The sequence below is a fragment of the Mytilus galloprovincialis genome, chromosome 10 (genome assembly GCF_965363235.1).
Source record: "Mytilus galloprovincialis chromosome 10, xbMytGall1.hap1.1, whole genome shotgun sequence".
In the NCBI taxonomy this organism is placed as follows: domain Eukaryota; kingdom Metazoa; phylum Mollusca; class Bivalvia; order Mytilida; family Mytilidae; genus Mytilus; species Mytilus galloprovincialis.
In genome coordinates, this window is record NC_134847.1 from 57,690,934 (window position 1) to 57,835,112 (window position 144,179).

The following is a 144,179-nucleotide window of genomic DNA, read 5'->3' on the forward strand; positions in this document are numbered from 1 at the left end:
TAGACATACATATGTCATGAATGTAAAATAGTTTTATTGTTTACTTTAAGAGTACAAAAATGTAAGTTGAAGGTCAACTTAAGACAAACCTGATATATTGTACATGTATGTGTTTCCTATCCTTACGTTGACACCTACAACAGCTTAGTTACCTACTTGTATTTACTCATATGATATATCAGATGTAAACATGATAAACCTTTGACGTATATACCCTTCCTTAAGTCAACTTCCTTCCAAAATAAATAAGGTATAACAAAATACAGGTTTTGACTTTGAAAATAATACATTTATTGTATCATTCAGGGGCAGATCAAATCATTTTCAAAAGGGGGTTACCAAACCAGAATACAAAGGGGGGTGGGGGTTTGGGGGGGGGGGTTACAACCCTATGTCTCCATTCATATGCGATTGTCCAAAAAGAGTGGGTTTAAACCCCAGGAACCTCCCCCCTGGATCTGCCACTGTGATTTTTTAAAGAAACATTCTCCATTTACATCATCAGAATATAAGGTATAGTATTTATTTAAGTCACATGAAGTTGAACTGGCTTAACCATGTTAACTGGTCGACTGTCTGGAGTCTGATACCTTTTGATCGACTGAACATATGAGTTATATGTTGTACTGACACTTTATGTTAAGTTATATCCCTTGATTATGTACCGTCAGCTAGTGCTTTAAACTCCCAGAATCAATCGTCATCACAGGACACAGGTCAATCAATCAATCAATCAATCTTGATTTCACTCTATAGTATACCTACATAAACATGATCTAGAAGCCTTCTGTTCATTATTAGTCCAAGATTACTCTGACATCAAACGGCTGTTTTGCCAGACAATCTGGGGCTGTCCCACTGCCCTGGCTTGTCTAGCAAAACAGCAGTTTGATGTCAGAGTTAGTAAGGTTTGATGTCAGAGTTAGTAATCTCTCGTAATCGGTCTAGTTCATTATGTATTAAGGATTCACATTGGACAGCAGAATCAAAATTATATACTTTCAATGTCATAGGCAGATCCAGGGGGATTGTGGGAAAAATTTGGTTGATTATATAGGGAATCACTGAAGCATGACTGGAGCCCCCCCCCCCTCTTTAGGTCAGTCAGCGGGCCCCCCTTACAAAAAGTTCTGGAACCGCCACTGAATGTCATATCAGATGAAGAACCACCTCAGTCTCCTTATGGTAGTGAGCTCAATTTGAGTGTGCAAGATTGTGGGTTAGGCTTGATTTGGTCAATCCAAAGACTTCAAAAATAGCTTATTCTGTACTAAGCATACAGCATTAATTAGGAGAGCAAACAAACACTTGTCATTTGAACCTTGATAAACGCCTAAAAAAGTGTACACAACAACTCCAAATACAAAAAAAGGTAACTATAAATGTAATTATTTAGAAATATTTCGGATAACAGATATCCTTTGTCAGTCAGATTCTGATGTTAAATGAATCATCTTTAAGTCTTCTTAGATTAAACTTTTACTAAATCTTGAAATTTATACAATAAAAAAGTCAAACCAAACATCAGTTAAGACGCTTGCATCATTCTAAAAATTTGTTAAACATGACATAGGTTATATGGCTTATTACACCAGAGAGTTCAAATACAAATACAAATAATAATGTGCGATTTGAACCAGCACAATTCTAAAACTTTATCGGGAACGACAATTATGATGGTATAACATGTATAAGCATGATAACGTCTGTAAAATTACCAAATAGACAGCACTGAACAATCTAAATTTTAAAATATTTGAAATTGACAGAGTAAAGTAGCTACAACAGAGTCTGAATGTTTAAACATCGCGAACAAACGGCCGTTAAAATGTAATAATAATTTTTGACTAAGTATAACTAGAAGAACGTGGCTTGGTACTTATACATCCCTCAAAAAAATTAAGCAATTTAAATTGGTATCTTCAACAAATTTATTTAATAAATGGAAAAGGTTAAGAAAACTGTAATAATAAGTTATATAACCTAAATGTGAAGCACTACACGGAGTCAAACTACATCTTTTCATTTATCCCATTTGGTGCCAAAGTTATTAATTTTCTTATCCAAAATCTTTCCCGAGCAAGTCTATCCTCCTTAGACCAAGCAGAGTTGTGGTCAATGATTTTAATGGTCAGTCAATTGAGATCTGCCTTAGTGTGGCCAGGGGATCTCAAATGTTGACTGAGAGGGAGGTCTGACTTGCATTGGTAGTCGCTACGATGGGCGTTCATTCGTTTGTGAAACGGCTGTTCTGACTCGCCAACATACTGTTTACCACATTTACACTGTAAGAGATACACAACAATTGAAGTCTTGCAATTAACATCATGAACATTGCAAAATATGGTGTATTCTGTGCCAGTGGAGTGACTGTTAAAAGTCTGGGTATCCAGTATTTGTTTGCAAGTCAGACATCGTTTGTTTCCTTAACCCTTGCAAGAGTCCATAGATGAAGAGCCTGCTTGAGAGGATAAATAAGCTCTCACCAGCAAGTCTTTAAGGCTTTTGGGCCTACAGAAAGCCAGTACAGGTGGCTCGGGAAAGATCTTGGATAGTTTAAAATGTTTTTCGATCTCTTTCCAATTTTCGCGGATTAGGTGAGATAAGTTGTCAAATTTTGGATGGTAAGTCAACACAAAAGGCACCCTCTTGTTGACCTTTTTGTATATATATATATACCTTATGATTATTTCATACACCATCTATAGTAGACATCGATTCGAGTTTCTAAGAAACAAATCTTACCACGAAAACTCAATGTTGACCACTTAAACCATGAAAATGGTCAAGGTCAGGTCATAATCTGCCTGATGGACATGAACACCTTTAAAAAATCCATACACCAAAAACAGTTGACCTTTTGTAAATTTTATAGTTTCTTAGAAACAGATATAGATCGAGACATAACCCAAAAAATATATTTTTAACAAATGAATCATGAAAATAAGTCAAGGTCTGACAGATTAACTTTGGTAAATTTTGTACATGAGTACATTCTCAAATTCATTCAATAAACAAATATGTATTGCTTATAGTACAATTTGAAATACAGACTTGAACAAGAAAGTTTAGGGGGAGGGTTGGGATCCCGCTAACATGTTTAACCCACCACATTGTTTATGTATGTGCCTGTCCCAAGTCAGGAGCCTGTAATTCTGTGGTTGTTGTTTGTTTATGTGTTAGGGAGCTACCATTTGATTTTTATGGGGGGGCTAGGAGGAAAAATTTTGTCCTGCATTTTTTTTAGCTGTAATCTCTGTCCTGCCTTTTTATTTTTTATTTATCCTGACTTTTTTTTACCTAAATTGTCGTCCTGACTTTTTTTTTTTTGCAAGTGTCTCATCCTGCCTTTTTTTTTTACTCAAAACTCCTGTCCTGCCTATTTTTTTCAAATTTCATCCTAGCCCCCCCATAAAAATTAAATGGTAGCTCCCTTACATATTTGTTTTTCGTTCATTTTTTTATATAAATAAAGCCGTTAATTTTCTTGTTTGAATTGTTTTACATTGTCATATCGGGGCCTATTATAGCTGACTATGCAGTATGGGCTTTGCTCATTGTTGAAGGCTGTACAGTGACCTATAGTTGTTAATGTCTGTGTCATTTTGGTCTCTAGTGGACAGTTGTCTCATTGGCAATCATACCACATCTTCTTTTTTATATTAGCCTTGATCAATCATTCATGATATGAGCTGAAGGTCAGGTGAACTTAGGCAGATTTAAGGGGGGCAGGGGACCCAGCCCATCATTTTTAGAGAAAAAATGATTACATGTACATAGAGAATCACTGAAGCATGACTGGAGTGGGCCTCTCTTAGGCAGTCAGTGAGCCCCACTTATGAAAATTTCTGGATCCACTGGTGAACCTTAACAGATAAACATGTAGACCTTGCAGAGATAAAAAATATAATGGCCAACACTGACTGAATGTCGAAGTAATCATACAATGTATGCAGTAATGTTACATGTCATGTACATGTATAATCCATTGGTTACAAGTGATTTTGGCAAATTTTAAATATTGTCATATATTACTAACTTATGTTACTTTTCAGTGCTCTATCTAAGACTTAAGAGTAGAAGGGAAGAGTTTTAAGATGAAGGGCACGTAACACATCGCTGTTTCCTGTCTGAAATGGGGCATTGTTTTGTGCCATTTTGATCATCATCAGTTCTTAATTAAATTAAAATCAAGTAGTTGGCAATTTTCTGAACTACAATGTAACAGTTCTTTTAGATTGTAAAAAAGCTATATTTACATGTAATAGGTTTCAATATTCCTGCAGATGTCAGTATAATTGTAATCTCCTAGTTATAGCAGTAAAATCATTAAAGGGGCAAAAGTCTAGGTTAAAACTAATATTAATTAATAGTTACTTCTAAAAAAATAAATGGGAAATGTGTCAAAAAGGACACAGATAATGCCCCCGCTAGCATATAACCTTATTAAAGGGATATAACTCAAGAACTGTAAAAGTGAAGCTGTCAAAAATTGAACTTAAACTGAGTTTAGAGGTAATAAGCAGTATATACACATTTCATTAAATTAGTTGAGACAAACTTAAGTTAAGAGAACAGAAACTAAAAAATTCTTCAATTTTTCCACTTGTAAAGGGGCATAACCCTAGAATGGTAATCAAAGTGCTTGTAATCACTGAATGGTAAAGATTGCTTTAATTTATCAGTTGGTACTAGTAAAGTGAATATTACATTGTATATTGTATATATACATGTAGCATTGATTTAAGTTGATTCAACTACTATTCTGGACAAAGAAAAATAACTTCAATTTTCAAAGAAGATTTCATAAAGCATTGGTTTTATGTAATTCAACAACCATTCTGGACTAAGAAAGATAACTCCAATTTATTGACTTGAAACTACAAAAATGCTTGTTTTTGGTCCCTTTTTGGCCCTGTATTCCTAGACTGTTAGCCCCATAACCCTTAAAATATATCTCAACCTTCTACTTATGGTATTAAACATTGTGGTACAATTTCAGAACAATTGCAATACTTAAGCTCTTACACAACTTATTGTCCTGACACTAGATAAATGCTTGTTTTGGCCCCTTTGGGCCCCTAATTCCTAAGGGAGCTACCATTTGATTTTTATGGGGGGGCTAGGATGAAAAATTTTGTCCTACATTTTTTTTTTAGCTGTAATCTCTGTCCTGCCTTTTTTTTTCACTCTGTTCGGTCCTGCCTTTTTTTTTAAAAGTTTATCCTGACTTTTTTTTTACCTAAATTGTCGTCCTGACTTTTTTTTTTTGCAAGTGTCTCATCCCACAATCCCACATCCTGCCTTTTTTTTTCTCTCAAAACTCTTTTTTCAAATTTCATCCTAGCCCCCCCCATAAAAATCAAATGGTAGCTCCCTAAACCTTAGAGACCATAACCCCCAAAATCAATCCCAAGCTTCCTTTTGTGGTTATAAACATAAATAAAACATTGTGTTAAAATTTTAATGATTTCTGTTTACTTATACTATTAAAAGTAATAATCCGGAAACCATCCGTCTTCAGACGACGTGATACCAATATACAATGTACAACTGCAAAATTTTTTGCGGTCGTATAAAAATGTACTTTGAAAATATGACATTTTTGCAGATCTATCTAAGAGGGTTTAAACATTTTGTTGGAGCCCAACCACAGGCACTTGTTTCTATCCATGCCATGGGAAGGTCTCTTTCCATGGATAGAAATAAGAGCCTGTGCACCCAACCCTTATAATTATCAATACATGTTTTACTATTATTTAAACAGTATTACGAAAGCATGAAATCATGAGAACAGCCACTGTCATAGAAAACTAAGTAGTAATGCATTAAAACATGTATTAGTGATCATTAGTAAACTAAATTATAATATACAGACCAACTGCTGGACCCAGCTAAATTTACATCCAAGCAACTTTGCTTCACTGCAATCTTATCAAAACTTATACTTACAATGAGTAAAGAATTGGGAAATTACATAATGTATTGTTTGAAGAGAAACTAAACATAAGAGGTGGCCGCAGTAGGGAAAATACCTAAAATTTACATGTTAGCCACTGTTGGAGGCGGTAGGGGATTTGTCTTACCATTGTTATCACATTCTCTTCATACCTCTATAAACCAGCACACCTAGTGCATATTACAATTCATTCAAGTGTTCTAGTTTGTCTCGAAGTCGAATGTCAAATACGAAATTCCAAATTAAAAAAAAACTTGTTTGAGTTTTATTTGTTTGGTATATGTTAAGACCGAAATTAAAGGTAACGCTTATTTCCAGTGCAACGAACCATAATATAGTATCTATAAATAGTAAAAAAAATATGCTCCAACAAGATGAAAAATGTTTTAAATGTAGACGTCATTGTCGAACAAGATCTGTCATGTGTAAAAACAATCACTGGGTCCATTATAAATGTGACAAACTAGATGAAAAAGAAATTGAAGTAATAGAACAAAGTGAACATAATTATGTGTGTAAAACTTTCACAAATGAAGCGTTTGACTCAAGAAACAACTTTGAACAATTAGCAATCTTAGATAATAACTGTGCTATTAATAAGTCAGAATTGTCAATAGCTGACATGATGTTACAAGAAGAAATTCAATGTTATGCCTGCAATAATTTTGAACAAAGTGTTGAAAACAGATGTTTAATATGTGATATGCCATTTCATGACAATTGTCTAGATAACGACACTCAAAAATGCTATTCATGCATAGGGTTATCCGAACAGAGAGATCTCAGTGACAAAACCCAACAACAAACACATCAAACAATCCCAAAATCTATAGAAATAGAGACTGAGACAATTAGTTTAAGTGAATCAGAACAGATAAACATGTCTTCTGAAACAACTCCAAAAAATATACAACCTGAATCTAGACCTACTGTCGGTATTGTTCAAAGAGCTGAAATACGCCAACCAACACAAACTGAATCTACAAATCTGATTATTGATGATTCAACATATACGGTTATAGCTGATAGAAACAAGCTAGATGAAAATCACAAAATTCGTATGAAGGAGTTGAAACAATTAGAACAAAAGTTGAAAAAAAGAGAGGAACAAATTAAAATGAAAGAAGCCATGATTAATGAAAATATGAAGGAAAAAACAAACATCTTAGATAGACTACATAAATCAGAATTTCGAAATATAGAACTGGAAAATACAATTAAAACTCTGTACACCAAAATTGAGTCTCTACAGAACAAGCCAAATCAACATCTTCCGGAACACCAAAGCTCTGCTAGCAAGACTACTGATGACCTCGTAACTGGTATACGAGAAAAAGTAACAAAATATGTACTCAGTCAAGTTGATGATGAAATAAATAAACTTCAAAATGAAAATAAAACTACTAACAATGATTCTTTCAATAGACAAAATCAAACACATGATTACCAGCAAATGTATCCTTCAAACCAACAACAACATTACAGGCAAAGCAGCTATACTCAAAACTATGGTGAACCATCAGCAACTAGTCAGTACAGTATGTATGGAGCAAGGTATAGTGAACCCAATCAATACTATTACCGCTCAGAAAATGAAGACAGAAATTATCAAAACTATGATCAAAGAATACCAAGTTATTTCCAAAATCAAGCAGAACTAGAGACTCGAAACATCTGCAAAGATAACCTAATAGAAGTTGTTCCAAATTGGACGAACCAAGATTATGTCCAAAACCACATTTCTGTTCAAAACAAAACAACACAACATTCAAGAATAAACGATCAAGATATATATCAATTGAAGCATAACAATCAGCCAACATCAGACAATCTGTATAGACACACAGGACAAGCGTTGTACTACCAACCTACAAGACACACAGATAATTTTTTATACCACCCAAGCCTCAACCAGACACCGCACTAGATGCCAATTTGCTTACAAATGTAAATAGTAACTGTACAAATAATGTTTTAGATTTTAATGATTGCGAGCAGAAAAATATGAACATTCTGAGTTTTAATTGTAAAAATATATTAACTTGTGGACCATTCTTCATGGAGATGAAGGAAGATGTCGATATTTATTTACTACAGGAACATTGGTTGTTTGACTGTCAACTCAACATGTTGAATGAAATTCACTCTAAATATATAGGAATAGGAAAATCGGTGGACACTGATGACCCTCTGCCGCCAATACAAATGCCGAGAGGATATGGCGGAGTGGCAATATTATGGCGAAAAAAACTAGACCACCTTATATCGGCTGTGAAAGCAGGAAATAGTAGAATCCAATGCATTGAAATAGAAGGTGATCCCAACATCATCATTATTTCTCTATATTTACCATGCAAAGGACCCACTAATAGTACACAAGAGTTACTAGAATGTATAGACCAACTGAATGAAATTGTATGTACATACTTGAATACTCATCAGATAATTATAGGAGGAGATTTTAATGAAGACATAATTAATGGAGCTTCCTCTCAAAGAAAAAAGTGTATCAATGACTTTATGCAAGATCATGAGCTATCTTCAAAAGAAACTGGACTTACCTTTATACATTCAAATGGAAAAGATTCTACGGCCATTGACTTTATTCTTTATCAAAACAAATATTCAGAGAACATAATAGATATAAAGAAGCTAAACGTAACTTCAAATGTCTCGGACCATTACCCTATATTATTGTCTGTTCTACATCATCAGAAAAAGCTCTATACTTCAGGAAAATCGAAAATTTCAACAAAAACATTTAACAAAAGAATTAAATGGGACAAAATTGATACAGGAAAATATGCAAGTCTCATCTCGACAGAAATTAGTTCAACAAGATGCCAAATACAAAACCGTGAAGACATTGCGAGTGGTTTTAGCACTTTAAATAACATCATAAGTAAAGCTTCAAAAGTTTTTGCTCCTAAATCAAATAAAGGAAAAAAGAAGCCAAAATTACAAGTCATGAATGAGGAAATCCGCAAAGCTATCAGTAACAAGAAAACTGCATTCTATAACTGGAAAAATAACGGAAGTATTAATGATCAGCACAACTACTATCTGAAGCAAAAGAAACTAACAACTTACGAACTGAGGAAGCAATGTCGTTTAGAAATAGCACTTAGAAGAATAAACGAGAGGCAAAAGCTAATTGAATCTAAAGTTTCCGATACCAAAACATTTTTTAGAATGATCAGAAATCAAAGAGGAAAAATGTCCAAACATATAGATGAGCTCAATGTTGATGGTCAAATTTATAACAGCGACAATCAAATAATTAATGGCTGGCACATACATTTTGAAGAACTAGCTAAAAAGTCTGTCAATACAAAGTTTGATCATAAACATTTAGAAAATGTCGAAAAAGAAGTTAAAGTTATATCTGATATTTGCCAAGAAAGATATATCCATATGCAAGTGACTAATAAAGAAGTAGAAAAAGCAATATCAAGCTTGAACAAAAATAAAGCAGCAGATATTTATGGGATCACAGCAGAAAACATTATATATGGTGGTGAAGATCTGAGAGCTTATATATGTGAACTCATAAATATGTCCTTTAAATACTGCTATGTTCCAGACCTACTAAAAATAGGCACATTATTTCCAATATTCAAAAACAAAGGAAACATTAAGGATGCTATTAACTATCGTGGAATAACTGTCACTCCAACCTTATCGAAAATAATAGAAAAGATTCTGAAATTGAGAGAAAATGTAAAAATTATAGAATCTCAAAACCCATTACAAAGTGGATTCACAGAGGATACCACCCCATTAATGTGTGAACTCATCATAGAGGAGTTTGAGAGAGAAAATAAAGACCTAAAAAGACCAACTTATTTAGCTATGCTTGATGGGAAATCAGCCTTTGATGTTGTGGTACATGCAAATCTCATTAGAAGACTATACCAAATTGGAATATCCGACCAATCTCTACTAATGATACAAAATCTGTACCATAATGCTGCTACATGCATTAAATGGAATGGTCATCTTTCAGAACCTTTTCTAGTAGAACAAGGAATACGTCAAGGTGGAGCTATATCTGCTGACTTATATAAAGTATATGTTAACCCCTTATTGAACCTTCTGTGTGAAACAGGACTAGGCGGGAAAATTGGTAACATAAACTGCTGTGCACCTAGTGCGCTGATGATGTCGCTATTATAGCAACTAATCCTCTTGAGATTCAGTCTTTGGTCGATATTGCAGTTGATTTCAGTAGAAGAGAAGGATATCTCTTACAACCAACAAAGAGCGTCATACTGCCAGTAAGAACAACCACAAAAACAATAGAAACTGAAGAAGGATTCTGGAATATGGATGATAAACCAATGCCAGTAGTAAAAACTGCAAAACATATTGGAATACATAAATCAGAAAAAAACTCAGTCCTTTTAACAGTTGAAGAAAACATCAAAAAAGCAAGGCGCACTTTATATAGTTTAATGGGATCAGGTCTACACGGAACCAACGGATTAGACCCAGAAACAATACTCAAACTAGTTAAAACTTATGTACTACCAATTTTAACTTATGGACTAGAAATTTTGATCCCAAAAGGAAAATCGTTAACTATTTTAAATCTATACCACAAGAAATTATTAAAACAGCTATTATCATTATCTACAAATACAGCAGACCCGGCCATTTATATACTCTCTGGCATGATACCAATTGAAGCTGAGTTGCACATCAAAATTTTGACATTATTTGGAACCATCTCTAGATCAGAAAAAACTTCAAATGAGTGGCGAATAGCAGAAAGACAACTTAAATTGAAATCCTTTAATAGTAACAGCTGGTTCATTGATATAAAAAAAATCTGTTTGTTATATAATATAGAAAATATAGAGAAATATCTGGACAATCCACTTACAAAATCAAAATGGAAATCATTTATAGACAATAAAGTGCAAAGCTACTGGACTAACAAAATTCTTGACGACTCTAAGATGTTCTCAACTCTTCAATATATGAACTGTCAATATACTATCGGGAAAATACACCCACTGATTACTACAAAAACAGCAAATAATAGAGACATTGTAAGGATTCCTTCAAGAACTAAAATTGCTACAGGAACTTATATATTTCAATCAAATCGAGCATCATTCAATAAAAACAAAGTCAATCCAACATGTAAACTTTGTAATAAGAGTCCTGAAACCTTGTCACATTTTCTATTGATATGTGAGTCACTTGAAATGGCCAGGAAAAGATCCGTGGATATTATAATTGATATGGGAAGTGAACTTTTAGCAAAATCTTACTTTGTAGAGGAAGTAGACTTAATTCAACTTATAGTTAATCCCTTCTACTATACTGTGAATAAATGTAACAATGAAATTGTTCAAAATATTGCTGGACAACTAGAAAGAGTGTGTAGACAGCTTATTTATAATCTGCATATGAAGCGATATGATCTGCTAATTAAACAACAAAAATGCGAAAAGAAAAACAATCTTTCGTGAGGAGTGTATATTAGATAACATGTGACATTATGCTGATGATCAGGGTGGGAATCTCCACAGGTATCATTCAGTCGCAATCAAATCAAATAGACAGTTAAATAAACCTTAATAAATTTTGGTTATTATATATGGGTGCATACAGATCAAAATTAAAGATAAATTTTTATCTTTTTATTGTCAAATTATATATTAAATGTACATAACGGTGGCATTACAGAAAAGTCACTTTTTACCGATATTTTACTGTGTATTCGTAATTGGATTTGACATTCATTGTGTATTATAACATTGTGTGGTGGAGGATTACATATTCAACTCCTTTGGAGGTGTGCCTACATTGGCAGAATTTATATTGATACAGATACAGATTAGACTGGGACAATATTTGTATATTTATGTTACAATTGTTCAAATACCAGTAAGATTCATATTTTTTAAAGGGTTCAATTTCTTAACGACTGGAAAATGTATGACCTGAAATATACATCCTCTATTCAAAATCAGCCAGAGACAGATATATATATATATACATATGATATATAAAAGTCTATAAAAAAGACCAACCAGCAAATTTACTATGTACCAGATCGTCTAGAATAGGCGATACTATGCAGATAAGGAAAAAATATATCAGTCTAAAGGTACTGATGTAAGATGTTAAACGATTTATTAACAACATTTTCGTATAATAACATCTTATATCAGTACCGTTGTGCACATATTTAGACTGATATATATATATATATGACTTCTCTTGAACTGAATTTTAATGTGCGTATTGTTATGCGTTTACTTCAAAGTTCTGCATTGGCTAGAGGTATAGGGGGAGGGTTGAGATCTCATAAACATGTTTAATCCCGCCGCATTTTTGCGCCTGTCCTAAGTCAGGAGCCTCTGGCCTTTGTTAATCTTGTATTATTTTTAATTTTAGTTTCTTGTGTACAATTTGGAGTTTAGTATGGCGTTCATTATCACTGAAATAGTATATATATTTGTTATGGGGCCAGCTGAAGGACACCTCCGCGTACGAGAATTTCTCGCTGCATTGAAGACCTGTTGGTGACCTTCTGCTGTTGTCTTCTCTATGGTCCGGTTGTTGTCTCTTTGACACATTCCCCATTTCCATTCTCAATTTTATTTATATATATATAGAATGTATTATATGTCTCTAATACAGCCAAGATAGCCAGTAAAATTAAGGCTTTCCTATCGTGGTCGGATGCAGCCATTTGGCCTTTTCACGTTTCCTTTCACTTTCCGCATTATAGTGGCAAGGATCCGGTGCAAAATATAGTTAGTATGCATTTTGTGTCCGGACACATGAACACAACGATAAATTACAAATATTAAATATAGTAATTCAGTTTAAAGGCTTGATATAATACAAATGACCAAATGACAAATGACACAAATGAAAATTGCAATCAGATAAAATTTTCTTAATTATAAATTATACTTTAAAAAATGGAAAACAACACGTTTTATAATTTATTGCGTCCGAAGCGCTTTTCTGGATTTGCCTTCATCAGGAACGCTCAAAGCCAAACATTTGAAATCCGAAGATGTATAAGTACCGAAAATTTAAATTCGTTTTGCATTGTCATGATTGTGTATAGACACCGGACACATCCACCTAGAACACCAATACTAATATTTCATATTCAAATAATTCCTGGAAAATGATGTGCATTATTCAAGAAATAGACACAAAATGCATGCTAACAATATTTTGCACCGAAAATATGACATATCTAGAGAAATTGGGAAATCTATTTCATTTCCCGTTTTCGCGTTTTCGCTTTTGCGCTTCCCCGATCATTTTGCTTTCTTGCTTTCTCGATTTCGCTTTCTTGATTTCTCGATTTCGCTTTCTTGATTTCTCGATTTTCCTATTTCCTGATTTTTTTATTTCTCCGACCGGTTTTGCATCTCTCGATTTCTCGATTTTAGCGAAAACGCGAAAAGGTGAAATGGCCGCATTCAGACCGTATATCCTTCATATATATATAGCAAAAGAATCAGAATGTAAAAAGATGAGACTGACGAAATGTATGATAATATGTTAAAAAGAAGCAAATACAGAACAGTTGTATTTTGAAATATTACTAAATCTTGAGAAAACTTGAGGATATAACGCCATACTTTATGAATAACTACACTGATGAACGCAATGGTCGGGGAAAATCTATACAAATTCCTGGAAATCAAGTGATTCAAACTGTAACATAAAGAATTTTGTGTGTGTTTGTTAGTGTTGGGGTTGGGAGGGGGAATTGTAGGATTTCACTGTTGATAAGTGCACATTAGATATCGAATGAAAGAGGGTGCAGCAACATAGCACCCGAGCTGAGCATGAAATGCGTATGCTTAGATGTTCAATTGTGGAGGAAGTAACATCACTCTATATAAAGAGACCACTTTTCTAAGCATAAAGAATCTTGCTGCATTTTTAAATTTAATTATTCAGTCTTCTCTAATTGAGTGTTATAACTAATCTGCTTTTCTTTTTTTTTAAGAATAAGAATAAGAATTTTATTAGTCTAAAATACAAACAATAGGATAGTTACTAAAATACAAAACAAACACAAAAACAAACAAACAGACAGACAGACAGGCATATTAATTACAAAACGATAGACATTAAACACTACAAACATGTATCTTCAGAGTTGCCGCCCTTAACTAGAAAATGATCTGGGTAACTTTGTTTTCTACAGACTTAGGTAATAGTTTAGATAATTAGATAGGGGGAAATATCTTACAGACGTTATTTTTTACTTGATATTTCAAAGTATAGATAATCGGGTTTTCTATGTAGATGACACATGGATATCGTAAAATATCAGCAGCGAGCCACATTTGTGAACCTTTTTGGCGAGTGAGCGCATCGAACGAACACAAAAACTTCATATTCGTGTCGAACGGCCGATATTTTATGATTTTCGTATGAAGAAAACCCGATTATCTGTTTATTGTTCTATTAATTTACTTTCCCCTCTATAAGACAGTTTTACGCTTCACGAAAGCAGGCTTAATATTATAACGTCTAAAATTTAAACAACTTAAAAGTCTTAGTCTTTGTTACGATTTTGTTTCATTTTATATGTATTAGTAGCTAGTGCAACTCACATTTAGCTGCATAGAAACGATATAAAAAGCACATTTATCTTAGGGAAAAGTTCAAGATACTATATAAGAGGGATATAATAGCGAAAACGTTTGATTAAAATAATTCACGATTATAAATCTTAGATTTAAGAGTTTCTTCCGCCTCTCTTTTATGTTATCCAAGTCTTCAGAAATGAATTGCGATTGAATTATTAAAATTAAAATGGAAGAAGAGAATATGTCAAAGAGACAACAACCCGATCAAAGAGAAGACAACAGCGGAAGGCCACCAATAGGTCCTCAACGCAGCGAGAAAACCCCGCACACGGATTTACTAAACCAGTTACTACAAGTAAGATGTTTTGACTGTGAAAGATTCTATAACAAACAATCTTATCATATAAGGCACTACCAAAAAATCTTATCAAACAGAATTTTTTTTATGATCCATTGAAAAATTTTGTTGAAGATTTATAAGCTGCATCTCGTATTAAACCTTCTGTAATGAAAAAGGGACACAGTATAGATATACTTACTGGACCTCCGATGAGATTATTAAAGCTTTAAATTTCCTCATTGACATCTATGTACGTTTCGGCAATACCGTTTATCGACATTTTAACACATGTCCATGATGACATGGTTTCTTACTGTGCTATAATCTGAATAATGCACAGCTAAGGTGTGCATTAACTACCTCAGATATACTGCACAGTTCAAATCTATTCTTACCTTTAAGGGCTTTTCCTGGATTCTGAAAGGGGTGTTACATGTACTCTATAAAATTAAAAAATATCATCGGTTGTAGCGAGACTAAAAATGTTACGTTGTCCAAGTTAAGGATGAACAACCTATTCGCCCCCACCCCAAAAAAAAAATTAAAAAAAAATCCGCCATCTGACTTGAAGTTAAAACAACGTAGTTTCAAAATAAGAAAAAAAATATTGTTGGTGTTTAATTGTCACTTTTAAGCGCCACATTTCGGCTATTTCGTGGCGCCCGTTTTTATTGGTAGAGAGAGCCGGAGTGCCCGGAAAAAAACCACACACCTTTGATAGGAAAAAACCCACACACCTTTGAAAGGAAAAAACCACACACCTTTGATAGGAAAACTGACAGTCCTATACTCAAATTAATATTGGACTCGAAAAACCCCGCACGGGCGGAGTTCGCCCTCAAACCCTCAGTGTTGACTGTCTAGTCTAGCGATTACAGTAGAAGAACTACTTAGACTTCTTGACAAACGAGGGTTCTGATGAAAAAAATGAAAGGGTTCTCCTTCTTTTTTTATTATCTAGACTGGGACATAATTTATTTTTTATTTTGTGTACACAATGTAATTTAAAATCTTAAATCAGTGTTTTAAAGGCAGAACAGATCGATTTTTTGTACGGGTAACACAATAATATGAACCCCTTGCAGAAAGAAAGAAAGAAAGAAAGAAACACACACACACATTAAGCAATCAATCATGTTTCTTAGGGGGGGGAAGACCGTTTACAATTGCTTTTTTTTTAAGCAATTGATTCATATTCTAAAACAGCGTTTTTAACCATTTGTATGTACCGTTTTTATTTAAAAAAAATGTCCCCCTGGGACCTCCTTTTGCCCCCCCCTTCCTATATTTTTTTACCCTCCACTTACAACTGTTGAATGAAGCTGTGTGCTATCTATCCTTTCAACGGAGAAGAACGACAACTCCGTTTTTTTTCTCTTTAATATTGTATTTACATAGATCTCTTCTGAAAAAAAAATTCCACATCCTTGCAAGTTATCTGATATACTCTGAAACTACAAGTCCAATCGACCTAAAAATTTGCAGTCAGCAGGGCATACATGTATTAAAACTTCACAAAACAACGTCGTGTAACTACCTCCCAAGAATTTCCGTAGAGAAAAGAAATTGCAATGCCGTAAAAATCGCTCTCTAGGTCCGTTAATCTCAATGAAATCCTACAATAAAATGTCGGTTCCTATATTATATTAAAATTTGTGTTACAAGCTGCTATTGAGAAATGTACATTGTAAGAAAATAATCAATGATCGTGTTTTAAAGTTACACAGGATAAACAAGTGGAACTGCGAGCTACTGCTCACTGATGATACCCCCGCCGCAAGTGGATAATATTAATAGTGTAAAAAATGCAAGTGTTCGATAAACAGGAAGTTGTCGAGTGATGAATCTGAAAACGCATCACACGGTATAGCTGACTTATATAAATCCTGAAACCAAATTTCAGAAATCCTTGTATTGTAGTTCCTGAGAAAAATGTGACGAAAATTTTCAACTTGGCTATCATGTGTAAAATCATACAAGTGTTCGGTAAACGCAGATGGCAGTTAGGTCCGCTGCTGTATGCCCTGAGGTAATCGGTGCCCTCAGGTAATCGTGGCAATAGTGCCCATATGCGTAGTAATAACATGATCTAAAAATAGAATAAACTAAAAATACATCATTGTACTTTCTATTTCGACTGAACAGTATATGTGCGAAAAATAGGAGAAAACAGGAACACATACAACTTTTTACAATAAGTTACGACAAATAATTCACGAAAAAAATCCAAATATTTGGTTTATTTCTGATCATTGCAACGTGAACAGATATTTATTTAGTGAAACGTAAATGACTTAAAATAATTAAAAAGAAAACACTTTTTGAATGGCGATTTAAACTTTTATAATAAAAGTTGTCAAAAACTGGTTTCATAGAGATTTATGTAAATAAATGTATATACAATTATTTAAATTAACTATTAAAGAATAAAAGTTTTCCACACATGCCTTAGGCAGCAAACATTTGATTTTCGTGGGGGGGGGGGGGGGGGGGTCTATGGATATTTTTCCTTCGGTGAAAGTCAATATTTTTTGGAGACAGGTCGAAAACATTTTTTTCTTTCATTTCAATTTTAGCATTACATATAGTGGCAGAACAATAAGAAACAAACTTTAAAAAAAAAAACATAGCCCCCCCCCCTTTCCTCTGAAAATGAAATGATTGCTGCCTAAGTTTCGTGAATGTCCTCTTGAAACTTTGACTAACATTGTGTTTTGTAATATATGACACTTACATATGGACAGATTACGCATATATAGATTTTGGTTACTTCTTTTAAAGTAACATAAGTAGAAAATGCTAACATTTAATAGATATGTTATTAAAATCAGTCCATCTTATTCGACTGCATGAGGGGCAGTGGCGGATCCATTCATTTGAAAAAAAAAAGAAGGGGGGAGTCCCCAATCCAGGACACAAGGAGGGGGTTCCAACTATATGTTCCCATTCAAATGCATTGATCTCCAAAAAAGGGTTCCTATCCCCAGAACACCCCTGGACCCGCCACTGAGCTGTTACAAAAAATATCGCTATAAACTGTCACGGCATTATTTGAATTTAAGTGTACTGCATGCATCTTGCACTGTAAGATGAGCATTAACACTAATGCAAAATTGTTAAATAATTACCACTTTCATTGGTTTTTTCTTATCTTTGTTTGAAATGTATTTTATTTAAAGCTTCTTTGTGTACCATTCTTTGTTTATTCGAAAGGGGTAGTAGATATATATATATATATATATATATATATATATATATATATATATATATATACAATTAAAATAGAAGAACCTAGATAACGATATGTATGCGTTCAATAATGATACATATAAAAAAGAAGCTGTGGTATTAATCCCAATGAGACAACTGTCCACAAAAGGACACAGAAATTAACAACTGTAGGTCACCGTACGGCCTTCAACAATGAGCAAAGTCCATATCGCATTGTCATCTATAAAAGGTTCAGAAATAACAATGAAATCCAATTCAAACGAGAAAACTAACGGCCTTAATTATATAAAACAAATGAACAAAAACGAATATGTAGCACATACTAGTAAACAAACGACAACCACTGAATTACAGGCTCCTGACTTGGGGCAGGCACATACGGGTTTTTTTCTCATAAAAGTTGTACAAACAATCGATATGTGAAAAGTATTCCATCAATTATATCAAAGTATAAATAATCATAAATCTTTATCATTTAAGCAAATCATACATTTATAGATCCGTATTTTACTCGATTGGCTTTAAAATAGTTAATAATAGATGACACTAACATATGGACAGATTACGCATATAATGATTTTGGTTACTTCTTTTAAAGTAACATAAGTAGAAAATGATAACATTTAATAGATAGGTTATTGAAAATCAGTCCATCTTGTTCGACTGCATGAGGGGCAGTGGCGGGTCCATCCATTTAAAAAAAGGGGGGTTCCCAATCCAGGACACAAGGAGGGGGTTCCAACTATATGTTTCCATTCAAATGCATTGATCTCCAAAAGTTCCTATACCCAGAACACCCCTGGACCCGCTACTGTCCATTGTTCTACTACTAAATTGTCTGTTTTACTTACTAGTACACTTGGTACAATAAAAAACCTTATAATAAATTGTTCAAATAAGGTCTTTGAAAATATTGGAATTAATTACTTTTGGAGTGTCAAAAACTCGTTGGAAGTACTTGATAAATTGCATGCATATATTGGTGATTTTAAAACTGTTCAAAGTTTTGATTTTTCTACCCTATATACCACTTTGCCTCATATTCTTATTAAGAAAAAATTCACATCCCTAATTAACTTGGCATTTAAAAAGTCGGAATGCGAGTACATATGTTCAAACTCTTTGAGATCATTTTTTAGTAGCAATAAACAAAAGAACTATGTCAATTGGACATGCTTTGATACTATTTATGCGCTTGAATTTTTATTTGATAACATTTTTGTTCGCTTTAGAGATTCCGTATATCGTCAAGTTATTGGAATTCCAATGGGGACTAACTGTGAACCAATTATTGCGGACCTGTTTTTGTATTGTTATGAGTTACAATTTATGACTTAAATTAGAAAAGACCCATCAAAACAATATTTGATACAAAAATTTAACAATACTTTTAGATATTTGAATGATATATTGGCTCTCAATAATAACGACTTCCGTATGTATACTAAAGAAATTTATCCTGTAGAACTTACTTTAATTAAAGCTAATGATAACAATGACCACTGCCCTTTCCTCGATCTTGATATCTATATCAGAAACGGGAAGATTAATACAAAAATTGTTGATAAGAGAGATCTTTTTTTCAATTTCCTATTGTTAATTATCCATTTGTAGATGGTGACGTTCCATTGTCATCATCTTATGGTGTTTATATATCTCAACTTGTACGATTCTCTCGTGTATGTAACAACGTATTAGATTTTAGCGAGAGAACTTTGTGTATTACTAAAAAATTATTACACCAGTTTTTTCGATATCACAAACTGGTCAAAACATTTACTAAATTTTATCATCGGTATAAGGAAATAATTCGTAAATATAACTCAACATGCAGACATCTTATACGTTCAGGTTTTTCACATCCAATTTTTTTATGTACTAAGTATTCTATATAAAGAACAAAAATGTCAGTATTCTCCTCAGAAACTAACAAAACCTTTAAATAGACTTATTAAAAAGGGATATAGTTACGATACCGTTGTCAGGTCATTAAAGATTGCATATTTTGGCTTTAATATTGATTCACTGATAGAGTCTTTGAATCGGAACTAAACACATCTATTTCTAAAAAAACAGTTGTTGGCATGACACGGGTTATGTTCTTCTCATATATTTTATGATAGTATGATACTAAACCCCTAACGGGAGGGATTGTGCCTGATATTCATATGATGAACACATAATTTTTCAATCAGTTTAATTGAAGTCTGGAGCTGGCATGTAAGTTAACTGCTAGTAGTCTGTTGTTATTTATGTACTATTGTCATTTTATTTATTTTCTTTTGTTACATCTTTTGACATCGGACTCGGACTTCTCTTGAACTGAATTATAATGTGCGTATTGTTATGCTTTTACTTTTCTACACTGGCTAGATGTATGGGGGGAGGGTTGAGATCTCATAAACATGTTTAACCCCGCTGCAATTTTGCGCATGTCCCAAGTCAGGAGCCTCTGGCCTTTGTTAGGCTTGTATGATTTTAAATTTTAGTTTCTTGTGTATAATTCGGAGTTTAGTATGATAGGCTTGTATGATTTTAAATTTTAGTTTCTTGTGTATAATTCGGAGTTTAGTATGACGTCCATTATCACTGAACTATAATGCATATTTTTAGGGGCCAGCTGAAGGACACCTACAGCTGCGGGAATTCTCGCTACATTGGAGACCCATTGGTTGCCTTCGGCTGTTGTCTGCTCTATGGTCGGATGGTTGTCGCTTTGACATATTCACCATTTCCTTTCTCAATTTTAATAACTATGTTTCTGATCTAATTTTGTATTCTATAAACGGCATCTATATATTTACACTACAAATCTACAACTCTCAGTCTATGGCTACACGTGCTGATTTTATCTATATTCATGCATAATATTCATTAGCTGTGTATGAGTATCAAATTCGTATCATACGCGATGATGACCAGCCAGTACACACTGTAAGGATTTTATTCACCAGTATTAAAAAAGAGAAACATTGCAGTACGAACAGTAATCTATTTTTTTTTCATTTGACATTACTTTGATTTGTCTTAATCAATTTTATTTGAGAGATGTTGGATATTTTCAAGGAAAAACCTCACATCTCCAGTGGACTTTTGTACATGGTCAGATAACCTTAGGTCATCTCTAAATTACTGTGTATTTCCTGTATCTCAGATCATATCTGTGATTGCTCACATGGTGAGGTTACCTCAGGTCATATCTGTATGATTGAACATTGTTAGGTTACCTAATATTACCTCTGTATTGCTGTACATGGTGAGGTTACTCTGTATTACTGCACATACTCGTACTACCACACTTTGTATAAACTTTACAAAACACTATTTTTTTAGTTTTCCTCAGGGCACTTCTGCATTTCTATACATGGCCAAGTGCACATGTTAACTAATGTCATTTCTTAACTACTGTATATAAATATGTAACCTCAGAATACCTCTGTATGTTAGAATATGGTGAGGTTACCTAAGGTCACAACTTCATGGTCATTGTACCAGCTGCATGTTACCACAGATAAACTTTGCAAAACGCTAATTTTCTACAAACCTCAGGTTACCACAATTGAATGTGCATAACTCCCTTCGTCAGCTTAGTCAGTCCAGATTACATCTATGTTCTTTTTTTTCACGGACAGTTTACCTCAGGTCATCTGTAAATTACTGTACATGACCAGATTACCTCAGGTCATCTGTAAATTACTGTACATGACAAGGTTACCTCAGGTCATATGTAAATTACTATACATGACCAGGTTACCTTAGAGAACGACTGTACTACTGTGCATGGTAAGGTTACCTCAGGGAACCATGGTACTATTGTGCATAATCGGGTTACTTCAAGGAACCATTGTTCTACTGTGCATGGTCTGGTTACCTCAGGGATCCATTGTACTACTGTGCATGGTCATGTTACCGAGGGAACCATTGCACTACTGTGCATGGTCAGGTTACCTCAGGAAACCATTGTACTACTGTGTATAGTCAGGTTACCTCAGGGAACCATTGTACTACTGTGCATTGTCAGGTTTCCCCAGGGAACCATTGTACTATTGACATGGTCAGGTTACTTCAGGGAACCATTGTACTACTGTGCATTGTCATGTCTCCTCAGGGAACCACTCTACTACTGTGCATGGTCAGGTTACCTCAGGGAACCATTCTACTACTGTACATGGTAAGGTACCTCAGGGAATCATTGTACTACTCTGCATTGTCAGGTTTCCTCAGGAAACCATTGTTCTACTGTGCATGGTTATTTAACCTCAGGGAACTATTGTACTACTGTGCATTGTCATGTAACCTCAGGGAACCATTGTACTACTGTGCATGGTTAGGTTACCTCAGGAAACCATTGTAATACTATGCATTGTCAGGTTACTCAGGGAACCATTATACTAATCTGCAGGGAACAATTGTATTGTGTATGGTCAGGTTTCTTCAGGGAACCATTCTACTACTGTGCATTGCCAGGTTACCTCTGGGAACCATTGCACTACTGTGCATGGTAAGTTTATCTCAGGGAACCATTGTACTACTGTGCATGGCCAGGTTACCTCAGGGAACCATTTTACTACTGTGCATGGTCAGGTTACCTCAGGGAACCATTTTACTACTGTGCATGGTCAGGTTACCTCAGGGAATCATTGTACTTCTGTGTATGGCCATGTTACCTTAGGAAATCATTGTACTACTGTGCATGGTCATGTTACTACAAGGAACCAATGTACTACTGTGCATGGTCATGTTACCTCAGGGAACCACTGGGCATGGTCAGATAACGTCAGGAAAGTATTGTACTACTGTGCAGGGAACTTTTGTACTATTGTGCATGGTCAGGTAACCCCAGGGAACCATTATACTGATCTGCAGGGAACAATTGTATTGTGTATGGTCAGGTTTCTTCAGGGATCCATTCTACTACTGTGCATGGTAGGTAACCTCAGGGAATCATTGTACTACTCTGCATGGTCAGGTTACTTCAGGGAACAATTGTATTACTGTGCATGGTAAGTAATTAGGGAATCATTGCACTACCGTGCATGGTCAGGTTACTTCAGAGAACCATTGCACTACTGTGCATCATCAGGTTACTTCAGGGAACCATTGAACTACTGTACATGGTCATGTTACCTCAGGGAACCATTGTACTACTGTGCATGGTCAGTTTATCTCAGGGAACCATTGTACTAATGTGCATGGTCAGGTTACCGATGGAACCATTGTGCTTCTGTGCATGCTCAGGTTACCTCAGGGAACCATTGTGCTTCTGTGCATTGTCAGGTTTCCTCAGGGAACAATTGTACTACTGTGCATGGTCAGGTTACCTCAGGGAACCATTGTACTACTGTGCATGGTCAGGTTACCTCAGGGAACCATTGTACTACTGTGCATTGTCATGTTACCTCAGGTGATCATTGTAATACTGTGCATGGTCAGGTTTCCTAAGGGAATCATTGTACTACTGTACATGGTCAGGTTACTGCAGGGAACCATTGTACTTCTGTGCATTGCGAGGTTACCTCAGGGAACCATTATACAACTGTTCTTAGTCAGGTTACCTCAGGGAACCATTGTACTACTGTGCATTGTCAGGTTTCCTCAGGGAACCATTCCACTACTGTACATGGTCATGTTACCTCAGGGAACCACTGAACTACTGTGCATGGCCAGGTTACCTCAGGGAACCATTTTAATACTGTGCAATGTCATGTTACCTCAGGGAACCATTGTACTACTGTGCATGGTCAGGTTTCCCTAGGGAACCATTGTACTCCTGTACATGGTCAGATTACTTCAGGGAACCATTGTATTTCTGTGCATGGTCAAGTTTCCTCAGGGAACCATTGTACTTCTGTGCATGGTCGGGTTACTTCAGGGAACAATTGCACTACTGTGCCTGGTCAGATTACTTCAGGAACCATTGTACTACTGTGCATGGTAGGTTTCCTTAGGGAACCATTGTACTAATGTGCATGGTCAGGTTACCTCAGGGAACCACTGTACAACTGTGCATGGTCAGGTTACCCCAGGGAACCATTGTACTCTTGTGCATGGTCAGGTTACCTCAGTGAACCACTGTACAACTGTGCATGGTCAGGTTATTCATAAAGATAGACAAGAATGAGATTTACAGATAATTTAGTATACTGAATTTTTTTTCTGAACTCATTTTTTTTCTGTTTGTTTATAGGTTTATGGTGAATGGAAACATAAATATAGACTTTTTAAAAAATCTTGCATCTTCTGGGGATATCATTCCAGGAAAGTGGAAGGATATCATGTTTACTTGAAGTGGTGAGGTCTAGTACAAATAGCAAACAGAAAGTAGAAAAAAATGAGTTGACTTCAGGATTGCGTAACGTTTTATTCTTCGTGGCAAGACCCCCTTTTTCAATTAAATCACAATTTCACTTTGGTACATCCATGATATGAACATGAATTTTTTTTCTAAGATCAGCTGTTTTGCATGTAAGCCTATGGAGCAGTCAATAACAAGACTGCAACCTTATGTTAATTTGATTTGAATCGATTATATTTGTTGTTATTTTTGGGGTTACCTGAGGTAATCCTGTTATGAAAGAATACTTCGTAGATACTTTGCTGGTATATGCATTTATGCTGTAATTACACAATTTCTTAATTTAAAATGTAGTACTTCATAGATTTGTATTGTTTATGCGATTATATGTAAATGTTACACGAGTTCACTTGAGTTAAATGGGTTGTATTTGGTGTTATAATTGGGGTTACCTGAGGTAACCCTGTCATGAATGAATACTTCGTAGATACTTTGCTAGTCTTTACATTAATTGTAATAAACCAACTTATTCATTTTGAATGTAGGACTTCATTGAAGTTATATTGTTTATGGGATATATATGTGAAGGTGATCTTAAATAACTTCAGTTAAGTGGGTTATATTTGCAATTATATTTGGGGTTACCTCAGGTACCCCTGTTATGAAAGAATGCTTATTAGATAGTTTGCTAGTGTAAACATTTATGTTGTAATCAAACAATTTCTTTATTTTACATGTTGGACTTTACAGATGTAAATTTCTTACGCGATATTTAGAAAATGCGATCTGTCTTAACTCGATTTAAATGGATTAAACTTGTAGCTATTTTATGGGTTACCTGAGGTAACCCTGTCATGACAGAATACTTAGTAGATACTTTGTTAGTATATGTATTTATGGTGTAATAAACCAACTTCTTCATTTTCAATGTAGGAATTCATTGAAGTTATATTGTTTATGTGATGTAAATGTAAAGGTGATCTGAATTAACTTTAGTTAAATTGGTTGTAATTGCTGTTATTGCTTGGGTTACCTCAGGTAACCCTGTTATGAAAAAAATATTAGTAGATACTATGCTAGTGTATACATTTGTATTTTAATCACACAATTTCTTAATTTAAAAATGTAGGACTTCATAGATTTGTATTTTTTATTTGATGTTATTGTTATTGTTACCCGAGGTTATCCTGTCATGTAAGAATACTTTGTAGATAGCTTTCCAGAATATACATTTAAGTTGTAATAAACGATTTACTTTTTAATAAATTTGAACATTATAGATGTGTATTGTTTATATGATATTTAGGAAAGTCAACTTGAGTTAACTTTATTTGAATTGATTATATTTACTGTTATTTTTGGGGTTACCTGAGGTAACCCTGTCATGAAAGAATATTTTGTAGATACTTTACTGGTATATGCATTGATGTTGTAATTACACAATTTCTTAATTTAAAATGTAGGACTTCATAGATTTGTATTGTTTATGCGATGTATAGATATAAGTTACCTGAGTAAACTTGAGTTAAAAGGGTTGTATTTGTTGTTATTATTAGGTTACCTGAGGAAACCCTGTCTCTCAGGTAACCCTGTAATGAATGAATTCTTCGTACATACTTTGCTAGTGTTTACATTAATTGTAATCAACAAACTTCTTTATTTCAAATGTAGGACTTCATGAAAGTTGTATTGTTTATGTGATGTACATGTAAAGGTGAACTCAGTTAACATCAGTTAAGTGGGTTATATTTGTAATTATGTCTGGGGTTACCTCAGGTACCCATCACATGAAGAATGCTTTTTAGAAAGTTTGCTATTGTGAACATTTATATTTCTTTGTTTTAAATGTAGGACTTCATAGATGTGTATTGTTTATGTGATATACCGGAAAGGCGACTTAAGTTAACTTGATATGAATGGATAATACTTGTTGCTATTTTATGGGTTACCTGAGGTAACCCTGTCATGACAGAATACTTAGTAGATACTTTGTTTGTTTATGCATTTATGGTGTAATAAACCAACTTCTTCGTTTTTAATGTAGAAATTCATTGAAGTTATAATGTTTATGTGATGTATATGTAAAGGTGATCTGATTAACTTGAGTTAAATAAGTTTTATGTGTTGTTATTGTATTGGTTACCTCAGGTAACCCTGCTATGAAAGAATTCTTAGTAAATACATTGTAAGTGTATACATTTATTTTTTAATTACACAATTTCTTAATTTAAAAATGTAGGACTTCATAGATTTGTATTGTTTATGTGATGCATATATATTAGAGGTGATACCTGAGTTAACTTGAGTTAAATGGGTTGTATTTGTTGTTATTATTGGGTTACCTATGGTACCCCTGTAATGAATGAATTCTTCGTAGATACTTTGCTATTGTTTACATTAATTGTAATAAACAAACTTCTTTATTTCAAATGTAGGACTTCATGAAAGTTGTATTGTTTATGTGATGCACATGTAAAGGTGACCTCAGTTAACTTCAGTTAAGTGGGTTATATTTGTAATTATGTCTGGGGTTACCTCAGGTACCCATGTTATGAAGGATGCTTTTGAGATAGTTTGCTAGTGTGAACATTTATGTTGTAATCGGACAATTTCTTTATTTTAAATGTAGGACTTCATAGATGTGTATTGTTTATGTGATATTTCTGAAAGGCGACTTAAGTTAACTTGATGTGAATGGATAATGCTTGTTTCTATTTCATGGGTTACCTGAGGTAACCCTGTCATGACAGAATATTTAGTAGATATTTTGCTAGTATATCCATTTATGGTGTAATAAATCATCTTCTTTATTTGTAATTTAGGAATTCATTAAAGTTATATTGTTTATGTGATGTATATGTAAAGGTGATCTAAATTAACTTGAGTCAAATAGTTTGTTTTTGTTGTTTTTGTATTGGTTACCTCAGGTAACCCTGCTATGAAAGAATTCTTAGTATATACTTTGTAAGTGTATACATTTATATTCTAATTACACAATTTCTTAATTTAAAAATGTAGGACTTCATAGATTTGTATTGTTTATGTGATGCATATATATTTAAAGGTGATACCTGAGTTAACTTGAGTTATATGGGTTGTATTTGTTGTTATTATTGGGTTACCTGAGGTAACCCTGTAATGAATGAATTCTTTGTAGATACTTTGCTATTGTTTACATTAATTGTAATAAACAAACTTCTTTATTTCAAATGTAGGACTTCATGAAACTTGTATTTTTATGTGATGCGTATGTAAAGGTGACCTCAGTTAACTTCAGTTAAGTGGGTTATATTTGTAATTATGTCTGGGGTTACCTCAGGTACCCATGGTATGAAGAATGCTTTTGAGATAGTTTGCTAGTGTGAACATTTATGTTGTAATCGGACAATTTCTTTATTTTAAATGTAGGACTTCATAGATGTGTATTGTTTATGTGATATTTCTGAAAGGCGACTTAAGTTAACTTGATGTGAATGGATAATACTTTTTTCTATTTCATGGATTACCTGAGGTAACCCTGTCATGACAGAATATTAAGTAGATACTTTGCTAGTATATCTATTTATGGTGTAATAAACCAACTTCTTCTTTTTAAATGTAGGAATTCATTAAAGTTATATTGTTTATGTGATGTATATGTAAAGGTGATTTGAATTAACTTGAGTTAAATAGGTTGTATTGTTGTTATTGTATTGGTTACCTCAGGTAACCCTGCTATGAAAGAATTCTTAGTAGATACTTTGCTGGTGTATACCTTTGTATTGTAACTCCACAATTTTTTAATTTGAAATGTAGGACTTCATAGATTTGTATTGTTTATGTGATGTATATATATTAAAAGGTGACCTCAGTGAACTTCAGTTAGATGGGTTATATTTGTTGTTATTGTTATGGTTAACTGAGGTAACCCTGTAATGAATGAATCCTTCGTAGAAACTTTGCTAGTGTTTACATTACTTGTAATAAACAAACTTCTTTATTTCAAATGTAGGACTTCATGAAAGTTGTATTGTTTATGTGATGCACATGTAAAGGTGACCTCAGTTAACTCCAGTTAAGTGGGTTATATTTGTAATTATGTCTGGGGTTACCTCAGGTACCCATGTTATGAAGAATGCTTTTGAGATAGTTTGCTAGTGTGAACATTTATGTTGTAATCGGACAATTTCTTTATTTTAAATGTAGGACTTCATAGATGTGTTTTGTTTATGTGATATTTCTGAAAGGCGACTTAAGTTAACTTGATGTGAACGGATAATACTTGTTTCTATTTCATGGGTTACCTGAGGTAACCCTGTCATGACAGAATATTTAGTAGATACTTTGCTAGTATATCCACTTATGGTGCAATAAATCATCTTCTTTATTTGTAATTTAGGAATTCATTAAAGTTATATTGTTTATGTGATGTATATGTAAAGGTGATCTAAATTAACTTGAGTTCAATAGTTTGTTTTTGTTGTTTTTGTATTGATTACCTCAGGTAACCCTGCTATGAAAGAATTCTTAGTATATACTTTGTAAGTGTATACATTTATATTCTAATTACACAATTTCTTAATTTAAAAATGTAGGACTTCATAGAGTTGTATTGTTTATGTGATGCATATATATTTAAAGGTGATACCTGAGTTAACTTGAGTTATATGGGTTGTATTTGTTGTTATTGTTATGGTTACCTGAGGTAACCCTGTAATGAATGAATTCTTTTTAGATAATTTGCTATTGTTTACATTAATTGTAATAAACAAACTTCATTATTTCAAATGTAGGACTTCATGAAAGTTTTATTGTTTATGGGATGTATATATATTAAGGTGACCTCAGTTAACTTGAGTTAGATGGGTTATCTTTGTAATAATTGTTATGGTTACCTGAGGTAACCCTGTAATGAATGAATTCTTTTTAGATAATTTGCTAGTGTTTTCATTAATTGTAATAAACAAACTTCTTTATTTTGAATGTAGGACTTCATGAAAGTTGTATTGTTTATGTGATGCACATGTAAAGGTGACCTCAGTTAACTTCAGTTATGTGGGTTATATTTGTAATTATGTCTGGGGTTACCTCAGGTACCCATGTTATGAAAAATGCTTTTTAGATAGTTTGCTAGTGTAAACATTTATGTTGTAATCAATCAATTTCTTTATTTTAAATGTAGGACTTCATAGATGGGTATTGTTTATGTGATATGTTGGAAAGGCGACTTAAGTTAACTTGATATGAATGGATAATACTTGTTTCTATTTTATCAGTTACCTGAGGTAACCGTGCATGACAGAATATTTAGTATATGCATTTATGGTGTAATAAACCAACCTCTTAATTTTTAATGTAGGAATTCTTTGAAGTTATATTTTTTATGTGATGTATATGTAAAGGTGATCTGAATTAACTTGAGTTAAATAGGTTGTATTTGCTGTTATTTTTTTGGTTACCTCAGGTAACCCTGCTATGAAAGAATTCTTAGTTGATACTTTGCTAGTGTATACATTCATATTGTTATTCCACAGTTTTTTAATTTGAAATGTAGGACTTCATAGATTTGTATTGTTTATGTGATGTATATATAAAGTTACCTCAGTTGACTTGAGTTTAATGCAGGTATTTGTTGTTATAATTGGGGTTACCTCAGGTAACCCTGTCATGAATGAATACTTCAGACATTAATTGAATTTTTATAAAAAAAAAAAAAAGTTTATAATTTTACCAGCCATCCCCACCCTACACGTACATACGAAATGAATGATCGGTGAATACAAATAATAAATCATTTGGGAAGTTTGTTGACATCTTTGGTATTTGGTCACATTAAAATTTGGTATTAAGATCTATCTAAATAAGAACTATATTTTCGTGCGTATTTAATCAATGACGCATTACCACGATTACCTCAGGGCACCGATTACCTCAGGGCATACAGCAGCGGACCTAACTGCCACCTGCTCGGTAAACAGGAAGTTGTCAAGTGATCAATCTGAAAACGCATCACACGGTATAGCTGACTTAGATAAACTCTGAAACCAAATTTCAGAAATCCTTGTATTGTAGTTCCTGAGAAAAATGCGACGAAAAATATTCATGGGACGGACTGACGGAAGGACAGACAGAGGTAAAACAGTATTTCCTCCTTTTTTTTTTAAAGCGGGGGTATAATTAAATCCAAAGCATGCACTGCTCGTGAACTGTGATCGAAACGTCAATTTCCTACAATGACAAAAGAAATATACATCGTGTGTATTCCCTCGTTATATATACATGTTGTCTGTCCAACGTCTCCACCTAAGGGAGCTACCATTTGATTTTTATGGGGGGGGGGGCTAGGATGAAATTTGAAAAAAATAGGCAGGACAGGAGTTTTGAGTAAAAAAAAAAGGCAGGATGAGACACTTGCAAAAAAAAAAAAGTCAGGACGACAATTTAGGTAAAAAAAAGTCAGGATAAACTAAAAAAAAAAGGCAGGACCGAACAGAGTGAAAAATAAAAAGGCAGGACAGAGATTACAGCTAAAAAAAAAGGCAGGACAAAATTTTTCATCCTAGCCCCCCCATAAAAATCAAATGGTAGCTCCCTAAAAAGAAAGAAAGTTTTCGCTATTATAAAGCCTCGTCACGTGACGCCACAACCTAGCGCGAGACAAAGTCGCGCGCGGGACCTGAAATAAAATTAAAACTTTCCTAACTAAATAATTACATTAGATGTATGTTTCATTATAATACGTTATTCTGATTGGCTAACTGCACATCACGTGTTATGCCACTGCTGGTGGACGTTTCGTCCCCGAGGGTATCACCAGCCCAGTAGTCAACACTTCGGTGTTGACATGAATATCAATAATGTAGTCATTTTTATAAATTTCCTGTTTACAAAACTTTATATTTTTCGAAAAACTAAGGATTTTCTTATCCCAGGCATAGATTACCTTAGCCGTATTTGGTACAACTTTTTGGAATTTTGGATCCTCAATGCTCTTCAACTTTTTACTTGTTTGGCTTTATAAATATTTTGATTTGAGCGTCACTGATGAGTCTTATGTAGACGAAACGCGCGTCTGGCGTACTTAATTATAATCCTGGTACCTTTGATAACTATTTACACCACTGGGTCGATGCCACTGCTGGTGGACGTTTCGTCCCCGAGGGTATCACCAGCCCAGTAGTCAACACTTCGGTTGACATGAATATCAATAATGTAGTCATTTTTATAAATTTCCTGTTTACAAAACTTTATATTTTTCGAAAAACTAAGGATTTTCTTATCCCAGGCATAGATTACCTTAGCCGTATTTGGTACAACTTTTTGGAATTTTGGATCCTCAATGCTCTTCAACTTTTTACTTGTTTGGCTTTATAAATATTTTGATTTGAGCGTCACTGATGAGTCTTATGTAGACGAAACGCGCGTCTGGCGTACTTAGTTATAATCCTGGTACCTTTGATAACTATTTACACCACTGGGTCGATGCCACTGCTGGTGGACGTTTCGTCCCAGGGGGTATCACCAGCCCAGTAGTCAACACTTCGGTGTTGACATGAATATCAATAATGTAGTCATTTTTATAAATTTCCTGTTTACAAAACTTTATATTTTTCGAAAAACTAAGGATTTTCTTATCCCAGGCATAGATTACCTTAGCCGTATTTGGTACAACTTTTTGGAATTTTGGATCCTCAATGCTCTTCAACTTTTTACTTGTTTGGCTTTATAAATATTTTGATTTGAGCGCCACTGATGAGTCTTATGTAGACGAAACGCGCGTCTGGCGTACTTAATTATACTCCTGGTACCTTTGATAACTATTTACACCACTGGGTCGATGCCACTGCTGGTGGACGTTTCGTCCCCGAGGGTATCACCAGCCCAGTAGTCAACACTTCGGTGTTGACATGAATATCAATAATGTAGTCATTTTTATAAATTTCCTGTTTACAAAACTTTATATTTTTCGAAAAACTAAGGATTTTCTTATCCCAGGCATAGATTACCTTAGCCGTATTTGGTACAACTTTTTGGAATTTTGGATCCTCAATGCTCTTCAACTTTTTACTTGTTTGGCTTTATAAATATTTTGATTTGAGCGTCACTGATGAGTCTTATGTAGACGAAACGCGCGTCTGGCGTACTTAATTATAATCCTGGTACCTTTGATAACTATTTACACCACTGGGTCGATGCCACTGCTGGTGGACGTTTCGTCCCCGAGGGTATCACCAGCCCAGTAGTCAACACTTCGGTGTTGACATGAATATCAATAATGTAGTCATTTTTATAAATTTCCTGTTTACAAAACTTTATATTTTTCGAAAAACTAAGGATTTTCTTATCCCAGGCATAGATTACCTTAGCCGTATTTGGTACAACTTTTTGGAATTTTGGATCCTCAATGCTCTTCAACTTTTTACTTGTTTGGCTTTATAAATATTTTGATTTGAGCGTCACTGATGAGTCTTATGTAGACGAAACGCGCGTCTGGCGTACTAAATTATAATCCTGGTACCTTTGATAACTAGTTATTCCTTAATCAATTGCATCACACAATAAAATATATCATTCATGATGACACGAGGTCCCAAAATAAAGTGCACAGGTGAATTAAATAAAAACTTGATAAAAATTGTGCTTTCATGATCCTAGCTAATAAATGTAATTATAAGTATTGAATACTTCTTTTTGTAACTTTATAGGGTTGTAAAAGCGTTGACCGTGTGCACATTTTTAGAATATGATTCCGCGCTTCATACAAAATGTACTTCGGTCAACGCTTTTACACCCCAATAAATTTACAAAAAGAAGTACTAGTATTCAATACTTATAAATATAAAACTTAACCATGCCAAGAAATTGCCTCCGTTGAAATTCTGCAAATATCCCATAGAGCAAATTACATGGATAATCAATATTGACCATTTTGTATATTTGTTCTTAGTGAGACGTACATGAAGGTCATAAATTAATTTGTTGAATGAAATTAAATCTGTATCTACTAATGGTTGCCGTAGGAGGTCCACCGGAATTTTTAGCTAGGATTTCTTGGCATGGTTTCTGCCAAAAAAAGAAATCATGTATTTAAGAATATTCAAATAAATGAAATCTGATTTGAATAAGTTTTAGACTCAATGAAATTCATTACGATTTTTGGCATATGTAAACCTTTAAAGGGACTTTATCAAATTTAAATTTGGGGTCGGGGGAGGGGGGATGGGTTAAAGATTTTGAAAGAGAATCGTTGTTTCTGTTATCTAACATTTTAAATTGATGTACTAACATATTTCTCGGTTCATCGTTCTCTACGCATATCACTAAGGAAAGAAAAGCAATTAATATTTACTCAATAACACCGATTTGAAAGTACAATATGTCAAAGTATTAATCGTCACTGATTGCAAAAAAAAAAATAATATTATGAATAAATTTAACAGAAACGATATATATATAAAAAAAAATACAAATAAATCGCAAATAATGTAACAATTTAGGTAGAAGTCTAAATATAAAAAAAATAAAATAATTTAAAACTTACCAACCTCTACTATATTAAGGCTCATTTCCCCTTTCTATACTCTACAAGAAAATTTCCTGAGAGCCGTGGATTGCGGATTAAATCCAATATACCGACTTGCTTGGTTAATAACTATAACTTGTAGGCATTCCTATGTGCTCCAATTGTACCTCTTAAATAGCAGATCGACTCGTGCATGTTCTGTTATGGGTCAGGAGCACTGTGCTTCAGTGATTGTGGCTTATTCATGTCAGTCGTTTTTGGTTTTTTATATTTTTGTAAATTATTTTATTATAAATTAGGGTGTTATTTTTCTTATTTGGAGTTATTAACCTTTTTCATGTTGAGGCTTTATAGCCGAGTAAATGGTATGCTTTTTCTCTCTCTCATTGTTGAAGACCTAGAACGGTTGTCTATAATTGATTATATTCACTTCATTTGAATTCTGATGGGTAGTTGTATCATTGACAATCATACCAAATATCATTATTTTTATATAAGTACTGTAGGCACGTTTTTTTTTTTTTTTTAGATCTTACTTAAGACAAATACAGTATAGTCGACAAACAATCATTATACTTCCTTCAGTGATTGTTGATCGCAGGCTAATTAATTTTCGGTTTGGTTGCCGAAATTAACAGGAATATGATTAACAATCAGCATAAAAGTATAGGGAAAGTGACAATTAAGAGCGTTAATATAGTAATGTTAGACTTTTATGCTCCATTTATAGGCATTGTGTTTTCTGGACTGTCTGTTCGTCCGTTCATTCGTCCGTCCGTCGATCTGTTCCACTTCAGGTTAAAGTATTTGGTCAAGGTAGTTTTTGATGAAGTTCAAGTCCAATCAACTTAAAACTTAGTACACATGTTTGATATGATATGAGGTTTCTTATTCTAATGCCAAATAAGAGTTTTGACCCAAATTTCACGGTCCACTGAAATGATAGTGCGAGTAGGGCATCCGTGAACTATGGAGATATTCTTATTTTTTTGTATGTTCCACGCGTTTTCATTTGTAAATTAAACTTTGCCGAAACAATAGTTCAGTGAACCGTGATTTGGTGTAAATTATTCAATTCTTATCAATTAAGTTGTAGATATTAAACAAGCAAATCGGTATATGACATCCCTAGCACACACTCGCGCTGTGTGGTTGCCGAAGTTTTAACAATTTTCATGCATGATTAGGGTCACTCAGTCTAATTAAAATATAAACCTCTGGTTTCGTTATACTACACGTGAGCATATGTAACGAAATCAGAGGTCTATATCTCTATCTTATTTAGACTAAAGGTCACTTAATAATCCTTAACAAAACTATGAATTTTTTAAATACTTTGGCTTTTCTACCACAGGAATAGATCACCTATAGCTGTATTTGGCTGAACTTTTAGGATTTTTTGGGACTCAATGCTTTTCAACTTCGTACTTTATTTGGCCTTTTTAACATTTTTTGATTCGAGCGTCACTGGTGAGTCTTTTGTAGTCTGGTGTAAATATAAAATTTTAATCCTGGTATCTATGATGAGTTTATTTAAGTATCCAGGATTTTGAAATAGGAGGGGTGCACAAGTTAGGAGTGTGACTTGTAAAAAGATCAACATAAATCTTATATACAGCTCAATACGGGGCGCCTAGTCCAGAAAACACAATGCCTATAAATGGCGCATAAAAATGTAACATTAATATATTAACTCTGATCACCAAAACATTATTAATTAAGTTCTATAAGCATTACAAATATAGCGATCTTCGAAATTTTATGAGCTACAAGGTTACAAAATTCAATTCGTGCAACATTTATTATCTTCTAGAAAACTAAGGATACAGGTTATCCATCTAGGACACAAAATTAGTAAATGTATACCAAAAAACGTTCAAAAAATCAAAGAAACAGTGGTTATACTGCTGCTCATTATCTTGAAGTCACAGTGAGGCCTTCTACATGGAACAGGAAAAAAACCACTCATGTCTAGCACGGGCTTGAGCAGAATTCGTTGCAAAAATAATTTAAAAGACTTTGTACTTTGTTAGGCGCAACACTAAGAAATCAGGCCGGATGAAAAAGAACACACTAGATAAAAGTAGTACATATTTAAAAACAAAATAGTTCTGTATATACATGTAATGTTAATAATAAATCCTTTTGCTTATAAAAAGATTTAGCTAACGAATGAATATAAATGGTATTAACTAAACAGAGTCTCAAAAAAAATACACACAAGAGTTAATTAGAATGTTAATATAGTGTAAAATCGTACAGTCCATTTTCTGACAACCAGAGACACTGAATTTAACACTAAAATGAGGTATACTAAAGCTACACGTAACTCCAATAAATGAAACAGTATAGACTATATGTATATCAGAAATATATAACAATTCTATGGAAAGAAAAGCTGCAGTTTTCCGCTGATAACTTTCCTACAAACAGGGCAGTTGGATAACTTATCACCACACTCCTTACAACAACATACATGTTTACATGGATAAAAAATAACTTCTAGCGTATTTTTATAGCAAACTTTACACAAATAACGCTCGTTCTGGTCCTCCACATTAGTTCTACCAGCTGCATGTTGTGGATTTACTTCATCTATAACAGAATAACATATTCAAAAGGTGTGGAAATATAATACAACATTAGCCTGCTTAGAAAAATCCCTTTGAAATACATAATTTTTTAATGATATTTAAGTTGTTACAGATAAAACATTGAGGTGCGGCAATTATAATAGTAATTTTTATAATAACACCCTTTTACAAAATGATTTCAATTTTTTTCTATATTTTCTACTATTCTTTTCCCCTTTTTCCTATTTACATATCTATTGTAAAGTTAAACTTTATCTTTGTTTGACCAATAAGTGGTTGCTGAATAATCTGAGCTATGTGATGATTTATCCGAATAAACTAATGACATGTGTATGTTGCATCAGCAAATATCAAGTATACATTAGATATATTGATTGATTGATTGATTGTTGGTTGCTAAACTTCCAGTAGAAAATATTTCATGCATGTTCAGGACGATAAATATATTCATAATCAAACAATACTTACTTGTTTCTGCAGCACTAACAGCCACACTAGGGGCAGATATAGGAGCTTGCCTTTGCCTAAACTGTTCAAGTTGATTTACAAATTCTCCGTACTCCTCTGGATGTATAACTGGAAGACAATATATTTATATCTATAGTTTTTGGCGATATCTAAATAAGGCGTCTTGTATTAAGTGCTTGCTTTAGTGGGCCGGCTATCTGACATTTGTCTTTACGTTTATTTTTGCAGTATTACTATAAATGAGGTTGTTGGTTTTCTCTTTTGAATCGTTTCACATCTTCATCATGTTCATCCAGGATTCTTTCATAGCAAACTAAAGGCCTTACAGTGATCTTTAATTGCTCGTTGTTCTTTTGGTCTTAAAAGATAGTCGTCTCAATGTCAATGATACATGTTCTTAACATTTATTTATAAATACAACATCCTCACGTATACTAAAAGCCTTTATCAAACCATCATATATAAATACTATAACCCTTAACAAAACCATCAAATATAAACTGTAAAAGCATTTACCAAACTATCATTGTATATAAAAAAAAATGACATGGTAGGTACAATAATAATGAACATATATATAACAATTTTAAAATATGGGGTGCGTAATTAGTCCAAAATTACTTTGGCGTCTAACGGCCCTTTTTATGACATGCTGGGGGCTGCGGTCCAAATCAGTTTCGTACTACATGTAGTTCGTAATAAACTTACTCTCATTCTCATCAATATATTGTCTGTACCCATTTATCTCATCATCCGAATAGCCGTTTGACAAGGCAATTCCACTAATGGTTCTCCGAAGATGGCGTCCAATATCTCCGTGGCATGATGGGTTGTGTTCTACCACAAACTTACAAAGAGGAAACCATTTCATGTGTTCTGTCCATACTTCATCTGTTTCTTCCCAGTGCCTTAACATTCCTCCACAATAGAAACATTTGACAGCGTCGCCTTGTCCTATAATAGAAAAAAAAATCACATTACGTCTTCATGATTTTATTTTCCCGTAGAGGGTTCAAAAATGAGTTAACCGACCAATGAAACAGTCCAAACTTATCTAATATCAAGTTCTCTATGATGTTGTTGAAAGTTGTGGCGGTTTACGCTGAAAACTGAAGAAGGTTCATCGCGGGAATAACAAGAAGGTTAAATGATATCTTGTATAGACTCCTTGGTGAAAGAATGAAGAACAACAATAAAAATGCGTCCCGACTTGTCAGTAACAGCTGTCCCGTGGAGTCTCTTTCAAGGAGATCAAACGTCCATAACTTTGTCTCAAACACTTGTAACTGATCTTAAGGATGTACTTAGGTGATCTTAGGTGAGGTTTTGGAATTTGTGTCAAATGTTCGGACTCCTTGGTGTTTTTCCATACAATACAATGTAAAATATTTTGCCCCATAACACCCATTTATTTTTTCATATAAGACCTAATAGCTCATGAAAGGTCATTTACCAAAATTTTAGAAGATTCTTAATTTTCTTTCTTTTGTTTTGAGAACTAATAATACCAATGCAAATATTAAGGTAAAAGTCCGAGTCAGCCTTTTCCCGCCATATTTTAAAGTTCAAATATCTCGAAAAGGAAGTCCACGATCTGTCAATATTTTTAGCTTATTTTTTATCCTTAATTGATGCTCTACCAGTTTATAGTATTAATTTTAACTTCTTAATTTATTAATTTTCACCTAACCTCACCTAAGTACATCCTTAAATCACACAATAAGAATCGAGTGACTAATCAGTCATAATTATCAGACATATGTAAAGGAAGGAGGAACATTTCAGATTAAATCTGATTAAAGTACCAATGAGATTGAAAATAATAATAGATTATCGTTGATCATCTCAACTTGATTGCTTTTCTCGCTTTCGCCGGAACGAGTTTGATTTTCTTGCTTGAGCCGGGATAGCGAAAGCGAGAAAAGCAATCGAGTTGAGATGACCAATGATAGTCTATATATCGCTATTTTACCTATGACGACGTTGTCAATTTCATTAGCAACACGACGTGCCTCCTTAGTTTCTAGCGATAATTTTCCATCTCAAGCGATTAGTTATCACAAAAAAAGATCAAGGAAAAATGCACAAAATAGCGATAAAACATATAACAATTTTACCGAGGTAGAAAAACCCAGCATCTGCCATTTCACCAGGTGTTGGTCTCTTGTCTGGGTGAGGCCAGTTGTAAAAAGACTGGAATCTTATTTCCCTTTCTTGATACTCTCTATGGCAGGGACCATGGTGGTGACGATTAAAACTATCTAATCTCCTAAACGGAAGTGGAAAATTGCCCGCATGTGAAGGATCGTTAACATAAGGACATTGCGGACCATGCTTTCTATGTTCCTCCAGTATATCATCTCCTGATTCCCATTTCTTCAGAATTATTTTGCAAAAGTCGCACTGAACCCTGTCATTAGTGCCATCACCAATGTAATAAAAGCCATTGGCTGCCAATTGGTTCTTATCTACGTTGGCTGACTGTGGCCATGTTCTGAACGTTTCTAGGCGGTATCTCTCGTATTTCATATGGTCAACGTTCTGTTGTCCAGTGCCATGATCATGACCACAGTCGTGTGTATTGCCACCCCCATCAAGTGAGTCCGCACTTTCAAGAATAGTCATTTGGATATTATATTCCTAAAACATACAGCACAAGTTACCTCAAAGTTTAAACATTTTTATAAATTATTATAGTTTGCAATTCCCAACTGAAGAGCAAATCTGTTGTTCGGGGACGACCATTTGATATTCTGGGTTTGGGGGGGGGGGGAGGAGTATTTGTTTTGGATCGGTTATTTATTTTTGTAAACTAAGAGGACAGGTTTTCCATTTTCTGCACTATTTAAGCAAGATTTTTCATTTTCATTAAAGCAAGGGACTGATTATTTATTTTCACACCTATATTTATAATATTCGAAAACATACAATTTTTAAATTATTTGTTTATTATAAATAATACGTAAATAATACACGTATAGTCAATTCTTTATGTACCATTTAATCAGAATTAATCATCATCCTCTGCAGAAGGCCCAAGAAGCTATAGAACAAATGATGAAAAATCATGCTTTCTGGGTGTTCCCCAGACCCTTTCTTAATCTGGAAATGCAAGTTCTGTTTTAATAATTTTTTGACAATATTTTGGTCTCAAAGCAAAATGTATAGATTTAGTGTAAGACTTAAGTTTCTAGGGACAACATCAAAAGACCAATATGCATGATAGAGCAAAAATGTAATTCACATAGTTAAGTCTGTGGCTTCTGTTTTTTTTATATGATCAAGTTAATAACAAAATTACATAATTACAAAAGGAATGCAACACTAACAGAATACACAGAAGGGTATGGCAAGCCGTTCTCGTCAAAACTATGTTTAAACCATTTTTCAAAAAATTTACACACTGAGAATTACAACAAAGCACACTGAGATTTTAAAACTTCAAAACGCACACTGAGAATTGAAAATTACGCACTGAGAATTGAAAATTACACACTGAGATTTCATAAAGACGCACTGAGATTACAAAAATGAAAAACGCACACTGAGAATTGAAAATTACACACTGAGAATTGAAAATTACACACTGAGAATTGAAAATTACACACTGAGATTTCAAAAAGACACACTGAGAATAAATAAACTGAAAACACACACTGAGAATTTGAAATTACACACTGAGAATTTAAAATTACACACTGAGAATTTAAAATTACACACTGAGAATTTCAAATTACACACTGAGATTTATGCGCACTTTTTATGCGCACATATCTAATTAGCATACTTAATCTGAATCTATTACAAGCTTAAAACAACAAGGGGACAGAACTCGTTAGTCCTTCGATTTGGTCCCAAATTATTAATACTTTAGAAATACAAGAACAAGAAAAATACCCACTTACTCTTATTACAAAATATAACCAAATGGTGAAAAACTTTATTAAAATCATAAGAAAACATTGGAACAATCTGCAAAAGAATGCAGTGAAATTTTTACCCAAGTGTCTATTATAGCATATAAACGTAACAAAAATATAAAAGATTAACTAGCGAAACCAGGGAAACAGTTGGAACACTTTTGAAAAGGGACCCACGGTTTTAAGTAAAAAAAAATCATCCCGATAAACTGGTAGTAATGATCTGAATTATAGGCAACAAACTTATGAATATGAGCGATGTTAAGTCTTGAAATTTATTACGAATGTTGGTTGAAGGAATCGCATTTCATTATAATGACAAGAGTTCTTGAGATCAAGATATTAATCTGTTGAATTATTCATCTCATGAATATTCATAAGTAATTTGCATATTAATCTCAGTGTGTATTTTTGAAATCTCAGTGTGTAATTAAAAATTCTCAGTGTGTGTTTTTCAATTTATTTCATCTCAGTGCGTCTTTTTAAAATCTCAGTGTGTAATTTTGAATTCTCAGTGTGTGTTTTTCATTTTTTTAAATCTCAGTGTGTAATTTCGATTTCTCAGTGTGTCATTTTAGGTTTTTAAATCTCAGTGTGTATTTTTTTCGAAAAAAAGGTTTAAACATAGTTTTGACGAGAACGGCTTGCCATAGAAGGGCAATCAATGAACAATAGACAAATAAATAAGAAACAATGATCCCAAAAAATCTGGGGCTACGTCTGAGGGAGAACAGAACTTGCTTCTTGCAAGGCACTCGCCGTGAAAACAATTTAATATGGAGACGAGCGTTTGGTTTTGAAATTTCCTACATGAGGCATTTGCCTCAATGTAGACTAAGTTATAATAGCCCTGTAATAAAAGGTAAGTGTTCCTGAGAAGATACACCTCAAGTTAAATGAAACCAATTTTCAGACATTTCAAGTATATTTAAATAATATTTATACTTTTATTATAAAAAAGATTTGGGAAGTGTTTCACGATTTTTTTTTGGGGAAAAAGATGAATTTATGAAGAATCTAGTGCCATCTCATACTTTTGATAACACCTGCTGAGTTATTTATTTTCAATACATTGCAAGTCAGGTAATTTATTTTCAAACTACCACAGAACAAACCATTTATTTTTGTGATTATCAAGGCTGAGTTATTCATTTTCAAAATCCTCCTGCCCCCCTCCCCCCCCATCAGAATATCAAATGGTCGTCCCCTTACAAAAAATGCGGTCGGCCAAAATTGCAAGCTACGTGGGTGTATGCATGTTTCCTTTGAAAGTATACATATACTTTTATAGAAATACTACATCTCAAGTTTTCATGGGTTAATGAGCATTTTCACAAATATGCAACCATAGAGTAATTCTGTCAAATGTTATTACGTGGTCTGCCATTGAAAGTGCACAAGTAGAGACTTCAGAACAAAATCAACATGTTCGACCAAGCTATATCTGAATAATCATAAAAAAGAATGAATGCATGAGATGTAGGGTATCAATAGCCAGCACGGAATAAAACTGGACTGATCAAAATACATGTAAGGGTCAACTTGTTAACTTTTTAATCATAAAAAACAACATTGTAACTAACTAACTAACTAACTTATTTTATTCAGTATAAAATCCAGTTCAAAGGGATCATCGCTGAAACACATGAACACATATAAAAACATATACAAAACAAAACAACAATAAAACATAACAGTCAACAATTGTGACACTTATAACAAACAATAGACAAAACTCACACTTCAATATTATGCAATTATTCCCACTGATGAATTTCTAATCAAAATACATTTGTCTATTATATATATATATAAGAAATCTGGTGAGAACATCAGTCTCCGAACAGTTCATTAAATATCTAAATCTATCAAAATTATCCAAATTACAAAATCATGGTATAATATTAACAATGCCATCATAAAACTTTTCACTCTCGTCTTGATAGAGGTTGAATTCACATATAAAATGAAATTCATCTTCAATTTTGTTATCAATACAATCACAATGTTTACATATTCTTTGATCTAAAGGCGTATTATTATCTGCCTTTTTCAATGTGTAAATTGTGGTTAGAAATTCTTAATTTACATAACAGTCTTATATATTGTTTTGAAATATTTTACTTTCTATAAGTCTCAGGTTTATATTCCTTTTTTAACTTGTAATATGTGCGTAATTTGTTTTGCTTTTCACCTGACGAACAAGAGAAAAAAAATAATTTCCATATTTTTCTTGTAATATTTTTCACTGCAGATACGAGTTTTCCTTCTAACATAGTTCCTTTATTATTCCAAACATGGTCAAAACGAATGAATTTTAGGAACTGAAAAATGTGTTTATTGAAGGTACATGGAAAGGTACAATCAACATCTTCGATTGACTTATATGGGCGTTTTTCAATAAAAACGTACTTTCTTGTCCCAGCCACTTTAAAAAAAAATGTGTTTGATCTTTGCAAGTAATTTTTTGTGCAGTCAGTACATTGAATTAGATATAACATTTTTAAGCAAAGAAATAGTTTATTTTTTAGAGGGATTGATAAGATATTGATTCCTGAATGGTCCAAAACAACCAAAATGGCATGTCCCTAGATCGCCTGTTCAACATTCATACTCTCAAATATCGTAAAAAAATGTAGAAATAAATATTAATTTTACTTAACAATAGTTCTTTAATATTTCAAAAGTATGTTTAGAGCCAACATATTTTAATAAACAGCTTTTAACATAGGATTTTTTATTTTAGAAGGTGCGTCCCTAATACAATGTCCACTACGAAACGAAGTCATTAAAACTTGCATGTAAACAGTTTTATAAAATCAATGTAATTTTTTGTTTGCAAGAGATATAAACATTAGGGTCTTACAAAAGAAGTGATGCTTTTAAAACGGCAATTAAACTGTTGGTAAGAAAAATTGAGCACATCAAATGGACCAGAGGGATACCGTATTTTTGTAAATGTCCACTACGAAACGGGTCAAATCTCCTTCAGTAACTGGTTTTAAAATTATGAAAACAAGAATGTGTCCACAGTACACGGATGCCCCACTCACACTATCATTTTCTATGTTTAAAGGACTGTGAAATTGGAATAAATTCTCTAATTTGGCATTAAAATTAGAATGATCTTATCAAAGGGAACATGTATACTAAGTTTCAAGTTGATTGGACTTCTACTTTATCAAAAACTACCTTGACCAAAAACTTTAACCTGAAATTTGCACTATCATTTTCTATGTTCAGTGAACCGTAAAATTGGGGTCAAAACTCTAATTTGGCATTTAAATTAGAAAGATCATATCATAGGGCACATGTATACTAAGTTTCAAGTTGATTGGACTTCAACTTCATCAAAAACTACCTTGACCAAAAACTTTAACCTGAAGCCAAAAACTTTAACCTGAAATTTGCACTATCATTTTATATGTTCAGTGAACCGTAAAATTGGGGTCAAAACTCTAATTTGGCATTTAAATTAGAAAGATCATATCATAGGGCACATGTATACTAAGTTTCAAGTTGATTGGACTTCAACTTCATCAAAAACTACCTTGACCAAAAACTTTAACCTGAAATTTGCACTATCATTTTCTATGTTCAGTGAACCGTAAAATTGGGGTCAAAACTCTAATTTGGCATTTAAATTAGAAAGATCATATCATAGGGCACATGTATACTAAGTTTCAAGTTGATTGGACTTCAACTTCATCAAAAACTACCTTGACCAAAAACTTTAACCTGAAGCCAAAAACTTTAACCTGAAATTTGCACTATCATTTTCTATGTTCAGTGAACCGTAAAATTGGGGTCAAAACTCTAATTTGGCATTTAAATTAGAAAGATCATATCATAGGGCACATGTATACTAAGTTTCAAGTTGATTGGACTTCAACTTCATCAAAAACTACCTTGACCAAAAACTTTAACCTGAAGCCAAAAACTTTAACCTGAAATTTGCACTATCATTTTCTATCAGTGAACCGTAAAATTGGGATCAAAACTCTAATTTGGCATTTAAATTAGAAAGATCATATCATAAGGAACATGTGTACTAAGTTTCAAGTTGATTAGACTCCAACTTCATCAAAAACTACCTCGACCAAAAACTTTAACCTGAAGCGGGACAGACGGACGAACGAACGGACGAACGAACAGACGAACGAACGGACGAACGGACGCACAGACCAGAAAACATAATGCCCATAAATGGGGCATAAAAATATCAATGTACAGCTTAATAACGCTTTGATATATACAGTCAGTCTTGTTACTATTGCAATATTGGGGTTGTGAGAAAAAAATAAAACATGAGAATACGTCCCCTACGAAACGGTCCCCTACGAAACAAGTTTGGGAGAAAAACGTTTCGTAGTGGACACTACCACTACCATGCAGTCTTTTTTTACTCTTTTTTTTCAATTATATTCGTGCAAAGCAAATAACAAAGGTTAGTTTCATGTAATTTTTATTATGTTTTTATTAACACAGAATAGGGTTGATGTCAACTACGAAACTTTTTGTCCACTACGAAACGGTTTTGTCAACTACGAAACGCATCAAAATGTCCACTACGTAACATGACTTGTACCTTCATATGTGAAGTACTGTCTAATCTTTATCGATAAAAAATGCTTCTCCAATTCAGAAAAAAATGAGATTTGTCTAGTATATAAAGTAAACAAACTGGAATGTCTATAGGAAACATTTAAAATTGCAAAAATATGTGTGTTTAGAAGCAGTTTCGTAGGGGACAAAAGTCTCCTACGAAACAGTACACAAATTATGAAAATAATATCATTTTAAAGAGTATTTAAGATTGCACGTTTTGTTTACAAACAGGTCTATAATAGAGGTATTTAAAATAACTCTTGAAAATAAATTTTAGACTAGTTGATTTTCCATTTTTTTTAGGTCTGAAAGGAACGCTTTTATTGAAAAACGCCCATATGCCGCTAATTTTGAAAAATTCAAAAGAGGGTCTTTATACACATGATACAAATATATCCATTGTATAAGGGTTCATATATAAGATGCAAAGAACTATAATAGTTAAGTTTTCATTAGCAGCTGCTTGATTCGAACGAAAATTTTAGTCAAACAGAAATATGACTCTCTAGAGATATTTTCTGCCGTTAAAAATCTTGGATCAGGGGTACGTAGAATTAGTAGATCTTGCCATAGATAGAAAACAAGTGGCCGTGATTTGTATGCACTGTCACTCGTAGCATTGTGAAAACTGCATATGAGTATCATACAATATAACAAATTCATTATGTACTATATGTGTGTGTGTAAATGCATATGCAATGAAGATATAATGCTTATTTATACATACCTAGCTAGCGCTATGATCGCAGGTTTTATTAACAGTTATTACTTCCTGGATCAGTCATTTGTGCATATATATGTGTACAACAACAAAAGGCGGTAAATATGATTTTAACAGATAAACATTTTTGTGTCATTATGATTTTAATGCATGATTTCACAACTGTAAATGGTACTATTACGGGGAGTTTGCATCGAGGTTTATCTGCGACAGACCCTAGTTTTCCATGCAGGTGAAACAACTGTGTAGTCCCATCTTCTTTGAGTCCGACGGAGTTTTCGAATTCTATACAATTTGATACATGTTAATGTCATATAGACATAATTGTTGTTGACAAAGAATAAAAAACAAAATTAAACAAAGAAATGTCATTCCAATTGATAATAAAATTTATAAACGAATACATAAAAGAAATGAGATTCTGTAATGACTTTTAATGATCTTTGAAGAGTTTTTTGAGAGTTTTGTTGTTGTAGCAGTTTGGTTTCAAATTTAAGATTTTAAAATATTTTGTTTCACGGAAATTTGTATATTATCTAAATAAGTAATGTCACAGAACAAGCAGACGACAATAAAGAGAAATGCGGTAACTGCCAATAAGAGAAGAGGTTCAGATGCTGTGCACCAGCGTCAGTCTTACTAAAGATGTGTTCAACTAGATATAAAAGGATGCTATCTTGATAATTGGTTAGTGCACTGCGAGACATATAAGCACCCAAATCAGTGGCGGATCTAGAATTTTTCATAAGTGGGGGCCCACTGGCTGCCCTAAGAGGGGGCCCGCTCCCTTCACGCTTCAGTGATACCCTATTTAATCAACCAATTTTTTTTCTCAAAAGGGTCCTCTCCCCCCCCCCCCCCTCCACTTAAATCCGCCTCTGCAAATAATTTTATTGTATTTAAAACATGTCATTTATCTTGGGAGACTATTAATTACAAAAGTGTGAATGCCATTTAATCATCTATTTCAGAAAGTATCATCCATGGTGTGACACTGTTGAGGGCCATAACGTTATCCTATTATATGTAATATTGGAACAGTTCAGCAAAGTTTGGACAAATAATGATAAGGGCATCCTGACACAGTAATTATTTTTATACCGAGTCAGATGTCTTTGCTTCCTCACACTAAAACATTGAAGAAACTGACTTATTTTCCAACTTGCCTGTGTTTGTAATGACGTTTTAGATTTCGATGAACGTATTTCTATATGTATACGGATTTGTAAATCATTTTGTTTATTTAAAGTCTGGGCTTTCGTTACCACAAATCCTTCAACTAAAATCTTTCAGGAATACAAATACTTTGTGTTGAGAAATTTACCCATACTCATAGAAACCAAACAGAATTGATTCATATTAATCATAACTCAGGCTGTATGATGGTATGGATGGCGGACTTCATATTTTTGTAATCTTTATTTTTTCGCTCATCATTCTTTATCTTCAAACATAATGGCTAGACATGGTTATTTTCTGTAATCAGTAATTTTCTTTTATCGAATTTTTTTTTCTTCATTAGCTCACCTGGCCTAAAAGGCCAAGTGAGCTTTTCTCATCACTTGGCGTCCGGCGTCCGGCGTCCGGCGTCCGTCGTCCGTCGTCCGTCGTCCGTCGTCGTCGTTAACTTTTACAAAAATCTTCTCCTCTGAAACTACTGGGCCAAATTAAACCAAACTTGGCCACAATCATCATTGGGGTATCTAGTTTAAAAAATGTGTCCGGTGACTCGACCAACCATCCAAGATGGCCGCCATGGCTAAAAATAGAACATAGGGGTAAAATGCGGTTTTTTGGCTTATAACTCAAAAACCAAAGCATTTAGAGCAAATCTGACAAGGTAGAATTGTTAAACAGGTGAAGATCTATCTGCCCTGAAATTTTCAGATGAATCGGATAACCCGTTGTTGGGTTGCTGCCCCTGAATTAGTAATTTTAAGGAAATTTTGCTGTTTTTGGTTATTATCTTGAATATTATTATAGATAGAGATAAACAGTAAACAGCAATAATGTTCAGCAAAGTAAGATTTACAAATAGGTCAACATGACTGAAATGGTCAGTTGACCCCTTTAGGAGTTATTGCCCTTTATAGTCAATTTTTAACCATTTTTCGTTAATCTTAGTAATATTTTACAAAAATCTTCTCCTCTGAAACTACTGGGCCAAATTAATCCAAACTTAGCCACAATCATCTTTTGGGTTAGTAGTTTGAAAAATGTGTCCAGTGACCCGGCCATCAAACGAAGATGGCCGCCATTGCTAAAAATAGAACATGGGGTAAAATGCAGTTTTTGGCTTATAACTCAAAACCCAAAGCATTAAGAGCAAATCTGACATGGGGTAAAATTGTTTATCAGTTCAAGATCTATCTGCCCTGATATTTCCAGATGAATCGGACAACCCGTTGTTGGGTTGCTGGCCCTGAATTAGTAATTTTAAGGAAATTTTGCTCTTTTTGGTTATTATCTTGAATATTATTATAGATAGAGATAAACTATAAACAGCAATAATGTTCACCAAAGTAAGATTTACAAATAAGTCAACAAGACTGAAATGGTCAGTTGACCCCTTTAGGAGTTATTGCCCTTTATAGTCAATTTTTAACCATTTTTCGTAAATCTTAGTAATCTTTTACAAAAATCTTCTCCTCTGAAACTACTTGGCCAAATTAATCCAAACTTGGGCACAATCATCTTTTGGGTTAGTAGTTTGAAAAATGTGCCCGGTGACCCGGCCATCCAACCAAGATGGCTGCCATGGCTAAAAATAGAACATGGGGTAAAATGCAGTTTTTGGCTTATAACTCAAAACCCAAAGTTTTTAGAGCAAATCTGACATGGGATAAAATTGTTTATCAGGTCAACATTTATCTGCTCTGAAATTTTTAGATGAATCGGACAACCCGTTGTTGGGTTGCTGACCCTGAGTTGTTAGTTTTAAGGAAATTTTGCTGTTTTTGGTCATTATCTTGAATATTATTATTGATAGAGATACCGAAATAGTCAATTGACCCCCTTAGGAGTTATTGTTCTTTATAGTCAATTTTTAACAATTTTCATAAAATTTGTAAATTTTTACTAACATTTTCCACTGAAACTAATGGGCCAAGTTCATTATAGATAGAGATAATTTTATGCAGCAAGAATGTTCAGTAAAGTAAGATGTACAAACACATCACCATCACCAAAACACAATTTTGTCATGAATCCGTCTGCTTCCTTTAATATTCACATAGACCAAGGTGGGCGACACAGGCTCTTTAGAGCCTCTAGTTTTTTTTCTATGAACCCATTATTTTCTATTCTTCATTTCTTTGCCAATTTTTTCCTCTATTCTATATTGTTTGCTCATTAATCTCTATTCTTTAAACCCCATGCAAACGGCACGACCACGACTATGGGTTTTTGACATTTTGTCATGATGGGGTCCATTGATTCTGATTCTCATAGCTAACTTTATTTTGTCTATTGTCGACGGTCGTACCGTGATCTATAGTTTCTTGCTTCCTCTTCACCTTGTCTTTAATGAATTGTTGCCAATAATATCACACATCTGTATTCCTGTATGATTTTAATTTTCCGCCATATCCACTTTGCAGAGCCAACATATTGGATTAGGTAGGAAATATTTCTTATTGGACGTTTGGTAAATTCTTTTATTTGTTTCGTTTTATGGTGTAAAAATAGTTTCGCCAGAAACAAAGGCACTGCTAATGATGTTAGTACCACTAGGTCGATTACCAGACATTTCAACTTAAAAAGGGGATGTCCAATCAGGTTCCCATTCAAAATCATTGGTCGTCAAAAAGGGGGTCCCAATCCTGGATCCGCCACTGATTACTCTGCTTAATGCAGTATTAAGAGGTGTGATAAACTCACGAAGGTATCATGAGCCCAGTATCCAGTACTCCACTACTGGCATGATTAATGAAATATGAATACGTGATGATTTAAAAAAAATATTTTTGGAAGCGGTATACTGGCAAATTTATTTTAAAAATAAATGTATCTATAACTAATAAAATATATAAGTCACTGGCACATAAATGTAATTATATAAATATTTGTTTAAATCTTTAGAATATGAGACATCGGTTATAGCTTATTGGTAAATGTTTCAGTCGAAATTGTATTTGTCTTGCATATTAAGAACGAGGGAAAGGAGACAATGCATTAATTAGTAAACTTTTAAAAGGAGGTGAGGAAGCAACGGGATGAATACTTTTAAATAAAAAAATATATATTTCTGTCTTCCGAAAGAATGATTTTTTTTATAGATAAATTGAGTATGTTTAGGCTAAGAATTCATTGATTCTGTATAAATACAACATTTCATATTATAACAATCATTATATTATTAGGAATACAAGTAAAATGCATATCTTGATTAACGATATTATTTTTTTCGCCAGGAAGTATATAGCCTTCCCTCAAGCTATTGTCAAAATGGACATTCGAATGGACATTTCCAGGAAGTATGAACTGACATGTAGTTGTATATGATTTAAAAATCATTTTGAACATCAGACAATACAAGGGAATCTTTGAGGTAAGTTACAGGAACTGTTTAATATTCCTTATAATATTTAAAAAAAAACCTCAAATATTTTTGAAAATACATTAAGAAAATTACCCCAAAAATGTAGATTTAAATTAACTTTTCAATTTGAACATTATGTTAATGTCTACATATCTAAAATAGGCAAAAAATATTTAAACATAATTGTAGAACTATATTTATTGTTCGTTCTTCAAATCCCGGGGTATTGAATGATGATCTTGAATATGAGCTACTGATGATGCATGATGCATGCTCTGTTTATATGAAACAATTAAATCTTTTGCATTTGTATTGAGTAAATTACGTAATTTCACTGAAATCATTATTTAATGTAACTACTGAAACTTCAGGCTTTTTGCTTATTGTAGACGTTATTTAACTTTCTAGTAGTTTTAATTATGGAACACAATTTTCTTTGTGGTCACCTGAACTTAGTAGAATAACTGATCATCCGATTTGATTGAGTGTGTAGGCAAAGAGCTGAACCGTTAAGTCATTATTAGGTCAGGTATACTATCCTCCTTTCAGAGTAGCTCAGTCCAACAGACATATATAGATTGGTTATCTGCCGGACTAGTCTACTCTTAAAGAAGGGTACCTAATAATGACTTCACAGTTCAGCTAGAAAGCAAGCTAACCACAGATATTGGGCCATTCCAGCTAATTTCTAACAGGTGGGGATGGATGGGGAGATTTTTTTTTATACCTATCAGAAAAAAAACATCATGAAAAACTACCTATCAGATCTATAAATTAAGACCTATCAGATGTAGAGTTTCTATTCTATTGGGTGGATGGGCTTTCATGGGAAAAATTGATCTATCAGAATTTTTTACTGCAAGGATTGTACCCATCAGAATTATAAATACAATACCAGATAATGCATGATACGAAACTGTCTACATTCCAAAGAACCCTTAAGATCTGAAATAGGTATTTTTTTTAACCCCTAAGATGTAATTATTTTTAATTATTTACTGCTGCAAGTCCCTCAGAAATTTTTGCGTATAAGTGTACGTGTCAGATGAAAAAACCTAAAATTTCACCCCTAAGATGTATAAATTTTACACCCCTCAGAAAGGACCGTCCATCCCCCTTTAGCAGATATTAACTGGAATGGCCCATTACCTTTGCCTACAAACTAATCGACTGTAAATGTACTGTTTCATAAAGAATGTTTGATGTGCATGGTTGACTATTTAAAAAAGTACGATTCAATAGTTAGATGCCGTTAACTTTTACAAAATTCTTCTCTACTGGGCCCAATTTACTAAAATTGGCCTAAATCATCCTAAGAGTATAACTGATATAGAGCATAGGGGTAAAATGCTGGATTTTGCTTATTATACCTCTGAAACTAAAGCATTTAGAGCAAATCTGACATTTGGGATAATATAAAATTGAGAATGGAAATGGGGAATGTGTCAAAGCGACAACAACCCGACCATAGAGCAGACAACATGACTGTCATCCGAAGGCCCCCAATGGGTCTTCGATGTAGCGAGAAACTCCCGCACCCGGCGGCGTTCCTTCAGCTGCCCCCTAAACAAATATGTATATAGTTCAGTGATTATGGACGTCATACTCAACTCCGAATTATACACAAGAAACTAAAATAAAAATCATACAAGACTAACAAAGGCCAGAGGCTCCCGACTTGGGACAGGCGCAAAATTAAGCTCTGCATGATCAAACTTGTCAAACGACCCCAAAAGCAGTTATTGTCCTTTTAAGTCAATTTTTGGTAAATTTTTGTAAACGTTAACAAAAATCTTCTCCTCTGAAACTACTGGGCCAGGTTCATTAAAGATAGATATAGCTGTAAACAGCAAGAATGTTCAGTAAAGTCAGCTCTACAAACAAGTCACCGACACAAAAACAAAGAATTTTGTCATGAATGTTATTCTTGTCCTGCACCAATCTAATTAAAATATTGATCTCTGATTACGTTATACTACATGAGTAGTATGAATGAATGAATGAATGATTTTATTCTCATAAACTAGTACATAGCTACAGAGATAATAACAGTTCATATATAATACATATCTTTGTTTCGCATGTGTGAAAATAAATAACATTATAATAATATTACAGTTCCTCTAACCAGGAGGACAGACTTTCAATGATATATATCGTATAAATCTACACAATTTTTCTAGTTCTACAACATTTTCAGATGAGAATACATTTTTAAATTTAATAATGTTTGCATTTTTGTTACAATAGTGTGGTAAATATTTTTCTCTTTCTATGTTAAAACAATTGCATGACATAATGTAGTGAAATTCATCGCCAATATCTTTAGAGCTACACAGATTACAAGACCTTTCCGATCTCGGAATAGTTTGCCACCTTCCTGTCTCCACTGGCAAACGATGATTTCCGCATCTAAATTTACACAAAGTATATAAAAAATTAAAAGGCAAAGTCGACAAATACTTTTCAAATTTAAATTCAGTCTTGAAAATTCTATAACATAAACCTTTTGAAGATTGGTGTAAATCTGCACACCACTCTTGTCGAAATTGGTCTTTAAGCTTTTGCTCAATACTTAATTTTATCCATTTTTTGTTAAAATAATCTTGGCAATGCCATACATTTGACATGCCACATTCATCAAAAATTTTCTTAATACATAAAATCCATTTATTTCCAATACCATAATTGTTATAATTAATGTATAGTAATTTATATAGTATACAGGATAATTTATTTTCATTTGTATTATCAAGAAGGCGACACCAAATATTGATCATTCGTAATTTTGCATATAAAGAAATGGGGTATCTCCCAAGTTCTCCATAAATCATAAAATTTGGAGTCGAGTTTTTAAGTTTTAAAATGTGCTTACAGAATTTCAAATGAACTCGCTCAAGTATATCAAAATTTTCGTATCCCCAAATTTCAGCCCCGTATAGAAGAATGGGTACAACAGCTTTATCAAACATTTCTAGTTGGCATTCAATCGATAAGTGATTCAATCTGCTCTTCTTGATAACACTATACATAGCCTTAGTTGCTTGGTCTCGTAAATATTTTCTAGTTTCGAAAAAAGATGCATTTCTAGAAAAAATAACACCAAGGTATTTATAATGTTTAACTATCTCTATTTCTTCTTTTTCAATACAAAATTTCAAATTATTGGATATTCTTCCTCTTGTAAAAACCATCACTTTGGTTTTGCTAACATTGATTCTTAATTTCCAATTATTACAATACTGTGAAAAATTATTTAAAAGTAACTGTAAATCTGAACTTGATTCAGCAAGTAAAATAGTATCATCAGCATATAATAATACAAACAGTTTTAGGTATATATTAAGTTCATTTTCCATATCTAATGTTAAAGATTGTACACCAGTTATGTTAACATTTTCTAAATACTGCTGTAAATCGTTCAAAGATAGAGAAAATAACAGAGGAGAAAGATTTTCCCTTTGTCTAACACCAATTTCACTAGCAAACATGTCAGATAAATTATTATTATGTACAATACGTGATTTAACATCATCATACATATTTTTAACAACTCTAAGAAACTTTCCTTTTACATTATTCAAAAGGAGTTTATATAATAAAGAATTTCGGTGTACAAAATCAAACGCCTTTTCAAAATCTACAAAAGCGCAAAAAAGCTTTTTCTTTTTAACACTGAGAAGTTCAAAAAGTGCATATAAAGAAAAAATATGATCTGTTGTAGAGTACCCATGTCGGAAGCCGGCTTGATTTTCATTTAGTATAATAACGTAATCAGAGATCAATATTTTAATTAGATTGCAATCTAGTTAAAATGTTGATCTCTGATTACGTTATACTACACATGAGTAGTATAATAACGTAATCAGAGATCAATATTTTAATTAGATTGGTCCTGCACGGCAGCACATAGAACAAGATGAGCGACACAGACACATGCAGGCACTTGTCTCAGAATCCCCCCTATATACCTATTTATAACATAAACATTGTTATATTAAGGTATATAGGAATTATTTTTTCTGAGACAAGTGCCTGTGGACCGCTCTTAAAGAGTTTGACCTAGCTTCAGGACTGTTTAAATAAAATTTCTTACAAGCATTATTTTATCTTTTAATACAAGATGTATTTTTTTGAGATAATGTTCATAGATTTACTTTTTCATTTCAGTAACAGAGTAAACATGAGTCTGAGGACAGTTTTGGAAAGATTGGCCCTATACAGTGTGGCTTCAATGCTTTTTATAGATTCAATGATCAAATTGTTTCCAAAATTAATTCCAGAAAGAACAGCTGTTTTGGTAAATGATTATTTTAATCGTCTAGACAACATGTAACAAGACAGAACCATGTTTTCAAAGAGAAAAAAAATAACCGAGTTTTAAGTTTTAAACACCCTTGCTAGTCTGTTATGTTTGGTGTATATATCTGACATGCGAACTTTTCAAATGACAGTGCAATCAAATTTGATTCATTACATAGATTTCAATTCTTGCTCATTATATTTTGAAATTTGTATGTTCAGAAATACCATAGACACACATTTGTAAATCAACATTATTTTTATCTGATGTTTAGAGAATTTTCAAGTTAAACTTTTTTTGCGAATGTAAAGACCTTTGCTACAACACAACAAGTTCATTTTTTCATTGTTTCTTATAAGAACAAAATGACAAAATATACTAAAGTTAATTTGATAGCAAATAATATGACATTAAAAATTCTGTATATAACTTTTTTTTTTACTTTTTCGAACATGTTCGGTATTTCTTTCAAAGACAGATATTCAAACCCATTTTTTTTTTAATTTTTACAATCACTGTTACATTTAAAAAATCCTGTCTTTAATTTTTGAAGAAATCCTATTGATACCTTTATTAAAGACATTAATACAATTATCAATAATACTTACGTTTTTATTAAGAGTTACATTGTACTTTTGTTCTGCATCTCTTATAAACTGGTTTAAGTTTTATTTTTTTATTATTTATTTTCCAGGATAGGCGATTTGATGAGTACAGTGTAGTATGTATTACATCTATGTTTGGATATATGCCAAATCCATTCATTTACAAAATTTGTGTTGGATCATGGGAAATTTGTTCTGCTATTGGACTACTGTTTAAAGATATAAGACAAATGGCTTGTATCATCCTGGGAATCATAATGGTTGGTGCTATACACACTTACATAAACTTGAAGGAGTACAGCGAGACATTTTCCCCCGCTATTGTGTTTCTTACATTGTGTTACATATATGGAATGACAAATAGAACATCTGTATCAGAAAACACAGATACAGAAAAAGAGAAAGAGGACTAATGGAAAGATTTAAATAACTTATTGTTATTGTATTTTACAATAAATTTATTTAATTTCTTAGCTACCTCTTTTTTTATAATAATTATATCAAATAAAAATAATATTTGCATGTGGGTGAGGGACTCTGTATATATTGTACTAATGAGGCAATCTAGTTATAATGTAGTGATCTCTTCAAAGGCAAAATAAACATGGTTTTGCTATGGGAAGATTTAAACTAAGGTGCCCCTGGAAAGGTTTTTATTTTACATGACAAATATATATTAATGAGGTGCTATTTTACCAAGATTATAGAGTTGTATTCCAATGGGGCATAAATTTTATCATCCTTTATCATATCTCCTAAAATCTAATTTGAAGACAAATTATAGTGAAAATTTTATCAACAGATGTATAAGAAAAATTCAAGTTGAGGAACTTCCCCCAAACTCAATCCTGGCCTTCCCTTTGAGGTATGGAACTTTGTAGTATAATATTAGAAAGATCCATACACTTAAACACAAGTTATTGTCTGGAAACTACAAAATGTTTGTTTTTTGCCCATTATTCGTGAATGATTACCCGGAAACTCAATCCTGGTACAATTTCAGACGGATCTATAATTTTACATACCAGTAATTGTCTGGAAACTACAAAAATGCTTATTTGTAGTGGTATTGAACCTTCTGGTAAAATTTATTAGAGAGCCATTCATTTAAACTAAAGTTATTGTCCGGAAACCAAATGTGTCTTCAGATGACACTGACGCCACCGACATCATACCAAAACCAAATGCGTCTTCAGACGACACTGATGCCACCGACATCATACCAATAAATGACACAAAAATTTTGTTTGCAGTCATATAAACACTTTAAAAGGGCAATAACTCTTTTTAGGAGTTATTAACAGAGTTCAGACATTTTTGAAGTTTTGGAGATCTTGTATTGCTATTTCTACCTATTAAGATGGTACCCAATACTTTCACTAAAATTAATTTGGCTCATTTAATTTTCATAAAATTTTGACAAAGTATTTACTTTGACCCTTTGACAAAAATATAAAAATTTTTAAAATTTTGAACCAACCGTTTTGTCAGAAAAATTACACTGGTTATATAGCAATTTGACAAACACCAATTTTGATCATTTTACAACACAACGTAATTAAAACGTTTAGCTGACTTTACACAGTTATCTCCCTGTAGTGTTAGGTACCACCTTAAGTTTAATTTTCAAGATAATACACAAAACAAAACAAAAACAGAAAAAAGGTATACACCGACATTCTGAGCATTTTTGCTGTAAAAAACAATTAATGCATTTTACCCTTATGTTCTATTCATAGCCATTAAAGTAAAAAAAAATATGTATACTAGATATGTTAAACACATATCACTCTATGCTTAGTTGAAATTGGTTCAGTAGTTTCAAGGAAAAAGATCTTTGAAAAAGTATTTGATAGACAAGAAAGTTAGCCAACACTGCAACAGTTGTCATTTAAGGCTATAACTCCTTAAGAGGTCAACCAACTGTACCAGCTGTACAGGTAGTTTTGTAGTCCTTGTACTTTTGATTATATTTGCTGTTTGCAGTTTCTATGTATCTATTATAGTTTTTGAGATAATAGGTAAAAACATGCAAATTAGTGATATACATCTTTAAGAGCAACAACTCTGCAAGGATAATTTTGGTTGGGACAGAAATAAGATAGATTATGACATTGTACACGCCTGTCTGATTTTCTCTATTTTTAGATATGAGATGAAGCTGAGATTACTATAATAAAGTGTTATAGTAATCTCAGGATAAAGCAAGTATTACCATTATGTTCTATTTTCAGCCACATAAACCATGTTTGTTGACTAATAGGGGAAATAATCACCAAGTTTGTGCTTTTTCACTTTTCAATTAAGCTGAGGTCATTCACAAAAAGTTTGTCAGATGATGGTTCAATACTTTCAGAAACGATATTTGAGAAAGTTTACAATGATGACAGACCCTGTTTCAAAACCTTAAGCATATACATGTATGATTTATTCTATAATAGATTTATTGATTTATTGCTGATTTTGAAAACACTTGGCTATGACATTGCAGCCAAATTTTATTGGTCAGGGAGCCAGAGTATCTATAGAAGGTTTACCAACCTGCAACAATGAAAATGGCAGCCCTAGTTAATATTGTCTGACTAAAACATACCTTGCCACTTGCAGGGTTTGAACTCACAACCTCAGTGCTGACAGGTTAGTGATTACTGAAAACAAACCCAGATCACTCAGCCCAATTTAAAACAGAAAATAGTTTCATAAAACAAAACTTAAATATGATATTTTTATTATTGCATTTCAAAGATGTTCAGTGCTTATACAAAAAAATAAATAAGTTAGATATGGTAGATACATCAGACAATATTTTGAAGACAGTTTTCAAGAAAAGTTCTTGATATATCAGTATACATGTACTTTTCAAAAATACACAACAAGTATTACAGTATCTTTTTTGAAAGTGTCCAAGTCAGTTTTTAAACCGTCTACATACACATAGGATACAGATTCATTATCCACCACAAAAAACTGCTCACATTCATAGTCGAGGTTGCATCTGCAAGCTATACAATACATCACAGAATTGTGCCCACTGCCCAATACACTTCTATAAATTAGGATTATTTCTAGAATCTATTGTCTTTGTCATGAAGTATTATCGTCTGTTAATCCATAACTACTCAGTACCTGTACTGTATTTTTCAGGGAACTGAAACATAAAACAAATGGTTAATTACATTACTTTTGAGAGTGTTTGCAATTGAAATACAAAATTATGACATTTTCATTAATACATGTAAAGACTTTTGTGATACCCATATAGGTCAGCAGTTGAAATGAGGATATCACCAGCCACGTATCAAATATGGATATTGGTAATAAGATTTTTTTCTGGTAAATTTTTTTGGTAATTGTTTAAATGTATCTTCCTCATCAGTCATGCATAGCTCAGATTCCATGTCTGGATTTTGACTTTACTTTTTGTCCTTTTTGGTTTATCAGATCTACAACATTTGTATTAGGTTTTTAAAGTTTCAAACATTTTGGCATCAAACATCACCATGATCACTGAAAAGACATTCATTATCATAATGCACATCAGGTGCAGTAAAATCTTACCATTTATGTTATTGCAATGTAGAATGTATATTTTTATGAAAAAATATAGTACCGTTTCTCGTTTTTCAAAGGACACGCATTTTATAACCAGAATTTTCTATTTGTGAAAACAATTGACTTGGGAAAGGTTTCATTTCAGTTGCAATATTTATACACATATAACTTTCTTTTACCTGCCATCCCTTATTATTTTGTATACTCCTTTCTTAGATAAATCTACCACGGTTGACCCCTGTCTGGAGTGGAATGTATCACCAAGCATACCATCATCAAATATCTTATCCAGTTTAGGCCACAAATTCTCAAATTCCTGAAAAGAAAAATGCATTGGTAAATTTAAGCAATTGGCAGGAAAAGTAAATATAAGGAACTACATAAAAGTATGCGCACATCAGATTATATAAAATCAAAATCTTTTACCAATATATATTTGGAGTTCATAAATCATATACTTTTAATAGATTTTCTGTCATAAGGATGGAAACCCTGAAAAGGGAAAAAACATATAAATAAAAATATAAGAATAAGCATTAATCGGCATGTTCAATTCTAAAAGCAAGTTAAATACAGGAGAGTCTGCATTAACAGACATGCCCTTTCTAGTGTGCTTTTGGGTGTGAGCCAAGGCTATGTGTTGACTTTTTATTCATTGTGACTTGGATTTAGAGTTGTCTCATTGGAACTTATTCAATATCTTCTTATATATATGTACTTTTCAAAGTGTTTTCTCACCTTAAGCAGTTCTAAAAAGCTTTTTAAGTAAATAAAATCAAAAGTATGTCTGTCATCAATTTACCATTACCATGATTACATTTTACCAGTAAATATAGATATCTGAAAATGTTACATTGGCCAATTATCATCTATCAATTTTTGAAACTTGTTTCTTATCCAGCTGAGAAACTGAGCTGGCAGCAGTCTTTTTGCCCAAATTAATTTTTTTCAGGGGTATCATTTGCACCAAATTTTGTTTTCCAAATGTATCAATTGCGCCAATATTTGGAACTCTTTGCGCCATTTACCTGTTACATTTCTATCATAATTATTAAACATTAATATATAAGTATTCTTATTTTTGGCTTAAAAAGTATCATATGTTCGGAGATATTTCACTATGAAAATGAGCATCTGGAGAGAAATGACTTAAAATGCATTAGACAGTCAATGTACAGAGAGAGAATAAAACGTATTGTTTTGCTGAACGTTTGATAAAGATATACCAATAAAGAAGAAAATAGGGGCTTTTGCTGATTATGGTTTAGCCACTTGTGGTGATGACACAGTGCTTTGTTCCCACCATGCGTATGTTTTTTTTCATTATTAGGAATGATTATGAACTGTTATATGCATTTCAACCTTCAATGTTTGTGTTTTTGGACAATAAAGTTAAGTAACAAGCTTCTACGTTTCAGAAAGGAAACATTTGCCGTGTAAACTGCCGTTTCCAAGTCCGAATAAAGGAGTAGGAAAGTCATTTTTCTTCTAATTGGCGCAATCATATGTTTTATTTTTGGCGTAAATGATACTATGTAATTTTAAAACATGTGGGGCAAAAGGATCTCTCCCATCCAGCAATACTTGAATATATTATTATAAACATGTAACACTAACCTCCACCCTCAAAGTACTTTGTGCTGAACTTATATTAGCACTAGTAAGAGCCAGAGGTTCCTGACAGCTTCTGGCAACTTCCCTGATGAATTCATGGTCTGGTATCCTAATACCAACAAGAGATGTTTTGGGATTTAGTTCAGGATTAAGGTCTGTTGTCCTGTTGAGCACAACTGTCACGGGTCCTGGCAATAATCTGGCTAGTAAAGCTTGAGGTACTGTTACTTGGCCCCATCTTTAATGAAAAACACATTTCTGACACAAGGCAATTTACTTAATTTGTTATTCTTGATATGACAAAACAAATGTTTTAAAGCATGTTTAGCACATCTTCTCCATTTATTTGGTAAGTTTTAGCTTTTGATTTTGCTATTTGATTACAGACTTTAGGCTTTGAATTTTCCTCAGGGTTCAATATTTTTGTCATTTTACTTTTTCTCCATATTTCCCCCATTTCATTTTAATTCAATTTAAAAAGATATGGCTGTCAAACAATGATTAAAAAAAATCTATTTCATGATAAACAAGTTAAATGCTAGTAAAAAGAACAATGCATATTAATTAGAGAAAATATTTTATTTATTGGTTAAAATACTGCTATGCATGGAGGGACAAATAAATATTAAATACTTTCGTTGCTAATTTTCACCTCTATCAATGTATAACAAATATGGGATTGAACATGTTGAAACAAAACCACATTAATTGACCTTTGACCGGTACATGTTGACCCAAAAATTTATAAACTACTTCCAAATGCTTATTTTTGACAAACATGTATGTAATCTAAAAAAACTGTATTACAAACATTAACATTCAGCATAATAATGTTTGGTTACTTTTTTTTTTTAAAAGGGACCTTGGTGGCTGTGGACACCCATTTCAATATGCTACTTCCTGCATATTATATTTTCTATATACAGGTATGTACATGTATACATACATTTCAATCCAATCAAACAAGGGATATTCCAGTAACATCCAAAATCTATTTTTTAACAGTTTCTAGGGGAAGGGGAAACTTAAACATGTAAAAGATTATTGAACATTTCTTTGTAGAAGTTAACTTTGCTGTCTATGCAATATGGATGAAATTGTTTGATTCATATGTTCTCGAATAAGTGATTAAATTAAACAAATGAAACAAGCAAATTATCTGATGTACATTTGTACATGTAACATATTTCAATGCATGGTAACTGTAATTATTCATGTTATAAGAGCAAAAAACTATTAAAAATGGCACTTCAATGATAATTCTAAATGAAAGATTTACCTATACACATCAGATATGTCAGCCACACTTATTGCTACAGGTTTGTTGTAGTCTCTGTTCTTTACACTATACAGTCTATCAACAGCTTCAGAATTCTGTACAAGGCCTGCTACACCATATATTGTATCTGTAGGAACAGCTATAATGTTCCCAGCTTTAAGACTGTTAACTGCTACAGAAACAAGTTCTTGTAGTTCTGTTAATAAAACATACAAAGACATAAATTAATAAGTACTGTATTAAAGACTAAAAATTTCAATTATCATGATTATATATACCTTTCAAAATCCCCTCAAATTGTGAAACCTAATACCTGAATACAATAGTTAATACATGATAGTTTAAAATTCCATTTTGTCAAAAATATAATGGTGTCATTCCATTGTATTGTATACATGTATCATGATTGTATTAGACGAAATAATTATGACGTCTGGCAAGGCTTTTATTTTTCTGGGACGAGAAAAAAAGTCTTGCCAGATGTCATAGTCGTAGGAAAGCGTCCCAGAAAAAAAGTTAAAATAGCCTTGCCAGACAATGCCAGACGTCATAATTATTTGGACTAATCATGTAAATAAAATTAAGAAGATGTGGTATAGTGCCGTGAATGTCAATGAGACAACTTGCCAACCAAGTCACAATGATACCCATTAATTATGATTTAAGGGAGTCTCATTGGGGGGTTCCGATCCCGTATCTCGCTTTCACTATGTACCTAAGCAATTCTCATTTTTTTGTCATTTCCGGGATCCCGCTAGACCTCATTTCCTGTTTTCACGACACAATAATTTGACTTTCATGTGTTACGCTTATAAAAAATCGGCAATCCCGGGTCACGCTTAGACCCCAATGAGACCCACTTTTAAGATGAGGATTTTCCCCATGGTGTCATGGACTGGAGAAGGCAACGTTATCACATCCAGCATGTACCAATCATTATTTTTTTTAAATCTGTCAACTTTATACTACTGTCATGACTGTCAGAATAATTACCATTTTCAGAAACTTTAACAATCTTGTTCATGGTTGAAATGTATGGCCTGCTGACTGATAACAATTTCACAAAGGTCTGAAATCTTGTAATCATAAGTTGTTTTGCATAATAAAAATCATTGTATAGTGAAATTTCTATCAATGTCTCAATATTGCATCATTTGTGTTATTTCTAAAGGAACACACGTGTTTGTTTACATTTTGTCAAGGTCAATAAATTTCTTTACAGACCATTCAAGTGCAGTCATAGTTCAAACGTTTATGTGACCACAACAAATAGATAAATTTTCTCGGATTTTATCGATCAAATTTAAAGAAAGATCCGAAGTTGCATGAAAATGGCAATAAGAAATGGACAGATTTGTCTTTCACAAATTTTAAACCTTAAATCAAACTCAGCTCGCAGAAATTTGTTTTGCATCTTAAAAAGAAGAATAATTTCACATAGTTCTGAAGCTAACACCACAAAAACTACCTCAAATGTCAACGAAGAACTTAAAAATTATCATAAAAAAACAATTTTGAAATCAGGACCTTCCTTGGAACATTTTATTGCTAATCATACCAGTGTTTCTCAGAATGTACAGACAACTGGAGCAACTACAGTTGCTTTGCCATCTTATATTAGCAAGTCTACTTTGGATGGACAAAATCGAAAAGGCATGCATGCTCTAAAAGCACAGGCACTTGTTTCTATCCATAGGAAGGTCGACTATCCATATAAATAGAAGAAGGTGGCTAACGAAATTTTTTTTTAGGTCACGACAGTCTCCGCTTCGGACGCTTTTTCTACCCTTCAACTTAATGCTAAAAATCCCTACCTTATATGAAACGATTTAGTGAATATTTTCCTTTAACACTAAACTAATTTCATAATCCCCACAGCAAAATGCACAGTGTTCCTCTTCACGGTAATCTACTCTCAATTCACTAAACCATGTCAAAAACTTGAACTACCATCTTTTCAATGTATCTACTTCCAGTTGTGGGCAGAATGCTATCTTTTTAAAAACGAAATGATTCTGTAAAATTACCAGGTTATTATTTTCATTATCAATATATTTTTAAAGATGGAATTTCACCGAAATAAGTACATTTATGGTTGTTATTAAAAAAATTCTATTTATATGGATAGTCGACCTTCCTATGGATAGAAACAAGTGCCTGTGTCCAAAAGGGCCCCATATAAAATGATCTGAAGAATTTTATGAATCTTACCAAATTTGAGTAGTTGTCCATACCTGCCAACATTTTAAAATGCCCATGAGGGTATTTCAAGCAAGTTGGCTCTCATAATCCTACAAAAATTTTAAAAGGACATTCAAATTTATTTTAATGATGTTTTTTTTTATCCTTTCAAATTTTTGGACGTAACTCTTGCCATTGTGGATTTGTAAACACAAGTTTTGATAATTCTTATATTACTCATATATAAACTGAGCAATGAAAAAAATGCACCATAATAAACCTATTTATTGACTTATCTGTAAAAACATGGAATTTCAGTGTAGAATTATTGAATTTTGAACATGAGCGGACGTGAGTACCACAAATATATTTAAAACAGTAAATTATTTCCTTACAACAAAGAACACATTGAAATATCTTCGTGGTACTCGTGTCCTCTCATAGTTAAAAATTGCTCAAACGACGCAAACACTTATGATTTTCATAATCATGATAATATTTACGTTTTTCAAGAGAAAGAGAGGGGTATATAATAATTTTCACACACGTAGACTTGAAAACCAAATTAGACTTTCTACCCCAATTTCATGGTCCACTGAACATAGAAAATGAAAGAGTGAGTTTCAGGTTAAAGTTTTTGGTCAAGGTAGTTTTTGATGAAGTTGAAGTCCAATCAACTTGTAGTCAGGGGTACTACTTGTACAAGTGTATTTTATTTACTTGAGGAAGTAAAAAAAAATATACACATATAAGTAAATAAATAATGTTTGAATAATCTCCCCTTAATTTTCTAAAAAATTTACTTGTATAAGTTAATTTTTCTTACAATCCCACAAAAATCCTCAAGTTTTGAGATGTAAAATCATGCCTTTAATGATTTTTCCCAGGTTTGCTCAAATTTTTTCATTAAAGTTCAAGGTTTCATCTCATTAATTCATCAAAGAAACTGATTGAGCAAAGATCTTGTATATTTGCGCAAGGTAATCAAAAATTGCTCCTTTGGGGCTTGTAAATGAGCAGTGTTATGAAGATAACAGACAAATGGGATTTTCATTGTCCATGAAATTACACTTAAATGATTAGTGAAGACATCTGTAAAGGGTACACAATTTAAAATTCTATTAGAGCAATGAAATCTTAAGAATTCAAGAAAAGAAGAAAGGATAATTTTTTTTACTTATACAAGTAAAACATTCTGAATGCCTAATGGACATAACTAAGCCAAGTTTTTTTACCTATACAAGTAAATAAAATTCACTTGTATAAGTATCCTACAAATTTACTTATATGTGTATATTTTTTTTACTTCTTCAAGTTAATAAAATACACTTGTACAAGTAGTACCCCTGACTGTCAGTACACATGTTCCCTATAGTATGATCTTTCTAATTTTAATACCAAATTAGATTTTTTACCCAATTTCACATTCCATTGAACATGTTGAACATGGAAAATGATAGTGCGAGTGGGGCATTTTGGACACATTCTTGTTTTGTAACATGTAAAGGAGAAATAGTGATGCAGAAGTTAGACTTTAAAAAATAGACAAATGAAACTTTAAAATGACAAATATTACATGACACATTCAATTTATTTGGAATAAATTTTGGCATAGTCAGTTACATGTATATGCTTTGTGGTTTCTATGAAAAGATTTTGTATATGAAGATGGAGTATTTTTTCATTGTTTATTTTTACTTTCCGTTTATTTTGATGTACATGGATGTCAAATGACATTGTATATTTCTACTTTCAGTTTACTTTGATGTACATGGATGCAAAATGATATTGTATATTTCTACTTTCAGTTTACTTTGATGTACATGGATGCCAGATGATATTGTATATTTCTACTTTCAGTTTACTTTGATGTACATGGATGCCAGATGAATGTTAATGATGTAGAGATATCATGGTCAGTGTTGAAAAACAGTGGGTACACAAGGACTACAGAGCTAGGGCAGGTAAATATTCAATTGTCAAAACTATTTAAGGTTGGTTTTTGATTAATAATAAATTCTGATTCTTGACTTTTTTTTCTTTAAAAAAAGAATTTTGAAATTGCACATTTCGCTGCTTCTGTAGTTACTACAGTGTAGTATGGACTAATTTAGTATTTGGTTCTGAGGTTAATAATGAGGAGTCAAACCTTGTAATTGATTTTCAGAGGTGCTGCTGTTTTTCAACTTTTAATTTAGGATTTCTATTTATCTGGTTATGTTAGACTTAAAGAAAAGGTTATGAAAACATGAAATAAATATATATAAATATTTACCCTAGACATCACATTATATAGAGTTATGATGCCATGAAAAAGGTTTTTCTAAGTGTTTTCTTGAATAAACAGAATTTTGGCCTGCAAGAATAGCGCACCTAGTACCAACTTTTGTCATTTGTTTTTAGAAAATAATAATTTAGTGATATTCATCTTATTTCAAGGATATTACAGTTAAAACTTAATTAATAGTTTTTAGTCAAAATCACTTTGATTCATATTATTTCTTTTTTGTATGCTGAAACTTACTCCTTCATTTTATCCTAGCTATATAGTTTGGGGTTCATATAATCAGGGCTGTACAAAAACAACTTACTGAAATGAGATGTTTTGTACACTTATTTGAGATGATGGCCTAAACTATTTGGGAGGATGGCCTTTATTATCTCTCTTTCATTCAAGGCAGATGTAATACTCATGATGACATGTTCTATTAGAGATGGTGCCGAACAAAAGATATGGAGGAAATTGAATATTCTCAAACAGTATAAAAAGAAAAGACAGAGAAATTCAGAAAATTTACCACGATTAAAAATTGGTATTTTAGGTAGTTAGAAATTTTATTTCAATGACTGAGCAAATTATAGGTTTATATCAAAATGTTACTTCATAATTTGCTGGAAATACATTTTACCAAAAAGTACATGTACCAAGATTTGAATAAAGATGTATCAATACAATCAGACAGTCCTTCAAAATATTAAAGGATATCAAAACTCATAAGTTGTCAACAAATGAACAAATCTAGGCTAATAAATAAACGTGAATATCAAACTATGATCCAAAACTAGATGAGATTTAGATATATTTAACCATGGATCAGAAATGATATTTATGTTAAGGTATCCAATAATATCAAGAAGATTACAGAAGGAGGCTATGAAGTATGGTTTTGTTTTAAAATAGAATTAGTCAAACTTATCCCTTTTTATTGTACATTGTATATTAATGCACTACATCAGATCTATACATGTAACTTATAAGTCAAGTAGAATGTGATAGCCTGCTATTTAGGTCAAGCATCCAGTACAGTGTACTTTCCAATTTTAAACTCTCAAATTGTCAAAGGAGTAGGTCCAGTCAGACCCCTTTTTGGCCCCAAAATATTGCAGTTTTACAAAATTCATAAAATTTAAACTTTTAGTTATTTATTGGAAAGTTAAATGCCTCTGCTACATAAATATAGGCTGATTTTGACAATACAATGCACATATATCGGGTACTAGCATCATTAAGTCATGCTAAATTACTGAAATCTTCACAATTTTAGCATTTTAGTTACATTTTAGACGGTTTCCATCTTAAATGAAAGTGGCCGCATTTGTGTTCATTCTTAATATTGAAATGTAAGTTGTATTTAATGATAATACATAACATATATAAATGTTGAGGATGAACACAGATGTGGCCACTTTCAATTTTGACAAAAACCATCTGAAAAGTGACATTTTTTTGGCATATTTAATAGATTTTTCATATTTAAGCTCGAATCGGACCATTTTTAATGACTAAATTAGTTAAAATCTTTCACATAAACTAATTAAATCAACTGAAATAGAAACTTAAGTGTTTAAAAAATGGCTAAAATCTTTCATAAGATGAACCTGAAATTTGAGGCCAAAATCAGCCCTTACCAGACCTACTCCTTTAGTTGTTGGACATCTTTTGATAAAATCTCAAATGAATGATAATGAACCATTAACATTAATCTTATTCATATGTATATTTATACTGTAAATTCAGAAATTATTGTGATGATATTATTAATGCTAAAAGGAGATGTGGTTGGTATTGTAATAATAAGAACTTGCATTCTAACATCTAATACATGTACATGTATGCAGATTTTCCTGAAATCACAGTTATTATTCTCACCGTTTTTCCATTCTCTAAAAAACACAATGATATCTGAATTTACAGTTTTTGTGTACATAATTTTATTTTTGTCTTTTATTATATCCCCTAGGCTGTATGGCAGAAAGGTTAAAGTCCAAGATTTTGGAACAAGAGAAAATGGTGGATTTGGTGTGTGGTCCTGATGCCTATAAAGATTTACCAAGAATGTTAGCTGTCACTGAGTCAGGGCAAACTGCAGGTATATATACTAGTTATGCTTATAAAGATTTACCAAGAATGTTAGCTGTCACCGAGTCAGGAAAGACTGCATGTATATATACTAGTTATGCTTATAAAGATTTACCAAGAATGTTAGCTGTCACCGAGTCAGGACAGACTGCAGGTATATATACTAGTTATGCTTATAAAGATTTACCAAGAATGTTAGCTGTCACCGAGTCAGGACAGACTGCAGGTATATATACTAGTTATGCTTATAAAGATTTACCAAGAATGTTAGCTGTCACTGAGTCAGGGCAAACTGCAGGTATATATACTAGTTATGCTTATAAAGATTTACCAAGAATGTTAGCTGTCACCGAGTCAGGACAAACTGCAGGTATATATACTAGTTATGCTTATAAAGATTTACCAAGAATGTTAGCTGTCACTGAGTCAGGGCAGACTGCAGGTATATATACTAGTTATGCTTATAAAGATTTACCAAGAATGTTAGCTGTCACTGAGTCAGGGCAAACTGCAGGTATATATACTAGTTATGCTTATAAAGATTTACCAAGAATGTTAGCTGTCACTGAGTCAGGGCAAACTGCAGGTATATATACTAGTTATGCTTATAAAGATTTACCAAGAATGTTAGCTGTCACCGAGTCAGGACAGACTGCAGGTATATATACTAGTTATGCTTATTATCAATGATTATAGTACAAAAATGTAAGGTTAACATCCAACTCTAATGTCCAAAAAAAATTAATATATGAAAATAGGCAGATTTGATATGATTACCAACAAGACAACTATCCACCAGAGTTCAGATGAAGTTGATATATGCAATTATAGGTCACTGCACAGCCGTAATCAATTAGGAAAAAACATACTCAAAAGTATCTTGTGTAGTTGTATCATTAAAAAAAAAATGTAGACATACTTTACTTTTATATTAAAGATGAAGATTATCTTTAGGTCATTTTAATATAATTTAATTTTGGATGTAACGCGTCTTCTGATTGGCTGACGTTATTTTGTTATGAGCCCATAGACATAATTTAGTCATGTGACCGTGACGTCATAAACGTTTTTTTCATGGTTTTTTACAGTTTAAAATGGAATTTAGAATTAAATTATAAGAAATGACTGTAATATTTTTTCTGTCTATTCGAAATAACATAAAAAATGTGGTGCACACTGTTAAATAACCCGCTACACACGTTATTCAGTGTGCACCAAATTTTTTATGTTATTTCTTCATAGACAGAAAAAATATTACAGTCATTCCTTAAATATATGTCTGGAAGAATTATAATGGAAATTGAAAAGTGCATTAAAGTAATTTGACTGTCCATTAATACAGTTGAACCTGGGTTATAAAGAGATCTTTATAATGAGTGCAATTTATAAGTGAAAAACAGTTGAAAACAACTTTTGCACAAACTATCATGAGTGAAAGGAGATGTGGATTGTCTATACTTACTGTAAATCCAGCTCATAATTTATCCTCATATTGTTTTTAATTTTGAAAAGGATTATATTGTGTTTTTCAGTCAATGTTCTGTTGTCTCTTGATGAGACTTATGCTGATGTTATGCCTGTCAGACTTAATGAGAATTCAGCGTCTGCTTTTGTGTAAGTACTTAACTAACCTAAATTGTAAACATTTCTGTTATCATCATCTAGTATTTTTCGATACAGTGCTAATTTATTTTTATCCTTTAAATCTATTCATGCATATCAAGCTGGAATTAAAGAATTTAACAGGATTTATAACATACTTTATACCAGTTTTCTAAAAAAAAAAAAAAACACTTGCATGTGACCTTTAATAAAAAGTTGGGGAAAATGTTGCAAATAAGGAAAAAAATAATTCTCATAATAAGGTCCTTATAATTATAGGACATAAATGTAAAACAAGGAACCAAAGCAATAAAAGAAAAGAGAGTTACCAACAACAACTAATTACAAGCCCTTGACTTCTGACAATTTTAAATTTGACAAGGCGGAAACTTGATAGGTTAATCTGATAATTGTAAAACTTTGTTTCCAGGTCAATAATGAGAGGCTGTGATAATATGTGTTCCTACTGTATTGTACCATTTACCCGTGGAAGAGAGAGGAGTAGACCAATTTCTTCTATTTTAGATGAAGTCCGAATGTTGTCTGATCAGGTATAAAATTATTTTGTTGTATTTTAATGATCAATATCTATAATATAAATATTTTTCAATTTGTGGAAGCTTTTGTTTGATATAATTGCAAAAACAAACAGTTGTCCTATCAAGTTGTGTTTTTATTTGCAAAAGAAAATATGTTGATTACCAATTTCATGGTTGAATTTTAAAAATTGGGATTTCATGATAAAAAATGACTTTGTTCTGGTCACAGTAAAGTAAAACATGTTCAAAATGTTACATTTTGTATTATTCAATAGGTCAGAGGACTGAACTTCGAGTTTACTAAGTGGTACATTTTTTATTTTGATCAATGAGATCAATGAGTTACAAAATTGCTATGAGTATAAAAAGGAGATATTAAATGATTGCCAATAGATAGACTTTTCTTCAAAGACTAACGAACAGGACTGAGTAGCTTATCATTTGATGAATTGTGTATTCTCTTATCAAATTATTTTGTTAGTCACAAATTAGTCACTAAACATGTGTCTGGCACAAATACAAAATTTCAGTCCTGGTATGAATTTATATAAAACTTTAAAAATACTGAAAATATTTAAATATCCTGTCAAATGCCTGTAGTGACACTAAGCAGATGAAGTATTCATTTCTAAACTCAGTTAAAAAGAAGTTATAGTTAGATGCAAGAATAGGTAACAAACAAAACTTAGTAAAATGAAAATGATACATAAATTAACAAAGGACTACCATGACTGCTAGCAGTAACTGACATGCCAGCTCAAGACCTCAATTAAACTGATTGAAAGATAATGACTTTATCATATGAAAATCAAGCACAATCCTTGTCTTGTTAAGTGTGGGTTTAGTTTCAAACTAGTTTCATACTCGTTTATTCATATAAAATCAGAAAGTTTTCCAATGAGAAGTAACATAAAACTACATTTTCTATGTACAGGGAATAAAAGAAGTAACATTACTTGGACAGAATGTCAATAGTTATAGAGATACATCTGATTCTACGATTTATAACAGTATTGATACCAAACTAACTCCTGGCTTCAAAACAGTATATAAACCTAAGACGGGAGGAAGGAGGTTTTCAGATTTACTAGATAAAGTCTCACAGATAGATCCAGAGATGAGAATTAGGTTCACATCACCACACCCAAAAGATTTTCCTGACGAGGTAAGTTATTATTGTATTCAATATTTGTAAATACAAGTTCAATTTGGTTTGTGGTGAGGTTTGAGTTGTTCATTCTAAATATTCTTGTAAAGTTATGTAGACTTGTTTTCTTGGCTTGACTTTTGTATTTGAAATTAAGTAAATTTGATTAAGCACTCTTCAAACTCATTCGACAATATTTATATTGAAGTTTAATTTCGAATGCAGGGATTTAAGTAATTCAGCATCCTCTATCGGCTAATATTGATCCTCCTCATTACCAGTTCAACATGTTTAAAGCCTACCAACAAGGTTAATTTTATTTTTATGCCCCTAACGTTAATAAAAATTATTTGAATTGTTAAAAGTTCTGATAAAATTTTAATTTCGTAAGTTCTAATAGATTTTTTAATTGTTATAAGTTCTGATAATTAGTAGAATATTTTGTAGGTATTAGATTTAATAAAAGAAAGGTCAAATATATGTAATCAGATACACTTACCTGCTCAGAGTGGAAATAGTGAAGTTTTACAGAGAATGAGACGAGGCTATACAAGAGAGGCCTACCTTGACCTTGTCTATCATATCAGACATAGGATACCAGGTAATTAGGATAGGTGTTTTAGATCAATACATCTAGTCTTAACTAAAACACTTTGTACATTTACCTAATCTGATATTTGGCTCTTAATTTGATTTTTCCATCTTTCTGAATACAACAATTGTTTTGACTTTTTTCTGGACATACTTATGATTTATGGTGTATATTTGAAAAGTGATGAGTCATGCATATTGTTTGTGTTTTTTTCTATTTTTAACTATTTTTTTTAAATTCAGCTCGTTCTACCTAATTTTTTTTAGAATTCAAGCCCTTTGTCAGTTATTTGGGGGAATTATATACTTGGTTTGGAGTTTTTAGTGTAGACTTATAGACTGAAGATGTCAGATCAAGTTTTGTTCAGCATTGTTCTTATACTTGTTTAGTGTACATGTGATATATATATATATTGATTTTCAAAGAAGTTGCTAATATACATAGGTGGGTTGTTTCTGGAAATGGCAGAATCAACAATTATAAAGTTTATAATTAGGTGACTTTAAGGGGAACCTATTATAGGTCAATGATATTTGTTAGGAAGTTAGGATCTCTTTAATAGTAATTTTGAATATTGCTTGCTTATGATGTATAGATGACCATATCATTTCTGCTGGAGTTAATCTTTATCAGCATGATCAGAGTTCTACCCTTTTTCAAACACCAGTGGAATAGGGATAATCTACATTTTACTATAACAATACAATCCTTTAAATTGATTTTTTAATTTTTTTATTTTATTTCAGATGTGTATTTATCCAGTGATTTTATTGCTGGTTTTTGTGAAGAAACAGAGTTGGAACATGAAGATACAGTCTCGTTAATGAAGGAAGTAAAATATCATGTGGTCTATTCTTTCCCTTATAGTATGAGACAGGTTAGTATTAATATCATTTGACTTTTAGTTTTCTCGAGCCTGTGACTTTTGTCGCAGAGGCTCAACATAGGGATAATGATCCAGCCTGGCTACTTTGGCGGCATTAGCTAACTTCTTAAAAGCTTTATATTTTAGAAGGTGGAAGACCTGGATGCTTCATACTTTACAACTATATAGAAGCCTTATGTTACGAAGTTTCTGTCTGTCACATGACCAGTGTCCTTGACCTCATTTCATGGTTCAGTGACTATTTGAAAAAAAGTTAAGATTTTTTTGTAATGTTAATTTCTCTCTTATTGTGAGTAATAGGTATGTGTGTACCTTGCAAGGTCCTCATGCCCGTCAGACATTTTTCACTTGAACTCAACCTCATTTCATGGATCAGTGAACAAGGTTAAGTTTTGGTGGTCAAGTCCATATCTCTGATACTATAAAGCAATAGGTCTAGTATATTTGGTGTATGGAAGGATTGTAAGGTGTAATTGTCAAACAGGCAGGTGTCTTCTGACCTTGACCTCATTTTCATGGTTCAGTGGTTATAGTTAAGTTTTTGTGTTTGACGGAAATAGAACTTTTTCAGGATAGATAACTATTGAATTTTATCCATGAGACTCTAATTGTAATTTTTTATGTGTCCAGATTATTAATAGACATAGTAATGAGCATGGTAAAACTGGCAGCATTTAGTTTAGAATTATGTGACAAGTTTAATCTATGGCTCTTAATTATTTTCATTTTAGTCTATTTTTATGCTTTAACAGTTGAGTTAAGTTATCAGTTCTCAGTTTTATTCATGATAGGTCAACTCTAATTGTTATATAGATTAAACAAAATCTTCATATGGAAATGTTTTTTTGGTATGAAATAATTGTCTGTATACTTCTTTTCATAAGACTTTTATCTCATTAATATGCTCTTTGAACAGGTAAACTTATAACAATAAGGGCTGTTGATTGGTCAGCCAGAGGCCTAACTTAATAATGTAATTTGAAAATTTTATTTGGTTTTAACAAACAAATAATTAAAGCAGTTATAAATTTTGAAATTCAGTGGTGTAACTCTATAATTTTTTTAAATAACTGGGTTTAGTTATAATGCAATATATGGCTGGTTAAAAATGTTTTATGCCCCACCTAAGATAGTAGAGGTGCATTATATTTTTTTTTTACTTGTTCTTCTGTCAGTTTGTCCATTAGTCTGTCTGTCCAACTTCAGGTTGAAGTTTTTGTTCAAGGTAGTGTTTGATGAAGTTGAAAGTTCAATCAACTTGAACTTATTACACATGTTCCCTATGATATGATCTCTTCGATTTTAATGCAAAATTTAGAGTTTTGACTCGACTTTCATATGGTCCACTGAACACAGCAAATGATAGTTTGAGTGGGGCATCAGTGAACTATGGATACATTCTTGATTTAATTACACTCGACTGCTGGTAATTATTCACAAGAAGGAAAAAGGATTTTAGATACCTTGATTTGTTATTAGAATAACACAGACTTGAATTTTTTTAAAACACACATGACAGCATCAGTTGAGCAAGATATACTAAATAACCTGTTGCACATTTGTTTAAAAAGAAACCTTCTTTTCAACACATTCATGCTCTTTTTAGGATTTATAAATCAGATACTGTAAATTCAGAAATTAATGTGTGCATTTAATATTAAGATTTTGTCATTTTAGACTAAAATGAGATTATAATTTTTTTCAATATTGAGAAAAATTCTGTTTATTTCATATAAAAAATTTCAAAATGATAGTTAAAATTATTGCGATTAAAACTTGTCGCATTTTTTGCAAAAATAAAAATATCACAATAATTTCTGAATTTACAGATAAAAATGAAGGTCATTGACATTTTGTTACCAAAGCTTTTCAATTTTTCTCTGTAGAAGACAAGTGCCTACCATAGACTTAAAGATAATGTACCAGATGATGTGAAGAGCAGACGACACTTACAATTGAGAGATTTGTTTAGGCAAGAGGCATTGAAGTTAAATCTAAAAGAAATTGGCAGCACTCAGTTAATTTTGATTGAAGGGGTAATGTTCTTTGAATTTTATTGATTTTACACAGAACTGTTGAGAAATTGTGTTGTAAATTTTTCAAGGTAATTTCTTACAAGGTAGATCAGGTGGAAAAAAAGATATAATGAATTTAAAAGCATTTTTTTATTCAAACATATAAATTTGTTGGAAAGTCTTCTCATCTATAAGAAAAACTTTCTGAATTAAATCATTTATAAATTGGAAACATTTATTTAAAGTGCCTTCTTTTGATGTGTTCTTATGGTGCACATCATACATTGATTACCATATAGAGAACCTAATGGTAACAAATGATACTGATTGTTAAAGAAATAAACAAAGACAGTGACAATTGTTAAAAGAAATTTCTGGAGAAACTGATACTATTTGACACATCTCTACAAGGTAAATCCAGAAAAGAACTTAGAAAGTATGAAACTGATAACATGTTGTTTTTATACTTTACAATACTTGTTGACTATTAGTCCCCCATGGTATCACCAGCTCAGTAGACAGTACTTCCATACTGACATGCATATGATTTATAACAAACTTTCTAAAATTGTCCGCTTATGAGTTAAAATTAAAAAATTTACCGAAACTGACGTTTCAACTCCCTCAGGCAAAGTTGACCTTAGATGAATTAGGCTATTTTTAGATACTTTTGGTAATAAGGTTCTTCAGCTGTTTCCGTTCTTTTATATCCTTGGCTTTTAAATGTCTGGCTGTGAATGTTTCTGATTAAGGTGTATCCAGAAAAGAACTTTGGATGAATTAAATTGATAAGTTGGTGTTTTCATATTTTACAATAACAGACAAATTACAGAATTGTCCATTGTATCCCTAAGACCAAGAAAAGATTAAAATATTGATTTGTTGACAATTTTGACAGGAGAGTAAAAGATCACCATTAGATATGGCAGGAAGAAATGATGGCAATGTTAAAGTTATTGTCCCCAACACCAACATACCAGAGAGCTGTGCTGATATATCAACAAGAAAGATACAGAGAGGGGACTATGTTGTTGTCAAGGTAGGCTTATCAGTATTTTGTTTAAACCAGGCTTAAATTAAAATATTGTTTGTTTGCAGTTTACCGACCGACCCTCGAAAAATCCTCCCGACTGTGAAAATTTTATTGCTTTAAATTTGAAGAAATTTTTTTTAATACCTCTATTGACGCGATCCGGAACTTTGGGTCCTTTCCGGAAATGATTTAAAGTCTGGGTCAATTACGCATTTCAAGTTCGGTTTTTCTTATCTTCCCGTCAAGCGTTCATGTGACCATTTAATGATAAAGCACATGGAAATTGTTTACAGGTATCCATGAAGTCACTGAGGAGTACTTTATGCTGTCATCTCGTGTCAATTTTAAGACAAATAACAAACAAAAAAGTTTATTAGTAAACTGTTTATACAGATTCAGGAACATATAATGATGTGTGATGATATTATTGACGATGATGCAGCGTATATTCATAACTGACACGATAACCATTCTGTCTCAAACAAATCGGGTTCAGAATCTGTGGAGCCTGACTTTATGGAACCAATTTCAGTGGTTAAATAATTCGACAGCAGCTTGAAGTATGGCATATTTTCTACAAATCGTTGTGAAGACGACAAAGATGAAACCACTCCTCCGTGACTTAAATCTTCATGGATATCTGTAAACACGCCTGTATGGAGGAAGGGCTCATTTGAAATGTTAATGGATATAGATCATGCCAAATCAATAAGAAGCAACCCTAACTACACAAAGATGTAGAGAAAATGAATGGTTAGCTTGAAAAATAAATATACTCTCTCTATATTAAATCTATCTTCGATTGCAATGAGTATGCTCCTTTAGGATAAGGGGGGCTGCCCCACTCATTGCAATTATTCTCTTTCTTACAATATTAAATATACCCAAACTGTGTGGCCTGTGTGAATTCAACACTCTTTAATAATTGTCTTATAAATCTATAATATATACATTTTTCTGATGAAAATACTCTACTCATGAAAACATTCTAGTCAAGAAGCATACATGTCTGAATATATTTCTTTAAAACAGTTCTAGTCATAATGACATTCCTTGTTTATAAGTGTTCCAGTATTTAATAATTATATCATATTTTATGTCATAAATTGGATAAAGACACTATGTTAAAGTTTCAATTTTGGTTAAAAAGTTTTTTATCTGAAAATGCCTGTTCATTTGATGTTGGTTTTCAGCATGTCCAGTGTTTGTTGTTTTAAAATGTTTTTTTTTTCTTCACAAGAAACTTGGTTTAGTGTAACTGCTTGTTTAAACTGTATTTTGGCTGATAAAATAAAATATTTTTCGTACCTACCGACCCTTCAGTCTGAAGGTACAGTCGGAAAACAGCAAACAAACATATTTTAAGGTTGGCCCCAACTCTACATGTGATAATGTTTTTTGGAGTGAAAAAGCTTTTTTTTGTATATTTTTTCACCTTACTTAAGGATCTGGTATTACTCTTATCAATTTTTCTACAGTAATAGTTTAATCTATTAATACTTCCTTAATGCTCTCTAACGTCATTCTTTATTTGGACTTTTTTTTAAAATTTTTTTGATTCAAGCGTCACTGATGAGTCTTTTGTAGTTGAAATGCACATCTAGCGCAAATACAAAATTTCAATCCTGGTACCTATGATGAGTTTATTAATTCACCTGAGAAAATAAAACATTCATAAATGTAACTGATTGAATACAAATATTCTTTTGGCAGTTAAATGAGATTTTTGTATGAATGTAAAAAATAGTACATATATTAATTTTGTGTCTAAAACATGCATAATGAAGAATACTCATTTTAAGTGAAAGTTGAAATAAGATACAGAGAAGGAATTTCTTAATAAAGATTAGCAAAAAAATCTTATGGAATTCAAGATTTGTTTTTAGATCAAAGGTTCAAAGAGCAGTATAATACACTTTATTGATGGAATAATACACAAAAAATATTATAAGTAATGTAGCATATGAAAAAAAAAGTGTCACTAGTGTTTCCTTGTAGTTTTATTGTTTTTTTGTTGTTTTTTTCAGATTAGATCAGCTAATTCTCAAGTTTTACATGGAATACCTCTGTACCACACCTCTTTAACAGAATTTTATAACAAAGACAATCTAATTACGGAACAGTTGTGCCAATCATCAGCTTTATGAATGATATTGTTTACACCTTAATTTGTTCAGTAATACATGTAATAAAATTATGTTAAAAGGCATTTACATTTTTGTTTGAACATATGAATTAGAAAAGCTTATAGTCGCCATCACGTAAAATTGGCACAATTTTTTGTGTCAAAATTTTGTTAAATATCAGCTGCATTCACTCGAGATGATGTTTTTCAATTAGCGGAAAAAAATCCAGTCCAAATATCCACTACTGTCCTACCCTTTATTGTGTTTGCATAGTATAATCCTGACCTTCACATTTTTCAAGATTATTTACATTGTAAAACCGCCATCTTGATTTCTATGAGGATCCCTGATTTACATAACATTTGTTACTCTCCAGTGATATCATTGTCATTGATGATACAATTTCCCATGCTTTTTGCATAAAGATGAAGAAAAGCTCCGAGAGACACAAGAAAATGGACAGGACGTGGAGTTCCACTGTAACACTTCCGGTAATAACAATGTCGGATTCCACCATACAAAATAATCTTGTGAAGGTAAAGATTATACAGTGCAAACACAATAAAAGGTAGGACACGTTTTTTTGGAAAGATATTTGATTTTGCTAAATGAAAAACGTCATCTTGATTGAATGCATTTGTTACTAGTAGTTTAATTTTTTTAACCAAAAACATTTTGCCAATTTTATGTGACAGTGACTATAGTCAATCTTACCAATGATGTAAGTGTAAATCTATCAACCAACTTTCTACAATCTGTTATAATACCTTTCAGCCAATTCCAATTAAACCCTCAACAGGGTCTTTGGTTAGTCTCTTTTATAACTTTGAGACATTCTCACCTATAATGTCTGAGATATGTTTATCAAGCTGAAACCAAATTTTACTGAGATACATTTGTGGTCCTGATTCTTAATTCCACCCAATAATGTTTATGGATCTACTTATCAACATTTGACAACCCATTGCCAGCTGAAACCAAATTTTGTTGAGATAATTCTACCCAATAATGTTCAGAAATAGTGACCAGAAAGATGAATAGAATAAAACTATAAAATCACGGATTTGATGTATTGTTGTCCTACATGTGATTAGCTGAAACAATTTAATTTCCTATAAAACTCTGTACTAAAGGACTTCAAATTGGAATGAAAATCATTAGGTGGTGACCATTTAAAGTCAATGCAGTAGCAGATCTGGGTGTGTTTAGGGGGCAGTTAATGTCCCAGGTGTTGGAACCCTCCTTTTTTACAATCAATGCTTTTGAACTATCGAAGGGGACATATTGTTAAACCCTTTATCCTGGGTTGGAACCACCTTTTAAAATTGGCTTTATCTACTCCTGTAAATGTGAGGTCGCCATCAAAAACCTGGTTATTTCTGTCCATATGCGAGTGCTGTAACAGATTTGGTGAAATGATGTAAAAATCACTTTTGTTTCGACATGGTTTGTGTTAATTTCTGTGCTTATATACTTTTAAATATAAAATGGATATGATTCATAAGAGCAACTTGATAACATTGAAACTACTAGAATAACAATGTTTATTTTACTGTTTTAATATTGTTAGTAAAATAAACAACGCTTAAGAATTGAAGTGTCGGATAATCACAGTCATATAGTGTTAGTGTCGGATAATCACAGTCATATAGTGTTTTTGTTAACACAATTGTGCTTCTAGGACATTCAAAATGTATTTTACCACACAATTGTACACCTTTTACACATAAAAAATGCATTTTATAATTGTCCATCTTTTTCTGAAAAAAATATATTTGTCTTCTAAATGACATACAAAGGGCTATTAAAATAATTTTATAACAGTCTCATTCTGTATAATAGATTTTACGATATTTGTAAAGAAGTAACATTCTTGTGCAACATTCACCTTGTGAAAAGTAGCACCTTAATTTTTGGTATTGAAGATGTATGGCAGATAAACTTTTAATCCTGGATGAAACTAATACAACATAAATTAAAAATGTCTGTCACTTAATTCTTGTTGTTGTCCATTCGTTTGATGTGTTTTATCCTTTGGTTTTGCCATTTGATTAGGGACTTTCCGTTTTGAATTTTCCTCAGAGTGCGGTATTTTTGTGATTTTACTTTTTGTTTCTGTAGAGGCAACTTGAATTAAAGATATAAACATAATTATCTGGCACAAGTTTTGGTTCATAAAAGTTGTTTTGATTTTTTACTTCATTTGACAAATGAACAATGTTTTTTTGGTAGCAAGTACAACATTTTTACTCTGACATCTGACAGCACCAGGCGAGACATAAGGTTCTGTAGAACCACTCCTTTTATATTTTTTTTCTTGAACAAAACTGCTTCTTTTGGACATTGACGGTTTGACTATATCTGGTCACACTATTTGTGGTGAACTTATGATTAACTTTTTGTCAAGCTTGCAACTTTTACTGCAGAAAGCTCGACATAGGAATAGTGATCCGGTGGCGGCGGCGTTAGCTAACTTCTTAAAAGCTTTATATTTTAGAAGGTGGAAGACCTGGATGCTTCATACTTTGTATATAGATGCCCCATGTTACGAACTTTCTGTCAGTCACATGTCCAATGTCCTTGACCTAATTTTCATGGTTCAGTGACTACTTGAAAAAAAAGTTAAGATTTTTTGTAATGTTAAATTCTCTCTTATTATAAGTAATTGGAATACTGTATTTGGTATGTGCATACCTTGCAAGGTCCTCTTGCCTGTCAGACAGTTTTCACTTGACCTCGACCTCATTTCATGGATCAGTGAACAAGATTAAGTTTTGGTGATCAAGTCCATATCTCAGATACTATATAAGCAATAGGTCTAGTATATTCGGTGTATGGAAGGACTGTAAGGTGTACATGTCCAACTGGCAGGTGTCATCTGACCTTAACCTCATTTTCATGGTTCAGTGGTTATAGTTAGGTTTTTGTGTTTTGGTCTGTTTTTCTTATACTATATGCAATAGGTCTACTATATTTGTTGTATGGGATGATTGTAAGGTGTATATCTCTAGCTGACGGGTGTCCTCTGACCTTGATCTTATTTTCATGGTTCAGTGGTCAAAGTTAAGTTTTTGAGTTTTGGTCTATTTTTCTAATACTATATGCAATAGGTCAACTATATTTGATGTATGGAAATATTTTAGTATCTATATGTCAGTCGCACAGGTTTTATTTGACCTTGACCTCATTTTCACTGTTCATTGCTAAGTGTTAAGTAATTGTGTTTTGGTCTGTTTTTCTTAATTCATAAGGAATAGGTCAATTATATTTGTTGTATGGAAGATTGCTAGCTGTACATGTCTACCTGGCATGGTTCATTTGACCTTGACCTCATTTTCATGGTTCATTGATCAATGTTTAGTTTTCTTGGGTATTGTTTAGTTTATTTGACAGTTGTAATAAAGCTTTATATTTAAGACTATCAAACGGATGTCAAGTTGGTTCAATATTCAACATTCAACATTCAACATTCAAATTTTTTTTTTTTTTTTTTTTTTTTTTCTCGTATCCATTTTCAACATTCAACATTCGATTTCAACATTCAACATTCGATTTCAATATTCAACATTCAACATTCAAAATTTTTTTTTTTTTTTTTTTTTTTTTTTTTTCGTATCCATTTTCAACATTCAACATTCGATTTCAACATTCAACATTCGATTTCAATATTCAACATTCAACATTCAATTTTTTTTTTTTTTTTTTCTCATTCAAATTTTTTTTTTTTTTTTCTCATTTAAATATTTTTTTTTTTTTTTTCTCGTATCCATTTTCAACATTCAACATTTGATTTCAACATTCAACATTCGATTTCAATATTCAACATTCAATTTTCAACATTCAACATTCGATTTCAACATTCAACATTCGATTTCAATATTCAACATTCAACATTCAAAATTTTTTTTTTTTTTTTTTTTTTTTCTCGTATCCATTTTTAACATTCAACATTCGATTTCAACATTCAACATTCGATTTCAATATTCAACATTCAACATTCAAATTTTTTTTTTTTTTTTTTTTTCTCATTCAAATTTGTTTTTCTTTTTTTTCTCGTATCCATTTTTTCAACATTCAACATTCGATTTCAACATTCAACATTCGATTGCAATATTCAACATTCAATTTTTTTTTATTTTTTTTCGTATCCATTTTCAACATTCAATTTTTTTTTTTTTTTCTCGTATCCATTTTCAACATTCAACATTCGATTTCAACATTCAACATTCGATTTCAACCTTCAACATTCGATTTCAACATTCAACATTCGATTTCAACATTCAACATTCGATTTTCAACTTTCAACATTCGTTTTCAACATTCAATAATCGTTTTCAACATTCGATATTCCACTTTCAACATTCGTTTTCAACATTCAACATTCGTTTCAACATAGGATTTTCAACTTTCAACATTCGTTTTCAACATTCAACATTCGTTTTCAATATTCAACATTCGTTTTCAACATTCAACATTCGTTTTCAACATTCAACATTCGTTTTCAACATTCGATTTTCAACTTTCAACATTCATTTTCAACTTTCAACATTCGATTTCAACATTCAACATTCAACATTCGTTTTCAACATTCAACATTCGTTTTCAACATTCGATTTTCAACTTTCAACATTCGTTTTCAACATTCAACATTCGTTTTCAATATTCAACATTCGTTTTCAACATTCAACATTCGTTTTCAACATTCGATTTTCAAATTTCAACATTCGATTTCAACATTCAACATTCGTTTCCAACATTCGATTTTCAACTTTCAACATTCATTTTCAACTTTCAACATTCGATTTCAACATTCAACATTCTTTTTCAACATTCAACATTCGTTTTCAACAATTGATTTTCAACTTTCAACATTCGTTTCCAACATTCAACATTCGTTTTCAATATTCAACATTCGTTTTCAACATTCAACATTTGTTTTCAACATTCGATTTTCAACTTTCAACATTCGATTTCAACATTCAACATTCAACATTCGTTTTCAACATTCAACATTCGTTTTCAACATTCGATTTTCAACTTTCAACATTCGTTTTCAACATTCAACATTCGTTTTCAATATTCAACATTCGTTTTCAACATTCAACATTCGTTTTCAACATTCGATTTTCAAATTTCAACATTCGATTTCAACATTCAACATTCGTTTCCAACATTCGATTTTCAACTTTCAACATTCATTTTCAACTTTCAACATTCGATTTCAACATTCAACATTCTTTTTCAACATTCAACATTCGTTTTCAACAATTGATTTTCAACTTTCAACATTCGTTTCCAACATTCAACATTCGTTTTCAATATTCAACATTCGTTTTCAACATTCAACATTTGTTTTCAACATTCGATTTTCAACTTTCAACATTCGATTTCAACATTCAACATTCAACATTCGTTTTCAACATTCAACATTCGTTTTCAACATTCGATTTTCAACATTCAACATTCGTTTTCAACATTCAACATTCGTTTTCAATATTCAACATTCGTTTTCAACATTTAACATTCGTTTTTAACATTCGATTTTCAACTTTCAACATTCGATTTCAACATTCAACATTCGTTTTCAACATTCGATTTTCAACTTTCAACATTCGTTTTCAACATTCAACAGTCGTTTTCAATATTCAACATTCGTTTTCAACATTCAACATTCGTTTTCAACATTCGTTTTCAACATTCGATTTTTAACTTTCAACATTCGATTTCAACATTCATCATTCGTTTTCAACATTCAACATTCGTTTTCAAAATTCGATTTTCAACTTTCAACATTCGATTTTCAACTTTCAACATTCGATTTCAACATTCAACATTCGTTTTCAACATTCAATATTCAACATTCGTTTTCAACATTCAACATTCGATTTCAACATTCGATTTTCAACTTTCAACCTTCGTTTTCAACATTCAACATTCGTTTTCAACATTCAACATTAGTTTTCAACATTCAACATTCGTTTTCAACATTCGATTTTCAACTTTCAACATTCATTTTCAACATTCAACATTCGTTTTCAACATTCAACATTCGTTTTCAACATTCGATTTACAACTTTAAACATTCATTTTTCAACATTCGATTTTCAACTTTCAACATTCGTTTTCAATATTCAACGTTCGTTTTCAACATTCAACATTCGTTTTCATCATTCGATTTATTCAACATTCCAACATTCACAATTTGTTATCAAAAAATTACCATTCTTTTTTTATCTTTATTCAATTCTTCAACATATATATTGAACAGATATATTACATATTACACAAAAGTATCACAAGGCAATGTTTTTAAGTATAATCACATATATAATCAGCACAATAATTAAAAATTAACTGTTATGATTCTCAATATTGGATTTTGACATTCTTGTAATTGTATCATTCAACGCTTGATTTTAAGATTCAACATTTGTTTTGAACTACGGTGATAAAGTAATCTAAGACTTTCAAATTAAATTGTTTATATCTTTGATAAAGATTAATTTGTTACATTTAGATATTAAACAGATCACAAATTTAAATTGTACAATATAATATTACATAAAGATGGTACAAAAAAATAGATTGATTACAACATGACACTAACAAGGGAGGTAATTACTTTTTTAAACTGACAAGAAAACTAGCACGTTAAACTTAGAGTATAGATTCACAGGTCAGAGATTGTCAGATCAAAATTTTTTTAATCGGAGATTATGTCGACGGATCATATGCAAAAGTCTTTTTCAATCTAAACAATAAGGGTGCGTGATCTTTAGTCTTAAGTTTGGAGATGATCTAAGATGATAAGACATAACAGTGACTATCCTCTATTACTATTGTGGCTATTGTAAAATGGGTATAAATGGTCCGGTTCCGCTTATTTATTTCCCCTCAAAAACAAACACAGGGCTGCCGGTTCCTTGCCGGTATTGTCGCAAAACGTTGCAAGTTCACATTTAAAACCGCGAGTAGCTTTCATTTTTTTTGCCATTCGGAGTCTATTCAGTATGAATATTGCTCATTTGTGAAGGCTATATGGTCACTTAAACTAGAAGGTGTGGATGGCGTTTAAAGAATAGAGAATAGCGGGGATTGAATATTAGAGACAATGGAACAAAAATGAATAAAATAGAATAATGAGGTGTTCAAATATAAAGAGAATAAGTTAACTGGCAAAAAGTATGAAGAATAGAGAAAAATGGCTCACACCATAATTTAAAGAGTATATAGAGAAAAACCCAGTGTCTAGCCTACTTATGCTGTTAATCGCAGGCTCAACAAAAGAGGAATAAAATCAATAAAAAATATTCCTTTTAATACTATCTTATGATTCTAAGAAGCTTCTGTCCACGTTTGGTAAAAATACAGAATGTTTTAAAAACCTTAACTGCAGACTGTCTGTAATATAGACTGGAAGAAATACTAATATATAAAAAAGAAGATGTGGTATGATTGCCAATAAGACAACTATCCACAAAAGACCAAAATGACACAAACATTAACAACTATAGGTCACCGTACGGCCTTCAACAATGAGCAAAGCCCATACCACGTAGTCAGCTATAAAAGCCGAAAAGACAAAGTAAAACAATTCAAACGAGAATACTAACGGCCTTATTTATGTAAAAAAATGAACGAAAAACAAATATGTAACACATAAACAAACGACAACGACTGATTTACAGGCTCCTGACTTGGGACAGGCACATACATAAATAATGTAAGTCCATTTATAAGTAAAATACAGATACACAGGTACAAAATTTTAACAAAATTTTCTTTTAGATACATTTTGTTCTAGCTTTTGATCATAAAAAAGCTTCTGTCCAATTTTGGTACAGGTCCAAAATAGTATAAGAAAGATATTAAAATTTTAAACACTTTAACCACAGAGTGAATGTGTTCTTTCCTGGCATAAAATCTAAGTCCATTTAAAAGTAAAATGCACAAAAAATGGATTTATTTGTCAACAAAATTTACTTCTGTCTTAGTTTGGTACAAACCCAGGATAGTTTAAGAAAGTTATTAAAATTTCAAAAACTTTAACCACAGAGTGAATGTAATGTTTCCTGGCAGAAAGACTAAGTCCATTCTTTTAAAAGTAAAATATGGAAAAAAAGAATTTTATTTTTCCAAAATTTACTTCTGGATACTATCTTATGATCATAAACAAACTTCTGTCCAAGTTTGGTATAGTATAGTTTAAGAAATTTATTAAAATTTCAAAAACTTAAACCTGTTATATATTTAGATATATATTATATGTTTATGTGTAATTCAGTTTATATGTTTTACGGAACTGTACAAGTGATGTCCGGAAACGCCTTTTTGTTTTACTCTCTCTTTTATTAAATGTCGTCAACGTAAGACGTGTTTTTATTGCTTGAGCTAGTCCCAACCCAAAACTTATAATTAAGACGAGGCGATATCGTTACATGGTGGAGTGACCCTAAAAAGATTAATAGGAGACTTTTAACAATTTTATGAGATTATTTGCTGTTTTTTTAAAGACATTTTAATTATTTTTGAAAATGTGACTCCCGTTGATAATAGATGTAGACCCCATACACGTGGACGACACACGTGGTTGATTCGTCAATATGGATAAATTATGAGAGCATTTTGACCAGTGACTATAGCATTATACAAATATATATTCATTTATAACACAGTTTTTTTTCAACATATACAAAGACACATCAATTATAAATGAGTCTTGCCCGTGTGAGTAAACAAGTGCGTAATTTAGAGCAGAGACTTCACCAAGCGCCTCTTTTGCGCACAATACCTGTAATATTGTCTGATAGTAAGGCCAAATATTTAGCTAACACTATTGACTGGTCATCGCATCCTGATAATAAAATATTTTGGTGGTGGAAAAGTGGTGCGGACACCGAAACTCAGTTTACTTGGTTAAAAGAAAACTTAGAATCTAAAATTCAGGAACTTTCTTCACAACATATTACAATTTACATTTGGCTAGGTACTTGTGACCTGACAGAAAAAACTGGAAAATTTATTAAATTGCGATCGGTTAATAATGAGAGAGTAAATTACATATGTGAAACATACAGACAAATTTATCAGTTCCTTTCCGATTATCCGACCATTAAAGTTGTTTTTCTCGAGCTTCCATATTATTCAATTTATTTGTGGAATTTGTTCCAACAACATCTTGAACCAGAGCAGTTTCGTGTGCAGGATAGACTGTTAGAATGTCAAATTGCCGAGGTCAATAAATTTATCAGGGAAACAAATATTTTGCTTCGTGTTCATTCACCAGATTTTGGTTTGGACTTACTTAAAGTAAGAAAACACCACGGACGTCCGCCTGTATATTCAAATAACTATGGTCTATATATAGATGGTATTCACCCACATCCATATTTGGCCCGTTTGTGGTTGATTCGAATTTTACTTAGGATAGTTGAACATTGCCAAAATAAAGATTTATTATAGTATGCATTGCCTGTATTTATTTTCGTTTACGTAGAATGTGAGATTTATCTCATTTCTGCTCGTCTACTTACAGTTGAGCGTACAGTATGTGAGATTTTTCTCATTACTGATTTTTCCGTGTGATATATATAAAACATTGTATTTTTATTGGGTAAATGTCGGAATCTGACAACGAGTCTGTATTTACAGACGATTTTTTATTATATAACCAAATAACAGACGACATAGAACCCGATATTGGCTATTTATTGCAACCACCGGCTTCTCCACTACAGTTAAATACTTCGTTTAGTCTGCCAAATGTAGAGACACCAATTACCCCTGCCTGGACACAATTTGATAAATCTCAAACCTCAGATTTTACCAATTCTAGTACGCCAAATACCGTAGTTTCTTCAACACTTGACGACGAAGTTCAACCTCCCATATCAAATTTCAAACATAATTCTTTTCACAAAATGGAAAAGTTAGCAAATTGCCGTAAATTTGGGGGATACCCACATGAAAATGCATTTCAGTTTTTGAGTGAGTTTGAGTCTTATGCCGTGTTACATCATATATTACCGGAAGAAGATGCTAGAAAAATTGCCGCTTTTCATTTGCACCTTTGTGGCCCAGCTCTTACTTGGTTCAATACTCTTCCAGCCGACAACAAGCAATTATGGCAAACTTTTGAACAGGTTTACAAGAAGCAATATATTGATATTGATTTTCGAAGTCCAACTATACTTCTTGAAGGTGAAATATTTGAAACATTAAAACTTTCAAAAGGGCAATCAATTGACGATTTTTATGCTCAACTACTTGAAAAAGCAACAATTTTGCACAAAAGTGATCACGAAATACTGATTAAATTTATAAAGGGTTTGCCTGATCAACTCGCCTTTTTTGTTCGGGCAGGTCACCATAGTGATAGCGCAAATTGCCTAGCAGCTGCCAAAATGGGTGAAGCTTACGGTTATCGAAAGGACGAATCACCACTTGTAGCTGCTGTTACTAAATCTGCCAATAACACACCCGCTGCGGTGAAAGATTTAAACAATTCCAAAACCGATGTAGTTAGTGAATTACAAGGACAAATAAACAGTCTAACCCAAGCCGTGTCAAAACTTGCCACAAACTTTTCACAGCAACTAGATAATTCTCGTGATGTAAAAGAAAACGATCGGTTTTCTCGTCCACGAAATCGAGATCGTCAAGAATATCAATATGACCGTGGACTGTGCCGTAAATGTCAAGCGCCAGGACACTTTGCACGTGCCTGCAATTGGAATGAACAGGGTAATATAGATTCCTCATTTATTTGTCATATTTGTGGCCAAACGGGCCATAAGAGTCCACAGTGTGTAAACTATTCGGGAAACCGGAGGAACCCGGGGTTCACAGGGCAGGACCCCCGGGGCGGCATCTAGATAAAATTTCTGTACACGAGTCTGCCCATGTTAACATTTCTGATAAATCGGTAAATTATTCAGAATCAACTGAATGTACAAGTGACGACGATTCAACATTAGTTAGTAAATTTTTGTATATGCCTGTGCGAATTGCAAATCTGGAAATTTCAGCATTAATTGATACAGGTAGTTCAATAAATGTCATGTCTTCGCAACTTTTTAACTCAATACCAGATTCAATGAAGTCCGAGTTCAGTGCTACGAGTGACAAAATTACTTTAGCGAATAACCAAACAGTGCAAATTTATGGAACTGCTAAGGTTAAGATTACTGTGCCTCAAGGAAAGCACTGGATTCATGTATATATTTTAGTGCAAACATCGCATCCTTTAATTTTAGGAACGAATTATTTATATTCCAAGAATATCGTTCTTGACTTTAGTGATTGTCGCATAAGATCTAAACATTTCAAGGTTTTCACTCAAAGTCCCGCTTCTATACCTCCGAATTCAGAAGTCCTTATTTGGGGACACGTAAATGGAAAAGTGCAATACGGAATGCAAGGTATATGTACTTCTAAAATATCTAAAGACCGAGGAGTCATAATATCAAAAGCTGTAGTGACAGTAAATCGAGAGAAGCAAGTCCCGATTAAAATATTGAATTTTACTAATGAAACTGTACATTTGAATAAAGGACAGATTTTAGCGGAGCTTGAACCATTTTCTAAGGATCATGTATGTATGCCTTTGAGTGAAAATAATGACACTCATTTTGTTCAAAATATTCAATTGTCGACTGAATCGGTGATTAAAGATACTGAGATCGACTCTAAATTTATTTCTTATTTTAATATTCCCGAATACTTAACTGAAGTACAGAAATCGACATTGATTGAATTTTTACATTCTAATAAAGAATTATTTGTAACCGAGGAAAACCCTGACTTAGGCTTTACCAATGTTGTTCAACACCAAATATGTTTGAAGCCCGACTTTAAACCGAAACACCAACGTTCATATCGTTTAACTCCTGAAAAGAAGGATATTCTAAGACATCATTTAGATGAACTTTTGAGACAAGGTGTAATTGCACCGGTAGACGAAACAGAAGATGTCCCTATTACAAGTCCGGTTGTACTTGTGTCGAAAAGAACGTACCAAAACGGCAAAGCAAATGCTTCATCGAAAGAGACTAGTTTGTCAAAATTTCGTTTCTGTTGTGACTTTAGGTATTTAAATTCCATGACTCAGCACTTTTCGTATTCAATCCCAGATTTACAAGATCTCACTGAATCGTTTTCTACAAAAACACCGAATTTTCTGACATCAATAGACTTATCGTCTGGATTTTTTCAGCTACCGATTTCAAAAGACAGTCAACGTTACACAGCCTTTAATACATGTTTTGGTACTTTTAAATTTTTAAGATTACCGATGGGACTGAGCTCATCTCCAGCATCTTTTCAACTGTTGATGGATAAAGTGCTTAAAGGATTAACTTTTAAATCATGTTTGTGCTATCTTGATGATATCCTTATTGCATCCGAAACATTCGATCAGCATATTGAAGATTTACGGAACGTTTTTCAAAGACTTTCGAATGCTGGTTTAAAACTGGGACCCAAAAAGTGTACTTTTGCTCAGAACTCTTGCATATACTTAGGTCATAAAATTTCAAATAAAGGAATTGAGCCACCACCGGACCGTGTTCAGGCCATCGTTGATTATCCTATACCAAAAAATGTGAAAGAGTTACGCCGCCTTGTTGGTTTATTTAATTGGTTTCGGAAATACATAAAAAATTTCAGTGCTGAAATGGAACCTCTGACGAGACTTTTAAAGAAATATGAACGTTTTAGCTGGACCGATGAACAACAACGTGCATTTCAGAATGTTAAATCACTCCTGCTAGATTCTCCTATTCTGGCCTTTCCAAACTTCAATTTACCATTTAGACTTGCTGTAGACTCTTGTTGTAAGGGGATTGGTTACGTGCTATATCAGAAAATGAGCGAAACTGATGAAATTCGTGTTATACGATTCGGATCTAAAGCACTTAGTAAATGGCAGAAATCATATGGCCCAACAAAGCTAGAATTACTTGGCATGGTTACCGCCGTTTTAGAATGTTCATCATACCTACGTACACAGCCGTTTGTTATAGAATGCGACCACCAAGCGTTGAAACCACTATTTAGCAACCAACTGAAAGGCGCCATTTATGAGCGATGGATTGCTATTTTGCAGCAATATAATTTTGAAATTCAATACAAACCTGCGAGGGAAATGCAGGTTCCGGATGCTTTGTCACGATGCACGCAAGAGACTAATAACGCCTTTGAAAGTCCAGACGAGCAAGATCCGTACTTCCCATATGAACCGGAAAATACAGGTCAAATAATTGTTCCAGGAGGTATTCAATTGACCACTTTATTACATGACTCGGATACTAGCGACAGTAAAAATTTACAATTGAACAATATTTGTCTGCCTGCGCCAGTTCCGATGTACACCGTCGATAATAGTGTTCCACGCAAAAATGTATTGTTACAGGCACAAAATGAATATGATGCCGACACTGAAGACATTGATCAACAGTTTGCACGTGTAGCAAAGAAACGTAAACCGCGGAAAACGATACAACTTTACCCACGAAAGAAATATAACGTAGTGAAAAAATCAGAACCTTTTAATAAACTGACCGATTGTGACTCAAAGCATACTCAAATATCGATTTCTGATCAGTTGAACCAGTTTGAAAAAGTTTATCAACAAATCACTCAGTCGACTAATTTACCAAAATCGGATCAAATATTTGATCAAAGTACTGATAGTGCTACTTCTCAATGTGATGCAACATTTTTCAATCAAAGCACTGAAAGTTCTCAAAATGAAGAGCCAGACAAAATATTTAATCAAAGCACTGCAAGTGATAATGTACAGGATTCGGACAAAATATTTGAGCAAACTACTGACGTTAATGAAACGCAGGTTACTTATATAAGTGAAAATGAAATCACGACCAATTATACCAACAAACGAGACTCTGATACTGGTATTGATAGTGATCCAAATGTAAATATTTTGAAATCGATTGACATTTTTAGGGAAAAAGGATTTAGTATAGAGTCGATACATGAATTGCAGCGCAATGACACAAACTGCAGACCTTTAATTCAGTATCTTGAAAGAAACGAACTACCAAAGCTGCAGAAAGAAGCCCGCAGACTTCTTTTATTAATACCAAATTTTCACTTGATCAATGGAATATTATTTCATACACGAAATAGGAAATCAGTGCGTGCAAAAACAATGAATAATTTTCAGCTAGTTGTCCCGGAAATTTCATTGAAAACAATAATTGCATTACATCATGATTCGACATTAGGTGGACATTGTGGTATACAAAATACTCTTGATTTAATCCAAGAACAGTACTATTTTCCGAATTTGAGTGAAAAAGTAACTGATTATATTCGTTCATGTCATGAATGTCAAAGCAGGAAAAATACCACTCTAAAAACAAAAGCGTCCATTACGTCATTTCCTACGCCGTGTGCACCATTTGAAGTTTGGGAAATGGACCTTCAATATGGACCCGTTCCTGTCTCTCGAAGTGGCAATTCTTACATTTTTACTGCAATTGACTTATTTAGTAAATACATGTTTGCAGAGCCGATACCTAACACTGATCCGTTAACAGTCGGAAATTCTCTTTTTAGATTAGTCACGCAATTTGGAGTTTGTCGAACTATCGTTAGTGATCAAGGATCGGAATTTATTGGTAAATGTTTCCGAGAAGTTTGTCGTTTATTGGATATTATTCAGGAATATACCCCTAGCTTCGCTCATCATTGTTTGGGAGCATGTGAGAGACCTCACAGAACTTTATCGGAAAGACTAACACCGTTTATTGTAAAAGGAAAACCATGGGAGGACGTATTACCGGGAATAGTATTTTCGATGAACAATACGCCAAACCAAAGTGTTGGATTTTCGCCTTTTGAAATAGTGTTTGGGAAAAGACCCCAATTTCCGTTGTCTCTACATATTAAGGACACCGACTTTTCGTCTGTACCTAAAGATTGCCATACGTATCTGAAACAGCAATGTGAAAAATTAAACATTATACGTACTGAAGTCGAGAAAAATGCTATCAATTCAAAAGTTAAAATGATGGACCGAGTAAATAAGGACAAAATATCAAATATTTCATTTAATGAAAACGACTATGTTTATTTGTTGAAAGAGCCAACCGGGTCAGGACAAAAATTTAAGAATAAATTTGCCGGTCCATATGTGATTTCTGCAGTAAATAGCCCTCATATGTACACCCTGAAGGATCCACACACGAACAAAATTCTATCAAAGTCAGTGCATATCAATAGACTGAAATCTGCGTATGTGAGAAAACCAAATCCGTCAAAATATTTTATGGACCCTGTTCATACGAAACTAGACGATGTTGAAGTCCAAGATTATACATCTATGGATGAGGATAATACGCCTGTTAAGGACAACCAGAACACCAATTATGACAATTTATCTGAAAATACTTCCGATTCTGATAATACAAGCAAATCAGACAATATTTTGATTGTTGAAAATAGTACAGCCATGTCTCGCCCAAAGCGCACTAAGAAATTACCCGCTAGGTTCAAAGATAATAATTTCATTCATTTTAGTGAGGTTGACGTATCTAGCGAATCAACGTCTGCAAGTCAGTTAAAAGTGAAAAGATTTCTAGCGCACAAAATTATGAATGGAAAAAGAGCGTATCTTGCTCATATAGTTGGTGAACCAGCCCAACACGCTATGTGGCTTCAAGAACATCAGCTTGGACCGAAAGCAAAGGCCAAATTAAAATCTCGACCTCCGCCAAAAATTTAAACATTTTTATTGTCATATCATCATCTTTATTTAATTAGCGTCCACCATTTATATACTCGTTAGATTTATCTCATGAGTACATGCGCGATACAACTGTATATATATATCTTCACAAGTAGACTATTTGTCTGTGAGAGTTTTCTCATGACTACATGCGCAATACAACTGTATATATTCACCAGTTGCTCTTTGTCTGTGAGATTGATCTCATGACAATTTAATGAAGTAGCTATGTACAACGTAACATTTATCGAAATTTGGAACATCGACTCATGATATTAATAATTTGTCAAGGATCTGTGTTTGCCGTCTGTATTTTATTCTTTCGCAAACTTACTTGTGAGATTTATCTCATAGTAAGATATCCGTTATACTGAATATCCGTAAACATGGTAAATGAAGACCAAGAGGCAAAAGAAAAGAGAATTGTGAACATTTATTGTGTGTTCCCTATTATATTTTGTATTATTATGCATTGATGTTTTATTATATCATTCCGGCATCACTTACATATATGATTATTGCAATATTTTGTATTGATTATTGATAACATGAATAATTTTGTTTGATAAACATGTTTTTTTTTGTAATGAAGCTTTTATTAGAATTTAAAGGCAGTTAGCCTAAATTACTTTTGAAAGGCAAATTCATTGACTTTAGAACATGTAGTTAAAAGAAGGGTTTTTTTGTGGTTTTTTTTTTCATTTTGAATATAGGATTTTGCGTATCGTATAAAACTTTTGTTTGTAATTTCGAAAGTTGCAAGGATTAGTTAAAGACTTAATCGTATTGTCAAAACTTTATAAAGAAAACTACACTTTATTTTAAGAAATGAACATTGTTTTTTCTGTAGTGCGAATTGTTAGTGAAATAAGTTTAATACCCCCAAAACATGGAAATTGGAATAGTAAGGCATAGATAACCAAATGAAATTGTATGAATACCTGTCAGTGACTTTTATATGTTAATCACGAATAACCTGAGTAGTATTGCTGTGAATAGTATGGTTCACGAGAAATTCAGAGTGCATGAGAGTTTTATGATCTGGTCTTATATTGTATTTTTGTGTGAGACTCTTTGAAAGTGTGCATATTTTATCACGTTTAGCATTTATCTACAAAATAAGAGTAAGGTCTCTGGTGCTTTCATAGTAATTTATATCATATGATATTAACTGTCACGTTTATGACGAACAAGATATTTTCTATACATGTAGTACTCTGCAATTTGTTACAAGATGCTTATTCCACAAAATTATCCATACCAGTTACTTGTTTGTTTTTATATATTGAAAGTTGAGAGAATTTTGAATATTATGAAAGTTAGAAAGATATATTGGTATTATTGATCATGTATTTTATTTGATTATGGTATGAATTCCACATATGCAAAAATTCATTAGGAATTTTCTTTCTGCCGGGGGATGTTATATATTTAGATATATATTATATGTTTATGTGTAATTCAGTTTATATGTTTTACGGAACTGTACAAGTGATGTCCGGAAACGCCTTTTTGTTTTACTCTCTCTTTTATTAAATGTCGTCAACGTAAGACGTGTTTTTATTGCTTGAGCTAGTCCCAACCCAAAACTTATAATTAAGACGAGGCGATATCGTTACAAACCAAAGGGTGAATGCAATGTTTTCTGGCAGAAAAACTAAGTATATTTATAAGTAAAATGCGGAAAAAATGGTGTTTTATTTTTACAAAATTTACTTCTGCATACTATCTTATGAACATAAAAAAGCTTCTGTCCAAGTTTGGTAGAAATCCAGTTAAGTTTAAGAAAGTTATTGAAATTTCAAAAACTTTAACCACAGAGTGAGTATTTGTGGACGCCGCCGACGACACCGACGCAGACGCAGACGGAATGAAGGATCGCTATGACTCGCTTTTTCGACTAAAGTCGAAGGCTCGACATAAATGGCCTAAAGTAAAACTATGGTTCTAGTATTACAGAATACAGAAACGAAAACCCCCACTGTGAGACAATTATACTAGTTGTCTAAAGCAACGACGTTGCGCACGATATTGGTGTCACTTTGGAAATATGGGTTAGATGGCGGTTATTAAAATTCAAGCTCTTATCCTTTACAATAAATAGCCATGTTATGCATATCAGTCGAAAGGAAATAAACCATAGAAATCAATGAAATAGATGAATGTGTGCTTTGTCTATTTTCTAATGAAAAAAAAATGCTCATTTCGATGCCTATAACGTCATTTTAAGGGTGTCCCGCTGTTACAATTTTGTTTTATGCGCGTCTTTGAAATCCAAGCGCGGATTCATTAGTAAGTAGAATGGTTTAAAATTTTACAACTATATTGTATACATTTAACCTTAAATGAAGTAATAGACGTTTTTAACTATAAGAGGAGGAAGATCGTCAGAAAAAATAAATAAAAAAGAGAAAAAATGTCCCAATTTGCTGCTCAACCCGTAAAAAAACTTTGGTATTAAAGATTCGAAGCTTTACACATGAATGAAAATTCTCACAATAAATCTTTTGAGAAAAAGTACTCCTTAGTCGTGAAAATTTCAGTAAAATGTGCAATCATTTTTTTTTTTGTGTCACATCGACTCATTTAACAAAAAGTTTTATCAGAGAAATACTCGTATGTCATAAAATTTCAGTATAGCTAACGATTATTATTTTTTTACCTACTGTGAGTACATCTACAAATGTACCTAGCAATATGTGTATGAAAAAAAGGGTAATTACATTTAGTAGTAGTGTGACAGAATGAAGTTTAACCATAATTTCGTTTTTGACTGGTAACCGATCGTATAAATACGCGGATATATATCATCGAGTACAAAATAACATAATAATTATCTTATCGCTTGTTATAAATTCATATCTGCAATGAATACTAATAAGAACGGAAATTAATAATACAAACATATTGTGTCGTTAGAAATATTTATATGCATTAAAATCTATGCACACGTACAAAAGAAATGTGTTAACGCATGCGGAAGAATATCACAAGAAAGTTTTGTTGGAAATTATGAATGTCTTCTCAAATCCAATATATTGGAAAAATCGAATTGTGATAGAAGAGTGTCCACCATGCATGTGTACTGCACTTTTATTAGAATCGTAGAATAGAATGTTATACCATGAAAATTATACATACATGTAACTGCTATATACAAATATTAATATAATATAAATATAAACAACACATCAGATTATACTGATTTGTATCACCACAATGTAATAGATATTAAAGCAGTGAGGTTGAATTCCCTGTCATTAATTTTATTCTTGTCTTATAAAAACATAGATATCTGTACATAAATCTCAGTTTCAGGTATAGAAATGTGATTTTTTCTGAGACAACTGCTTGTGACCATCAACAAGAACTTGCGGTCATCCGATGTTCAGTACTTCAGTACGTTGATACTACTTGTAAAACAATGTAAATACGAATATAGAAACCAAAGAGATTGAAACCGAAAACATAAAAAATAATCAGTTCGGAAACGTTTTTTTTTTTTTTTTAAGTCAAAGAAGATTTAGTGTAAACCGATATACTCTGTTATATGTTGAAAATGGAAGCGCTAGCTGAACCAAAAATAACCAATAGTATATAAAAAGTGCATGGAATGTATTCTTGGTCCATAGTTGTTAGCTTGAGAAAAAACCTTGATCCATGTAAACATGCACATATAGCAATTACTTAAAAATACACATCTAGTAAAATGAAAATAATTGTATAAAATCGTGGTTGATATTAAGATTGTGGTCTTACTTATACGTTAAAATGAATAATATGCATTATAATGTAAGTATAAGTCACTGTTTTTAAAAGGTTATAAGCAAAGACAGCCAATGTGATATGTTGTAAGCACGCTCGTCCTAAGAGTAAAGAGATTCGCCTCAGACTTGTCCTGCATTTGTTTCACTCATAGTATCAAACTAAGTTTTAATGTTTTAAAACATTTTGAAGATACAAAAACGCCAAAAAATATGTACAAAACAGACTCTTTCGTTCATTTCTTTTACAAAAAATAGGCAGTTAGTTTTCTCGTCTGAACTGTTATACGTTGTCATTTCGGGGCCTTTTATAGCAGACTATGCGATATGGGCTTTGCTTTTGAAGGCCGTACAGTGACCTATAGTTATTAATTTCTGTGTCATTTTGGTCTCTTGTAGAGAGATGTCTCATTGACAATCATACCACATCTTTTTATATATTTCAATCATTTAACAAGACATCAAATTGTTATTTTGTGTTATTCTTGCATCTATAATTCTTCTCAAACAATTAAAAAAATTTCAGTTCAAATTCAATGGAATTTTGTATTTGCACCGGCTTGAAAAAATAAAACCATATAAAGAAGCAACTTCGAAAATCTCTGTACTTAAAGCGGCATTTCACATGAGTAAAATATAAGATCAACGTTTGAAATTTTCCGTGAAACAACGTCAAAATCGTTGTTTTATTAGAAACGTCGTGTAACGCTAAGTGGCACCAATACCGTGCGTTACGTCCTCGTTATTTTGTCCCTGGTAGATTGTTATTGGTTTTCATACGTTTTTTTCTTTATTTATCTCTATTATAAATAAGTACGTGAGCTTTCATAATATGTTAACATATGGTTACTGAAGTTCTTTTGCATCCTTGTTACAAAATGTATAAAGTTTATTAATATACTCATCATAGATATTCATTGCGTCCGAAGCATTTTTCGGGCGGGGAAAACAACAGTATATTTCACCTATTGGTACTTTAGCGGAACTATTTCCTTGTGCGTGTTTTGTTTTCTATACATCAGGTAAGACTTTTCATTTTTAGAACCCGTCTATCCCCCGCCTTTCCCGCGCAAAATATCATAATAAAACACATAATCATAGCCAATAGTTTATTCTTAACCCAGACTAGAAAACATGCCTTTAAACATAGCCACTCACAAACAAAATATATTAAAAGCAATTTTTTTTACACTTTTTTATTTTTATGTTGTTTTAGAATATAAATTTGACTTGAATTTATATGAGTATAATACATATACATGTACATGTATATACCAATCTAAGTTAGTGTATATCTTGTTTCTAGTCTTACTTTACAGTAGAGCTACTTTGATAGATCAGGTTGACTGATAAGCTGTCTATATAAAGTAATGGGACAATGCATGGAATGAAGACATCACCAAGTCACCGTATGCAACACTTAAAAAGACATCCTGAGCTTATCATATAGTCATCACCTACCCACCAACACGGTGTGAGCTCTGGTTTCCGCGTATTTATAGATTATAGATCGGTTACAAGTCCAACACGCAAGTTACGTAAAGGAAAGCTCTCTGACTCGCAACAATAGACCGGAATGACTTTACGATCATCCGCTGTAAAAGGGACAAAAAAATACAGATCCGAGAGTAATCGCAGTTACTGACAGCTAGTTCAAAGCCAATAAAAACTAATACAAAAATCATGTATCTAAGACAAATATGTCAATCAGTGCAAATCCACATCCAGTGGTTTTAGTATAAAGACGTTGTTAACAATAAGAGAAGCATAGGTAACAACAGATTGTAGTACCTTGATATGTAAAACAATGATATTTGATATGGTTTTAAGTTACTGATAACAAAATTACTATTTATACCAATGAGAACAATATTCAAAAAATATTTTTTTAGTGTTTGATTGGTATTGAAAGGACTGCTAAGTTTGCTGCCCTGATCATTTTTAATTTACATGCATTCAGTTTCTTTTACATTATTATTGATAAATACTACATTGCAGAAGAAGTGGCAATATATCTTTAAGTGAAAGATATTGTTTGTGACCTTAGGGAAATTTATTTGGATATGCCGATTATGGTCTCATTGAGATTTACCAGACCTTCATTCAATTTCAGCACATTTTTTACGTTCCATTTATGGACTTCATGCTGTTCGTTCTGTTCGTCCGTTCGTTCTTCCGTTCATCGGCCTGTTTGGCTTCAGGTTAAAGTTTTTTGGTAAAGGTAGTTTTTGATGAAGTTGCAGTCTAATCAATTTGAAACACAGTACACATATTCCATATTACAAATTGTGACTTGGATGGAGAGTTGTCTCATTGGCACTCATAACACACCTTCTTATATCTATATAATCTTTTGATCGGTTTAATTGGGGTCTTGAGCTGACATGTCAGTTACTGCTAGTAGTTTAATTTATGAATTAGTTTCATTTTGCGTAGTTTTTTTGTTGGTACCTATTCCGACATCGGACTAGGATTTCTTTTAAACTGAGTGTTACTGTGCAAATTGTTGTGTGTTTGTTTATTCTACATTGGCTAGCTATAGTTGTATAGTTGTATAGTAGGAGGATTTAGATCTCACAAAGTATGTTTAACCCCGCCGCAATTTTTGCGTATGTCCCAAGTCAGGAGACTCTGGCCTTTGTTAGTTGTTTTATGGTGTTTTTTTTAAACTTTATTTTAGTTTAGTGTAGACCTATTGGTGGCCTTCGGTTGTTTTCTGTTTTCTGCTCTTTGGTTTGGCTGTTGTCTCTTTGCCACATTCTTTATTTCCATTCTCAATTGTATTAATTGAATAATTGATTAGTTGATTGCTTGATTTGTTAATTGATTGCTTGCTTGATTGATTGATTGATTGCGGGATTTGCTCATTGTACTACAAACAAAAGTAATGATCATTTGAGAATCCTTTATTTGTATTGTAGTCTTCATTTAACCAATGAAACTCTATATTTACTTTTGCCTTAGAATTATATTAATGACTGTCTGGTAACTATATATAAGACATGCAAGAATGTGAAATATAAAAACTTATTTGGCCTTCAATATCTCAACCTTTTGAATGTATGTAACTTCTTTGTTCAGTTATATTTCGAATTTGACATTGTTTTTACAAACTACCATTATAAATTTCCGGGAAATTGTCTGCATAAAACCCTTTGGGAAAGCACATTGACGTAATTTTCCAAACATTTATTGTAGCCCAATAATTTTATAAGGTGTTGCAACATGTAATTGTAAAGACGTTACAGCCGATTCAGTGAGTGTGTAGGCAAATGTGGTATTATTGGTTAGATTGCTTGCTACATTGTAGCTGTATGGTGAAGTCATTATTAGGTTAGGCAAACTACCCTCCATTAAGAGTAGACTGGTCCGACATATAACCAATTAAACTGCCCGTAGGACTAGGCTACTTCCACAGAAGGGTAGTATGCCTTACCTGAAAAATTTAAATGACTTCACGGTTTAACAAGAAAGGTAACCAATGATATTACCTTTGTCTACACACTCAATGCAATCGGCTGCAATGAAAATGCGGAGTTTGTAAGACTAGGCATAACCAGCCCGTCGGCAGGATCCAGCTTTCAAAGATATATAAACACACATTTTGCATAAGACTCAAACGTACTTCAAATGTTTTTATTAATAAATAACCACTATATCACCAGTTAAGTAGTCAAAGACACCATTTAATATTTTTTTTTAAAATTTCATTTATGGTTCATTAGTTATATACAGGTAATAAAAACCGCTTTCAGTATTTTATACAGCGTGCAGCACGCTTTATATTTTAAAGAGTCAACAATTTTGTGTGTTTACAGAATCGTAAATAGTTATGATTATTTTTAAAAGATGACAAATAGCTCTATTCTATGAAATATATAGCTTTCGGAAATTCCATATTCTCGGTATCCTGTAAAATAGTTCATGAACAGTAATAATTGTTCTGCATTAAAAGAAAAGAAAGTTGCACTCTTGATTTTAACTTTTTTTTGGCCACACAAAACTGATTTTACAAAACATTCTACCTCGGAAATAATGGATTTCGCTTGATTATTATTAGACCAAAGGTTTATATTTTGTAATCACTTGTATGGTGGGCAAGGAAATTATTCATTAGCTTAAAAAGAATAATCCTAGCTATATCCAAACTTGTAATTTTGATCAAGTAGGCCCTATATCTCTAGCTTACGTTTTTGCCTAGTGCAGATAAAAGTATTTTGCCGCAGAATTGTTTTTATTAACTATCCGGTAATGGTTGGGTTTGGTATCCGACATCAAGTTGAGAACTACTTTAGAAGAAAAAATTAAGCAGAACAACACCCTGGATTTTTTCTACTGTAAACCTCTGCTATCAAGCTTCCCTTTGCACCTATAGTCGTGCAACTGACATCGAAAAAGACGCTTAGTTAACGAGTTTAATGGTCCGGAATAACACACAGCTGTAAATTGTTTTAAATGATAGAATAATATCTATATTTTAATTTCCGTTGGGTCGTAAAAAGTTTCCATGGTCACATTTTTGTATTTTATCCCTTTAATGGGGGTACCCCTCAATTTACGGTTTTGAGTAGTTGCCTTAAAATCCAAAAATATTTTTTTTTGTTAAATTTCCCGCTATTTTCGTAAATATTTTCTATGCACATATCATCAAGGATCATCGGAATGATAAAGACATAAATATAATACCATCCCCAAGTAAAACTTTCAGACTTAAAGTTGGCTGTTTTTTTAGATAGAAATGTAACGCTCCTTTTCTTTGAAAACGAGAAAACATATGAATCAAAAACAGTATTTGACATTTTAGAGGACAAAACATATTATTGCGATACTGCATGCAAATTTTGTTGGGCAAATTCCAAACAATTTTGTCAAAAACTCAAAAATAAAAACATCATTTGTACCTTTTTTAATTACGAAACTTGTCTATCCGTCAATCAGCTCCACAATTTATTTTTTCCTTCACAATCAATTTGATAGTTTCGATGTGATTATGACGATTTTGTAGGATAAGTTTATTTATTTTTGAGTGATTTGAATATATATAGTAGTTCTTTCGTGTATTTTCTGTAAATAAGTTATATTTGTGTTAATAAAATTTTGACTTTTCATAAAAGTTAACCAAATCCTTCGGATAAGGGTTTTTCAGGATGATGACTATAGTTGATATTGTGTGAAAATACATTGTATGTAAATGTTTAACCTCAGAGCAATAAATATGCATGCAAGTGATCGGGGGGAAAGTACTATTGCAGTTTCGCAGAGATTTGGTGTGTGACAAGGTGATGCTAAACCCAACTTCTCTTGATATTCTGCTGTCCTTGGGCGAATCATCAGTGATGTTATGAGACTTGCACAAGAAGGCAAAATTGGTGCGTCTTTAAATTAGATTGATTGATTGATTGTTGGTTGCTTAACGTCCAGTGGCAAATATTTCGTGCATCTTCAGGACGAGAACAAGTTAATAATAAAAACAATAGGTAGGTTTTGTCATAATAGAGGTCATTCGGGAATTGGTCGGGAAAATTTAGACTGCCACTGGAAAATGATGGTATATTGGATTGGAACAGAATTTGCCGTTGCAACAGGCCACCTACGGACCCCTCAAAGAGTTGTTGCAAGGGTTTTTAACGTGCAGAGAACGTGGCACTCCCTTTACACGAGGCATCGGATTAAACGTCCCCATTCTGACCGGACGTGACTGCGAACTTGATACATCCCGCACAGCCAAACGGTCGTCCCACTTCGTTTAACTGCCGGTCGAGAGAAGACCAAGTGATCATATTTCGTTTCCCAAGTCACCCTTGGGGAACTTTAAAATAGAAACAACAGAAATCCATATACTGTATGTGATCAAACTGATCGACATGTATCCTCACAACCTGACACTTGTATACGATCTCGTAGTTTGGATAGGAAAACAGGGTTTTTGTGTAAAAGAAAAACCAGAAAAAAAAACAGAAAACTACACAAAACTGAGTCCTTTAAACGTGTTGACAGTCTTTTAAGGTGTGCTGTGCTAATTAATGAGAGTAATCATTTATCCATGCATAACCAAGTAAATGTACTTATTGAGGTCAACACCTGTGCAATTAAGTAAAACAATTACTGAAAAATCAGAATTTGAACTTGCTGTCAGTTCATTAATAACGATTGTTAGTGATGTGATTTGTTCTTCCATAAGAAAAAGCCTTTCTCATGTAGCACGACCAAATACATATACCGATCACATTTACCCAAGATTGTCTCTGATGCTTAACAAACTGCCAAACTCCAGAACTAACTAGATATTGTGACACCTTACAATTCAGACACAGTGGGGCCAAGGGATATGAAATATAGAGTTTAGCTCTATATAGGGGATGCCATATATGCTGCAGGAAAATCAAAGTCTATGTTAAGACTTTCAGAATTACACCAAGGTGTGTCTGAAAATATCAAGGGTATATTAAAAGAAGAACAACTACTCCACCCTGGCACCAGTGCTCTTATGAGCTATGTCCTCGGTTTGGTATTTCTATGGAAATGATGTCCGCATATCTTCTTAATAGATATAAGAAGATGTGGTATGAGTGTCAATGATACAACACACCATCCAAGTCACAATTTATTAAGGTAAACCATTATAGGTCACGGTCCGGTTTTCAACACGGAGCCTATGCTCAAAAGTTCATTTGTTAGTTAATTTGTGAAAAATAACACAAAGGCGCTTCTGAACCGTATAGTGTCCCTAAAAATTTATTTAACAAAAATTCTTAAATGTATGGCTATTACAAATTCAATCGTTTCTGTAGCAACATTCGCCCAATTACATTTGGGATTGGCAGTGCAGATATATCATGCATATGCATATGGGAATATGGGTCACGAACATTGATCGAAACTTTGTACTCACATTGCTTTTATGTTTCCTATGCATTTAGGTAAGACTATATCTGACGAGTTTGACAGAATCTTGACGGTATTTACGCTCCAGATGGCATTTGTACTGTGCTATGAACAAACTCTGTCCTGCGCCTAACTTGTTCTTATAAAAAAAAGGGAAGTGTCTTGTTATGCTTATACGCGTACTTAATCCGCATATGATGACTGAGAGATTGATTCATGTCCCCATGTAAGGGAGTTCGCTTCTCTGTTTCAAAGTAATTAAATTTTCAAAACACTAGTTTCTATTGATAGGGAATCAATAAAGGAATCCAAAGAGCTGAAAAAATATATAGGTCACCGTGCTTGTTTTGGAGATATGAGCCATTGAAATTTTGGCGGGAAAATATTCTCTCTTGACTTTTCATAGCTACATGTATATCATTGACAATTGACGTTCTCAAAAACTGTTAAAAAGTAATTGAAATTTTATAAAGCTTTTGCAGATGACTTATCATTATACATGTAAAAGATTTTCAAAAGAAAAAATTGGGGTCACCGGGCAGTTTTTTCCAAGGCATTCCAATGGATAAAATCAGAGGATTCCGAAAATCTGACAAAAAATCAAAAACATGACAAGCCAGCTTCCTTAATGAATACTTCAGGTATCGTGCGTCGATCGCTTTTAAAAGTTATATTAGGATCATGACTGATTTTGAATTACAACATTAGAAAATTGGCATTGCATTGTGTAATTTTTCATCCTTCCCTTAAAAAATAATGAGTTAACTTTTTTTACCAGGATTAATCCACTAAAAAATGTTCATGCACCAAACTGACTTTGTTTTACACCCAATTTGTTTTCAACCTCGCATTCGCCTCGGATGACTATAGTATATTTTGTGTTATAACTGCTCTGTTTAGACTTTACAAATACACAATATGTATTTATCTATAACTAGATACTATTTTTTACAAAATACACAATCTTTAAGATGCAAAATTAAAAACACTGTTTCAGCGCTTGAATTTTGTTTTTTTCAAAGATAGAAAAAAATTTGAAATAATTTAATAAACTGGTGTTTTATAGTTTAGAAAATAATTCTGTAATATACTTTAGTGAAACACTATACACAATATGAAAGTTTATGGATGTGAAAAGGACAAGGCCACTTCTTCTTTTGCTATGCCTTAAATGGAAAAAATCAGAAGGTTCCAAATCAACGCTATTTTGTCATGGCAGCTCTTCATATAAGTTGTCAAATTTGTCATTTTAACATCGTTTATAGCATATGCTTATGATCGAATTGTTTTTGTAGCATTCTATTGAATAAATATCAGAATATTTCTCCTTTTTGTCCTTGTGGTTGAATTATTGATATTTTTAGGTCTGACCTTTAACCTAAATTTCACAAAATTGTGACCACTCTGGATTTTTACGACCCAATTTTTCTTATTTTATATGTTTTCCTCTTTCCGTCGTTATATAATTTAGGTGTGTGTTCTTCCGGACCATTAAAGTTTTAAAAAATGACCTGTGGTTGCAGTACTACTAGTGCGGACAATTTTTATTATATTTTCGGTAAGGGTTGGGTTGGGTGTCCGACCCCGACTTTGGTCATATCTTTTGAAAATAAAATAAGCCAAATAACAACCTTGATTTTTTTCTCCAGTAGACATCAGCTATCCTACCCAGCTCCCCTTTACACATTGTGCGGACAAATGTATGGCCGTTGAAATGTGTTTTATAATCTTTTCGGTAATGGCAGGGTATGGTGGTTAGCTGAAGTCCACTTGAAAAAAAAATGTGGTTTTATGCAGAACAGTGACCCGCAAATCTATGGTAGTTTGCAAAAAATAAAAGTATTTTTTGTTATAATGTGATATGTAATATGTTGGCAAATAATGAAAGCTCGTATCTTAATTAATAGACATCGAAATAAAGAAAAACCGTATGATAACAAATACAAATCTCCCAGAGACAAACTAACATTGATTAAGGCAACTAGTATGATGGTCTGAATTCATGGTTCTTAATTTCTGTATTCTTTGATATTTTAGGCCATTTTTCTCTATTCTAAATACTTTTTGCCAATTATTCTCTTCTCTTTATATTTTACACCATTATTCTAGCTTTTTTATTTATTTCTTGGTCCATTGTCTCTATAATTTATATTTTTTGTCAACTATTCTCAATAACATAATACCCCAACAACGCCCTCTAGTTCAGGTCACCATATATGTAGCCTTCACAAATAAGCAAAACAAAAACCCTATAGGCTCCGAATGCCAAAATAATTGAATGCTTGTCCAGGTTTGAATTGTGAAATTGCGGAAAATTGTTTTTTAATCAATCTATCAAGCAAAACATATTATCGTCCTCGATGTTCACGGTACTGACAATACTGGCAGATGGACGTTGGTCATCAATTCTAATAATCTTAGATCGACCTTTCTAAACTTAAAAGTAAAGTTCACGCACCCGATTCCTGATTGTTATTAAAGACTTTTGATCTGACAACCGCTGTGCATGTATACTTTAACGACTAGGCTAGTTTTCTTGTCAGTTTTAAAAAGTAATTACCTCCCTTATAAGTGTCATGTTGTAACAAATCTATTTATTTGTACCATCTTTATGAATCTTAATATAATATTGTACAATTTAAATTTGTGATTCGTTTAATATTTAAATATGATAATTTATTATTTATCAAAGGTATGAACAAGGTAATTTGAAAGTCTTTGATTATTTTATCACCGTATGTCAATTCAGAAGTCATGCGGTTTATTTTGTCTACATTATGTTATATCTTCATGGAAGGGTGTACAATTTACAAAGAATGTGAAACTACAAAGGAAAACTGTTTGCATTATAAATTGGCTAATAATTGAAATTGAATACTAATCTCTTTTTGAGTAAATTCGAAAACGAAAAATGGAAACTTACACTTTAAAATTTATTTTCATTTTTAATTGGTTTTTAGTGAAATAAAAAACAAAAAATGAAAACACTTTCGTTTTCCGTTTTGGTTTTAGAAAAATAAAACACAAAAAACGAAAACACTTGTTTTTCATTTTGGTTTTCGAGAAATCAAAACCGAACAATGGAAACATTCTCGTTTTTTATTTTTTTATTTTGATATTTCAAAATGAAAAACAAATGGACTCAAATATACACAGATATCGGATGTTGAATGTTGAAAATGAATGATGAATGCTGAAAACGAATGTTGAAAGTTGAAAATTGAATGTTGAAAACGAATGTTGAATGTTGAAAATCGAATGTTGAAAACGAATGTTGAATGTTGAAAACGAATGTTGAATGTTGAATGTTGAAATCGAATGTTGAAAGTTGAAAATCGAATGTTGAAAACAAATGTTGAATGTTGAAAACGAATGTTGAATATTGAAAACGAATGTTGAATGTTGAAAACGAATGTTGAAAGTTGAAAATCGAATGTTGAAAACGAATGTTGAATGTTGAAAACGAATGTTGAATGTTGAAAACGAATGTTGAAAGTTGAAAATCGAATGTTGAAAACGAATGTTGAATGTTGAAAACGAATGTTGAAAGTTGAAAATCGAATGTTGAAAACGAATGTTGAATGTTGAAAACGAATGTAGAATATTGAAAACGAATGTTGAATGTTGAAAACGAATGTTGAAATTTGAAAATCGAATGTTGAAAACGAATGTTGAATGTTGAAAACGAATGTTGAATGTTGAAATCGAATGTTGAAAGTTGAAAATCGAATGTTGAAAACGAATGTTAAATGTTGAAAACGAATGTTGAATGTTGAAAACGAATGTTGAATGTTGAAATCGAATGTTGAAAGTTGAAAATCAAATGTTGAAAACGAATGTTGAATGTTGAAAACGAATGTTGAAAGTTGAAAATCGAATGTTGAATGTTGAAAACGAATGTTGAATGTTGAAAACGAATGTTGAATGTTGAAAACGAATGTTGAATGTTGAAATCGAATGTTGAAAGTTGAAAATGAATGTTGAAAGTTGAAAATCGAATGTTGAAAACGAATGTTGAATGTTGAAATCGAATGTTGAAAGTTGAAAATCGAATGTTGAAAACGAATGTTGAATGTTGAAAACGAATGTTGAATATTGAAAACGAATGTTGAATGTTGAAAACGAATGTTGAAAGTTGAAAATCGAATGTTGAAAACGAATATTGAATGTTGAAAACGAATGTTGAAAGTGGAAAATCGAATGTTGAAAACGAATATTGAATGTTGAAAACGAATGTTGAAAGTTGAAAATCGAATGTTGAAATCGAATGTTGAATGTTGAAATCGAATGTTGAATGTTGAAATCGAATGTTGAATGTTGAAAATGGATACGAGAAAAAAAAAAAAAAAAAAATGAATGTTGAAAATGGATACGAGAAAAAACAAAAAAATTTTGAATGTTGAATATTGCAATTGAATGTTGAATGTTGAAATCGAATGTTGAATGTTGAAAAGTTGAAAATTGAATGTTGAAATCGAATGTTGAATGTTGAAAAGTTGAAAATTGAATGTTGAATATTGAAATCGAATGTTGAATGTTGAAATCGAATGTTGAATGTTGAAAATGGATACGAAAAAAAAAAAAAAATTTGAATGTTGAATGTTGAATATTGAAATCGAATGTTGAATGTTGAAATCGAATGTTGAATGTTGAATGTTGAAATCAAATGTTGAATGTTGAAAATGGATACGAAAAAAAAAAAATTTTGAATGAGAAAAAAAAAAAAAAAAAATTTGAATGAGAAAAAAAAAAAAAAAATTTTGAATGTTGAATTTTGAATATTGAAATCGAATGTTGAATGTTGAAAATGGATACGAAAAAAAGAAAAAAAAATATACGAAAAAAAAAAAAAAAATTTTGAATGTTGAATGTTGAATATTGAAATCGAATGTTGAATGTTGAAATCGAATGTTGAATGTTGAAAATGGATACGAAAAAAAAAAAAAAAAAAAAAAAATTTTGAATGTTGAATGTTGAATATTGAAATCGAATGTTGAATGTTGAAATCGAATGTTGAATGTTGAAAATGGATACGAAAAAAAAAAAAATTTGAATGTTGAATGTTGAATATTGAAATCGAATGTTGAATGTTGAAATCGAATGTTGAATGTTGAAATCGAATGTTGAATGTTGAAAATGGATACGAAAAAAAAAAAAAAAAACACAAATTTTGAATGTTGAATGTTGAATATTGAAATCGAGTGTTGAATGTTGAAATCGAATGTTGAATGTTGAAAATGGATACGAAAAAAAAAAAAAAAAATTTGAATGTTGAATGTTGAATATTGAAATCGAATGTTGAATGTTGAAATCGAATGTTGAATGTTAATGTTGAATGTTGAAATCGAATGTTGAATGTTGAAATCGAATGTTGAATGTTGAAAATGGATACGAAAAAAAAAAAAACACAAATTTTGAATGTTGAATGTTGAATATTGAAATCGAGTGTTGAATGTTGAAATCGAATGTTGAATGTTGAAAATGGATACGAAAAAAAAAAAAAAAAAATTTGAATGTTGAATGTTGAATATTGAAATCGAATGTTGAATATTGAAATCGAATGTTGAATGTTGAAATCGAATGTTGAATGTTGAAAATGGATACGAAAAAAAAAAAAAAAAAAAAAAAAATTTTGAATGTTGAATGTTGAATATTGAAATCGAATGTTGAATGTTGAAATCGAATGTTGAATGTTGAAATCGAATGTTGAATGTTGAAAATGGATACGAGAAAAAAAAAAAAAAAAAAAAAAAAAAAAAATTTGAATGTTGAATGTTGAATGTTGAATATTGAACCAACTTGACATCCGTGACTATCAACATAATATCAATGTTTAGTAAAGAAGGCGAGACATTTCAGCGTGCATGTGCACTCTTGTTAATTGATGTGTAGTGCCAATTGTAAGAAATTTGTTCTTCAAACAGTGATTAGGGTTTTCATTTATATCATTGGTATATTAAGAAACTTCAGACAATCAATTCTTATTTAATACTTTATTCACATAAATAAAAGTTGACAAAGGTTGTTAAAGTAACAAACAAACAAACACACATCATAAATTAAGAATGCAAACATAGCAAACAAAGTCTTTCTTTTATGTATTTCATTTGAGCAATGTGAGACATTATTATACGCATAGTTACAAGTAACTGGAAAATATATTAATATAAACTAAAAACAAGTTATTGTACATATTAGAGCAATGTATGCTAAAAAACAAGTTATTGTACATGTTAGAGCAATGTATGCTAAAAAACAAGTTATTGTACATATTAGAGCAATGCATGCTAAAAAACAAGTTATTGTACATATAAGAGCAATGTATGCTAAAAAACAAGTTAAATTGACTAATAATATGTACGAATCAAAATAGTACTATAAGTACAAATTCTCCGAAAATTCATTTTGCCCAAAAACAACCCAGAAGGTAATGTTGACCCCTCCTTCTCACATAACTATAACTGACGAAAAAAAGGACGAGTTCAAGCTCCTTCACTTTCGGATCAAAATTACTCCACCAAACTACAAAAGTTTGGCTGAGTGAACTTGATTTACTGTAACAGCTCTAATCCAGTACAGTTATGTTGATTGCCAATTAACAAATGCACAAACTTATTTCCATACCAAGTTTTCTTGATCATACTAATCAATAGCATTTTAATCTTGTAAACACTTATATCTCAAAGAAACAACAGATCCACTGAACTGCAACAAAAACAAACACCAACATACAAAGAAAGAGACTATTTGATTACAACTGCCATATACCTGATTTGGTACAGGACATTTAAAACAAAAGAGGGTTGAACTTTGTTTTATGGCTAACCGAACCGCCCGTTTATATGGCAATGTTAAAAGTAAATGACAACACTTCTACATGACAGGAATACAGTACAAATAAACACAAGATCACTCAAGACAAATACAGGAATAAATAATATAATAGTACATTACATCATGTAAACAACAGAATACACTTCCCATAAATATACGACAATACACTACCCACTTGGACACAAGAATTTTTTTTTTAACAATTAAATCATCTTTATTGCACTAAATGCTGTTTAACAATTAACCTAGCTTACCGGACAGAAGAAATGATTTATAAACCGTGAGTCACATTTTGGATCAACATATTTTTTGTGAAATAATCATAGACAAATTTCTAAAAATATTGAAATGGAATTGAGTTTGTAATGAAGTTATTTTATGTATTTTTTTTACCATGACAAGAATATTAAAATCGAATAGTGTTTGTAATGAAGTTATTATTTGTATGTTATACTCATGTCGGTTTTTCTTCTAAATAAAACTCTTAATATAAAAAAAAAACATGTGCATATAACTGCTTTTAACTTAAAATCATATACATGAAATAGCTGATTTTTATCTTAAGTTTTACATACATATACAAAATGAAAATATGATAACTGTTATTATAAGTCAAGACCATGTCAGACGTAAGACCAAACAGTAAACACACTTGAAAACAAACAATATAATCGAAAACACTTTTTTCGTCTGAAAGTTCCAGTCAGTGGTTATATTTTATTTATAGACATATCAATAACTTTTACCAAACAACCATCATTGAATGTAGATACGAAATCTGGATGGAAACTGCAGCATGGTCAGTACAGTATCGTGTTTGACAGTTAACAAGTAGACACAGTTTGTTGTTAACGTTTTTATACATTGAAAAACTTCGTCAAGAATCTGATGAAAAATCTGGATTCATTGTATTTCTTGCTGTACAACTAATAGCCGAGATCAGTATTTGCAGTTAAATTTAACGATCATGATCTTTTGGACATAAATAATCTCAACATCGTCCTTTCATTCACATTACAAAACATGGACAGAAGCTTCTTCATGACAAAAAAAAAATAGCAAACGAGGAATTAATAAAGGCAACAGTAGTATACCGCCGTTCAATAGTCATACTAGTAAATCTATTGAGAGAAAACAAATCCGGGTTACAAGCTATATAAAACGAGGAAAACACATTAACTATAAGAGGAAATCAAAGGAACAACATGAACACTAATGAGCAACAAAAACAAACGCCAACAAACATAGAAACGAACTATTTGATTACAACTGCCATATTCCTGAACATTCATTGCTTTATTTTTGCGTATTTAACTGATATATAAAACCTTAACACTGATATCAGCAATCAAGGACGATGACTCAAAAACTAACAACAATCAGCATACTACATAACAGTGGGATTTCCAGTGACACTAGAACAATAGAAAAGTCACTCTTCTTATGAAAGAGATAGAAAAGGTCTAAAAACAGGAGAGACAATTTACGCATAAAACCCGATATGCATAGGGATGAATATCTCTTAAAACACAAAACCATTATATAACTTTTATACAACCACTATAAATAAAGTATATGTTAAAGCTAAATGTGTTAATATATGATTTTTTAATTGCCAAACATGCTGTTAATTGAACAACCTATTGTTCAACATAGGGGTGTGTAAAAAACTGCCACATTTGACTGCATATTTTTCTTTTTTTTTGAAAAAAATATATATCAAACCTTAATAATGTAGCTTTCTGGGTATCCAATTTTTAACGTGTTCCGAAATGTAGTTTCGTCACAAGAATTTTTCAAAGTTGTGTCATTTTGTCTATATGAATGTCGGTAAATTCGTATGATCGAGCACACCGACAAGTATATCGTTGGGACAACTCGATATAATGTAATCAATATACGTGAAAGATTACCTAATGTGAAGTTTATCAAAATCATCATAACATAATTGATCAACACATTATGTTTGAACAACATGAGTCCTACAATATAAGATTTAAAGGTGCATATCATTTACATTCAACGTTTTTATTGGATTTTTTTTACTACAATGTAACCTCGAGGTTCAACGTTGATAGTTAAAAAAAAATCCCAGAATTTTTTTGAATGATATTGTAAATGATATGAACCTTCGAATTCTTATAACATCGGAATAGAAAATATGTGATCCGAATTAACCATGCACGTGTTTATGAACTTTTATGATTTAAGGGTTTTTCTTAAACAATATTATGATCCCAAATTTGATGAATTTTGTTGGCAATACTTTAATATACACACTACATATAACAAAGTATATATTAAATCTCAATGTATTATTATTAGGAAAAATGTTTGACTCTGTAAAAAAAAATCTTCCCCCTCCCCCGTATTACATGTAATGGTTTAAACCTAAAGGATTCGCACTAACTGCCCAAAAGGGGTCCGCTCCAGTCTTGAATCAGTGATTTTGTTTATCATAAACAAAATATTGTCTCACACTGAAAGGGGCAGTCGGGCATTGTCAAAACAACTAAGATTTACAAAAATGATTACAAACAAAAACCATCAGTTGGACAATCTTACTGGAATCTGATTATCTCTACTGATAAATAATGCAACACTAATGACACATTTAAGTTTTGGAATGATTTTATTCACAAAGAATGTTTCTCATTGGTATACATTTCTATGCTCTTGTCTTTTCAGAGTTTATATTGGAAATTAAAAATTGCTGCATGAAAGACACTAGCTCCACATTCCTATGCATTTGATTTTATATGTATGAGAATCATTCCATAAAATATCCGTTTGATATCCTTTCAATGCATGACACTGTCTAGTGGTTTTTCTGCCACAATTACAAGGAAAACCTGGCTAAACTTGTGCTAAATCAAACACTTAAATCTTACATCGCTATTGATGTTAAGCAATTATTTAAAGGGCCATCCGGAACTGTTGGGTTTTATGACAGTCTTCCTTCCATACACACCATCGCTGCAAAATAATTTGAACATTCAATTAGATGATTATAATATTATTTGGCAATCCAAAGAGAACCTGAAAACATCAGACCACAATAAACAGAGACCCCAAAAAAGCCAATTTTACTTTACAATGAAATTGAAAAAGTAGTTAGTTACATGTCAAATCATCTTTTGGCTGTCGACAAAAAATAAATAAAATCTAAATTTCGTAGCATTTTACCCCCCCCTTTTTTTAACTGAATTTGTTCAAGGTATGGTGGTTTTACCCCTTTTCAGATTTCAGTATGTCATGTTGTATATCTTTTATAAATTATATGAATTTCTAGCAAGTTTCTACGATATTCTTTATCATTTGACAAAATACTATGCATCTGAATTAAATTGTTTACTATTTGAAAAAGCGCGCCTTCTTTTACTTTAATTTACTTCCCTTTATTTCACATAGCAACAAATATTAAAAACTGCCACATTTGACTGCATATCAATTTTTTTTCCCCAAAAAAATATATGTCAAGCAGCATAATTAACTTTACAAATTGGGAGAAAATCAAGATGTTCCGACTATAGGTTAGTATTAAAAAAAAATAATGAAAGGTTGGCATGATTCCAGGTTTGAACCCTGACGACACTTAAAATCGAAAATTCACTTATTTACCTATCATATGGAGATACGATGATGTGATAAACTTAACAATTAATAATTTACCTGGTGCATTATCATATTCACATTACGTTGACACGTCTCAGTTCGTCTGTGTTAGCTCATTTCAAGCTCGTAAACAATGTACACCATTTTCCGCTATTCTTTACCGATTACCTCTAGTCAGAAGAGCCCACTGTTTACAGGGGCGATAATATTTTGTCACCAGTTTACGCACTGATAAAAAAAACCAAACCTACCAACACGAACTCCATCAAAATGCAGGTGTGGTCTCAGGTGTTTTATGATTAATATTAGATTGTTGTTATGCCCCCGCCGTAGCAGAGGGGACATTAAGTTTTAGCATTGTCCGTCTGAACGTCCGTCCCTCCGTCCGTACCAATGATGTTAAAAGTAATTTTTAAAATTGGGAGTTATCTTCTTCTGTTCATAATTGTAGTGGAATTAACTACAACTAATGCTTTAAACGATTCAATGTTCACTGATAAAAAAATGATAAAAAAACAAGCTCTTTGAATAATGTTCCTTTCTTTTGTCTCTTTATAACTTATATGATATGCAAGCGGGGGCATATGTGTCCCATTGACAAATTCCCCATTCATTTCAATTGAATCCACATTTTAATATAAAGCAAGTGGGTTATTTAAATATTATATCTTATCTATGATTTCAATGAAAAGGTGTGGGTCTTCAGGTTGATTGTCTAGAGCTTTTTTAATTTTAAACGTAATGATTTACCTAATGATATCGAGAATTGTTAAACCAAACAACACTGCACACCTAGAGCGATTGTTGAGGAGTTATTGCTAAACATTTTGTTTTAAATTAAAATTGTTATTAAAATGCCCGAAATCGTAATAAATTTGTCATGGTTCTAGACAATATCCATATATAGACGTTAAAACCAAGTTATAACAAATGAGACAGAAGAAGTATTAAATGATAAGACGTAGATTACTGTTACAGCCGATTTCATTGAGTAAGGCCAAATGTAATTTATTTGGTTAGCTTGCTTGTTAGTTGAACCGTGAAGTAATTTTAAGGTTAGGTATACTACCCTCCTTTCGAGATAGTCTAGTTAAACAGACAGATAGATTGGTTACCTGTCGGACTAGTCTACTATTAAAGTAGGGTAGTTTTCTTAACAGAACAATGACTTCACGGTTCAGGTAGAAAGCAAGCTAACCAAAGATATTGCCTTTGGCTACACACTCAATGAAATCGGCTGTAAATGTAATACCACCATTGACTAAATCCTATTAGTTTTTCTTAAATTTGCACTTTTCCAAAAAAAAAGAAGGTTGGGGTATATAAACGCTGAACATATGCCGCAGAGCCCGATATTTTGACCTTTGAAAAAAATAGTATTGCATATGAACTTTCCATTCTATGACATGTTTTTTTTTGTTCAAAACTTCATAGTAAAAATGGTACAGTTTTAGCCGTATAAGAAGTTCATATGGGAAATTGCATTATCAATTTTTACAGCAATGCAACCCGTTCAAGCTTAACCTCAAGTTTTCAAAATATTCTATAGAAACACCGATTAATAAAATAATGGTGCTTTAAAAAACCCAAGATATGTTTTGCTGAAATGAAAATTTATGTAGGATTAATTTCCTACAATTGTCAAATCAAGAGAAATTTTTTTTTTCGTGTGCAACCCGATATGACGTACTTTGATTTGGTGGTATATTTATTACACCTGTTAGGGGCCTTACTATTTTAAATGTTAAGATGGATCTCTTTACAAATTGACTAGGAATAATTTTGACCAATATCACTCTCTTCACGTTTTATCTAAGTTTGAGAACTGATCCCTTTCTGTGATTAGCAACTGCATAACCTTATTTGTTTTTTATACTTCGAGATAGGTTGACTGATTTTGCCAATAATTGTTTTCACTATAAATAAACAATACAGAGCAAACACATAATTAGATCCGAACTTTATGGTGAATATAAATACATTACAATTTCATCTTAGATGACTTCTATCTTAACGCAAATTATGGTTATACATCTATTAGCGTTATTCCGTATTTATACATCTTTTGGTTTCAAATGTTAGGATTTGATAGTCGGTGACGGAGGATAATTTAGAAAAACTTGTCTGACGCACTAGTTGCCCCTTTTTTTTACCTCCACTAAAGCTCTTAAATGAATAAAAGGAGACATGCATTACTTCCCGTGACAATTAGCAACCCAAGCACAAAAGGATAGATAAGTATGCCAACAGATTACACATGGCTATAAAAAGCTAAAAAAAAAAAAAGAAAAAAAAGGTAAACAACTACATTTAGCCGAACTACCCTTAAAGTTAGAAATGTAAGCAAAAAAATCCAACAACAAAGGTTAATAACTAAATATGGCCGACCCGCCTAAAAGTCCGTAATGTGAGCCACAATAATTAAGGTAAACAATTACATATTGCCGACCCGCCCTAAAAATTCGTAATGTAAGCTATACGACAATGGGATGTCCAAATTTTTAAGTCTAAAAGAGAATACTGTCGCATTCAAGGTAACGAGTACAACAATGACAAACAAAAATTGACGAGAACCAGTAGACTGCAAGCAGCCAGTTTTATACGCTTGCTACAGTGACTTGACTGTCAGTGTTGCTCTCCACCAATTGCAACTCATTCTAAATTTTGACCAAATTGCAATTTGTTTTATAAATTCAAATTGTTCAACTGGTTAGAAATTTGAACCAACTGCTGTAGAAAACCACAGCCAAGTCATGAAAGTGCAAGGTGATAAAATAAAACATACTTACAATCCTATAAGACTTTACCTCCACTTTAATGATGTTGTGACAATATTAGTTTATCAGTTTGTATAGTTATATTATATTCATTTCCATGCTGAAGGGGAACTGTTTATTTTGAATTGCTATTAAATTGTCCAAACTAAGCTTTCATATAGTTTTTCTTTCTAAAAGTATTCTATATTTATAAGAATCAGACATTATGTAAATTAAAACATTTCATATTCAGTACCATATGTGTAAAATTGCAATATATGTTTGTAGGAAGTTTCCATGGGGGAGATAATAACTTTTCTTTCAAAAAGTCTTTATTCAAAAGAATAATATTTTAGGTTATCTCCCCTGAAAACTTTTCAATAGCATATTGTTATTTCACACATATTTTACTGAATATATGATGTTTTATTTAAAATGATATCTGATTCTTATAAATATAGAATACTTTTAGAAAGAAAAACTATATAAAAGCTTAGTTTGGACAATTTTATAGCAATTCACAATAAACAGTTCCTCTTCAGCATGGAAATGACTATAATATAACTATACAAACTGATAAACTAATTGCGTGTTGTTTTATATTATTTGTCAAAACATCATTAAAGTGGAGTTAAAGTCTTATAGGATTGTAAGTATATTTTATTTTATCACCTTGCACTTTCACATTTTGACTGAACAATTTGTTCAATATTCTGACCAGTTGAATAATTTGGTTTAATAAAACAAATTGCAACTTGGTCAAAATTTTGAATGAGTTGCAATTGGTGGAGAACAACACTAACAGTCAATTCACTGTAATACATCGAGAATGTGTCAGGTCAAACAGTTCGTAACATTTGAAAACTGTATAACTATAGAACATAAACATTAAAACAGCGTTTGAAAGGGCTTGACTGGTCGATTGGCACAAAGCACCAATTACTAAAATAAAGACTCAACAGATAAAAGACTATATTAGCAAGAATTAAAAGTTATTTCAGTCAAATAACGACTAATAAATTGACCTTTTTGATTGTCAAATTAAATTTTGGAACCATTAAGTAGACGACTTTTCATTGTTCCACAATGCACGGTAAACACGTTTTGTTGTTAAGTTTGCAATGCCTATTAACAGACCTTGGATACTACAACATACTACAAATACGTATTCCATGAATTCGGTTTGAATAATGGACCCTATAAGACCAGTCGTCCATAGCATACCAGTTACGACACTTATTCGGGAAAACACTTGAACGTGCTGAAAAGACGTCGATTTCCTTACATTTTGCATGCCAAATGACTGTTTTGCAATGAACCCTGCAATACAAATGAGGCATGCAATGTTAATAATAACTGACAAGCCTATCGGAATGGAAACAAAGATCAAGTTAGCAGGATATCCGGTAGGAAAGCAAATAGTCCCACTGTAATCAAGGTTAAAGCCTGGAACCTCACCCAAATCAATTACAAAAGCTGGTGCAACAATCATGACCGGTAGGAAAAGACCAATGAATGTAAATATGCGTCTTTTGTTTTGTGTCTCCAAGTGTGCATATGAATGGTTTGTAGACATTTGTGTTATAGTGTAACACATGTGGATCAATGCAATTGATTTGAATGAAAACACAATCAACCAGAGATAATGCAGGAGGATACCTACAACATAACACACAACGTAATTATCATTAGCACCTACTCCTATCAAGAATGCTATGTCTGAAAATAACAAGGCAACAGACAGATTCTCCACATTTGAACCAGGGATACTCACGTGCATTCCCAACCTTCTGTGAATGATTACTGAAACAGTTAAGGCAATAACAGAAATACCCATACCAGTATATGTGATTACTTTCATGCTGACATCTTTCGCAATAGGAGTTCTTTGTGATTTTTTGGCGTAGTCAATGCATGTTATCTCTTTGACAGTTAGTTCTTGATCTTCATCGTTAATATCACATACCAAAATAATTTTGTCACATAATCTTGCATTGAATTTGCCTTTTATATCAATTTTTAAGGTTTCTGTCTTTGTCCCGATTAAAAGTGTGTCCAATAACCTTTTGGGATTTAAACTAGGTTGAGTACCATTACCAACTACTGTATGTACCTCTGAAAGTCCGTTTGAATAGTTCAGTTTTATTGACCAAACAGCATTCTTGTATTTAGTTTCAAAATCTAGCATATCTTTTGCAGTTAATATTTTCTGAATTTTAGCAGTCATGTCAAATTGGTGGATGCCATACGAACTGTGGTTGTTGTTTCCCTCTTCGTCGACTCCATTAATTCTATTATATTTAATACCCACTGTTTTTACTTCTGCATGCATGGACCATGCCATCACCAAGGCTAATTGCTGTACCACGTTCCATGTCAAAGGAGTAGAGGATATAAGCGAAATGGTTTTGTTTGTTTCATAGTTCTCAAACAGTTCATTGTCGATGCATAAGCCATTAACCTATTAAAAAGAGAAAAAAGCAGTGCTTAGAATAACAAAACAACCAAAATCAGACAGGCTTGAATATATGCTTCATAATATTTCAAGCAGTTATATAAACGCATCAAAGACACAAGACTTATACTATAGAACGCAAGGCGGGCATTATGTACAATATATACAATCTGGCAATTATATAAGTCAAGCTCGAAGCTGGGAATTTCGAGCCCAATAGTCAACATAGTTTTGGTTTTCTACATTAATGCATTGCTTGCATTGACCATTATTTGGTACAACCTTTCGGAATTTTCGATTTTTACTGCTCATCAAATATGATATTGGTTTGGCTTTTCAACTGTTTCGAGCGTCACTGAATAATACTTATGTGTAATTCTTGAATATAACGAACGTAGATCTAAAAAGTATGTCGCTTGTGAGTTGAGACACATGAGTCGGTTTCACAAAAAAAACTTACGACTAAGATTGATCGTAAGTATATTGGATTGACTTACGATCAATCCTAGTCGTACGTTTTTTTTTGTGAAACCGGATGCAAGCACTTGGCATCGGTCGAACAATCATAGATGTTGACCGAAAAACGTATGTAGCGTCAATACATAATTGCAAATAATTTTTTTGTATCTCTAAAAGATTTTAATAAAGGTTATAAGTAAATTGTGCTGAGGGACCGTTCAATATTTACCAGATGGATGGGCTGGTGCATTCTTAATATTGTTTCATTAATAAAGTTAATGCCCACCCTTTTAGATTTTGCAAAAAATTCCTTGCCCATCTAAAAAAAATCTATAAAAAAAGTCCTTGCCCCTCTAAAACTTAGAGACAATCAAAAATGATTTAAGGTTCCTTTTTCTATTTTAAAGTTTGCATGTTTATGTCTGGAAATCAAAGAATAGACTTTGGTATTAATGCAAAATTAAAAATGTGCTAGGTAATTCCATATATAGCAGGGTTAAAGAACATCAGTTGTTCGACCTGTTAGTCAAATGCGTTGTTTAAATATACTTTTTCACTTTTTTGGTCTTTTGGAAAATGTTGTTTGTGCAGTATTTAGACCCTTCTACAACGAAATTTGTTTTACATGCACACGTATAAAAATTGCGGTTTTTATCCAACGCAATCATAGGTTTGAACGTAGTTTTCAATTTAAACTTGTTTATATTTTATCGTTTGGGCTTGTATCATATTTTCCCTCTGGTTTATATGATCCGTTCATCCTATATTGACTCTTAAAATTCAAGAGTCAATCTTAAATTGAGGGTAAATTATATGACCTTCCAAATACCGTTTCGATCCCTAACATCACTGAAGAGACATATATTGTCGAAATCTAGATCTGGTGTACAAAAAAATATTGACACCTTGTGTTTGTGGCATAACATCTTGGTCACAAGTTCATTGTTTTCTGTTTAGTATTAAATTTATATTAAGATCCATTTTTGTGACATCTCGTGATCAATTTTATTTGGCAATCGCCAATGGCAGTCAGCAGGGTTAAAGAACATCAGTTGTTCGACCTGTTAGTCAAATGCGTTGTTTAAATATACTTTTTCACTTTTTTGGTCTTTTGGAAAATGTTGTTTGTGCAGTATTTAGACCCTTCTACAACGAAATTTGTTTTACATGCACACGTATAAAAATTGCGGTTTTTATCCAACGCAATCATAGGTTTGAACGTAGTTTTCAATTTAGACTTGTATATATATATATTATATATATAAGTACGTCTGAGTCAGTGACAACCCTACAACAGATGTATCCATCGGATCGCCATCAATGATGGTGATACATGGCTGTGTACATAATGTATATACAACTCGTCTAAACATCAACCCAACAATGTTAGATCTGTAAATTTGCTTTCGCAAATTTTTGGTTCTTCCCTCGCCGGGATTCGAACCAATGCTACTGTGATATCGTGACACCAAATCGCCTGCACTGCAGCCGTCCCGCTAGACCACACGACCACCTGGGCTCTCAAAAAAAGAGCTTTCGGTGGGCATGTGTTACCTTTCCACGTCAGTTTTAATCTAGCGGCGTACTACAGTACATGTAGTGACTGTATCTTACATTAATTTGTAGGATCCTTTACTATAGATAATTTAGCTGATCTGTAACAATAACATCTTCATGCCTTATATATCATGTACTGTAGTACGCCGCTAGATTAAAACTGACGTGGAAAGGTAACACATGCCCACCGAAAGCTCTTTTTTTGAGAGCCCAGGTGGTCGTGTGGTCTAGCGGGACGGCTGCAGTGCAGGCGATTTGGTGTCACGATATCACAGTAGCATGTGTTCGAATCCCGGCGAGGGAAGAACCAAAAATTTGCGAAAGCAAATTTACAGATCTAACATTGTTGGGTTGATGTTTAGACGAGTTGTATATAAATTATGTACACAGCCATGTATCACCATCATTGATGGCGATCCGATGGATACATCTGTTGTAGGGTTGTCACTGACTCAGACGTACTTATGAATATAATTATTTTCTGTGACTGTATCTTACATTAATTTGTAGGATCCTTTACTATAGATAATTTAGCTGATCTGTAACAATAACATCTTCATGCCTTATATATCATGTACTGTAGTACGCCGCTAGATTAAAACTGACGTGGAAAGGTAACACATGCCCACCGAAAGCTCTTTTTTTGAGAGCACAGGTGGTCGTGTGGTCTAGCGGGACGGCTGCAGTGCAGGCGATTTGGTGTCACGATATCACAGTAGCATGGGTTCGAATCCCGGCGAGGGAAGAACCATAAATTTGCCAAAGCAAATTTACAGATCTAACATTGTTGGGTTGATGTTTTAACGAGTTGTATATATATATATATATATATATATATATATATATATATATGTGTGTGTGTATCAAAAACATACATTTAATTGTTTTTAAAACCAGTATGAATATACATGTATAGATTTGGTTTTATATGACAGCAAAACACCATACTATCAAACAACCTGGCATTCTGTAAGATCAATATATAAATGAGATAGCTGTGGAGTTGTATGAATATCTAAGTTGATTTGAAAAAGTTAAAAAAATTTTTAAAGGTGACTATCTGAATTTAGCCTAAAGAGAAAATTGTAGCTTTTTGTTTTAACCTATTGACTAAATACATATAAATGACAGCAAAAAAACAAAGTACAAAACAACCTGGCATTCTGTTGTTGATTGACAAATTTACAGATGACTATCTGGATTTAGCGTAAACTGAAAATTCTATGTTTTTTTGCCTATTTATTCAATCTATAAGAATGACAGCAATACACCAAACCACCAAACAACCTGGCATTCTGTAAAATCAATATATAAATGAGATAGCTGTGGAGTGTTATGAAAATCCAAGTTGATTTGAAAAAGATGACTATCTGGATTTAGCCTAAACTGAAAATTCTAAGTTGACTTGAAAAAGTAATAATTTTTTTTAAAGATGACTATCTGGATTTAGCCTAAACTAAACTATAAATGAGATAGCTGTTGAGTTTTTTGAAAATGATTTGAAAAAGTTATAAATATTTTTAAAGATGACTATCTGGATTTAGCCTAAACTGAAAATTATTGTTGAGACCATGTTCTTATGTTTTGTGTGCCTGCAAAAGAAATTTCGTACACACAGATAAAATTGAAAGCAAAAATTTTTTTTTATAAAATAAGTTCTGGCCCATCCACTATACATATTAAAATAAGTTCTCGCCCATCCAAATATTCCCCCCTAAAAAACGCTTGCCCCGCCCCATTTCGCACCGGCCCATCCATCCTGATAAATATTGAACGGTCCCTAACGAAATCTCAGACTCAATAATTTACCGTCCAAAAAAGGGAAAATTAATAGGGAAAGAATTATCGTCCCTTTTATTGTAATTTTTTGTTTAGAGTGCCTTGTGGAAAACTATGATATCTAAATCTAGAAAAGGACAATTAATTATTGTTGTTATTGAATTTAGACGGGTCTTTATTGAGTTCAAACATTCACTGTGATTCATAACAGTACAAAAGCAAGTCTGCTATTACAGGGGCATACTTTGTGACCATATGACTACCTACATTTGTTCGATAAACTTTATTGCCGAAACGTACATAAATGATTTCGAAAAGACAATTTACATCTTAAATCGTGTCATCACACTTCTAGGAAGTATATCTAGCATACTTATCTTTCTCATTTAGACAAAGGCTGTATATGAGTTGCAGCAAACGAATTTGCAATCAGATTTATGAAACGAACATTTAAATGGGACTTAAACGCAGTGGCGGATCCAGAAATTTTCATAAGTGGGGGCCCACTGACTGCCTAAGAGGGGGCACACTTCCATCACGCTTCAGTGATTCCCTATATAAACAACCAAAATTTTCCCACAAAAGGGGGGGGGGCGGGCCCTGTGGGACACCCCCTAAATCCGCCTCTGAAACGAATAGGGAAACTTTTGATTGCTAACATTGTGTGGAAGTTCAGAGGATTGAAAAAGTCAAAACTGCCAACCGAATCAAAACGAACACCAAAAGCACGTAATTTATATAAAACATCATAAGAATTTATTTCACTCCTAAAATATAAATGATTCTAACTTTCCAGCCGTAACATTCCCTTTGCCCCACCGTATAGGGTAACATATCGTTATTTATTCTTTACGCTCGTGCATGCTTACACTTTACAGACATCAATAGTGTAGGATACTCCGTACAAATCAAAGCAAACAAAACAAGCTCAAACCGAGTTAGGAGGAGGATACTCCGTACAAACAAAGCAAACAAAACATGCTCAAACCGAGTGAGGAGGAAAGTCTATTGAAATCGACACTACATAAGTCTTAAAATTATCATCATGAATTGGTTTACCGCTATACTATTGTCTCAAATCAGTAGCTATGTTTGTAGTGTGAGATCTTTTGATACTGAAATGGTCCTCTAATCTGTAAATTTACCACTTGTATCTTTTCCGATTGTGACATTTTGACTGAGTTTTGTTTTGCATGCATGGTGGATGATACCCTCATCGCAGAAATCGCTTACCTTGTCCACGCATCCAGTTTTGCACCTTTTTAAGTTCATATTACTCCCTCATTTTTTATTCGACTGTTTATGGAACGTATTATTGTATACCGTTATCCGTTGTCCTACTGTCCGTGCATCAGCCGGTCCGTGCGTCCGTCTATTCGTACATACATACATACGTATGTTTGTCTGTCCGTGTGTCCATCCATACATACATACGTATGTTTGCCCGTCCGTGTGTCCATCTGTACATACATACGTATGTTTGTCTGTCCCTGTGTCCATCTGTCGTCATCATGTCGTACTCTCCCTTTCGAGTTTTATAAACTTTTGCATTTTATGTTTTCGATTTATGAGGTTTTATTCACAAAAAGGGAATTTCACAGCTTTTGAACAAAAACTCAAAAGTGCTTTGAGCAGTTTTCATTGAACTTGGGTGACCAGTTTATATCTATTGAAATAACCTTGTGTTAAATTTCTAATATGCAAATTGAGGAGTTATGAACTAGAAAAAGCGACGGGCGTATCATACGGTCATGGAGCAGGTCTTTATTGTTTGTTACCTGGATTCGTCTTCTTAATTGATGTATCAGGTTTGAACATTGGTAAATTACTGTTGCTTGATTTGATAGACATATCTTTTGATGAAAAGTTAGGTTTTGAGGTCTTTGCGACACAGTAAGGTGTACAAGTTCTAACTACTAAGTGGGTTCATGAAAAAAACGAAAACAAACAAACAAAAGAATCACAACAAATCAAATAAAACTGATGATGACCCCGCTTTTTACTAAAAAGAAAAAAAACCAACCCCCAACATAAATATACAATAAAGATGAACCGGATCCTATCTAATCCTGCTTTTGCCATCATATAATTTTAATTTGATAATTTTTTACATTGTACCTTTCTAATGTACATTCATTGGTGTTATTCTAATCGTTTACTCGTATATAACATACCTCATTTTCACATCGCTGATCTCTTTGTTTAAAAGGAAACATCACTGACAGTGGAAAGAGAGAATGCATCTCTTCAGATTGTTTTATGAAATCCTTATACTTGCCAAGACATTCAAAAGAATGGTTTGCCGGTACGCAAAACCGGTTCCGATAAAATGGATTTCTGTTAGGAAAGTTATGAGGTCCTAAGTCAATAACAGGATTCATGTTATAGTTCAAACAAACTTCATCTTCTACATCTGGTGCTTCATCGACCACAAAGCAGGATCTAATATTGATATTTTCTGGTGGTATTAACTCTGCTGTTATCTTTTGCTTCCATGGATCTGTTAATGCAGCAATTAGCCTACCAATAGTGGTGGAATTGATTTGTTCGAAGAAAAACTTTAGAGGAATTCTTGAAATATTTAAAGCAAATGGTTTGTAAGAGTCAACATTATAACATGCAGCACAGAAACGATTTTGAAAAACAAAATTGTTATCACTGGCAACCCAAGGCCCCACTTCAAGTAAATCGTCTGTACGACATTTCATGTCAATAATAGTATCTCTTAGATGTTTAGGACAACTGTTGATAACAAATACTCCGAAATATTTATGCAGGTCACTTGACTGTATAACAGTTGTGATACATTTGAAATGAGGATCATCGGTATCATTCAAACCAACAACACTAACGTCAATACAACAGTCTTTGTAAAGATGACATATTTTTTCACATCGACACATTGGAATTGGCATATCTGAAATATATTCGCATGTACCATACATTGAACAAGAATCAGATCGGATATCTACTTCGACGTTTGTCTCAGAAGTGATGCTACCAGGAGAGGTTAAAATATGTATCTGGTCTCGCAATGCGTCAGTAGAACCCAAAATATCCGAATAGTGTTCAGTCGATTCAAGTGTTCTATTAATTGAGTCCTGACAACCAACAAAAGCGAACTGACTTAAAAAGACTATTATTGAAAGCCTTAGACATGATTTTAGAAGAAACTTCTGACAGACAAACATTCTTCTATCTATATTTATTAAAACAACTGCTTTTTTTTAGATGAAGGACCTTTATATACCTAATGAAGTAACTCATTATGGTTAATCCAGTGTCTTAATGCTAAATCAATATTTTTTTTGTTGTAAACTGTCTATATATGTTTAAAAACTGAATAATAAAAATAAAGTTAATGGTGGTACTTGTATTTCGTTAAGTCACTTAAGTGTACTATAGAAATAAATTAGATAGAAGTTGACCTTCATGAAAAGAATGAACTCAATAACAGATATTTTGCTGTTGATTTTGAAATTTGTTCATTACTTGTAGTATTTAAGAGGCAGCTTTATTTTTAGACTGATGATTTTTTTCTCTAATTAACTGCGATTATCTTATGTCTTCCTGTCTATATATGTTTAAAAACTTAATAATAAAAGTAAAGTTAATGGTGTTACTTGTATTTCGTTAAGTGTACTATAGAAATAACTTGTATAGAAGTTGACCTTCATGAAAAGAATGAACAATGAACAGAAAGATATTTTTCTGTTGATTTTGAAATTTGTTCATTACTTGTAGTATTTAAAAGGCAGCTTTATTTTTAGACATGATTTTTTCTCTAATTAACTGTTATTATTTCCTGTCTTCCCTTTAGTATTTCCCGTTGATGTAAACAGTCTCCAATTTAATGGATTGAGCGGATACATCAACCACGATATCAATATCTTTGACGTGATTCTAAAAGACGGAACTAAACTTTTGACCGACAGTCATTGTTTTATTTACATTTATTATTTCGGCAACGGCTAATTAGTACTTAATATTCAGAATAATTCAGTAATAATACAGGTAAAATCGACCAAAACTTACCTGTATTATTACTGATCTATTTTTAGACCTTATACATTATGTATCAGTATTGTTAAAACTTTTTACACTGATGAAGGCCATTTGTTGGGCCGAAATATTTGCAATTATTGTATAATTTATATCTGTTCAATTTTTCCATCTTTGTGCGATGATATTCAACACTTTTTAGTGTTTTGTTTTCCATCTATTCATCGGTATTTTTACACAATCTTTTAGACTCATATATATATATATAATATATATATATATATATATATATATATATATATATATATACAAGTCTAACTTGAAAACTACGTTCAAACCTATGATTGCGTTGGATAAAAACCGCAATTTTTATACGTGTGCATGTAAAACAAATTTCGTTGTAGAAGGGTCTAAATACAGCACAAACAACATCTTCCAAAAGACAAAAAAAGTGAAAAAGTATATTTCAGCAAATCGCATTTGACCAACAGGTCGAACAACTGATGTTCTATAACCCTGCTGACTGCCATTGGCGATTGCCAAATAAAATTGATCACAAGATGTAACAAAATGGATCTTAATATAAATTTAATTCGAAACAGAAAACAATAAACGTGTGGCCAAGATGTTATGTCACAAACATGAGGTGTCAATATTTTTAGTACACCAGATCCGGATTTCGACAATAAATGTCTCTTCAGTGATGTTAGGGATCGAAACGGTATTTGGAAGGCCATATATAATTTACCCTCAATTTTAGACAGACTCTTGATTTTTTTTGTTAAAAGAGTCAATATAGGATGAACGGATCATATAAACCGGAGGGAAAATATGATACAAGCCCAAACGAAAAAATATAAACAAGTCTAAATTGAAAACTACGTTCAATCCTATGATTGCGTTGGATAAAAAACGCAATTTTTATACGTGTGCATGTAAAACAAATTTCGTTGTAGAAGGGTCTAAAAACAGCACAAACAACATTTTCCAAAAGACCCAAAAAGTGAAAAAAAGTATATTTAAACAAAACGCATTTGACTAACAGGTCGAACAACTGATGTTCTTTAACACTGCTGACTGCCATTGGCGATTGCCAAATAAAATTGATCACAAGATGTAACAAAATGGATCTTAATATAAATTTAATACTAAACAGAAATTGTTTTTTAACTTGTGTCCACGATGTTATGTCACAAACATACGGTGTCAATATTTTTTTAGTACACCAGATCCGGATTTCGACAATAAATGTCTCTTCAGTGATGTTAGGGATCGAAACGGTATTTGGAAGGCCATATAAAAAGTACCCTCATTTTTAGATAGACTCTTGAATTTTAAGAGTCAATATAGAATGAACATATCATATAAACCGAAGGGAAAATATGATACAAGCCCAAACGAAAAAAATATAAACGCTTCTAAATTGAAAACTACGTTCAAACCTATGATTGCGTTGGATAAAAACCGCAATTTTTATACGTGTGCATGTAAAACAAATTTCGATGTAGAAGGGTCTAAATACAGCACAAACAACATTTTCCAAAAGACCAAAAAAAGTGAAAAAGTGAAAAAGTATATATATATACACCCGTGGTATCGTCGGTCCGTGACTGGATTAAAGTATATAACTATATATGTGTAAGCCTTATTTTAGCCTGGATTGTTATTGTCACCTGATAAAGTCACGCTGATTACAAGATGCACAGTTTTCTCTGCTTTCAAAATCTTTCTGTTTGAACCCGTCAATCTGGAACTTATCAATTATTGGTAATATTAATTATTTGGAAAACAAAAGGGTCTGGAATGGAGTATTTTTTTATCAACAGCATTGTCCTATATAATAAGTTATAAATAAAGTTGAATTCTTTGATTCGCCGTTTTAACGTCATGCCGGCTAACAAAAGTTGGAAACTGTACCTATACGCCTTATTTTAAGTCTAGATTTTTAGTATTCGTATTGTCGTCTTATTAAGTCGTACTGATTAAAATACTACAATAGGAAACAATATGACAATTATTGAATTTAGTAGTTTCAACCCTGTTATTATGACCCGTGTATATAGCAAATCATATATACACCGTTTGGTGGTGCGCCTGTCAGATGCGGAACGTACAGATAATATAATAGGTGAATATACTATCGGATTCGACCCGGAACTTGTTAAATTTTGGCAATATCAATTATGTGGAAAACAAAACATACAAAATGGTCTGGAATGGTGTAATTTTTAATCAACACCATTGTCCTATATAAGCTATATATAAAGTTGAATTCTTTGATTTGTCGTTTTAACACCATGATGGCTAACAAATTGGACCTTGTTATTTTAGTATTATAGATATGTTAGCCATGTTAGCTGCAATAAGTGAAATTAGGCATTAAGCTTAAATCCTAGGCAATAAGCTAACGCCTAAGCAGTAAGACTAATGCCTAAATGATGTTAGCATTAGTCTCAAATCCTAGGAATTAAGCTTAAATCCTGAAAAAGATATGTAGTCATTAAGCTTAATGCCTAAAATATAAATCCGGGTAAATAAAAGACAGTTATTCATTTCAATAAAAATATATGTGTTACATAATAACATTATGAGAACTGAATTAAAATATCGATAAAATAATATTTGTTCAGAAGAGGAATAATTAATTATTTGCATTTATTTTCAGTGAAATACAAAATGAATCCGTGTAGAATATGGTGATTTTGAACTGTCTTTGTGACATTGATCCACATCTCCGTTTATCCAGGTGCAGATGCTAGATTTTTTTAAAAAGGAAGAGGGCTTGACTTGAAAAAATAAACGAATAATACTTATGAAGGCAATTTGAGTAATTTCATTAAAATATCGGAAAAATAATATTTGTTAAGGAGAAGAATGATTAATCATTTGCAATTATTTTCAGTGAATTACAAAATTAATCCGTGTAAAATATTATGATGATTTTGAACTGTTTTTGTGGCATTCATCCGCACTCGTTTTTCTCCAGGTGGAATACTGGATTTTTTTAAAACTAGGGGAAGGGGCCTGGCAAGTCAATGTTTTCAATTTTACCTATACAAAATTGTGTAACTATACATATACATGTTGTCAATTAATGCTAACAACCCAAATAAAAAAGAGAAAAGTACAAGATCTCCTGTCGGAATTTAACAAAAATGTAAAAAAAAAAAAAAAAAAAAAATACTTATACAAAAAATAAAATTGGAAAAATGTTGTGAGCATAAAAATCATATCTTAACTTTTGACCAATTCAAATCAGTGGAAAATCTCCCCTTTTTATTTGATACAATTTTTTAAATATTTTAGTTTTTTTCTATCGATTTATGAGTTTCGAACAGCTGTATACTACTGGTGTCTTTATTAAGTACGGATATACTTAACAAATACTAAGTGATGTTTTTGCTTTTATGCATTATGGGTTATTTATAAAAAGGACAAGATCTGAGGATGACCTTTGTATGATTTTTTCTTTTAAATCATTTTCTTATGTTGGAAGACTATCGTATTCTATACAATTTAATGCTAATATAATACGTATTGTTAATATCGATTAAAACAGATACATTTTCAACTACTAATTGCAGTAAAAGCTATCCATTAGTTACCACAAGTATTCAAGGATATCATAAAAGGCTAGCTTTACAAATAGATTATAAAGAGGAAAGACATTGGAAAACCGTATATTGAAGATAGGCAACACGATGATTAGTAGAAAAAGAACATGCAATGCCTGACCGACGCCAAAAAAACTATGGGTAAATGCAAGTGTTTCAGAAGGATGAGCAGTTCTTGTTAGGAAAAAAAAAACCTTTATATAAATTGCAAGCGTCCGAATTGATTTTTTGGATTTACCTTCATCAAAAAACGCATAAAGCCGAATATTTGAAACCAAATGCTGTATAAAAGACGAAATAATCTGAGAGCTATATGATTAAGTAGGACCTAAAATAAAAGCCAATGGCAATTATCATTTGATAATTACATCAACAAGGAAAGTAGGACGGTACGTGGTTAAACTTATGGGTAGATTCAATACAGAAACTCCATTACATACACGCTATTTTGATGTTGAAATGCAGAAGAAAGAAAAATTTATAAATGTAACAAATAAAACTTATTTACATTAACTTCCCAAATTCCTGATATAGTTATTTAACAATAATATAAGTCCATAATGGAATATTTAAAGGAGATACTTATACATGTAAATTTTGTACATTGTATTGCTTAAAGACTATACGTGAAAAAAAACCAACTTTTAATTCATTTCCGACATAGGTTTTTACTTCAACACGAACAAATCTAATATCAATAAGCATTTATAAAAAAATAGTTCAGATATATAATATATGGATTTTTGTTTGAACTATGAATCAATTACATTCGTTAAAATCTATAACGTCACTGATTTCACGTGAGTATTGAACAATCCGCAAAATTTACAACCCATATTGAAAAAACGAACATCTCCAGTACATGCTAGAAAATTAACAAAATGAAAGTAAACTCGTTTTTAATCTTTGACTGTTACAGAACAATGACTACTTTTAACACGGGATAGAGTACATGTTAGTGTAGGTAAAGGATGATAGATTTGTTTGGCATATTAAAAGGGCCTTTTGTTTAGTTCGATTTTTATTAATGACAGTAAAATAGTGAAATAACAATTCGCTGTTATCAGCCAGTTTGTTTCAATGTTGTAAAAAATAAGCTTATTAACATCGTTGATGAGTTATTCACTCGCAAGTGAATACTTCTACTTCGTTGAATCAGCCTGCATGTTACATATCCTCTTAGCTAAAGATTACAATTTTATTAAAATGAAAAAAGAATGTCAACATGGGGAATGAAACTAGGGTAAACCATTTGCTTGACAAAAAACTCCTCATTCTTATACTGATGAAAATGATGATTAACATATTTAAACCAATAGTATAAAAATCAAAAAAACACCTGGAAAAATCCAATTATAAATACGATAGGGAGATGGACAAATATTCTGAGAGATAGACGAACTTGTAATTATGTATTTCGAAAGATATTTGAGATTAGTGCCATTATATCATAAAGTGCAAATGAACTCACAATAGATACCAGGATTAAATTTTGTAATTACGCCAGACGCCCGTTTCGTCTACAAAAGACTCATCAGTGAACGTCGAATCCAAAAAAGTTAAAAAGGTCAAATAAAGTACGAAGTTGAAGAGTATTGAGGATCAACGTTCCTAAAAGTTGTGCTAAATACAACTAAGATAATCTATTTCTGAAGTAGTACAGATGTTATTGATCAATGGTATTTTCTCGCTCAAATATATTAATGTTTACGAAATTTTTGTACCTTCAATAGATATATAAATTCCCATGTGTGACCTCCTGGCTAGTATAATTCGTATATTTGTAAATAGTTTAAATATTTTACTCTGTGTATTAATGCGTTTATATCTTTAATTATTGATGTCATGTAGTGTCGGCATATCATTGTTTTTGCAAAGGTTTGACAGAATAAAGATATAGATTTTTTTTTCAGTGCTCAAGTTCGCTATCTATCCATACCTAGCTGTTTATATCGGGTCATATCACCCTATGCAGTCTTAGGGGATCACATTGAGAGTCAATTAGATATGCTGATACATTTCATCAAACCCGTTCATCGTTAAATGTTTATTTTAGACACCGTAACGAATTGATTTATCCATACGATGTGTCTGTGTCAAACTAACAGAGGACATGTTTTCAACTTCTTATATCGTGGTTTTCTATTACGTCGTCTTATATTTTAAGTACCGAACGTGACCTATTACCGAATATGACTGTTTTGCTGAGTATTAATAGACCACTTTCAAGTTTGTCATTTACAGGACAAAAACTCGTTAATTATGCTCGCCTGTTTGACGTCATTTACCGGATAGAGGGGATCTCTTGTATCCCTGCACTATTAACGTTCATCAAGCGTCATTGTGGTCTTCATTGTGCTGGATAAACTAGAAATTATGTTTGTCCTGAAGGTACTCAATCATAATTCCCTAATGACAGCTGTGCTGATTATCAATTATGAGATTTCAATTTGCCGAATAATTCGTGCAATATAGCATCATAGTTTTTCAACCACTCGCTCAACATTGGAACGGAAATGACGATGCCCCAAAACGCACGAATGATGTTCACTAAAACCATTTATTTTCTTAAAATGTCCTGTACCAAATCATGGAAATGGCCATTGTTATGTTATAGTTCGTTTCTGTGTGTGTTACATTTTAATGTTGTGGTTCTGTTGTGTCTTAGTTCTCCTCTTATATTTGATGCGTTTCCTTCAGTTTTAGTTTGTAATTCGGATTTGTTTTTTTCTCCATCGATTGATGAATTTCTAACAGCGGTATACTACTGTTGCCTCTATCTATAAGACGTGTCTCGGTATTTGTTTTACACAGATTGATTTGGAAGCAAGGCCGACATAGTTAGTTGCACAATTACTAACACATGCCTATATGTTCTTTATTAATACTCTGGTTATTGTTATAAAATGAATCAAATAAAATAATTATGAACCTAATCTTGATTTATATCCAATTTTTTAAAAATTTATCTATGAAATTTTTTTTGTGGTCTCGATACATTCGTGTGACAGCCACATAGTTCGTAATTCTATCAAGCTGTTTTGTGTACTGTTTAGTTATTATGTGGTTAAAATGTCGAAATGTACTTTTGTATTATTTATTTATGTTGTTCTCTGTCTTGAGTGTTCTTGCATTAATTTATACTATATTCCCGTCATGTAATGTTGTCATTTTAGTGGTTTATTTAACACTACCGTAAAATTGCGAGGTTTGGCTGGCTACAAGACAAGGTTCAACCCACCATGTTTTTCTTAAAATGTCCGGTACCAAGTCAGGATAATGGCAGGTGTTATCTAATAGTTCGTTTCTATGTATGTTGCATTGACCTTTTGTTTGCACTTGAGTGTTTTGTCGTTTCGTTGTTTTCCTCTTGTAGTTGATGTGTTTCCCTCAGTTTAAGTTTGTAACCCGGATTTGTTTTCTCTCAAATGATTTATGACTTTTGAACAGCGGTATACTACTGTTGCCTTCATTTCGACTTTTAATAGTTTGGATATTCGTTGTAGTATATTATTATCAAATATCAGAATTTTAGTTAAATCGGTGTCATCATTAGTTTGTTCTTTGGCTGTTTTACATATAGTCTAAATCTGCAGGATATTTTATCAATATTATTTATTCAAAATTGGTTTTAACCGAAAAAAGTAAAAACAAAATATTGAGACATTCTTTTCTTGATGTTGTAGATTATAAAAAAATAGTTATAGGGATATTTGGATTTTTTCGTCGTACATATTGAAATACAGGACTTAAGTAAATGCCTTACATAACATTAATAACGAACACTTAAGACTGTCACAAAAATGTGATAATATCTAGCAAAAAAACCCAGGTTTTATCCTGTATTTTCTACATTAGAAGATACCTCTACCTAGTCAGGAATATGCGAGTTCTTTTTTTAATTTGTTTGATGCGTTTGAGCTTGAGGCTTGTCATTTGATAAAGGAGTTTTCATTTTGTATTTTTCTTCAAATTCGTTATTTTTGTTATTTTATTTGTTAGGCGCTAGACGAAGCGGCATAATCCAATAATTTCTTTCATAAAACTACGATTATGCTTTCATTGATTTCACTTGAGCGGGCGGGGTTTAACCCGTTCGCGTATCAAAGACAAGGCCATCTATAGATAAGTGTTTGGGATAAACTCATTTTTGAAGTGTACAGATAGGGTCATCGATCCGGATAAAATATGTAAGCACTATATGTGTATTCGCAGAGTTAATAGTGACACACAGTCGTTGAATTTCTTGTAAAATGGGTGTTAAAAAACATAAAGTAGCAATATTTAATTGCCACATTTTAGAATGTGTGGATACAATATATGAAAGTATAACTATGACGATGGCAGTTACAAAATATGCAAATGTCGTAATTCTATAAGGTTTTAGTGTACCTTTAATTCTGAATGATTTGCTTAGGGTGAAGGGAAGTCAGGGACCTTATTGATTTCCCATATTGAACAGCCAAAAAAAAAAAAAAAACAGAATTTTCTTCCAAGATTTTCCTTAAAGATTTTCATTGATGCTCATTAAATGAAACAACGGATATAAAAGGTTTAAACAACAAATGCAAATAAATCAACACAAGAATAACTTCTGTTCTGAACCATATTTTAAGCAATAGTTTTAAACTATTCTTTTCGTCCCATATCATACACTCAGTTCTTGTGTATATATCTGTTTGGTGACCCTAATAGTTGATTAGAAATTCCAAAAATATATAACGGAAAACATCCTCATCACACACATCCTAGAATAGACTGCAAATTCATGCAAAATAAAACGTAAGCTCCTCCCAATCAGTTGAAATAGCATTAGTAATACTACACACCACTTTTATCGAAGAAAAAGGATCAAATAGGAACATGTCTAAACAAAGAAAGTACATAAATTTCTACTAAATATAACTTTGAATGATGTACTGGTGCCCTAATTAATAAAACAAACCTTAACAAGTTCGTTTTATATCTGTATCCAGTTAATATATAAAAAAAAACATATATTTGTTCAAGAGTTAAGATTGTGACTGTGATAATTGATTTTTCTAACTACCATTACGGAACTGATTATTTAATGTGTTTACTAATAATAACTGTATTTCATGTAAAATAAAACCCACCTCCTTAAGTCTTTGATAAATAAAAAAGATGTGGTATGATTCTTAGCAAGAAAACTATCAACCAGAGACAACGAGCTGAAGCTGTAGTCTCATATAGGTGTCCGGTGTGTCATTATCAGTAAACAACATATAGTGAGCTATATGATAGGCCTGACATGTCAAAATAGGAAATAATAAAATCGAACGGATAGTTTCATGGTAAAACAATAAACAAAATCCTATTACAACAGACAAGTTAACCAATTGCACCAACTGCATTACAGGATCCAGACAGGCACAGAAAGAATGTGTCGGGATTAATTAAACAATTTTATGACAATCCTGAATATTCCGATGATACATTTATCCAAATAAACGTAAATGTTTTTTGTCAGAATGCTCCCGTTTATTTTTTTTTATAACTGAATATAAGAGGCTATTTATAATTGACATGACGACTAAAGTTTTATTTATTTTCGATGGAGGTCTTTATTCATTACCAGAAAGTGTATAACCTCACGAACTTTGTACAATAATTAAAGTCCTCTGTAATACCCAGTCGGCAATCTTCGGATGAATCCGCTACTCTACGGAATCGGCCGAGTTGTGACTAATGCAGTAGTACCATAACTACAGGGAATGTAGCTGGGTCGATTCACGTGTTAATGAACAATTATTTTTTCTACTCTCATTCTGTTTCAACTTGTATAATTATAAATCAGATCTGCTGCGGTTTAAATGTTTTACACCAATAAAACAAAAAGAGCAAAATGAAAAAAAAATATCTTTTGCTGTTTTCATCATAAACATGAGCACATAATCCTAACTGTCAGATTAATGTCAGTTATCACTCCAGTAAGTCACATTAAACAAAAGTCTTCACCAATAGAAACACAAATACCGTAAGAACTATAGACATTATTAAAAACTACATAAATAAGAATGTTTTATATATAATTGCTTGAAGTTATAAAATATATTGTGAGTTAATTCAATTTGGTTAAAATTTCTGAACAGTTGAACAGTTTAGTTTGATAAAACCAATTGCAATTTGGTCTATTGATTTTTAATGAAAGGCAATAGGTGCAGAGCAACACGCACTGAAAAGTCACACAAACAAAAGAAAACCTAATTTTAGCCTTATTCAATGTTGTTTGACTCAAAAGTTGAACAAAAGAAAATTATTGCAACTTAATTGAATTTGAATTATAATGAAGTTTAAATATTTTTCATAACAATTTAAGATGAAATAAGCACATCATGTATTGCTACATAACGCTCCAAATATAGACTGACTTGTACCAATTTTCGTGGCTTTCGAGGATACAGGTGAACCACGAATTGAAATGTGCAACGAATTACAAATTTTCTATAGGCTTTGTGTGCAGAGATTTGTAAAACCACGAAATCATATATCCACGAAAATGCAAGTTTTCCTAAATTCACGAAAATTGATACCCACGAAAATAAATGAATCCACAGTAGCTTAACTTTCGATACTTTTATTAACTATTATTACAAATTTCCCGAATTCCAACAATGATCTTTAATGACTGTCAGTTCTCCTAAATAACAAACATCAAGTATTATTTTACAAAATATCGACGTCCTAAGGTTGATAGCAGAGGTCAACAATAAGAGTATAACCTGAAGACAAACCGATTACAGTGCATGTTTGGGTGAAGAACCTCTTACATTGTTACCGTGTGTAAAAGAATAGTAAATAGAAAAGGAAATATTTCATTCAACCCCTTTTTCCTTCTGAAAACAGAACGTGTTATCCAATTCATTAGATGGTGTTGAATTTATTATAAACTTTTGGTACTTTTTTTATTTTCAAATAATCAATTTCATTATCTGCCATTTAGGGAACGACCGTTTCAAAAAAATGTCTCTAGAACGTATGTCTGGCATTTGTTAACCTATGTTTGGATGCCTTGCCGTATAATTCAGTTGCACCTTAAATGTATTATGTGAGACAATACTTCCTATTATTCTAAGAGTACAACATCGAAATCATAGATACATTGACCGAATTTGAAATGCTTTATACAAGGAGTTCTCGAGGTGCACTTTCAAAATATTTTATGAATCCAAACCATTACAATATTCAAGACATCAAATTTCACGCACTTGCTCAACTCCCAGCGGTATACATGTTTCCAACTCTTATTTAGTAAAAGCGTTGTCAGTTTATTTTCGGCATATGGGTTTGAATGAACCTTTGGTATCTCTCTTTGTCTGACACTGCTTTATTGACAACATATTCTATACTGTTATATTCCATATTATCTGTATCTTTCTATAAATAATAAAGCTTTACATCAGTGTAATTCAAAGATCTATTGTACAAAAACAGTAATGTACTCTTAGGCACAAATATGTAAGAAATTGTCAGAAGTTCAAGATTACAAACAGCTTAAACAGTTTAGAAATGGATATTACATTTCGTATTGACCAGTAGTTTTTGAAGATCTCAAAATGTATATTTTTTATAGACGTACTTGTTTTTTTTGTGTATAAACAGGTTTTTGTCTTATATTATTTATCTTCGAAAAAAGGGAGAGGCGAAAGATACCAGAGGCACATTCATATCTTATTTATATCTTATATATAATCCATACAGACGTATGAGTATGTAAAACTGATGATTTTGATTATTTGATATTGATTAATTTTTGACGAAAAGTTTGCGACCCACGATACCTATACACGGACAGTAACCCACTGTACTGGTTAGTGGTGATAGGTATTAATTTTAATCTTAGGTTAAGCTGTCAACTTTTGCAAAGTACCTTATATCTAGTGAAGCTTTGGACTGAAGTTGATTACTGGGTTCAATTTAATTTATGAATTCTAAAGCCATAGTGATAATGACGTGTTTTTTTTTTTTTTATAAATTTCACCATTTTTTTTACACTGATCTAGAACCCACACAAACACTTATCTGACGTACTTTCATTACATTTTGGTTTTAAAACGAGACTATATTTTATAACTCTTCTTTTCCTGTTATTTGTATAAACCTAAGGCATTTTGTCATGAAGTAAATACAAAATCCTTAAAATTCTTATTTTTTTTTTCTTATTTGTATGTGAAATTAATTCATATTTTTTCTTTACATCAGATGCGCCATCAGCTTTGGAAAATATGTTCAGTGGATGCTGTCTAACTACATTGTTAAGATAACTTGACAAAAATAGAGCACATAAAAGAGCAACAGTGTTACTAGAATGTAAATACTACCCCTCCATATAAAGGTTGAAAGGAGAGAATGGTCAATTTAGTAACGGTATGTTTTGTTCATGACGAAGAAGCAAGGTAAGCAATCACAAACCTTAACTGGTTTAACTATTTACAAATATATGAACTGCTATTCTATCTAGGAATAAAACACAACAAAGCTGTATTTTTCAAAACTTTACTGAGTTTTCAGCCATAAACGGTCTTTAACCTGATAGTTTATTTGACCATTTAACATTTTTTTTTGTATATGAGAGTCCCTCTTAATTACTATGTTCACGAAACGCGCGTCTGGTGAGATTCGTATTGATCCGACTTTAGTTTTCTATTTTTGTTTTGTAGACAGTTTGTGTGTTTTTTCGCTTTTTGTTATGGCTTTGTCGGTTCGTGATTGACTTATAGTTTGCATATAACTTTGGTATCTTTTCTTTTAAAAGCCTGATATCTTCAACGAGATATTTGGATCGCAGTTCTTTCTTAATAAACTCAACATAGATACCAAGATTAAATTTTGTATTTACGCCAGACGCGCTTTTCGTCTACAAAAGTCTCATCAGTGACGCTCGAATCCAAAAATGTTAAAAAGCAAAATTAAGAACAAAGTTGGTGATACCCTCGGGGAATTAAAACTCAACCAGCAGTTGCAACGACGCAGTGGTTCTAAATAAACTCATAATAGATAAAAGGACAAATACGGTCTCTTGTTGTAAGTGAGTCTTTCTACATTCAGACAAATACTCCAATTCATCCTAGCCCTTTACGCGCAAATCTTCCTGTAACATTGCGGCCTTTATTGCAGTTAGGCTCATCATTGCATGTTCTTCTCGTACAGCTTCCTGTTTGAATTTCGTATTTTTAGGCAAATGTAATTTTACTTTATTAGCAATTGATTTGGCACGATTTACTGGCTTGTCCAGCAAGTTTAACCAAAAGTATAATTGACAAACACAAACAACACAAACTGTGTGCCAGAAAAATGTAATTGTATTGCTACCAAATCGTATTAAGTTCTGATTAACTAAAACTTTAACATGGATGTACATCATATAAAAAAACCTCAACTAATCAAAAGCGAAAGTTGAATTTGTTAAATTTTTGAGGTAAAAAATTAACAGTCCGTATTTATATAATAAAGATGTACATTCCAGGTGTTATTCACAGTCGTTTAACTTAGTTCTGTCCAAACATTTCACGTTAAATTATTTTCCTCGTCCCCATTTGAACCATAGACATGCGACCTTGGTTATTGATGGTTTCGTGCATGTTCAGATACTGAAAAGAAAGTAAGATGAAATGTTATTATAGAGACACAGCAAATCGATTTGTTTACCTATTCAATCCTCAACAAAAACAGGTTTAAAGATGACTATTGAGTACAATTTACATTCTCTATCTAAATATATACGTCTTCGATCGTAGAAGTAAGGAGAAATAAGTACAACACAATCACAGTTTGGACGAATGGTTTAAACTCTATCTGTCATCTGTTTAAATTTTTTTAGTCAAGTTCTATATTGACGAATTGATAAGCTACTAGAATGAATTTGTATAACATCTTGTTTAATGATTTTGTATCTTTTATGACTTTATAGCACCCACGTTGCCTTTAAAAGCCTGACAAAAACTGTTATAATGTTTTTCCCATTCTAGCTGATTAATGTTGTACGGAAACAACTAAATCAAAAAATGAATCAAATCGCTTATACTCAAATATTGACAGCTCATTCGGAAAACAATTTTCCTTGTGTGCGATGTACACAGTTGTCCACTAGCCCAGTTGTCAGTACTTCTGTATTGGCATGACTTGTCATTGATATGATAATAATTATGAATTAATTTATGGTATACTATAATGCATTAAAACTTCTAAAGTACGATACCTGGTATCCTTTAAAGGATAAGAAAGTTGACAGCAATGCCCTTTTCGACTCTTTATATCATTTACTAGTATAAGAATACGTTACACTTTTTATAACTATACTAGACATGCATTGACAGACGCCTTAAGTTAATTTAATAACCAAATATATATATACTTAAATCTATATAAGCTACGAAACCACAGAACATATTGATTCTAACACAAAACTTGAAAAAAGTGTGTAAGCGGAGTTGGTGACTCCGTTTAAGGCGTTGTAATATTTTCTCATATCAAGGTCATAGTAGCAACTAAAAGTCTGCAAATAATATAAATATGATTTGGTAAGAATTTGGAAATTACCATTGTCGAAATAGATTTGGAAAAAAAGTATCAACAAAAATACCAAACTCACAAAGGGGTGGTCCATTATAACTGACAAACGTTGGACTTTTATCAATAATAGACCGAATAGAAAAGTGTCAAAGACCAAACTTGGTACAGGAATTTTCTGAAGACAGCGATGGGTTAAACTTTTTTTTTAAAAATACCTAAACCTCCAACTAATATAATAGTTGTTTATAGTCCAGTTATATTGACAAAATTGGGTGAGCAATCTTACAATCTAACTCTTTTAGATTGTTACACGTTATGATAACGAGGCTTTCAATTTATGTATCTCAATATACGGTATAGATTTTAATTTTTATTGAAGGCCGTAAAGTTCAAATTTTTGTCGTAGACGATTTTTAATTTGTTTTTCAATCTTTAAAATTTTATAGATATTAATTCATTGAATCATGATTTTTTAAGTTCAGTAAAATTCAAAATTACTGTTTGTTCTCACGTTGTTCCCGTGAGCAGCTTTGTTGGAAGGAAAAGGTTTACTAGTGTCAATGTTTTTTTTTATGCAAAGCGTACACGGTGTACATGCATGCAGGATATAAGACTGCTTGGTAATATCTTATGTACTAAATATGCACAGAAATAAACATTAATCTTCTAAAAAAGAAGAAAAGATATCTGCATTAATCTTATAAATGTAAGAAAGAAAAAAAAATATCTAAAACACTCATAATTTAATATCTTGTAACAACTCGGTAAAAGATGATCATCATTTTAATAATGAACAATGCAGTTGAATAAGTGTTGGATTAACGAGCCTTTCTAATTAAACCGAATCAAGACAACTTTAAGCCATTGGCAATAACACAACATCTTCGTATTTTTAAATTACGGCTTCTTTTTTTAACACTTTTAAAATCGTTTAGTTGTCATGTACTTTTCCGCCTTTGCAACTACAAATTGAAATTTTGCTATTTTTACAATGATAACGTCCTTTCGTACATACTGAACTTTCTCAAAGACGATTATCTTTCGATAAATGCTACCACAGCTATTATAAGAACGATGTAAACATGTTGAAGTACATCATCAAATAAACAGGAAGTGGAAATTTAATATTTGTTTTTTCGAAAAGATTAACCGAAGGAACTTTCACTAGTAATTGCAACTATGCACTTCAATGGATGCTATAGGTCTAAATAATGTGACTTGATTTTGAGAAACAAAAGGATACGAGGCTACTTAATGCGTAACAGAATATCACATTACAAATATGCATTCAAAGTATTGCTTTTCATAGCAAGAAAATGTTTCAAAAATAATGTTTGCTTCTTAAATGAACTTTTTTGTACGAATCGGCATGATTACCGACATTTCCGGGTTCTGTCTTGTATTTCTGCCAATTTAGTGGAAAATAACATTTTGTCTTCATTAAACATTTTAAGTTAACCTTCGTCAAGTTCATTCCCGATATAACTAATACCACTGAACAGACATGTATAACAAGTAAATAGCCAATGGAATTAATTATTAACCCGAAAATTTAACTCGACAAATATTTATTGGTTG

The 144,179-nt window shown here is 32.3% G+C and overlaps 4 protein-coding genes and 2 long non-coding RNA genes across 13 annotated transcripts in view; 2 read left to right on the forward strand and 4 right to left on the reverse strand.

The window, feature by feature from the left end:
• LOC143047940 (baculoviral IAP repeat-containing protein 7-B-like) overlaps positions 1-6,227 on the reverse strand; it is a 13,896-nt gene extending 7,669 nt beyond the window's left edge. For 2 of the 6 annotated variants that reach the window (XM_076221309.1, XM_076221304.1), the window contains exon 1: positions 6,087-6,227. The gene's annotated coding sequence lies outside the window, so the exon portion shown is untranslated. The other 4 variants (XM_076221306.1, XM_076221308.1, XM_076221305.1 and 1 more) reach the window with 4 other exon arrangements.
• A 29,763-nt stretch (positions 6,228-35,990) lies between these two features.
• On the reverse strand, positions 35,991-46,285 carry LOC143047941 (baculoviral IAP repeat-containing protein 7-B-like). Its single transcript, XM_076221310.1, has 5 exons — positions 46,230-46,285; positions 39,092-39,614; positions 37,683-37,928; positions 36,975-37,082; positions 35,991-36,507 (listed from the first exon to the last, which is right to left on the reverse strand). The coding sequence occupies exons 2-5, from the start codon at positions 39,597-39,599 to the stop codon at positions 36,296-36,298; spliced, it is 1,074 nt and encodes a 357-aa protein (XP_076077425.1). The 5' UTR covers positions 39,600-39,614; positions 46,230-46,285; the 3' UTR covers positions 35,991-36,295.
• Positions 46,286-50,624: 4,339 nt separating this feature from the next.
• Positions 50,625-55,896, forward strand: LOC143047942 (uncharacterized). The gene is made up of 3 exons (XR_012969698.1): positions 50,625-50,772; positions 54,934-55,063; positions 55,761-55,896. It is a non-coding gene; the product is annotated as an uncharacterized LOC143047942 (long non-coding RNA).
• A 2,486-nt stretch (positions 55,897-58,382) lies between these two features.
• Positions 58,383-63,319, reverse strand: LOC143047943 (threonylcarbamoyl-AMP synthase-like). Its single transcript, XM_076221311.1, has 5 exons — positions 63,110-63,319; positions 62,117-62,312; positions 60,841-61,075; positions 59,403-59,539; positions 58,383-58,819 (listed from the first exon to the last, which is right to left on the reverse strand). The coding sequence occupies exons 1-5, from the start codon at positions 63,201-63,203 to the stop codon at positions 58,756-58,758; spliced, it is 726 nt and encodes a 241-aa protein (XP_076077426.1). The 5' UTR covers positions 63,204-63,319; the 3' UTR covers positions 58,383-58,755.
• A 104-nt stretch (positions 63,320-63,423) lies between these two features.
• On the forward strand, positions 63,424-78,680 carry LOC143047945 (mitochondrial tRNA methylthiotransferase CDK5RAP1-like). Of its 3 annotated transcripts, XM_076221312.1 has the most exons (12): positions 63,424-63,769; positions 66,158-66,261; positions 66,975-67,119; positions 68,539-68,667; positions 70,190-70,271; positions 70,690-70,810; positions 71,733-71,963; positions 72,393-72,546; positions 73,284-73,414; positions 75,310-75,459; positions 76,337-76,477; positions 78,499-78,680. In XM_076221312.1, the coding sequence occupies exons 1-12, from the start codon at positions 63,442-63,444 to the stop codon at positions 78,616-78,618; spliced, it is 1,836 nt and encodes a 611-aa protein (XP_076077427.1). In that variant the 5' UTR covers positions 63,424-63,441; the 3' UTR covers positions 78,619-78,680. The 3 variants fall into 3 exon arrangements, with proteins under 3 accessions (XP_076077427.1, XP_076077428.1, XP_076077429.1); XM_076221313.1 differs by lacking the exons at positions 63,424-63,769; positions 66,158-66,261; positions 66,975-67,119; positions 68,539-68,667 and adding an exon at positions 69,040-69,099; XM_076221314.1 differs by lacking the exons at positions 63,424-63,769; positions 66,158-66,261; positions 66,975-67,119; positions 68,539-68,667 and adding an exon at positions 69,171-69,243.
• A 35,764-nt stretch (positions 78,681-114,444) lies between these two features.
• On the reverse strand, positions 114,445-115,674 carry LOC143049253 (uncharacterized). Its single transcript, XR_012970148.1, has 2 exons — positions 115,504-115,674; positions 114,445-114,807 (listed from the first exon to the last, which is right to left on the reverse strand). It is a non-coding gene; the product is annotated as an uncharacterized LOC143049253 (long non-coding RNA).
• Between the last annotated feature and the right edge of the window lie 28,505 nt (positions 115,675-144,179).

Excerpts from the sequence above, each read along its gene's own strand:
- LOC143047943 (XM_076221311.1), bottom strand. The coding sequence starts at position 63,203 with ATGATTACAAGATTTCAGACCTTTGTGAAATTGTTATCAGTCAGCAGG. Across the intron at positions 59,540-60,840 it reads AAAGTACTTTGAGGGTGGAG|GAATTTGAGAATTTGTGGCC; the intron begins GTTAGTGTTACA and ends TTTTCTTTTCAG. Across the intron at positions 58,820-59,402 it reads AAAATAATAAGGGATGGCAG|TTCCCTGAAAAATACAGTAC; the intron begins GTAAAAGAAAGT and ends TTTATGTTTCAG.
- LOC143047945 (XM_076221312.1), top strand. The coding sequence starts at position 63,442 with ATGAAAATGGCAATAAGAAATGGACAGATTTGTCTTTCACAAATTTTA. Across the intron at positions 66,262-66,974 it reads GGACTACAGAGCTAGGGCAG|GCAGATGTAATACTCATGAT; the intron begins GTAAATATTCAA and ends CTTTCATTCAAG. Across the intron at positions 70,272-70,689 it reads AATTCAGCGTCTGCTTTTGT|GTCAATAATGAGAGGCTGTG; the intron begins GTAAGTACTTAA and ends CTTTGTTTCCAG.
- LOC143047941 (XM_076221310.1), bottom strand. The coding sequence starts at position 39,599 with ATGACTATTCTTGAAAGTGCGGACTCACTTGATGGGGGTGGCAATACA. Across the intron at positions 37,083-37,682 it reads ATATATTGATGAGAATGAGA|TTATACATCCAGAGGAGTAC; the intron begins GTAAGTTTATTA and ends ATTGTCTTCCAG. Across the intron at positions 36,508-36,974 it reads TGTTAGTGCTGCAGAAACAA|ATGAAGTAAATCCACAACAT; the intron begins GTAAGTATTGTT and ends ATTCTGTTATAG.